This window comes from Temnothorax nylanderi, unplaced genomic scaffold, assembly GCF_030848795.1.
Source record: "Temnothorax nylanderi isolate EJ_2023f unplaced genomic scaffold, tnyl_v1.0 TNYL_tig0425_pilon, whole genome shotgun sequence".
Classification (NCBI taxonomy): domain Eukaryota; kingdom Metazoa; phylum Arthropoda; class Insecta; order Hymenoptera; family Formicidae; genus Temnothorax; species Temnothorax nylanderi.
The window spans coordinates 28,310-161,400 of NW_027249487.1; the positions used below are offsets into that span (position 1 = coordinate 28,310).

The window sequence follows — 133,091 nt, forward strand, 5'->3', positions numbered from 1 at the left end:
ACAAAGAAATAAAACCAATTAAGTAACAAGTATATTTAATAAGCAAAGAAGTGCGATCTTCCGCAGGATTTCTAACGCGGGACGATACATTAACGCGGGATGTACCTTACGCGACGATACTCTAACGCGACACTCTACTCTACAATATTTTTAACGCGATCCGGCATTCTACGCGAGACGACACACATTTCACGCAAACGATACATTAACATTTCGCCGGGTTTCGCGGCATCGCCGCACACTTACTTACATGAACGCAACGACACACGACACGATAATCTCCCAAAAATGACCGCGAATCCCTCCGGATTACGCGAGTCCCAGATTGACCCCGCGATTAACCTCGGCCTTCATGCACGAAGCCTCGCGAGGTCCGTAATACGACAATACTATGCCCCGCACGCCGCGACGCGATCACGCGGAGGCCACGCTCCGGCCCCGCGATGATACGGTGCCCGGTCGTGCGAAGAGCACCCCGCCTAGAACGACTCGATTACGCCCAGCGCATCTTCCCGTTCGCGAAACTCCGCCGAATCCTCACAACTGTCTCGCGAAAATCTCACGACACATCAAACGCTCCCGGTCTCACAACGATATCACGAAACTAAACGCAACACAACTCACACGGAACGGAACGACTCAATTTACGCGGAAATCATACGAATTACGAAACGCTGACTGTCGGCGGCCGCACTTCCGAATCCCCGAGACGGGCAGCACAACTTTCGTCTTCTCGGCCGGGCCCTCCCGCGGTATTTCTCTCGATTCTCTAATAGCGGTAACACATTCTCGCGGCACAACGCGACTCCCGGGAGGGCCTCGGTATCGCAGCGATCTTACTTTGGATGCGTGAGCAGTGGCCTTACAATTCCTTCGTCCTTCGCCGGCAGCCTTATTCCGGATCGCTCGCAGGGGCTGGGTGGCACCGTTCGTTAGCTCGGCTCGCACGACAGTCATTCTCTCCGGTCCGGCGGGACCACGCTGGGCCCGCGCGCCTGCGCGCCGGGGGGTTGCACCACTGCCGATCGTGCGATCGCCGCGCCCGACTTCCGGTGCCTCGCGCGATCGCCGCCTCGCGCGCCCGCCGCGCCCGACTCCTGCTGCGCCCTATGCGCCTGCTGCGCCCGTCCGGGCGCCCCTCGCATGCGCCTCCACCTACCGGCGGGTGTTTCAAATCCACATCGAGTCCGGCTGTCCAGGCCGCGACTCGAGGACCGGTCCGTCGACGACCAGGCTGGACGGGCCATGGCCTGTCGACCGGTGGCGGAATTCCGGTAGTGGTTTCATCGTGGGACGGGGACCTTCGTCGAGGCGTCCCCCTCCTCGGTCCCCCCCGTGTCCCGGGCCGTCATCCGTCGTTGCAGGCTACGCGTTCCTCGTGCTAGGTGCTCGACTGCCCCGGCTATGGGCCCCAGCGTGACCCGACCGTCGGCCGTCCTTCCTCGGTAAGCTTCTGGCTGTCCACCTGTAATAATCCCGCGGTGCGACTTTACGTCGTTACATCACTCCTGGCCATCTGCTCCGCACCCTCGCTCCTAACCTAGAAGTCTTACAAAATTTAGCCTACGATAACGCTAACGCCTCGCCCGCTCGGGTGGAGGCACCACCCTTGACGCCCACCTCGGCCGAGCTACCATCCGGGCCGGGGACGTGACTAATGTCACGTTAACTTACTATCTACAAACTAATTTTCAGATTTTATAAAACAGTTGCGACATACATGTTTTTTTTACAAGTTTGGACCCGCCCCCGCGCCAGTTGCTAACGAAACTGGCTGACTGACGGCAGGCTATTGATGTACAACCGTTACATGACCTAATGTTAAAATATCAGCCTTTATAAAACTGTTGCATTTTTTGTCCCTCAGCTCCCCGACTATAATAAGACATGGCGGATGAAAGGCAATCCCGAGAAAATATTATTGTATCCTGCGCCATGACTACTGGACAAGAATCGATAATCAGGATAGCTATAAATAGTTTATATTCAGATAGTAATGACACAGTATAATATCTACTTATGCTGTGGCAGAGAGAAACCTGAGAGAGGCCATCCCGGCATTTTTCGTCAATTTTTGTGTGTTGCGTGTTCCGACGCGCCACCTGAGAAAGTGCGCATAAACTACGTCGTTTCGCTCGGTAACCGCACATGGTTTGCGTCCGCGCTAATGGTTCGTGTCCGAACTAGCCAGCTGGAGGGGATCTGCTGGCCGCGGCGGCCGCGCTCGGCCGGCCCGGCGCTCGGCAAGCTTCGAGCGAGGAGAGAAGGACAGACATACGATCTGCTGTCTCGGCTGTCTCCTTCTCTCTTGAGTTATGACGTAGCTGCTTCGGCACGCGCCGGCTATGCGACGTTGCCACGATCACCACGATGCCACGCATTTCGGGTATCGCGTACGGTGTCTCGCCGAGTGCCAAGTCTCGAGTTGGCAAATCGACGATGCGCTACGTTACATTTATAAATATTTATAAATTATATATATATATATATATAATTTATAAATATAAAAATTGTAAATAAAATGAAATATTTATTGACATAAAAATTAAAATTTGTTAAGGTATATAATAAATAGAAATCCCGATTTTTAGATTACTATTTTTATTAATTTAGGAAGGAAAGGATTTTTAGGAGTCAGAGGAACAGCTACGCATAAATAAAATATATTATATGTATATTAATTGTTATTTTATTTCAAAGTAAATTAAAAGAAGTACGTATTATATAAAAGTTATTTCGGATAATAATAAATATTAATTCCCCCGATTTTTTTGTCTTCTCCAGCTCCGCCTCTGCCTCTACCTCTACCTCTACCTCTTCCTCTGCCTCTGCCTCTGCCTCTCCCTCGCATCGCGTTATATACCATCTCTATTAAGCTGGACCCCCCACCAGCGCAAATCAAGTTCGCACTAGGTCAAAAATTTAATGCTATTTAGGTGCTAATTAAGTGCCCTAGTCCGAATTTTGGTGCTCGAACCGTTTAGCAGGAAATCGCGTAAAAAATGGGGGGGTCCAGCTTGCCGGCAATCAGAAAATCAGCTTGCCCATATCAGAAAATGGTCCTATATAGAAAACAAGTATACTATAATTTAGTGCTAATTAAGTGCTAATTAAGTGCTCCAAAATAACGATAAAACATTGACAGAATATAACATTTTCTTAAATAAACCACTATATATTGAACACAGTACCGTCGCGTTCGACACCAACACTTAAAAAATTTGCTGCAGGAATATATTCGTTACTAAAATGATTTAGTAAACATATGTTATCAAAATATTCCCAGATCTGAGTTTATTGCTAACAGTAAAACAATTACGATAATTAACTTAGACCAGCCGTTGGCGCCGAGCAATAAGTTCCGTCACCTCATCGTCTACGAATTAGTTGCTCGCATGATTATAGTATTAAAATAATTCTCAGACATCGTACTTTCAAAAAATATCACGATTGGAATTTAGTGCTAGCTGCATCGCGTTGAAATTAATTAGTTTATCCGCGGCGCGCGCGCTTTGCGGATAAACTAATTAATTTCAACACTATACAGCTAGCACTAAATTCGAATCGTGATATTTTCTTAAAGTACAATGCCTCAGGATTATTTTGGGACCAAAAACACGCGAGCACCTAATTCTTTGACGATTCAGTAACGAACTTTAGAACGCGGCGCGCGCGCTTCATGAGTTAATTAATTAATTTCAACGCTATGCAGCTAGCACTAAATTCAAATCGTGATATTTTCTTAAAGTACAATGCCTCAGGATTATTTTGGGACCAAAAACACGCGAGCACCTAATTCTTTGACGATTCCGTAACAAACTTTAGAGCGCGGCGCGCGCGCGCTTCGCGGATAAACTATTTAATTTCAACACTATACAGCTAGCACTAAATTCAAATCTTGATATTTTCTTAAAGTACAATGCCTCAGGATTATTTTGGAACCATAATCCGCGAAGCGCGCGCGCCGCGGATAAACTAATTAATTTCAACGCGATGCAGCTAGCACTAAATTCCAATCGTGATATTTTTTGAAAGTACGATGTCTGAGAATTATTTTAATACTATAATCATGCGAGCAACTAATTCGTAGACGATGAGGTGACGGAACTTATTGCTCGGCGCCAACGGCTGGTCTAAGTTAATTATCGTAATTGTTTTACTGTTAGCAATAAACTCAGATCTGGGAATATTTTGATAACATATGTTTACTAAATCATTTTAGTAACGAATATATTCCTGCAGTAAATTTTTTAAGTGTTGGTGTCGAACGCGACGGTACTGTGTTCAATATATAGTGGTTTATTTAAGAAAATGTTATATTCTGTCAATGTTTTATCGTTATTTTGGAGCACTTAATTAGCACTTAATTAGCACTAAATTATAGTATACTTGTTTTCTATATAGGACCATTTTCTGATATGGGCAAGCTGATTTTCTGATTGCCGGCAAGCTGGACCCCCCCATTTTTTACGCGATTTCCTGCTAAACGGTTCGAGCACCAAAATTCGGACTAGGGCACTTAATTAGCACCTAAATAGCACTAAATTTTTGACCTAGTGCGAACTTGATTTGCGCTGGTGGGGGGTCCAGCTTAATAGAGATGGTATATAACGCGATGCGAGGGAGAGGCAGAGGCAGAGGCAGAGGAAGAGGTAGAGGTAGAGGTAGAGGCAGAGGCGGAGCTGGAGAAGACAAAAAAATCGGGGGAATTAATATTTATTATTATCCGAAATAACTTTTATATAATACGTACTTCTTTTAATTTACTTTGAAATAAAATAACAATTAATATACATATAATATATTTTATTTATGCGTAGCTGTTCCTCTGACTCCTAAAAATCCTTTCCTTCCTAAATTAATAAAAATAGTAATCTAAAAATCGGGATTTCTATTTATTATATACCTTAACAAATTTTAATTTTTATGTCAATAAATATTTCATTTTATTTACAATTTTTATATTTATAAATTATATATATATATATATATATATATAATTTATAAATATTTATAAATGTAACGTAGCGCATCGTCGATTTGCCAACTCGAGACTTGGCACTCGGCGAGACACCGTACGCGATACCCGAAATGCGTGGCATCGTGGTGATCGTGGCAACGTCGCATAGCCGGCGCGTGCCGAAGCAGCTACGTCATAACTCAAGAGAGAAGGAGACAGCCGAGACAGCAGATCGTATGTCTGTCCTTCTCTCCTCGCTCGAAGCTTGCCGAGCGCCGGGCCGGCCGAGCGCGGCCGCCGCGGCCAGCAGATCCCCTCCAGCTGGCTAGTTCGGACACGAACCATTAGCGCGGACGCAAACCATGTGCGGTTACCGAGCGAAACGACGTAGTTTATGCGCACTTTCTCAGGTGGCGCGTCGGAACACGCAACACACAAAAATTGACGAAAAATGCCGGGATGGCCTCTCTCAGGTTTCTCTCTGGCTGTGGTAATGATGAGCCGCTGAGTGTTTCTAGAACTCCTATTTCCTTTTAGTAAAATTAGTGGTGCAATCACCAAATAACGATGAAATAATATATTTTTTAATTTAAAATTATTAGTTATTAGGGGAGACCGGGGTAAACTCGACACAATTTTTTCAAAGGAAATTTTCAACAATTAATTAATCAAACAAATTTAATGGTACACATTTAAAGAATGTTCCTTCAGGTACAAAATTGCTTAAGCGGGCCAGCGCACGAACATTGCCGTAGCGTCTTACGCCTTACGTGAGAATCTTGCGTTACGCGACACGCAAACCAATCTTACGGCAACGCACAAAGAAGAACGTAACATAATTAGTCTTATGTTACGTACGTTACATTACGCTTTTCTTCGTACGTTGCCGCAAGATTGGCTTGCGTGTCACGTAACGCAAGATTCTCACGTAAGGCGTAAGACGCTACGGCAATGTTCGTGCGCTGGCCCTAAGGAAATTTTGCTGTACGTCGCTTAGTTTTGCCCCCCAAGAAAGGAAAAGTGACGCAAAGACAAATTTTCAAATTGAAAAATGCCGGGGCAAACTCGACACTTTGCCTTATCGACACAATTTGATCTGGAACTTATTTTTTATTGTCTGAAACTAAACATACATTGTTTATTGTGTATTTAGAAAGTATAAAAATTCGGAATTAAGTAAAACAATCATTGGAAATAATGAGAACAAAAATTATTGAACATTCAATTATTTTCATCTAAACTCATGTCTGAAAAACAATTTATGCAGGTAAATTCGCGATTATTAGACGTGCGCACACATTTGTCATAGGCCATATAGCTGCATGACAAGGATCGTTTGTTATTGGGAGCCGATAAAACGACGTGGTGTCGACTTTGCCCCGAACGTTGTTTTCATTTTTGTTACTCCAAAAATATAAAAACTTTGAAAATATGCAAAAACTATTATCGGATTCGTATAAAGCATCGAATTTCCATCAAAATCACATACCGGTAGATTCGCAAAAATAAAGCTCGATGAAAGAGTAGAAATTTTCGAGAGATCAGAAAAATTACTTTTCACCATCAAAAACGCTTGTCGCGCTAAAAATTACACATAACTCAGAATGTCACCAAATTCCGTTGATAATACTGGCACATAAAGACGCACTTACAGTAGGAAAGGCAAGTTTCTACGATATATTTAAATTGACAAAAAGCCTAGTGTCAAGTTTGCCCCGGTCTCCCCTACTTTACAAAAGGAGTGTAAAATATATCGATCGCTTAAGCAACTGTTAAGATATACCTACATAAGATGAATTATTAATTAATATGAATAATAGAAAAACAATCCGTAATTAGCGTCAAGATATTATTAAACGTAGATAAAATCTGATAATAAATTAGCGGTATAAGGCAATAGAATCTAATCAACCTTACTTAAGGAGGTTCCGTCATTACAAAAATATGCAGCCAGTTTCATGAAATTTTAATATGTTGTTCTGGAATGCAAAATAGAATTATGTGAATTTTTTGGTAATTTTTCACCGTCCCGTTTTGAAAAATTCCCAAAAAATTCACATAATTCTATTTTGCATTCCAAAACAATATATTAAAATTTCATGAAACTGGCTGTATTTTTAACATAGGTTCTTATGGGAAATGACATATTGCACACCTTCAGAATGAAATAAGTGCAAGAAAAAATGCAAATGATAAGGAAAAAAAATATGCATATGTAACTTAATAATTTACAAATAAATGAGTGAAAGAAAGGAGAAGATTACCGCACATTTCGTAGAAAAATTAATTATTAAAGCATAAATTGCTTGATTTTTCGTCTGCTAGACTGCCACGATCGTGAGCAGCTTCACCACAGTATAAGTAAGAACAGTAGGTTCACTCCCCTAAAAAGTTGGTAAATGAATATGGCGACTCGCACAATCAATAACATGGCGGCTGTCATCTGACAGTTCATTTGGTTAGATACATCGGCGCGTCAGTTGTATTGTATTTGTATTTATTTAAAAAAAAATTTTAAATAAAATCATAATGAGTAATAAAAGTGGTTATCGATGTGTATTTAAAGATTGTGGGATCAAAGGAAACTTTATTCCGATTTCCGAAAGATTCAGAAAGGTACGTATAATATTCATTATGACAAATACATGAATATACTAGGTGCGCAACTAAGTTTCCGGGTTTCACACATAGATGGCACCAATAACACATGTACTCGACTTACATGTCTGAAGTTGTCTAAAGTTATAGCTTGGACATCTGTTAACAATAACCAGTCGTTATATAAACACATATCGCAACGCAAAAATATTTTTTCTAACAACGGAGATGTCGAGTTTTGTGCCAAATAAACAGCATTTGCGGGAAGCTTTGCTTTTCTGCTTTAACTTGAAAAAAAAAATGCAGCTGAAGCACGTCGTTTGCTTGAGGAGGCCTACGGCGAACATGTACCATCGAAAACTACCTGTGAAGATTGGTTTAAACGCTTCAGAAGTGGCGATTTCGACACTGAGGACAAGGAGCGCTCCGGAAGACCAAAAACAATTGAGGACGCCGATCTGCAAGCGTTATTGGATGAAGATGATACGCAAACACAAGATCAACTTGCGGAGGCATTAAACATGACTCACCAAGGTATTTCCAAACGTTTACATGCCATGGGAAAAATTCAAAAGGAAGGAAAATGGGTGCCGCATGAGTTGACTGAGAGACAGATGGAAAATCGAAGAGCCACTTCCGAAATTTTGCTTTTGCGGCATGAAAGAAAGAGTTTTCTTCATCGAATTGTTACTGGCGATGAGAAGTGGATATATTTAGAGAATCCCAAACGCAAAAAATCGTGGCTTTCACCTGGTGAAGAATCAACATCGACGGCACGGCCAAATCGTTTTGGAAAGAAGACAATGCTCTGCGTTTGGTGGGACCAGAAAGGAATCGTGTACTATGAGCTGCTGAAACCGGGCGAAACTGTCAATGGGCATCGCTACCGACAACAACTGATCAATTTAAACCATACATTGCTCGAAAAACGGCCAGAATGGGACACGAGACACGAACGAGTGATATTGCAGCACGACAACGCTCCGTGCCATCGCAGTTCCATCGTCCAGGACACCATCAAAACGCTGAAATGGGATCTGCTACCGCACCCGCCGTATTCGCCAGACCTGGCGCCTTCCGATTATCACTTGTTCCGGTCGATGGCGCATGGCTTGGCTGGGCTACACTTGACCAATTTCGAAGAAGTGCAAAATTGGTTGGATGAATGGTTTCGGTCCAAAGACGCGTCGTTTTATTGTCGCGGTATTCATGTATTGCCAGAGAGATGGCGAAAATGTATAGCTAGCGAGGGACGATACTTTGAATAAACCATTTTTTGTATTTTTCTTGAAATTTTCCATTTTTTATTGATAAAAAAACCCGGAAACTTAGTTGCGCACCTAGTACATAAATACGTTAAATACAGATAAATATATAAATACATTAACACATTAATACATAAATAAATATGCTATTTGTATATTATGTAATAAGATACATAATCAATAAATACATTTAAAAAAAATTAATACATAAATATATTAATACATTATTAATATATTAAGACTTGAATGCATTAAATATATTTATGTATTAATTTTTTCAAATGTATTTATTTATTATGTATCTTATTACATAATATACGAATAGCATATTTATTTATGTATTAAAGTGTTAATGTATTTATGTATTTATGTGTATTTAATGTATTTATGTATTCATGTATTTGTTATAATGAATACGTACCTTTCTGAATCTTTCGGAAATCAGAATAGTTTCCTTTGATCCCACAATCTTTAAATACATATCGATAACCACTTTTATTACTCATTATGATTTTATTTAAAAAAAATTTTTAAATAAATACAAATACAATACGCGCCGATACATATATAAATACAATAATAAAAATATGCTATTTCAATATTATGTAATAAGATAATAAATAAATAAATACATAAAAAAATTAATACATAAATAAAATAAATAAAATATACATGAATAAAATGTGTCGTGACATTTTTGTTTCGAATATTTAATTAATATGTAAATTCTTATATTTTTTTCATTTCTTATATAATTATCACAAGCGGTTTCTATTATTCAAATAAAAAGCGCATGTATTTTTTACTTATGTGCATGTGTTGTGACATTTTTGCTTCAAATATTTAATTAATATATATTTCTTATATTTTTTTTCATCTTATACAATTATCAAGCGGTTTCTAGTAAGCGGTTGAAATAAAACACGCTCGCACAACCAACATCATGGCGGACGTTTGCCACGAAGAACAAAGGCTTCGACACGAAGTGAACCTACTGTTCTTACTTATACTGTGGCTTCACGCACTATACACACGGCGACCAATCAGAGCAATCCCCTTCATTCCCACTACTTCAAACGCTAGTGCGCTGTTGCCAGAACCCCCGCGTCCCACTACTCCCCCCGATGAAGCAACCGAACCTCCTTAAATCCAACTAATCAGAGTTATTATAAGTTAACATGTTCGACCAATTCAGCAAATCGTAACGCAAATTCGGTAAAACATTTTTTATATAAAAACATATTTAAATATATATAATTATACAATATTATATAAAATATTCTATAAAATATGTCCATATATGTCTATGTATGTTTTTTTTATCTGGTATAATCTCTGTTCGTATGTACAAGAAAAATAATAAGAAAAAAAATTAGAAAATAATTAAAAGAATAATTTTTGCATTGTTTTTTATAACAAAAAATGAAGTCTGAGAAATTGTGAAAAATTTGCTCATATAATCATATATAATCATATTTTATATACAATTATTACATTTATATATGATTATATATGATTATATATAGGCAAATAAATAAACAATGCAAAAACAATTTTAAAAAACAATGCAAAAATTATCTTTTTAATTATTTTCTAATTCTCTTTTTTTTAATTTTTCTTTTACATACGAACAGAGATTATACCAGATAAAAAAACATACATAGACATATATAGACATATTTTATAGAATATTTTATATAATATATCATATAATTATATATATTTAAATGTTTTTATATAAAAAATTTGTTACCGAAAATAGATAATGCAGCTACGAATTCAAGTATTTAACGCACAGTACGCGATATTCGCCAGCCTCGCTTTGAAGAGAAAAGATACGTAATACCTGGTGTATTGTATACGAAGTACTGTGGACACAGAGATGTACTAGAACCGACTGGAAATGTTTGGAATGGATTCCGATCGAAATTCAATTATTCCCTAGATTTCTATTGTTTTTTAGGGAAAACGGAATAATTTCAATCGGAATCCATTCGGAACAGTTCCATAGAAGAAGAAACTCCATTGCTACAGTTTAAAAATGCCGCCAAATGTAATAAGTTACCCGCATTCACCCTGAAATTTCAGGGTGGAAAATTTTCCTCCTGAGGTGCACCCGGGTGAAGTTTCCGAACGACTTCATCTCTGTCACACTGGTACAACCTGAACGTTTCCGAACAGCATGAGCCTCGGCGGGTGCACCCGGGTGAAGTTTCCGAACGCAGCCCAAATAGTACTATTAGATGAAACATTAATCCCAGTAAAATTTCAAGATGGGCATAGGCACGGTTCCGGAGATACAAGGGGGTGAAAATACGGGATATCGAAAATTCGTATAAGGGTAACTTTGTCATTTTTAGAGATATTTTAAATCCGCAAGCGGGTGCTGTTTCGGAATCGTTTGTACCACCGCCAGTTTTGTTTGTACCCTTAAGGGGGTGATTGTACCGAATTTTCAAAATTGGGGTAAGAGCTATCTTCGCCATTTTTAGAGATATTTTAAATCCACAAGCGGGTGCTGTTTCGGAATCGGGTACAAACGATTCTAAAACAGCACCCGCTTGCAGGTTTAAAATATCTCTAAAAATAACAAAGTTACCCTTATACGAATTTTCAATATCTCGTATTTTCACCCCCTTAAGGGTACAAACAAAATAAAAAACGGTACAAACGAGTACAAACGATGTTTAATCGAATGACATTTGGAAGATTATTTTATCTCAAATTGGGGTGCTGATGATTTTTTAACCCCCCGTAACTTTCGCCCCTTTGAGGTACAAACGAAATAATTTGTGGTACAATCGGGTACAAACCGAGCGTAATCGAATGCACATACAAAAAATTTTTTTTATGAAAGTCGGGTGCTAAGTTCACACCTATATTGAAAATTCGTATAAGGGTAACTTTGTCATTTTTAGAGATATTGTAAATCTGCAAGCGGGTGCTGTTTTAGAATCGTTTGTACCCAATTCCGAAACAGCACCCGCTTGTGGATTTAAAATATCTCTAAAAATGGCGAAGATAGCTCTTACCCCAATTTTGAAAATTCGTTACTATCACCCCCTTAAGAGTACAAACAAAACTGGCGGTGGTACAAACGATTCCGAAACAGCACCCGCTTGCGGATTTAAAATATCTCTAAAAATGACAAAGTTACCCTTATACGAATTTTCGATATCCCGTATTTTCACCCCCTTGTATCTCCGGAACCGTGCCTATGCTCATCTTAAAATTTTACTGAAATTAATGTTTCATCTAATAGTACTATTTGGGATAAAAAAAGTTTGAAATTCGAGGTCCAAAAAATGGGCGAAAAAACAGGTCTTTTTGCCGTCACTCTTTGTGTTAAGTATAACATAAATCACATGTCCCAAACGGTTCACTCAAATTTTTGTGTTAATTTAACATAAAGTGAATATGTCAAATTATGACACAAATATTATTATGCCCATAATTTAAAACAAAATAAAGAAAAGTTTGATGTTATGTGAACAAAAATTTTATTTACAACAAACATCTGTACAATGTTAAATATAAATGAGAAACATATTATTTTAACATTTTTGTATGTACATACAGTAGACATCTGTATAATGTTAAATATAAATGAAAAGGATTTTTTTCACAAAACTATATTATTTTTATGTTAATCTTACGATTACATATAAAATGTGTTATTTTAACATTTGATTTACTTAAGTATGAATTTAACACAAATAAATCAGATAACATAATCCAAATTAATTAAATTAACACATAAGTATGCTACATTTTTAACACAAAAATTTTAACAAAGACCTTTTTACTTAAAAATACACGAAATTTTTTACTGTGTATTCTAGCCGGAGGTAAATCGTTGTTCTCTTCAGATCATGTAAACAGGTTCTCTCGTTGAGATACGAGCTGAATCGCACTCTACATATTCAAAAAAGTTGAGAACAATGCACCCCTAAAAATGCATCAATTCCCGACCGAACACCAGTCGGGCGAAGACAGGGCGCGGTACGCCCACATTTTTTTAAACGCCGCCAAAAAAATCGTGTGCGCGAGTAATTAACGGCTCGCAGCACCGATATTCCCCTCGGAGCTCCGACAAGTAAAGTGCCGACGGGATAGGAGCCGATCTCCGCAAAGCGCGAGACCGAGGCCGTCCCGCTTCGTTATCCGCTCCGGCGCTTGCCTCGCGCGGAGATCGGCTACCGGCCCGCTACCCCACCGAATCTATCGCTCCGAGGGGGTATAGAAATACCTATTCCAATTTCCAAGCCGAAAACTTCACTTTGTCTCGAGCCAGTTACCGTTCCGATCCGCTAGTCCCGAGATCCGAAGCACTCCGACTCCTAGAGCGGCAGAGAAAACGCGGTCCAGTTATCTGGGTCTCATCCAAGAAATCTTGAGCGCCGCTCGAACTCCCGTCACGCACCCGATCCTCGTTCGTACCAGCAAAACCGCGGGGTCAAGCCAGTTTGGTCTCGATTAGAGACCCTATAATAAGAGACTGGCCATATAAGGCCAGTTTTGTCAAAATCGTGCGAGAGAGAAGGATATATATTCCTATTGCTTTCTCTTTCTCTCTTATATTTCTTTCTCTTTCTGTTCTCTTGCTTTTGACAAAAAGCTGGCGGACCAATCAAAACTGGCTGTCTTATAGCCAGTCTCTTATTATAGGGTCTCTAGTCTCGATCAAGATATCTTGTCGCCGAAGTGTCCGAGATCTCCTAGAACCGACCGGCCGGCCAGCTTCAACCTGACCGGCCGGCGGCCGGGCCGCTCCATTCCGACAGATCTTCCCAACCGCGTACCGCGCCTTCGCCCGGGAGATCAGCGTAGAGATTATACCTCGCCGCGTCAATCGTCTGTACATAGCCCGCGTTATATCCCGCCGCGTAAATTGTTTTTGTAAATAGCCCGCGTAACGTGCGTCATAATTTCACGGATATCGCCGCATAATCCGTTTCGCAACTAACCCGCGTAACTTGCGTTATAATCGCGAATCTACCCGCGTCTGCGTAAACTGTCTGTATAAAGCCCGCGTAAACATCTTTGTAATTGTGAGCGCCTCAGGCGCATAATGACTGTGTTAATCCTCGTAATTAATGAACAATTAGTTGGTGTTAATTAAATTCTGGTTACTGCCTCTGGGTCTACCATCGAACCCCTGGCCCGGCGAGCTAATCCGCGTTCGATACTTAAAAAACGGCAGGTTGTTATAAAGTTCATCCAAATAGATAAGTTCCAGTTCGGAATGTTACCTTGTTAGAAAACTCAAATAACATTTAATATAGTAATATCAATTAATCGGTTTTTTACCTTTCTTTAATTAATTAGAATTATGCATAAAATTCACATGTAATTAAATACGTAATTTCAAATAGTAGTAATAATTCTGTTATTTAATTTATCTATCTAGAAGTTAAAAAGGAGCGAGCGCTAATTAAAAACTAAGTGCGGTAAACGGCACGCAAATTATTTTTGATTATTAAAATTTAATTTTTTCGTATGTTTCGGACCATCCTCAGCAATTAATAGTTAGTTAAAACGTGGATGTGTTTATCAGTGAATCATGATAGATCAATACTAACTCAAAAATATTTAATCTGTGACATTACAAATATACTTTGTTGATAGTCAAGAACCGTAAGATCTTATTTAACCCAAAAATACTCGCGAAAACTTGTATATGTAATAAAATATTGTAATTCATAATGGTTGTTCTTGCGTTCTAAACGAGAGCAAGCAATTACTAGAATCTTCTATTTTATATACAAGTATGCGCAAGTATTTTAAATTAACTGAAGGACTACCAGATTAATTAAGTTCATACAAATTATTTTTTCCATCGTCCAAGATGTATGCATTTATTTTTACAAGCTTGCTGAATGTAGACAAAAATGTTCAATTTTTATTTTTAAAATGATACAAACTTTTTTATAGATGTGCAACGTAAACATGAATAATTAACAAACTTGTAGTAAAGTGTAATATATACACTTCTCACAAAAATTAAAGAAACACTTTTTTCTTAAAAAATAGGCAAAATTCAAGCAGCTGTAAAAGCAGCTGTAAGCTTCGTTAAAAATGAACGAAATTAAAAAAAAGGATTTTAAAGCTTGAAATCTCTACTTTCGAAAGGTTACTATTATTTTTTAGTTTCTGTGAGTTTGGTAATTTTTACATATAGAAAACTACGAGCTGGACAAAATAAAAAATTTTCCTCTCACTTTGTGGGCCTGTCACGTGCACAAAAAAAATCTGCGAAAATTTTCGACGTTCTAACGTAAAAGCTTGAAGTTTTCCTTGCAAAATCTTTTTTTAAAAATGTTTCTACGATTTTTTCCTTTTTCATTTTGATCCAGAAAACAATAGTGCAGAACAACAACACAAATTTATTCTTTACGTTTTTTTTTACTTTTAAGTACCCTGTATTTAAAGCTGAGATTTTTTTCATGATGTTCACTATGATTTTATGGAGCAAAACGTACAAAATATTGTAAAATTGCTTAAGGAGGGTACGCAAAATTGAGTTTTGGGAACTGTTAGACGCTCGTCGTCGCGCGTACGCCGTTTCGCGTACGCGCGTACGCGCGCGTTGTCGCACCTCACCTCGCGATAACGCGCGGCAGCGCAACCGCGCGTCAAAACCGCCTCGTGTGAACAGGCTCTAATTATGTCTGTAGCGGAGAAAACATGGAAAATAAAAGAAAATTCGGAAAAACATGAAATCGTTTAAACTCTCAGACGTAATTTTTTTTACGTTTTCTTACGTAAAAAAGTGAATTACGCATTACTTAAGAATGTATAAAAATTAAAAACTTGCACATTGCTTCCTCATCATTACAAATCGCTACCACTGCTTCTATTTTATTTCGCTCACAAAGCTCCTCTTATAAGGAAGCTTGTATTTTATTTGATGCATAATTATTAGTATTTATTAGTTTGGCTTCCTCATAGAGGAAGCTTTATAAGCGAAATAAAATAGAAGCAATGGTAGCGATCTATAATGATGAGGAAGCAATGTGCAAGTTTCTAATTTGCACACTTTTTTTAATTTTAAATTTAACCTTTTTATAAATTGAAAAAGGGTCAGCTTAGTAACACAAGTGGGGGTTTACAATTGATGCAATATCAAATCGATGTTGACTTTGAGAATTCAGGCTACATGGTCCATATATGGACTTCGCATATGGACCTTTGATCGCGTATAAAGCTGGATCTAATCAACCAAATCTTAAAGAATTATATTATATATGTAATAGGGGTAGAAAAGACTGAAGAATATAATAAAATTAGAAATAGCCCGATATCTTAAAATTTACGGAAGTTAGAGCTATCATAGGCATTTCTAAAAAAATTATGGACCTTTGATCGCGTATAAAGCTGCTAATCAACCAAATCTTAAAGAATTATATATGAAATAGGGATAGAAATAGAAAAGACTAAAAAATATAATAGAATTAGAAATAACCTGATATCTCAAAATTTACGGAAGTTAGAGCTGCCCGGAGACATTTTTCAAAAAATTCAAAATTTTATAAAAAATGAACCCCTTTACCGATCATTGCCAAATTCAATACCAACCTTCCTTACATGATACTTTATCGATTAAAAAAAATTCATCCTGGGCACGTATTATGAAACTTTTCAGAATGGATTCCGATCGGAATTGTTCAGTTATTTCTTAGATTTCTATTGTCTTTTCTAGGGAAAACGGAATAATTCCGATCGGAATTCATTCCGAAAAGTTCCATAATACGTGCCCTGATATTTCGAAATTTGCGGAAGTTAGAGCAGCCACGGACATCAAATCCGTACATACACACACACACACACACACACACACACACACGCGCGCGCGCGCGCGCGCGCGGACTTTTTTAAACACAATTTTTCGACGTTTTAGAACACTCTGAACATATTGGCATCAAAAACTCAAAAACAATCTTTTCTTCGGTTTTTTCTACCCTTATTTTATATATAATTCTTTTAAATTTGGTTGATTAGACTCTACTTTATAAGCAATCAAATGTTCATATACGAAATTTACGAAAACAAAGCTTCCTCTATTAGCCCAGTCAAATTAGATTAATTTTGGGCGTTTGAATGAAAAAATTGCCGGCAAGCTGGAAATTGGTATACAGGTTCATTTTAGTGTTCTTTTAAACATACTAAAAGTCCCCATACATAGAGCGTGAGCCGGCTGCGCCATCTTGAAAAAAAGAGTACAAAAATGGGTTTTTTGCGAATAACTCGGAAATTATTAGTTTCACTGGAAAGAACATTCAGAGCGAAAATGTAGCTGATAAAATTCCTCGCAATTTGGTTCTTTGTAGAACTTCGTACGACCATTAGTTCCCGAGATAGATTTTTTTGAAGCATCGGCCAAATGAGGAAAAAGCTGTTTCTTCGAGCGTTTTTTCAAAATATCTCAGTTCTGGCTGTCCGAAAGTAAAAAATGCATACAATGAAAGTGAAAGAGAATTAAATTACCTACAAAATGCATTATTTATGTTATACCGGGCAACTAATATTTCTGGAAATATTACGGTTTAAATGAAATTTTGACTTTCGGAAATTATGAGAATAAATATTTCCTCGCAATATAAGTCGGAAATGAGTAGTCCTACGTAAAAAATTGTTAAAATCAAATAGAAAGGTTATTAAATTTTCATTATTTTGGTTTTTGACCGATTTGCATACGACTAATAGTATTTTTGATATCCGTAAAAGAAACGGTTTTTAGGTACACTTCTCAAAATGGCGGACTTCCGAGTTATCTTTTTTAAAAAAATACACATGTTTCTTGAAGTTTATTAAATTATCTTTAAAATGATTTTTTATTTGACCTTCTGTGATGAATACTTCCAGAGATATAGCCTTTTAGATATTTGTTTATGTTAAAAATTTCTTAATAATTTATAGTTTTTTTTACAAAACATGACATAAAATTACTTTAGAAAAAATAATATCGACATTTTTTCAAAAGTTTATATGCATATGTATGTGATCCTGCAGTGGAACCGGTTTTGAAATGAAAGTTTTTAAAAAATTGTCATTTCAATTATGCCTTTCTTAAGAGTTTTCGTAAAAAAATGGGGTTTGCCACACTTTTTTGTAATTTTCTCAGTTTCTATGAGAGATACGTACAAAATGCTTCAGACCAAATTTGAAGCTTATAAAATTTCCTGAAAAACAGTATATTCGGCATTAATATGTGACCAACAATTATACCAACAACAGATGCTAGAATAATGTTGCTCTTTTTTCCTTAATTTACCGTAATTTTTAATGATTTAAATATTGTCGAAAAAATTTATTTGGAAATTTTTACGGTCGGCGTAAGTTTCAAATCTCATTATACATGATGTAAGCTTCCCGCTGGTCTTTGGGTTAAATATTTAAGACGGGTAGTATTCGAGATATAGGGCGTCGAAAGTGGCCGCAACAAATGTCTGTTTCATATGCAGAGGCGAGCACACAGTGCAAGTAAGGGATGCATATTTATTGTTGATATACTAATAATTAAACCAATAAAAACATAAAAAACTGCGTACATAACCTAAAATAAAATTCATAAAGAAATATTAATGTCAAAACGTAAATATAATAAAATACAATAATAATAATAATAATAATAAATAATAATAATCCTAAAAAAATAATACAATAACTACACAGGCCCACAAAAAAAGAAAAGTTGCCTGTGCCATGGAGACTACTGCACCTACAAACACCTTTTTTTTGGCTGTAGAAAAAAATCCTGACGTGTAGGGGCAAAACTGAGGTCATATTCGGTTTCAGCAGGCGAAAATACATGGGAATACCATGGTCTAGTCCATGGCGCAGACAACTTTTCTTTTTTTGTGGGCCTGTGTAGTTATTGTATTATTTTTTTAGGATTATTATTATTTATTATTATTATTATTATTATTATTGTATTTTATTATATTTACGTTTTGACATTAATATTTCTTTATGAATTTTATTTTAGGTTATGTACGCAGTTTTTTATGTTTTTATTGGTTTAATTATTAGTATATCAACAATAAATATGCATCCCTTACTTGCACTGTGTGCTCGCCTCTGCATATGAAACAGAAATTTGTTGCGGCCACTTTCGACGCCCTATATCTCGAATACTACCCGTCTTAAAAATTTAACCCAAAGACCAGCGGAAAGCTTACATCATGTATAATGAGATTTGAAACTTACGCCGACCGCAAAAATTTCCAAATAAATTTTTTCGACAATATTTAAATCATTAAAAATTACGGTAAACTGAGGAAAAAAGAGCAACATTATTCTAGCATCTGTTGTTGGTATAATTGTTGGTCACATATTAATGCCGAATATACTGTTTTTCAGGAAATTTTATAAGCTTCAAATTTGGTCTGAAGCATTTTGTACGTATCTCTCATAGAAACTGAGAAAATTACAAAAAAGTGTGGCAAACCCCATTTTTTTACGAAAACTCTTAAGAAAGGCATAATTGAAATGACAATTTTTTAAAAACTTTCATTTCAAAACCGGTTCCACTGCAGGATCACATACATATGCATATAAACTTTTGAAAAAATGTCGATATTATTTTTTCTAAAGTAATTTTATGTCATGTTTTGTAAAAAAAACTATAAATTATTAAGAAATTTTTAACATAAACAAATATCTAAAAGGCTATATCTCTGGAAGTATTCATCACAGAAGGTCAAATAAAAAATCATTTTAAAGATAATTTAATAAACTTCAAGAAACATGTGTATTTTTTTAAAAAAGATAACTCGGAAGTCCGCCATTTTGAGAAGTGTACCTAAAAACCGTTTCTTTTACGGATATCAAAAATACTATTAGTCGTATGCAAATCGGTCAAAAACCAAAATAATGAAAATTTAATAACCTTTCTATTTGATTTTAACAATTTTTTACGTAGGACTACTCATTTCCGACTTATATTGCGAGGAAATATTTATTCTCATAATTTCCGAAAGTCAAAATTTCATTTAAACCGTAATATTTCCAGAAATATTAGTTGCCCGGTATAACATAAATAATGCATTTTGTAGGTAATTTAATTCTCTTTCACTTTCATTGTATGCATTTTTTACTTTCGGACAGCCAGAACTGAGATATTTTGAAAAAACGCTCGAAGAAACAGCTTTTTCCTCATTTGGCCGATGCTTCAAAAAAATCTATCTCGGGAACTAATGGTCGTACGAAGTTCTACAAAGAACCAAATTGCGAGGAATTTTATCAGCTACATTTTCGCTCTGAATGTTCTTTCCAGTGAAACTAATAATTTCCGAGTTATTCGCAAAAAACCCATTTTTGTACTCTTTTTTTCAAGATGGCGCAGCCGGCTCACGCTCTATGTATGGGGACTTTTAGTGTGTTTAAAAGAACACTAAAATGAACCTGTATACCAATTTCCAGCTCGCCGGCAATTTTTTCATCCAAAAATCTTAATTTGACTGGGCTATATGAAGAAGCAAAAATTATTGTGCAAAATAACTGTATAGATAATTTGTTACGAATTAATCGTTGCGAAATCACTATTACAATTTTATAAGCCAATAACGGACAAAGACGCGGCTACATACGAATGAATGCTCACTGTTTCTTAGAATTTTTCGTCCTTAGACATTGGAAATGTTATTATTACTGAACAAACTTCATAACCATCATTCACGGTTTGTCCAAATATATAAGGTAATATTATTATTACCACTAAAAGAAGATTCGTCCGTTGAATGGAAGTCATCGTGACGTACAGGCAAATTTCGGAAGTAGATTTGTATTTCCTGCTAGTTAAAACTTTGCGAATTCTTATATTATATTCTTAATCAGAGCTAGATAGCTCGAGTGAAAACTGTCATATAAGTAACAATAACATTTCTAATGTCTAAGAAACAATGAGTATTTGTTCGTACGACACGCGTTTTTCCCCTAACGTTGAAAATGGGATGTAATCTAAGAATAATAATAATATTAATAATTAATATTAATAATAATAATATTAACATTGTAAGTTATACAAGAAAAGTGACAAGATTATAGGAACAGAAACAAATTAGAAATAATACGTAAAGATATTACTTTTGCGATATAGATGATATTTGATTGAAAATGCAGAAAAATAATATAAAAAAATGTTTAAAGTTAAGGTAAATAATTGGTCACTATGCAACTATATTTTTTCTCAACTGTTTATTGAATTTTACGTGAGTAATTTCACTCTTATCCAAAATAAAGATAAATATAGGGGGACTTCTTATATTGCTACCAAATTTTTCTTCATCTCTACGCGAGCTTACGCGTACTCTCTCTCTCTCTCTCTCTCTCTCTCTCTCTCTCTCTCTCTCTCTCTCTCTCTCTCTCTCTCTCTCTCTCTCTCTCTCTCTCTCTCTCTCTCTCTCTCTCTCTCTCTCTCTCTCTCTCTCTCTCTCTCTCTCTCTCTCTCTCTCTCTCTCTCTCTCTCTCTCTCTCTCTCCCCCTCCCTCCCTCCCTCCCTCCCTCCCTCCCTCCCTCCCTCTCTCCCTCCCTCTCTCTCTCTCTCTCTCTCTCTCTCTCTCTCTCTCTCTCTCTCTCTCTTATTCATTTTCATTCTCCTCCAGCTAGCACGCATGTTCCGCCTTCTAGATATTCTCTAACTCCTTTTCTCGCGTGTGTTTCAATTCACTCTCGTATGCACATACTTACTCCTATTTCCCCTCTTCCAATACTCTGCATCTGCGTCATTCATATATTCACCGTCTTTCTCGTGTCTACTTCCAAACCATGGTCACTGGTCAAGGTATAAATGACGCAACGCTGACGCAAGTCGCGAAAGTTTTTACACTGCTCGAACATGATACGTCGTGGCTCTCGTTCCCTCATTCAGATATACGCCTATTTGGCGTTCATCACTGTCACAGTCGCGGTTGATCAAGGTGAGTCGCAAATGATGGAGAAGACGACGCGTACGGAAAACGTGCGATAAATTGTTGTAAAAAGAGTTATTCGAATATTTGATTTCATTTGCGTAATCTTACAGTAAGGTAATAATTGAGTCATTTATTATTTTTTATCAAATATTCCAATATATAATCTCGGGTTACAGTGCCAGTTATATAAATAATAAATTCACGGCAAAATCGCGAAAAGAATATACAAGTGTCGAAGCAATTAAATGTTTTAAGTAACTGCTAAATTCTCTAGCAATGTATTGCATTTATAAGACATATTTGTTACAACGCCAAAAAATTTTTATGTATAACAATAAATGCTTTATAATAAATCATGCTTAAGGCTCCTGGGTACTCGTCGCGGCCATGTTGGAATGTGACGTCAGAAGCGAGAAATGACACGTTGAAAATTCTTGCGTAGTATTTCCAAATAAAAAGATATTTGCTTAAAATAACACTACAGATCACTTCAGCACACTTCGAAAATACTCCGAGTTGAGGTTAAGTCTACCGCTTTCCCTTGACAGTTAATAAACAGCCGTAAAACGAATGTGATACGATGCAGGCTTGTGCGCAGGCGCATGACTAGATTTCGTATTACATTCATTTTACGGCTGTTTATTAACTGTCAAGGGAAAGGGGTAGACTTAACTTCAACTCGGAGTATTTTCAAAGTGTGCTGAAGTGATCTGTAGTGTTATTTTAAGCAAATATCTTTTTATTTGGAAATACTACGCAAGAATTCTCAACGTATCAATTCTCAACATTTCTCGCTTCTGACGTCACATCTCATGAGATGTCGGGAAAGAGCCCAGGAGCCTTAATATCATTTTATTAACTAATTTGCCAACTAAAAGCATGTTTTTACCAAGTGTAATAAAATTTAAGAGATATTAGATAACGATACGATATGCATTTTTTAGAAATTTTTTAAAATTAATTTACGTCCATTTCTACCGATTAACTTTAATCTCGGCCTTACTTTTTATCCTCTTTTAGTTTTAAAAATTAGAAAAAGATGAAAAGTAAATTAAACCAAGATTAAAGTTAATCTATATATGGTAGAAAAGGACATTAGTATAATATTGTATGAACTTTGACATTTTGACTTCGTGAATAATCCTATATCTCACTCCAAATTCTGTTAAGCCCATATCACACTACGAATTGAAATTGAGAATGGATTGAATTTTAATCAATCACAATGAAGAAAACTAATCTCAAATTTAATGAACTTTATTCTGTTTGGTCAGATTTCAATCCAATCTCAATTCTAATCCGTAATCTGAGACGGGCTTTACACGAATAACGACGCAACTCTATAAGCACTCACAACAGAACGATTCTCTTATCCGACTAGTAAACATCCATTTTTATCATAGTCACTAACATATCGCATTAAATTATTTAAATTCTTTGTTTTTGCAAAGAGGAATGTGATAAAACAAAATGTCCGGGTCCACTGGCGTATTACAAGGTTCTCGGTTGTATCCCGGTGTTTAAGAAAGAGGGCGATTGTTGCGCGATAAAATACAACTGTGATCATCTAAAAGAGAGATCCACTACCAAGTGTTATGTCAATGGTAAAGAGTACGAGATCGGAGAGGTACTCAAAGAGGAAGATGCGAATCCTTGTGACATTGGTTGCACCTGCCTCCCAGGACATGATAAAATGTAAGTAATTAAAAACTTTTACATCAATTTTTTATTGTTGTTTTTTTTAATATTTTAATAATTAAATTCCACTTATTAAAACTACGTAATTGCTTTCATATAGTGCCATGTTTAATTGTGCGGTAGTTGATTGTTTCCAAGAACAAGCGAAACCAGAAGTTGCTATAGAAAGCAATCCCCGTACGATTGTTGTCCCGGAGAGGAAGTTTGTCGTAAGCATAATCTAATTAAGAGTTATAAATTTTCTACATATATTCGCGATAAATTGATAACACTGGTTTTCATACACCTAAATACTATATTAAGTTCGCTTCGTTATATCTTAATTATGTTCTTTTTCAATGGGAGAATTATTATAATTAAAAATATAAATTTTTAATAATTTTACATTTTTACGATATACCCTTCTTAGCTAATATATTTATCGAACTTTGTTATAACCAGAAAGCTACAATAAAATTGCTTTAGTATAATTAAATTTCATGTTCAACAATAGCAATCCATCTGCCGACAAAAAAAGACATTTCTATCCTAAAATATATATGTACATTTAAATAAAGTCATATACGTCTTGTAGCTGAAAATTCTGAAGACAGAGCTATCTGTAATGTAAACGGAAAGAAATTTAGAGATGGAGAATACTTCAATGTTGAGAGTGAGCCAGATTTAACCCGTGTATGCCAGCCGGGCTATGAAGGTAAAGATAAAATCCTAGGTACTTTTATGTTATTATGAATTTTTCAGTGCTAGATACTTTGGTACATGTATGTAATATACATGCTAATGAATGATTTTAATGTTATTATCAACACTCATATTTTTATATACAGTGCACAAAATTTGTATGACAAATATAAACGAATTGTCAATTTTCAATTAAATACGTTATAGGGGAGACCGGGGCAAACTCGACACGATTTTTTCAAAAGCCATTTTCAACAATTAATTAAAATTTTCAAGCAAATTCAATGGTAACATTAAAGAATGTTCCTTCAGGTACAAAATTGCTTAAGAAAGTTTAGCTGTACGTTGCTTTGTTTTGCCCCCAGGAAGGGAAAAGTGACGCAAAGACAAATTTTCAAATTGAAAAATGCCGGGTTAAACTCGACACTTTGCCTGATCGACACAATTTAATTTGGAACTTATTTTTTTATTGTCTGAAAATAAAAATATCTTGTTTATCATGTACTTAGAAAGTACAAAAATTCGGAATAAAGTAAAACAATTATTGGAAACAATAAGAACAAAAATTGTTGAACTTTCAATTATCTTCATTTAAACTCATGTTTGAAATACTTTGAAAAACAATTAATGCAGGTAAACTCGCGATCGGACGTGCGCACACATTTGTCATGAGCTATACGGATGACAAGCATCGCTTGTTATTGAAAACCGATGAAACGGCGTGGTGTCGACTTTGCCTCAAACGTCGTTCTTCACTTTTGTCACTCCAAAAACATAAAAATGTTGAAAAAATACAAAAAAGATTATCGGATTCGTATAAAGCATCAAATTTTCCATTAAAATTATTGTTTATAGGTTGATAAGAGTAAAAGTCGATGAAAGAGTAGAAATTTTCGAGAGATCAGAAAAATTACTTTTTACCATCGAAAATGCTTATGTCGCGCTAGAAATTATACTATAACTTAGAATGTCACCAAATTCCATTGACAACACTGGCACATAAAGACGCATTTACAGTAGGAAAGGCAACTTTCAACGATAGATTTAAATTGGCAAAAAACCTAGTGTCAAGTTTGCCCCGGTCTTCTCTATTATGGACACTTACATCGATGTATTGATGAATAATTATTTATTGGCTTATTTATCGACAAATAAACCAGTAAATCAAATAATTCAACACTTGTATATCATAAATATATAGATATATTGCATTTGTCATAATAATAATAATTAAATCGAATAAGAGATAAAAGATATTTACTTCGCCTGAAATTAATAAACAATTAAGGATTCTAATCGACTCGACTGGCTATCATCGTCATGACAATACATTGCGTCTTGATAATCTGACGATAATCTGATTAAAATCAATGGTCGTATTGTTATGACGACGATAGTCAGTCAATTAGAATCCTTAATTGTTTAATAACAATTAAGCTAAATTCATATTTATCTATTTTTCAGTAATGTGTGAACACTAACAATTCTGTGATATAAATTCCTAATTTAGAACAATATGTATAATCTATGTTTACGTCCATAAAAAATTTTACGGTTTAAGGGAAAAACGTCGAACCTTTCTGCATGAAGCCTAAACATCCGTATTGCAGTCCCGATTTTCGTGATGTAAGCGACATTTTTAATAACTGCGCTCCGGTTTATTATTCCACTCAATCGCTGCAGACTGGTTGCAGCGTATTTTCGAGATGTCGTAAGTTCGCGAGTTGCAATTTTGCGTGCTACGCACACACACACACACACACACACACACACACACACACACACACACACACCACACACACACACACACACACACACACACACACACACACACACACACACACACACACACACACACACACACACACACACACACACACACACACACACACACACACACACACACACACACACACACACACACACACACACACACACACACACACACACACACACACACACACACACACACACACACACACACACACACACACACACACACACACACACACACACACACACACACACACACACACACACACACACACACACACACACACACACACACACACACACACACACACACACACACACACACACACACACACACACACACACACACACACACACACACACACACACACACACACACACACACACACACACACACACACACACACACACACACACACACACACACACACACACACACACACACACACACACACACACACACACACACACACCACACACACACACACACACACACACACACACACACACACACACACACACACACACACACACACACACACACACACACACACACACACACACACACACACACACACACACACACACACACACACACACACACACACACACACACACACACACACACACACACACACACACACACACACACACACACACACACACACATATATATATATATATATGTGTGTCAATGTTATCTAAGCAATAACGATTATCGGGTTCTTTTAGAAAACAACAACGACACTGTTATTCACAACGAGAACAACTCTAAGTCTGCCGACAAAAATCCCATGGTACGTTTTATATTTAACATTATAGAGATATAATGGTTTTTGAACGATCCAAGATAATTAATACTCTTGAGAATTTGATCTGGTCTTTTATTAATTTTATTAATTATTGACTCATAGAAAAAAATGTAAAGATATATTTTATACAAGCTAATTTGCTTATTGAACTAAAACATAAATGATGCATCGACACACATTTGAACATTCAAGCGATGCTAATTGACTGTGCTTTCGCGGAGAAAAAAGATTTGCAAAATATATTAGTAAATCTATTCGTTAGTATAGTGACAACTAACATTTTTTGCTGCGAGAGCTAATTAATTTAGCAATAGTAGCAAAACCTTTTGTTGCAATAGCAAAAAGTTTGTTGCTATTGCTAAATTAATTAGCTCTCGCAGCAAAAAAATGTTAGTTACTATAGTAGCAAATTCATTTTCTCCATGTTGAATAGCATGAAATGAGAGGTATTTGCGAGAAATGTTGCATACAAGAAGCGAGAAACGCGCAAATCAATTTCTATTGCAATTCTATGAAATGATAATAATTTATTTAGCCATCGTTATCCCCAGTATAGGAAATTATGTTGGCGCGTCAGTTAACACGTCACATCCGTAGCGCGTTTGATGTTCGTTCGTTAAAAATAATTTTATTTTATTTATTTATCTATTTTTTTTAAATTCTTTTTTGATATTTCGGTTTTGGAATTTGTTAGTTAGATTTATGCAATAATAAAATACTCGAAGGGGTAGAGGAAAGTGCCCTATTATGAGATAGGATCCTAATATGAGATGGCGGGGTTTTTTCATGGTGGGATCAACAGATAGGGCCTATATAGGGCCTTTTAGCTTAACATATCTCATATTAGGATCCTGTCTCATAATAGGGCACTTTCCTCTATATAATATCTTAAAGTTAATTTTATCGCGTAAAGCAAACACTCAGGTCAGAACTCGACCCGTTCAGTCATTATTGAGGTCTCAAAATCTCGGGTACTCGCAACTCGTCCGTTCGTGTAAAGGGCGGTCTGGCGCTGCGCGCGTACTTAGCACGAGACACTACCGTGTCTCTTGATGTCTTATTAAGACTTGTTCTTTTTAGATGAGGACATTTGTCATTTCGGCAATATGACCATGCACCGCGGCGATGAGTTGAATCAAGCTACAGATTATAATTCTGTGTGCGTTAAATGCGTTTGCGAAGTACCTCCTTTACCCACTTGTCAGCGTTTGCCGGATAAAGAATGCGATGTCACAAATTATCCGCCTTTCCATCAAACATTTTAAAATCAGTGATAATGTGATTACTTCCGTTGTACGAATCAGGATTTCAACTTCTCTACATATCCAGCAAACATTTTGGTTGTGGGATGTTGCCAAAAAGGAAACAAATGCCAACGGAACGATAATGTCAAAACCAGAGCATACTGTGTCCTCAATTGGTCTCTCCAGAGTCATACCAGAGCAAATCTGACAACAGCAATACACACAAAGGTTGTTGCATATTGACGGAAATGTGTACTAACAGAATTGACAATAACAAATATGTTTCCCATTTGCGGCCTTTCGGCAAACATAATTTGTTGCCTACATTTGCAATTGCAGAAAATGTTATAGGGGTATATGTATATGAAATATTCTAATGTAATATATATTTCTGTACTGTTGACAATAAAAGCATATTTTTATATATTGCATGTTGAAAAAAAATGGATTACAAATCTTCTACATATTCCTTGCAATTATAGTTATAGATAATATTAAAGATTAAAAAAAACGTAGTATTTTTTAAATGATCTTCATTATTAATAAATAAATGATAAATAAATGCATAAAGTTTTTAATTATAATTATTTGATTACTCAATTCTGCTTGATAAACTGTAACGTGACGAATGTTTTGCTCATCTAAAAATCTATTATATCTTCGACCTCTTTTACGTTAACCTCTTTATCAGTCTCGTGTTATGCATCGATAAAAAGTTGCTAAATGATATTGTATGACAGAATGACTACATTTGAATATAATACATTAAGTATTATCTCTAATTGTACTTCTATATTTCATCGACATATAAATTTATAATTACATATTTATTTGATGGGTTCTGCAAAGTCTGTCTGCAAAGATAAATATTGTTAGAACATGATATTGTGCTATCTCTTTTGATACTGATGCAACGTTTTGTTTATCAGAATTATTCAACCGGTGATTTTCAAGATCATATAATATTATGATTATCACAAATATGCTTCCGCTTACGGGGCGCACTGACGCTGTAATAATCATATTAGGCAAACCAATCCTTGTTCTGGACATTGTCTGCTTACTAATGTGCATAAACTGGCAGCAGTCATTCGCACGTTTCGCCAAATGTTACCTAATTCTCATTTAAACTCTTAAGTGATTTTACCGTTGACACTTCGCAAATTATTGTCGGCTTACAGACTTGCTTGAGCGTTTCGCGTTAGCTCGCAATATGTCGCAATTTGCGATTGAGAAGTCCGCGCTTTGCAACTCACACGAAGAAATAAATCATATGTATAAACTCTTCACAAAAATTAGAGGAACAGTTAATTTTTCTTAAAAAATAGGCAAAATTCAAGGTGTCTGTGAAGTTGGCATATCATTTTCCAGCAGATCAAAAATAAAAGGGAGTTCTTGTCGCATGCAATCGAGTTCTATAGTTCCTGATACTTTTTAGTAATAGTTCTGGTGATTTTACCCAAAAAACACCCAGTAAACAATTTGTCAGCAAATTGTAACCAAATTGACACCAAATACGCGCAAAACTTGTCGACAAATTCGGTGCGATCTGTGTCTGCAATACGCTTGTGTTTTGCTAGCAAAGCTTGTGTACATGACTTGACACCAAATTGACGCCAAATATCGAGCAAAACAGGGCAGCAAAAGTTCAACGGCAAATTTGCGCCATATTGTGAACAAGGCTTGCCAACAAAAGCTCGACAGCAAATTTGTGCCAAATTGCGAGCAAACCTTGACGAAAGAACTTGACGCCAAATTGACACCAAATACCGAGCAAATCTTGATGACACAGCTTGACGCCAAATTGCAGCAAGCCTTGTTACGTAGCCATTAATAAATACTAAAATATTTTTTTTTAGGAAAAATTAAAAACATTAAATTATAAAAAAGCATATAATTTGTTATTGATTTACAATAAATTATTTTATACATATGTTACATACGTTAAAAGAAATCTTTATATTTATAAAACATTATAAGACATTTATAAAATCTAACGGTGGCAATAAAATAATTAATTATATATTAATTACAGTAAATGTTATACAATGTGAATTTACTGACATATGCAAACATTTAACTTTGTCAACAGCACATACAATATTTGTAAACACTCGAGAATCTTATATAATGCCTGGAACACATACTCCGTGCGCAGATAATGCATTGGCCGGTATAAGAAGGATTTATAGAATCTTACTGAAAACACGAGTATAATTTCTATGAAAATGCATCTAAAACAATATTCTTATAAGCCTAATACTACTAACTTTCCTTTCTTTAATCATACAATAATAACTACCGTGCATATTTAAACAACTAGTTCAAACTTGAAACACGATTTATTATTTGCAAGAATGCAAAATTGAAATAAACAAATGTTCACAATGTGCATAGTTCGTCGATTACGATGGAATAATGCAGTACTGTTGTCAGAAAGAAATAACAAAAGAATAATATACATCATTTAGGTGCAAGCAACCGAAGTGAATTTTGTAGTGTTTGATGTAATAGAAATTAATATACAGCAGAAAAAAACTGTTCAAACAAAACTTTTAAACCGTTCAAACAAAACTTTTAAACTATTCAAACAAAACTTTAAACTTTTACAGATAAAAAAATACACGATATTTCATCAACAGTTCCAAGATTATTTTGAGAAATATTTTAATCAAAGAAAGAATATGTAAAATTTTTAATATTGCAAGAATATAATAGTTATAAAACTAAAGCATTTCCCTTGTATTTTAAATTGTTTTAAATTGTTTCTATTTCAAACTAATATTACAATTTTGCCTTAATCAGATTCAAACGGCAAGTAGAATGAAACATTTTATTACATAATATTACATATTCTTTATACTCTTATAACTCTTCTTTAAGACTATAAGAGTATAACTCTTTATACTCTTATAACTCTTCTTTATAACTCTTGTTTTCACGAAACATTTCGAATATTTTTTATTCTCATCACTATTCTCGCAGTTTTCAGAATTATCATCGTTGTCATCTGAATGAGCCTCGTTATTGTTGCCGGTGTGTCTGTTAATGTTAAATATATCTCTATAATTATCGTTATTTTCGAAATCAAAGTGTTCAGAGTACTCAAAATGATCAGAATTATTAGAAAATTCAGAATGGTGAGGAAGTTCAGAATGATGAAAAAGTTAAGAATAATGAGAAAGTTCAGATTCTTTTTGATTATGAAGAAAATCTGGTATTACGGAACTTTGGCTTTTAACGGAAGCATGTGCTTGCTGAATATGCGACTGATCGAATTCAATTAAAGAATCTGTTGATTTGAGTTCTTCTACAACTTCAACATTCACTTTCTGCTTTTTAACTTTCTTAGAAAGCTTATGAAACGGTGTTTTTTGGCATGTTCTAAAATAAACTGCAAATAAATTTAAATGTTATGTTTACATAAAATACATAGATTTCAAAATATATACTATCTTTACTCTTTAAAAACATTTATTTTTTCAGATTTTCTACTGCACAATCACTATAACAAATGGAATGTTAATGGAAAAAAATATAACTAAATTAATTAAACTAACAGTACAAAATAAACTTATAGGATGGAAGGCTGGCTGATTTTCTCGAGTTATAAAAAGGTCATCAATTTAAATTTAAAAACAAAATCTCGTTTAATTAAACAAATTTTAAATACAATTAACGTTTTACGTTTCGACTTTATACAGGGTGATTCAAAACAACCTTTTATCCTTCAAACTACAGATTCTTGACACAATTCTAAGAAAACTTTTCCTCTTGCAAAATTGTGTCCAACGCTTACTTTCCGAGATATTAACAAAAATTGTTACCCTATTACGGGCCGAGTACAGGAGGTAGGCAGGAGCGGTGCAACTCACCGTTAGACGCGGGCGTTTACGTCGGGTGCCTGTTGCGATCAGCCGATCGATGCACACAAGTTGCGTACCAATATTTACTGCCAGCACAGAAAATCTACAGTTTATGTTACGCACACCGTAGATTTTCAGAACAGTCACGCCCCCCCCCCCTCTGTTAGTCCCTCGTGCTCTCGCACGTGCTCTTCCTCCAACCCCGCTAAAACAATAGAGCCTCGCAATAAACCCAGTTTTGCATTTCCTGCAGCCCATAGAAACGAACTACTCTACCCCAACGGTAGGACCGATGAGGGAACTCCCTCCTCTCCCTCGACACAGGAAACAAACAGTCCTTCCAACTCCCCCACCGACGAGGATTACTCTCAAGATCCTAATTTGTCTCATTCTGAATTACACCTTCCGTTTCAAGATCAACGAGAAATGTTTCTCCACCTTCACAGCGTCATCAACGAGCTTAGTTACGCGTTAGCACTTTTTAGTCCCTTTTACTCGGACTTTTCCCCTGGCGGTCACCCCCCAAGGATTTCTCCTGCCCCAACTAATTTTCTGACTCCCGGTAATGGCAATGTGAATTCGACTAGTAACCTTCGCGGGCAATAAGCGAGACCAACGCATTCTAGGACCCACAAATATCCTGCAGTGGAACTGCAGAGGAATTAATGGTAAATTGCCAGAAATTAGAATAATTGTTCAGGACTACGATATCGTTTGCCTTCAAGAATCCCTTCTAACCTCCGATAAATATGTAAATATTAAAGGCTTCAGCAGCGTCCGCCTCGATGCGGACGTTGTTGGCTCCAGAGGTATTTGTACTCTCGTCCAAAACTGCTACACTTTTAAAATTTGTGACTTGTCAAACCTTTCACATCCTTCCGTGGAATTTAATGCAATTACTATTCCCTTCCTGGAACAGGAGCTATTTGTCTGTAATTTATACCGGCACACGGGTCAAGATACCCCGGAATCCTTTTTCAATGATCTGTTTGAGTTCGCTTGTCGCTATAAATACGCCATACTTGTGGGTGATTTCAACGCCCACCATCCTGACTGGCACGACAGAAGAACTGATGCAGCCGGAGAAATTGTCGCCTCAGCCATTGAGGATCATGATATAGTTATTTTAAATGATGGAATTCCGACGTATCACAACATTTATAATAACGTTCATTCAGTCATTGACCTTACATTGGTCTCTGCGGATTTGGCCATTAGATGTATCTACGACCACGATAGGGATGGTGATCTTAAAGGCAGTGACCACATCCCGATAATCATTCGGATCGACAGTCCTTTGGTTCCTAAGCTTAAATTCTCACACAAATTAAAATATGATAAAGACTCGCTTGAAAGATTCGTTTCCCTCCTCAACAAAGAAGAACATAAAATAAAGGAAATAGATGCCTCTAACGCTGTGGAGGCCTCCTCACAACTGATCTCAATTATCAAGGATTGCGTCACAGCTGCTCTCAACAAGAAAAGCCGATCTCCAACCAGTTATGCTGCCAAACCCAAAAAGTTTCCCGCTCCATGGTGGAATGAAACGTGTGAAGCGGCCGTTAATAACCGCAGAACCGCTGCAAAAAAATTTAAAGAAAGCTACACGCTGGAGAACCTTCTTAACTATCAACGCTCAATCGCTGTAACGAGACGTACTCTCAAAAGGGAGAAAGCGCGAGGTTGGAAGGAGTTGTGTGCCACGTTTGACGCTAAGACTCCTATTCAACAGGTTTGGAGATTCGTCAAAGCTTTCAAGAATCAGAACCAGGCCACACGTTCCAACTCTGATGCATCTGAAGACGAAAAACTCATACAGGAAGCCGTGAATAAGCTATGCCCTCCGTCCTGTTCCCCTGAGAGGATCCACCATTGGAGACGCTACGTGAGGAAGACAGTGGCAAAGCCAAATTAGCACAATGGCTTGACAACCCGATCTCTATGGAGGAAATTTACACGGCCCTCCCTGGCGGAAATATTTCTACAAAATTTAAAAAAAAATAAAAGTGTGCTACAAAAAACTATAAAATATAATTGCCAGAATCTATTAAAATCTACATAAATTTAAGAAGTGTTACAGAATTCTACATAAAAATGCTAGAATTGGAACACTTTTGTAAATTTATGTATTTTTTTATTGGATCTTGATCTATAAATTTTTCGGTGAAACTACGTCAAACTACAACTAATACTGATATTCTACACATTTCTATGTCTATTTGAGTACAGTAGACTACAAGGAAATACTACCCTGGTGGAAATAATTTTACAAATTTTTTATGAATAACTACAACTTTTTGGATATACTACAAACAAAATAAAAAATAAAATTTACTTCTCTCGTTGAACATTATTTTATTGCTGAAAATCTTGATTACGTGCAAGCTTAATTAAATAAATTTATATTGTACTTAGAAAATTTGTTTACCACCGCTGGATTTGAACCTGAAACCCCTGGCTCTTGAGTCAGTCACCTTCCGCACTGTGCTACAACATTGATTGATGAAGACGTTTCGTATTGTCTATATATGTTACACTTATTGTTAGCAGACGTACGGAAGGTGTTAGTTCTTAATAAAGTCGGTTTATTATATATATATTTCTTACAAAATTGATGTCGGTCATCGATTCGATATCGAATCGATGACTTATCGACATCGAATTTGACATAAAAAATCAGCCGATTTTAATCAAATTGTTTTGGCATCAAGTTGCTTCTTTCTAAGTTACTTGTGTTCAAAACTCTAAAAATTTTGTCTAAAATTAAGAAACTATCACCATATAGTATGCAGATAGTCATGTTCAATTTTAAAATGTCATGAACCAATCGCATAGCCGTATTAGCGTCTTAAGATATAACTTAAGACGGTCTTGAAATAAGATCCGACTATGAATAACGGCCATAGTCTCTTAATTTTAGACAAAATTTTTAGAGTTATATTGCTACAACTTGATCTATAAATTACGGGACAAAACTATGTCAAACTACTACTATTAAAAATTTGAGAATCAATAAAATCTTAAAAAATTAAAACATCTGCTTACTCTTGTAGAATACTACAATTATTTATAAATGACTATAGAAATCTACCACAATTTACATATCGTAAAACTATGCAAATTAGAATCTAATCCAGTTTTTAGTTTCTCATAAAATACTACAATTTTGTACGAATAGTAACAAATACCGATTTGTTTGTACAGCTCAAAAATCTATTACAATTATGACTAATTAAAATTTGTAATTTTTAGTTAAATGTTACAAGTTTTTACACAAATCGTCCAAAATTCATCTATTATATTAATAACTTCTTAATTCGCAGAAAGTCAAAATACTTATGTTTTTATTTTTGTGTAGTCTGTTGAAAGTCCAATAGAAAAATACATAAATGTACAATTTTTTACCTATATATATTTCTGATTCGTGAATGGTTGTAATTTTGCATACAATACTACAAGATCCTACAGAAAACGACAAAATCCTTAAGCCTTTTACAACTCGTGAATTCATGAAAATCTACATAAATTTGCTTTTTGTAGATGTTTATAAGATACTACAAGTTTACATGGAAATTAACAGACCTTCAACCAAACTTTCAACCTTTCCGTGGAAAATTGTAGTATCTTATAAAAATCTAAAAAAGCGAATACATGTAGATTTTCATGGATTCACGATTCGTAAAAGGCTAAGAATTTTGTTGTTTTTTATAGGACCTTGTAGTATTATATGCGAAATTACAATCATTCACGAGTCAGAAATTTAATAAGGTAAAAAATTGTACATTTGTGTATTTTTCTATTGGGTCTTACAGCAAACTATACGAAAATAAAAACATAAGTATTTTAATTTCTGCAAATTAAGGAGTTATTAATAATACATAAATTTTGGAAGATTTGTGTAAAAACTTGTAACATTTAACTAAAAAATACAAATTTTAATTAGCCATAATTGTAATACATTTTTGAGCTGTACAAACAAATCGGTATTTGTTACTATTCGTACAAAATTGTAGTATTTTATGAGAAACTAAAAACTGAATTGGATTCTAAGTTGCACAGTTTTACGATACGTAAATTGTGGTAGATTTCTATAGTCATTTATAAATAATTGTAGTATTCTACAAGTAAACAGATGTTTTAATTTTTTAAGATTTTGTTTCTTCTTAAATTTTTAAAATTTGTAGATCTCTGTACTATTTTTTATTAAATTATAGTTTTTCATGAAATACTACTTGCAATAATTTCTTGATTTGAGAACATTGTAATTTATGGTACTATTTCGTAGATATTTCTACAAAAAAATAATTATTTCTACAAAAAATTAAATATTTCAACAGAAATGTACAAATTTCTATTTTTAGTCAAATTTTGTAGTTATTCATAGAAATTTTTCCGCCAGGGCTGAAATCAGTTAAGATGAAGTCGGCGCCAAGTTTGGACCAGTTGGATTACAATCTCCTCGTCTCTCTTCCGGAATTTGTATGGGAAAAGTTGCGAGACATTTTTAATGGTTTTTTATATGATGGGAGTTTCCCAGATGATTGGAGTACGTCGCTTGTTATCTTCATTCCCAAGCCTGGTGGCAGAGGGGTTAGGCCTATCTCGCTTATCTCTTGCGTGCTAAAGATTATGGAGAAGTGCATGTACAACCGCTTGAGATGGTATCTCGAACATGAAGATTTGCTCTCTGACTCTCAGCTCGGATTTAGAAATGCCAAATCCTGCCTTGACAGCGTGGTCGCACTGACCAATGATATCAAAGCTGGTTTCCTGAAGAGTGCCTATACAGCAGCGGCATTCTTGGACATAAATGGCGCATTTGACAACGTGTTACCGCACATTTTAATCGATGACCTTGCTAATATTGGAGAGAGAATCCCGGCTTTTTTCCGAAAATTTATCCACAATTTAATTGGCAACAGATTCATATTCTATATACAAAACGGGGCTAAGTTCGGCCCTTTCTTCGCTAGAAAAGGAACCCCTCAAGGTTCCATTCTCAGTCCGACCCTCTTTAATATATATATCAAGGATATTACCCGCCTAATCAATGCCGACTGCAAAATTCTTCTGTACGCGGATGACATCGTAGTCTACTCTACCAGCAAAGATCTTAACAAAGCTGTACAATATCTATCAACGAGTCCATCGAGAGAATCACAAACTTTCTCTCAAACAAAGGATTGACTCTTTCGCCTTCTAAATCACAAGCAGTGATCTTTACACGGAAAAGACTCATGCCTTCCATTATCCCAGACATCACCATCAACGGTAATCCGATCCAATACCATGAAGTTGTCAAATTTTTGGGAAACTTTGTTGACCGTGCACTCAGCGGCAAACCTCATATCACCTACGTTATTGGCAAGTGTAGAAAGGCACTTAACGTTATGACTGCCTTGGCCGGAGTTTGGTGGGGCGCTCACCCTCAGCAATTGATGATGATCTATAAGGGTCTTATCCGCAGCAACATTGATTATGGGTGTCAGATCTTCCAGTTATCGGGTAACATCACTGTTTTCGTGAAGCTCCAGCGTATCCAGTATAAAGCTATTAGAACCGCTTTCGGCTATAGACAATCTACGCCGATCAACGTTTTGCTTGATGAGGCCAAGGAACCCCCTCTACAATTCAGATACAAATATCTGACATCAAAGCTGGTTCTCAAAAACATTGCGCAAGAATTCAGCCCGGTTACTTACAGTCTAGATGAGCTAATTTCGATCACGAGATCTCCAAGTAATTGTGAAAAAGCCTGTAAGTACATCCCAACATTTAGATATTTCCGCACCATCATCGGGGAAACTAGCAAGATGCATCAGACAGTATCTCTGCCGGTGTTTAATCACAGTTACAAGTCCACGGTTCACATCATCCGCTATATCTCTCTCCAGTTTGATCCCAGCATCAGCAATGTTAATTCTCTCTTTTTAGAAATGACTCAAAAATTAAGACAGGACGCAATTTCCTTCTATACCGACGGCTCTAAAGATGACTCGGGATTCGTCGGTGCAGGTGTTTTCTCGCCTGAGCTGGCAATTCAAATTCTGCACAAATTACCAATGCAAACTACAATTTTTACGGCGGAAGCCTGGGCCATTCTACAAGCATTGATCACTGCTGGACAAAGGAACAGGAAGAAAATTGTAATCTTCTCAGACTCTAAAAGCGTACTGGAGAACGTATGCTCCAACAAAGCGAACCAACAAAACTACGTCATCCCTTGGATAAGGGAAAAAATTTATCAACTGTCAAACAAAGGAGTAGATCTTCAGCTAGCGTGGATTCCGGCCCACCGGGGTATTGCCGGTAACGAGATAGCAGACAAGACAGCCTCAAGGAAAGGTTACACTCCTGATTTCAAAATCTCCCATTGTGATTTTTATACTGTATCCAAAGCTAGTATTCGTAGACAAGTTAAAGAGTTCTTTCGTTGTCGAGGCTCATTTAAGGGCACATTCTTCTATAATAACTACCATACGGATGACGATCGTCCCTGGTTTAATAAGAAACCCTTTAGGCGTAACGAAATTGTACTCATAGATAGACTGCGTAGTGGGCATTACAACCTTAATTATAGCTTAGCTAGGAAAAATATCATTGCCTCTGGAGCCTGCCCCTGTGGCAACCCAGTACAAGACATAAACCACGTTATCTTCAATTGTGCGATATATTCAGATAAAGCTGGTTATTTGATTAAATATATAGAGGAGACCTCTCCTCTCCTATCTAAAGACATTTTCCCGCTCCTAAAAAATCCATCACAACAACTCGCACGCCTCCTTATGGCCGCATGCAACGCAATGGATCTTCAACCCTGAATTCCCTACGGAGTGGGGACTGCAGTGCCGCGCTTCTGGGCGCGCCCACCGAGTGGTGGGAGCGCGCGGGTCTGCGGACTCGCGCGTCAACCTATCTTGCGAGAGCGCCATTCGTGGCTAACGAGTATGCTCCGACACGCCGTATGGCTACCCTGACGAGTGATTCGTCCTGGCCATTTTAGAGCTGTATAGCTCACAGGCCAATAAAGAAGAAGAAGAAGAAGAAGAAGATAACGCACAGTGAACCAGTATAATTAATAAATGATAAAACTTTGCATTTACAAGACTCTTGCCGCGGCGCTTTTTACAATACATATACAAATGTATATTACACGTAGCTCCTTATTCAAGCACAGAAGTATTTTTTTTCGACATTTCTTTGTGACAATCTCTTTGTGAATTCTTAATTGCAGCTTTACAGCAGGTTAAAATTTCTTTCTTCGCTGCTGCCAGCAATCGATGGAGCTCGGAGAGTACCGCGGATGTGTAGACGGTTTTTATTTCCACGCCTGATCTTTGAAAAATAAAAACGGCTTCTCTTAGCGCCACTAAAGTTTGTTCATCTTGTGGTAACCAATCAACCTACATATGTTTTCACGAGTTCTACATACTCCTAAAATTTCGTACCACCTTTTTTTAACAATCTGTATGAGCAGATTTTAAATTTTCACTCCAAGAACGCCCCAAACTTCAGCAACATACTATAAAAACATATAAAGTTATATATAATAAATATCAAAAAGATATGTATATTATAAATTTAAATAAATGTCATATATAATAAGAAAAATAGTACGAAGAATAAAAAAAATTAACTATTTTTAGGTTTTTTTAGTAAGTATTTTTAGGTAACAAAATAAAGGTTAATTTTACATTGTCCTCTTATAAAGAAGTAAAATTTGGGGAAATAAGACAAAATTACCCACATATGTATAATCATATATAAATGTAATAATTGTATATAAAATATTAAAATTACAATTGGATTATACAATTAATAGTTTATGTATAATTATATATCTTCTATCTATAATATATATATATAACCCAAGTAGCAAAGATGACGTCTTATTGACGTCACTTTGCTACCTGGGATATATATATATATATATACCTCGAAAAAACCTAAGTAACAAGTGGTAGACGTGCTCTTTGTATCTCGAAAAATCTCGAAAAAATCTAAGCAGTAGTATCTTTATTTCCAAAAAATTATAACCCAAGTGATACACATCACAAAATTATGTTACCTTATCAAAGAAGAGTCGTGCTTCAAGTGATCTATTACAATTACAAAAAAGAAATGATATCTCTTTAAATTACAACGCCAATTACAGAGAGAACATATATATTGCCTCAAAAAATAATTGTTGCACTACTTTGAAAAATCTTTACATGGCGTCAATTAGGAATGTTCAGTGTAAAACTCGGGGCAGATGGCGCCATGGCGTTCTGTCCTGTCATGGCGGCGTCACTAACACTAACTCAATATACATGTGTGTGTTGGTGTATCTGTGAGCACATCCGTGAGATATAAGGTCTGTTTTCTGTTGCTGCACTGCTGAACTAGTGCACTCTAGTACAGAACTAGTGTACAGAAAACAGACCTTATATCTCACGGATGTGCTCACAGATACACCAACACACACATGTATATTGAGTTAGTGTTAGTGACTCCGCCATGACAGGACAGAACGCCATGGCGCCATCTGCCCCGAGTTTTACACTGAACATTCCTAATTAGAAAAAGAATGTATGATAACAATTTTATAAGATTAAAAAATTTTATTTAAATTTAACAAGGGAATACAAGATATTTAAATACAAAGTTTACATGTGTATTTTTTAGTGGTCACAAAGAATTACAGAGGAACAGTACAAAATAAAAATATTTTATTAAAATATTTAATCCAACGAGGGAATACAAGGTATTTAAATACAAAGTTTATATATGTATTTTTCAATAGAATAAAAGATTTAATCACAAAGAATTACAGAGATAGTACAAAATAAAAATATTTTATTAAAATACATAAATTTTTCTTGTAAAAAAAACTTGGCGCTGCTAGACCTGGAAATTTTAAATAAATAAATAAACTTATCCTATACTTAATTATAAGCCGCATTATTCGCCGTCGTCACGCACACCCATATCACTCGCTCGCACATACACACCACGCTGATAATCATTTTGTTACTCCCGTCGCATTCTTCTATGAATTATTTTTATTTATTGTTATCCTTATTTATTTAAAATTTCGAGGTCTAGCAGCGCCAAGTTTTTTTTACAAGAAAAATTTATGTATTTTAATAAAATATTTTTATTTTGTACTATCTCTGTAATTCTTTGTGATTAAATCTTTTATTCTATTGAAAAATACATATATAAACTTTGTATTTAAATACCTTGTATTCCCTCGTTGGATTAAATATTTTAATAAAATATTTTTATTTTGTACTGTTTCTCTGTAATTCTTTGTGACCACTAAAAAATACACATGTAAACTTTGTATTTAAATATCTTGTATTCCCTTGTTAAATTTAAATAAAATTTTTTAATCTTATAAAATTGTTATCATACATTCTTTTTCTAATTGACGCCATGTAAAGATTTTTCAAAGTAGTGCAACAATTATTTTTTGAGGCAATATATATGTTCTCTCTGTAATTGGCGTTGTAATTTAAAGAGATATCATTTCTTTTTTGTAATTGTAATAGATCACTTGAAGCACGACTCTTCTTTGATAAGGTAACATAATTTTGTGATGTGTATCACTTGGGTTATAATTTTTTGGAAATAAAGATACTACTGCTTAGATTTTTTCGAGATTTTTCGAGATACAAAGAGTACGTCTACCACTTGTTACTTAGGTTTTTTCGAGGTATAATACTACCACTTTCTTTTTTTTCGAGGTAACAACATATACACTACTATACGTGTACTTGGCGCCTTTCTTTACCTTTTTTTTAAGAAAGGTAATTTTGTACGGATATCACGCCTTTTTGTAGTATTACGCATTTTATAAACAGTATGTACAGGGTAAAGCTATTTGGAGGTATAATACTACCACTTTGTTTTTTTCAAGGTAACAACATAATACATATACACTACTATGCGTGTATATGTCTTGGCGCCTTTTTTTGCCTTTTTTTTAAAAAGGTAATTTTGTACGGATATCACGCCTTTTTGTAGTGTTACGCATCTTAATCTTATAAACAATATATCTTATAATCTTATAAACAGTATGTACAAGGTGTGAAGCTAAAGGTGTTACGGACTATTATTTCTAAAGAAAACAACAATTTAATATTTTGCTTAGTTTTTTAAAAATAATAATCTGTAACCTTTTTAGTTGTACACCTTGTTAATGCTATACATATGTATACCACAGAAAAAAATTACTACTTAAAAATAAAAATGTAATGTGTCTGAAGTTGTTAATAATAGGTAAAACGTTTGACACACACACACACACACACACACACACACACACACACACACACACACACACACACACACACACACACACACACACACACACACACACACACACACACACACACACACACACACACCCCACACACACACACACACACACACACACACACACACACACACATACGCGCGCGCGCCTTAGGGTAGCAGAAGAGAGAACAAGAGAAAAGTATCTTCGCGAACAATGGAGCTAGTCTCATGACGATGAGTCAAGTATGTACAAGAGCGAGATCGCAATGACCGATATGCAAGTGGATTAACCTAGAGTTCCTCTAGTAAGAGTTAGGACACCGTCCGCCATTAATGGGGAATTATGCGAACGATCGAGAGAGACAATCTCCCCACTCGTACTTTTCATGGGTCTTTGTCTCACTCCCACTTATAGCTTTGTCTCACTTCCACTAACGTCTTCCCCATTAATGGCGGAACCAATCAGGAGTCAGACCGGGGTGTCCTAACTCTTTGTAATGTATTGGCGTGGGATAGGTAATAGACTGAAGCTCAGGTACGCACAAATTTTGTACTTTATTCTGCACACAGGCACGCGTGGTGCCATTAACACAGGCAGGCAGAGGACTCACTGCAAAGCAAGAGAGTGGGGGGGCGCTCCCACTCTTATGGCGGGTTCTCAGTACATATTCATTAGTTTAATACACAACATTTCCTCCCCCACATGAGAGAAAGTAAGAAAAGTAAAAAAACGAGAGAAATCATTAGGACTCTAAGTGACTTTAAATGATGAGTTTAACTTGGTGTATATCGCTGTGTTGGTCGCCGTTGTCGTTGGGAACGACGTGGTGTCGGCGCAGGAGTAGACATAGGCGGGGTTGCTCCTTGCGGAGCATTGACCGGGGGTACCGCTGGTGCAGCGGCAGGAGGGCGCACTGGTGTAATGGCTGGTGAGCGCGCTGGTGTCCCTCCCGTTTTCTTGTAAAATTGGATACGCCGTGACCGTTCTGGAGTAGTTGCACTCCGGCCGGCTGGTGGAGCAGGCTGTAGCTGTTTAGCAGTTTTGAGACCTTCTTGACGACTCCTAATCTGATCGACATGCCTCTTGAAGCGTCGACCATCGAACTCGATTTTGTAATGGAGGTCTCCTAGACGGGCGGCGATAACTCCGGGAATCCACCTGTCCATACGGGGATTACCTGAAAGAAAGTATACTGTCTGTGAGGTTTGGAACGTTCTAAAAGGCAAGACCACTTGACTCTCAGGCCTCACTGCCCTTGTGGGCTTCTTAACATCGGGCCGCACCAGGTCGAGGCGGGTACGCAAGCTTTGTCCTAGGAACAACTGTGAAGGTGGTCGTCCAGTGGTTGAATGCGGAGCTTTGCGATATTGCCGCAGGAACTCATTAAGATTTCGTTGCAGAGTGTCCTTGGTAGTTGCCATCGTCTTAAGCGCGTCTTTGACCGTCTGTACGTAGCGCTCGGCTTGACCGTTCGTCGCTGAGTGGTACGGGGCCGTAAATTTGTGGTACTTGACTCCACTTACTCGTAGAAATTCTTTGAATTCCGCTGACGTAAACTGTGTGCCATTATCTGAGACTACAGTGATTGGAACGCCGTAAGTTGCAAACAGTTCGTCCAAGATTCCGATTGTTGCTGTTGATGTAGTGGAACTCGTAACTTTGACTTCTAACCATTTGCTAAAGGCGTCCACAACAATGAGTATCATCATGCCTGCGACTGGACCCGCGTAGTCGATATGAATCCGCTCCCAAGGTCCTTTAGGATATTCCCAGTGGTGCTCGCGATATTTCGGCGGTGCATGCGCATGCTTTCCACATTCTGAGCATGCTTTGGCGACATCCTCGATATCAACATCTATGCCTGGCCAAAAGACAAAAGAGCGAGCTAGGCCCTTCATCTTGACGATGCCTATGTGCGCTGCATGCAGATCGGCGAGAATGGCTGGTCGCAATGATGGCGGTATGATGACTCGATGTTCCAAGAGTAAACAGTCTCTCGATAGTGTGTAGTTCATCTCTGGGGCTTTGTATCCGAAGCGAGTAAGGCATTGGCCTGTCTCCAAGATCTGGATTATCTTGCTTAAGTGTGGATCCTTACGTGTTTCACTTGCGATGTGCTCCGCTCGCACCGGTAACTGCTTGATCTGGTGCGTAACAAAATGGTCGAATCCATCACCGTGCTGTATCTCTTCCTCTTCCCGGACAGACAATTTGTGAATTGTATCTGTTGTTGAAGGTAAAGGCATTCTGGAACAATAATCAGCATTTATGTTGGCTTTCGTAGGCTTATATATAACATCGAAGTCAAAATGGGAAAGATAATCCGCATAGTTCGCCATTCTGCTAATACATAATACAGGAAGGGACTTCTCCGGATGAAGAATCTGCGTGAGAGGCTTGTGGTCCGTTATCAGTGTGAAGTGGCGAGCGTATACGTAGTAGAAAAATTTCTTGATAGCCCATACTATGGCAAGTGCTTCCTTGTCAATTTGTGGATAACGTTGCTCCGTAGGCGTCATCGTGCGGCTTGCATAAGCGATAGGACGCTCGAAACCATTATTAAGCCGGTGAGATAATACAGCTCCCAAACCTGTTTTGCTGGCATCTGTAGCCAGTACCAGTGGCAATTGCGGGTCGTAAGGCATCAAAACCTGAGGCGATATCAACGCATTCTTGATGTCTATATATGCTTCCTCCGCTGCTCTTGTCCATTGAAAAAGATGTCTGTTTAGCATGTCCCGTAGTGGACGACTCCTGCTGGACAGGTCCGGAATAAAAGACCCGTAATATGTTGCTTTTCCCAGAAATAATTGAAGTTCTGCTTGCGTGGATGGCTTAGGTGCATCCCTAATCGCTTTGATGTGCTTATCAGACTTGTGCACTCCTTGAGCGTTGATTTTATGGCCTAAAAATTCCACCGATGGAGTAGCAAAGACGCATTTGTCACGGTTTGCCGGGATATTGGATGCTCCATATACTGCCCGTTTTGGACGAATTAGTCCGTGTGTTGGAGTGTTCAGTGTTAATGCATGACTAAACTCTGCGTCAACTGGAAGGTGCGTGTAAGCGTCCGTAATATCTAAATGACAGAAAAGCTTTGCACCCTTCATTCGGTTAAACAAGTGCTCTGCCTTAGGGATAGGGTGTTCATTAATGACAATGCGTGGATTTAACGTAGGCTTGTAATTACCTGTAATTCTTAATTTACCGTTTTTCTTCATAACTATATGTGTTGTAGAAGCCCATTCCGAATGTTCTACTCTTTCGTAGAATCCTGAAGCTATTTTAGCGTCAATCTCCTTGGCGTAAGCATCACGTAATGCTAGAGGGACTTCTCGTGCACGGGCGAAAACGGGTGTTGCTCCTGGTTTGAAGTGGACTGAGACTGGCGGTCCTGTCAGCTTGCCCGCTACCGTGCTAAATAAATCTTGATAATTCATTAAGAATTGATCTAGACGAGTCTTCTGCTCTTCGAGGAGGTTAGGTGTCTCCGTAATTATCGTATGAATGCTATCCGGCGCGTCAAAAAGTTCGTGAAACTTTATCTCGTGAGTAAATTGGGAGATCCATTCTCTGCCAAATAGTGAATCAAAATTACCGTCAACGACATAAAGATCGAGTTTTCGAGTAGTCATGCCTAACGTAACTGTCATGGGTGTACGTCCGATGCAATTAATTTGATGCCCTGTATAACTAGCAAAACGTCTATCAGTTTTGAACAACTTGCAATTGGGTTTAATTGAAAGCAAAGTTTCCTTACTCACAATACCGCAGGGCGCACCCGTATCTAACTCCATTTCTAAATTTCGACCATCGATGTTTACCGTGAGCGTGCGCTTAGATGAAATATCATATCTGTCAGTTTCACTGAGTTTGTCCAAACGTTGCACAGTGTCGACCCGTGACGCCGGTTGTGTGTCAGTTGCAACCTGATCCATTGTTTCTGCAGGGGCTTGAATTTGCTTCGGTGATTTACAAATTTTGACGATGTGTCCTTTCTTGCCACAATTATGACATATAGCCTCGCGAAACCTACACTTGTCACGTGCGTGCGGTCCACCGCAGCTTGCGCAGGTACGCTCCTTCTTCTCGGAACTCCGTTTGAAACGCGGATTCTTTTGCTCGTTACGCTCATGTGGTTGAGATTTCTGCTGTGTGCCCTTCTTCTGTCGCTTGAATTGCGATGGCGCATATCCCAGCTTGTGCACGGCTTCGGATGCGGTTCCTATTCCGGCAACTTTAACCTCGTTACTGACGTTGCGCGTGGCTTCGAGGGTATTCGCGATCTCGTACGCTTCCGCGAAGGTGGATGGCTTCTTAGCGATAATCTCGTCGCATATCTCACGTGTTGAGAGTCCATGTAGAAATTGCTCAATAAGCATCCTGTCAAGGAATTCGTCGTATTGGCAATGTGCAGAGCCCTGTCTGAGGCGCAGTGCGAAAGCAGCGATAGTTTCACCCTTTTGTTGCACAATGAGACGAAATTTAATACTCTCTACGTATTTATTCTTTGGGCGGTCGAAATGCCTGATGAGTATCGTACGTAATTCATCGTAGGTTAAGTCCTCTGGTAGCCGCGGGCTGATTAAGAACTTGAGTGCATTGTTAAGTTCTGCGCCCATATATACGCGAGCGTAATTCGCGTGCTGCTCTTCCGGTATCTTACTTAATTGGAGAGCCCAATCAAATCTCTTGAAATAATCCTCAACTAAGGATCCTTCCGACGATCGGTATTCGTTTACCGTGAGCGACGGCGGCTTTGGCGACTGCAATGTCGCGGGTGTTCTGCCTGTGGTACCTGCATTCGCCGTAGCTTGTGTCGCGGACGACTGGATGGCGCTAACCATCATGCTTGTAAGCGCCTGTAATAATTCTGGGGGAACCTCCATCTTGGAATTCCGGTTCTCGATTCACGTAGCAATCGAAGATTTGATAACTGATTTTACGGCGAGTATATTCGTATCCCTCTTGAGGTGTGAATGTTATCACTTCTGACACCAGTTGTAATGTATTGGCGTGGGATAGGTAATAGACTGAAGCTCAGGTACGCACAAATTTTGTACTTTATTCTGCACACAGGCACGCGTGGTGCCATTAACACAGGCAGGCAGAGGACTCACTGCAAAGCAAGAGAGTGGGGGGGCGCTCCCACTCTTATGGCGGGTTCTCAGTACATATTCATTAGTTTAATACACAACACTCTTACTAGAGGAACTCTAGATTAACCTAGTCGCGAAACCTAGCCGTTATACTGTTGAAGAACCGACCGCATAACATTCCGTCTTTTTCTAATCCCGCTGTGAATCGATTTTCCAGCTAACGTATATCTTATGTCTTCGCAAAGCGTAACTTTTAAATCCTTTAGGGAGATTAATCACTTCAAGACGACACATTTTTTTTAGAGCGATTGAAGAGAAAGACAGAGAGCTTGTAAATGTCGCGAATAACGTCTTGGACGAGTATAGTAGCGTATACGTCAAGTCGGGAGGCGAATAGAAGTTAAGCAATGGAGAAAAAAAAGACAGACCAAGATATGCGAGTTAATTCAGTTATGATATATTTTTATATATTTTACAGAAGGCGTATAAAAGATGTAAGAGAACTTGCGGTAAAAATTCATGCAAGTCTTAATAACTTCAAGGATTAAACTGACGAATATACAAAAGCTACTAAATGTACTCAAAGCTACTTAATGATTAATACAATGCTAAATGAAGTGTTGTACAAAATTTGAATAGAGTCAAAGATTGCAGTCAGCTACATATTATATACACGAAAATGAATTACGAATGATTATTACGTAACGATGTTCATTGCGCTATATTTTCGCTTTGTTAAAAAATTATAATAAATTATAATAAATTGAGTTTATCGCAGCGCGCGACAAAGTTATGTACGTGAGCACTGTGAGCGATTTAATAATTGTAACCTTACTTGTATACATTTCCTAGAAAAATATTTCTATATTATGTTTAACAACAATATTAAATATTAACATTTCATAACTGCCAAACGTTTCCAGTTGAGCGCAATTGCACGAGTTACGAATCATTTATAGACTCTTTTTCTCAGTTAACTAGTTTCTACTGCATTGAAATCTTGCATAGAAAAAAATGTATTAGCATATCGCGCAAGAATCATAGATATCTAAGTAAACAATTAATCAAATATATAGGGGAGACCGGGGCTAAACCGCCAACGGGGTTGAACCGCCAAATCAAATATCTCGGAACCTGTATATTGTGCGAACTCGCTATTAACATTGTAAACGCTGCTTATAGTACCCATGTGACCAACGGAGTTTCGGCAGGTTACCTGCCGTGTTATGATTTTTACGAGGGCAAACGTGTTTTCGGAAGGTGAAAGTGAAATTTTCTGCGCGTGGAAATTTTGTAATATCTGCAATAATGTTTGCTCTCCAAATCTCGAGGTACGTGATTATAAAGAGTAATGCATGCTGAACACGAATCCAGTGTAGTTTTTTCATTATCGTTGATGTCTAATATTTCGTGGGCGATCAAACCTGAAACTTATGTTTGGGGCTTATCCGCCAGTAAGCACCCGGGGCTGGTCCGCCAGTCTCTCCACTGTGGTGCGCCGGGCGCACGACTGCAGCTCACGGCGATTTCAGGTTAGGTTTCCCTCGAGCGTGATTCTGTCTTCCCTTGCACGTGCGTCAGTTTGTGTAGGAGGGAAATGGTACGCACGTATCATCGCAAAACGGGTGTTTTGGCCGACCGAAGATGGCGGACCGTTGTTTTCGAGATCGCTCACGCTCACGGCACGTCGGCGAGGTACGGCGAGGCACGGCACGGCTCTGAGATCCCGCAATTTCCGCGCAAGAGTTGACATACCGCGCGCGCTGTAGATCGTCCCGACTCCCGGCCGCGGTAAATCGTCGTTGTTGGTCGTTGTGTCAGTGACAGTCGCGCGTGCGACCGCATCGCCCAGCGTTCGCCGCATCGTCTCGGCGTCATTGTCGCCGCCGTTGTAGTGGTGGTGGTGTCGGTGGTGGTCATCGTCGTCGTCGTCGTCGTCGTCGTCGTGGTGGTCATCGTCGTCGTCGTCGTCGTGGTGGTCGTGGCCGTTGTCGTCGTGGTGGTCGTGGCCGTCGTCGTCGTGGTGGTCGTGGCCGTCGTCGTCGTCGTCGGCGGCGCGTCGAGGAATCGGCGCGAGGACGCCGTCGAGTCGGTAAAATGGTCGCGCTCCACCGCGAGCTTTTCTAACCCCCCTGTCGCTATTTATCGCTCCCCCACGAGAAACGCGGCTTGGTTAGGTTGCTCGAGGGTCCGCGCTGATCCTATGGCACCGGAACGCCGTCACGCGTATTCCCCGTGGTTGCCCGCGTTGACAATGTGACGTGCCGTTGGGGAGTTTACGATTTGGTTAACCTCTGTATTCACGTGCCTAAATTGTTTTATGGAATAGGTAAAACAATTATTTTTTAATAATGTTTTGCATAAAAATTTTAAATAAATTTTTATATTTTTCTCTTAAAAAACAATTATTAAAATGTATCCTATCATTTTTCAGGATTAGATGTACGTATATGTATTGAAAATGCAGTGTGGCGGATTAGCCCCGGGGGGTGGCGGTTCAACCCCGGCATTTTTGAGATTTCAATTTTTCCACCGTTGTCGTTTTTGCTCTATACCGGTTAAACAAAGCAACATAGATAAAAATTTCCTATATAAATTTTGTAGCTAAAGGTTCACTCTTTACAGTGGTATACCACATTTAACTAAAATTATTTATTTTTTTGTTAAAAATCAGCACCGAAAAAAAAACTGGCGGTTTAGCCCCGGTCTCCCCTACAGTATATATGCGTACATCTGGATTAATTCGAAAGCTTAGTCTCCATCTTTTGAAACATAAAATAATTTTATGCCACAACAGTGAAGTGCGGAATATTAAATAAAATGCGCCATTTAACAATAACTTCTAAGGTAACAAGTTTAATCTACGGTGACCTAAATTTAAACGTGAAAAAAATTAAATTATTTCAATGAGTTCTCGAATCGTCCCCAATCAGAAATAGACATGAGTCACGTAGAACTAGCAAATGTGACACTACTTTGTAAAATGTTAAGTTTTATTGTTTTCTCTACTCTACGATCATATAACAATCTTTATAAATTTCTTTCTAAATAAAAATATTCTACACAATCGGAAAACTATTTTACAACATGAGTAAAGAACGAAGTCAAAAAGCGAAATAATCAATTTTGACGCGATTAAAGGGGCTATTGACGCATCAATAGCGATTGTATTAAACTCTAGTCCATACTGACTAAGAATCGCGGATTATGCGTGAAAATTGTAGAGTTTCTTGACAACTCTTATGTACAGATGGATTCAAGTGTTTCTGGCTTCATTCATCTGGTCCCATGCCTACTTGTTCAGCATGTCCGTTCATTACCAGTTCTTCAGTAAGGGAAATTAGCTTTAAAAATCAATTAATTTCAATTAATTTGCGCATCTGCAAAGAGATTCTCGAAGATTGGATAATAATAACTACTTACCTCATAATTTTGTATCATAAAATAAATATTTGCATAAATATTAGTTTGAATGCGACCTTCAATCTGAGTTTGGGCAGCAACTCCCTTTGAGGAACAATTTTGTACCACATTGTAAGCTTCTGTCGACCATTTACCTGCAAAAGAGTAACATCAAAGTATAATTACATATCCAAAGATAAATAATTTTGAGTGTAGAGATGTATATATCTAAAATCTACTTACACGTAGGAGTTGATAATAATCTCGTTGATTGAAATGTGGCTTAGATCAGTCAACTCGCGAAACTGTAATATAATAATAAATCGATTAGAATTTTCGGAAACATTACTTCATACGATTCTTTCACACGATGACGGTTAATGTTAATTTCCGATTACCTTATTATTACGTTTCGCGTGTTCTATACTTGTCGTCATGACGAAACATCTGACCGAGACATTGCGCTTCTTGGCTATCTCAATATCTCTCTTTCTCGAAGCTGGATCAGGATTGGTATTGTCTATAACTATACTTTTTCCTTGATTCAAGTATTGTTGGACTGCAGCAATGCACTTCTGCCAGCTGCCTAAAGTGTCTTTTTTGACGTATCCGTATTCCTTCAGATAATTCTTTGCAAAATGCGATTTTCCGGAGTCTGGACTGCCGACCATAAGTACCACCTGTTAATGGATATCTATAAGCACGAGGAAAGAGCGGGCCTCTGTTCACATTTGACGTTCACGATGATATTCGTGTTATGCACGATGCTTCTGTCGAAACCGAGGAATCACATGCCGGAAAAATTTTACTTAGGTATTTATCATTAAAAGAATACTTTGTATAATTCTCTTTTATGTTATTTCTCATTAGATCATGGTACGAGAGGAACAAACACATTTTTCCAGCGAGTAGATGGTAGCGCTACCATGAACAGCCAATGGCTGGTACGCATTCGTGTAGCGCTACAGTAGCGGTGTCTTACCTAAACACACCCATTGATACATGGGAAACATTGATATAGTCATCATATCTCTGCATGAGAAACATCTAAGAAGGTCACGTATCCATGCATATATGGAGTTATGATACACGAATAACCTAACCAAATTTCGTACGCGAGCAGTACCCACTTGATGAATGACAGGTATAAACGTGTTTTGCGTACTCTCAGGTAAATATTTTCAAAAGTCTTTGAAGCGTGATTTTTCACATTAATCTGATTAATACTAAATAAATATTTCGTCAAAAGTAAGAAACAGTATATCTCTTACTAATTTGTCGAAAATATTGACATGACTTTGTATTATTTTCGGCTGAGAATATCCCAGATAGCAAAATGTGTTCGTTCTGAGTACATATTGTACTCACGTTTATTAAAAACATGATGGCAAGAATAGACACAGATGCGGGCTCATATGTTGCTCAGAATGCAGACATGTTATGAAATTTATAAAAGTTTACAAAATAGTGACATAATGAACACATAAATGTTCAATGAAATACTGCATATTGTGTGCATATAAAGCTCAAGAAATGACAACAATTTTAAATATTTCATACTTAATAAAATTATTTAAAAACATGTAAATAAATAAGTAAGACGTATCCAACAATTTATCAAAAATTGCTTCGCAGACCTCTGCACTATGTGATACCAGAGGTATCACTTAAGCTGATCTGCAGCAAAGAACATTGTATAATTAGGCTTCTCACAAGCTCGCCTCTTATACTAGCGCGTGATGGTTTTTGATTACGAGAAAGTGACGCGTGGTATAGCCGCGTCGCGGCAGCGTGTGGTACTAGCGCTCGCGGTAATTGTTGTAAAATTATTTCCACCAGGGTCAGCATGTGATTATCATGAGTTGGCTAAGTAACGTAAATATCTGAGCTCATATATTTCCTCATATACATGTTAACTTGTACTCATGATGTGTATCATCACAATATGATCACAAGACATACATCACATTTCGATCAATATCAGAAGATCATGACGTGATGAAATCTGATCATCAGGCATTGTTATCTGGGATATTTTATTATGTATGACGCTGTGGGGCAGATTCGTACACTGACTCGTGGAGCATTTTGATACATATCAATATGTATCTATGTAGTTTATAGTATTAAGTAAGATATTTTTATTTTATTTTAGACGAAAATGGTAAGAACGTACCAAAAAAAGACCGATAGGGTCTATATTGATGAAGATGCCGTAAAATTGTTAATTCCGTATAAATAAATATCTCTATATCTCTATATACAATAAACATAGCTTGTTTTAATAATAATCCAATTTATTTCTGAATAATATTAATATAGATCACTGAGAATCAGTGCCCCATGCCCGTATCATCCCTGCATAAAACGTCTTATTCAAAAATATTGTTTCGCATTCACGAGATTTTGTCATGAATTCTACTTTGCAACAATCTCGGATTGGATCACGGGTCAATACTTTTCAGTGCGATACTGGGAATAGAACGTGAAAATCTTGTATACCTCTGAATCCAATAACAATTAGCAAAAGAAGTGAATCTTTTTCAATGCGAGGGTTCGCATTCGTTTAAATGTTATCTATTGCGATTGAATGCGAGGGATGTTTTGAGCCAAGTGAATTCTTTTTAATGAGAGAGTTAGCATTCGATAGAATTCTATTGAATGCGATAGAATGAGAGGAATATTTGAAATGAATTGAATCCTTTTTAATGCGAGAATTCGCATTCGTTTGAAGGTTATCGATTGCGATTGAATGCGAGAAATATTTTAAGCTAAGTGAATTCTTTTTAATGCGTAAGTTTGTATTTGTTAAAATTTTGCCACTCCGAAAGGAGATTCGAATACTTTTCAATACGTAAGGGCGAAATAAAATATATACTTGACTGTTTCAACACCGCAGCCAGGCGTGTGGTGGGGATAGCGCACACAAGGAAAGAGCCGTGCACACTGTACATGCGCACACGTACACGGCTCTTTCCTTGTGTGCGCTACCCCCATCACACGCCTAGCAGCAGTAGCAGCAGTGCTGAAACGCAAGATCGGCTGGATCGGCATGCTTCGTGCTCGTGCTATTCATTATCCCGTCCAATCCCGTCGTGAAATATTTAGTGTATTATTTCCTCGTGAAAACAAGTGCAATTAAGAGATTAAGTACAACTGAAATGCTGAAATATGTTTCTATACATATTCATTCGTTCCACTAAGGAATTTGCAACAATACCAGCTTCCAAAGTCCCACATTTCAGACTTCTATCGGTATTGGTTAATGACCGAAAGAGGTATGGATGACATTCAAGCAGATATGGAAGCACTAAAAACGTTTGACTACATCCGGAAAAAAATTGCTGATATGAAAACTCTCCCACGAGGCAAGTTACTGCTACATTATTTTCAATACAGTGACCCATATTTATATTATTTTACATTATAATTGTGTTTGTAGGTGATAGAGAGACTCGAGGAGAAACTCAGGAGGAAGAACGTGAATCCGATGACGAAAATAAAATGCCCGAAGAAATGTGAAGATTTGCTCAATCCCTGAATGAAGATCAGATTGAAGACGATAAATTTCCAGATGAAACAGAACCTACTAACGAAGATCAGGAAGGCCTTTCCGAAGAAGAACGACAGGAAGGAATGGAAGCCTTCTTACCAAATTGGGAAAGTAGACATCCGGAACAAGAGCAATGCAATTTAATGCACAGAATGCTGTTAACCAAATGTACGAACCTGAAAATTGCAGCAACCCACCGGTCCCATCAAATAATTTCCATTCTTTTCCATCCACATTTTTCATTCTTCCAAGTGATGTAACGTTAAACGAAGTAGTGTCATTATAAGCGATTGTGACCATTGGTATGTCACGGAATTCTTTCAGACAATTCCGTGACATATCCATCGTCAGGCTGCCTGATTTCATATGAAAATTATTTTATATGAAATTGGGCAATGTCACGGAATTGTCTGAAAGAATTCCGTGACATACCAATGTAATTTACTTAGATTATAAACCAAAGAAACTCTTATTCTATTCATCGTTTATTGTGATATTTCAAATATTTTTTTAAGTATTACTTCAGACGCTTCAGACTGATTGTGAGATATATTAGCTAATACCCTGAGAGTACAACATGTAGTAGAGCTTTATAAAGCAGCTTTACTTAATTTTTAAGCAAGTTTTATTTTCTCACCTGCTGTATTTATAATTAAACGATTGTAATAAAAAAATTATAATTTTAAAATTTGTCTATTTCTACTTTGTCATAGAAAGGAATATGAACCTCTATTTGCTAATACTTCCGAATCCTTTTCAATACGAAGCATTGATGCCAAAAGTCGCATTCGACGCGGATGAATTTAATGCGATCCAATACTTTTCAATGCGAAGCCTCAACCACTGCTGTCTCACATTCAGCGCGGTAAAGTTTTATGCGAACCAATACTTTTCAATCCCTTTCTTCGCATCAGAAAGCAGAATTCAGAAGTATTCAAAATATCAATACTTTTTAATTCTTTTCAATCCGACATTTTATGCAGGGATTGTACCCCGCATATGAGGCACATTAATACGAATTTCATTTTTTACAAAAAATGTTATAACATTTCTTATTATTAACCTACAGCAAAAAGGCAATCAAAACACGTAAGTAGAAGGACAAGCCTTTAAATTTAACCTATTACATTTATCTTAATCTATCTGCAAAGTTATTTATTTAACTCTTGAAAAAAATCGTATCAATGTGCCCCACTTCCCCCTAGGCATATTTTATATATAATTATACATATATGAAAAATTTTTCTTGAATAAACATGTTCATAAGGTAATTGAATAATTGAGAGTTCTGTTTTAAAATACTGTAACTCTATGCAATCATTTTAATATTCATTATAAAGTTCCTCATATAAGGACAGCGATCATTGGACAGTAGAAATTTTCGTCTGCAATAACTTACAAAGTGTACACATTTAATACACTTAATTACTGTTTGATATCAAGACGTACATCTATTTGCGCTTGGATTTGACAATAAAGATCTTAAATACATATGTATAGCAAACAACTTACGAGTAACGCGATAATATACAAAGCACAGGATGATTATATATTCAAGACTCCTCCGATGAGAAGAGAATATAAAAATTTGAAAATTCCAACGAAAAACATAAAGTCAATTACACGAGTGAATAAAATTAAATACTAATATTTGCACGCGCAACTTACCACTATAATATTGTCCTACTTATAAAATATCCTTTTCAAAGAATTTCTATAAAGATATATTAACATCATCCATTTGAGAGATAATTGCGAACAGTGTCCACAAATGTTAGCTCTTATCTGCGTTACATATTTCAATATAAATAAATAGCACACACATATTTTTTCTTATTATTAATTAATCAACAATAATCGGCTCACCTATTTAAAAAGCATGTGTCACATAGAAAAATATCTTTGTCATCTAGAAACGATATATGTATACGCGCTTGATGGCACATTTAACGAAACTGAAAAATATGTCAGAATATCGAATTAAGCACGTATGCTGTCGTTAAAACGCCACGATAAAATAATTTATAATTTTAAAAGATCAAATTGTCACATAGTGAAGAAGCGTAATTCACCGCATCTATGGTTCGTCGTAAATCAAGTTAAAACACATCGTAAATTATTAAATATGTTCTAAAATTGTATAAAAATATTTTATGAAAAAAAGATTATTTTTGGCACTGGCTTCATGTCTCTGACATGATTGTCTTTTTCGTTTTGCACAGACATAAGAAAGATAAACTCAGTATGGCCAGTATGTTTTATTGGATAAAAAATAACAGAAAAAGAAAGAAGAAGAAAGAGACAAAACATTACGTCTCTATCTTTATTTTTCCCAAATCATTTAACGTTTAACGTTTCCTGTGAGGAAAACATGGAAAATGTGAGATATAAAAGACATAATAAATTAGTAAATAGAGTAATAAAGTAATAGATAAATACAAAATACAATTTATTTCATATCAATGCACTTTTATATACATACCAATTATTATTATCGTGCAGATAAGAAAAGGAAATAATCCAATTTTTTCTTTCTTTCGTAATTGAAATATATAAGCTATAATATACATTTTAACGAGTATGCTTGTAATGTCAATACGTATACGTATATGTATAGCCAATTCTGAGCTTATCTCTACATGTCTACGTCTTTTCACCTCTACTATATACGTAACATAGTGCACTATGAATCATCAAGCGCGTGAAGGTACTACAATGTTCCGTCAATCAATAAATAAACGTATATAGATTAGAAATATATTTGACCGTAATATCCAAGAAATAAGCTAGAGATTATTCACCGATATGATCTGATTTATCCAACCGATATATGAGGAGACTTTTACGTACACTCCCGGCACGTTTTGACGACCGCAGCCGAATCCCCAAGACACCAGGCCAGCCAATTCGTAGAAGCCGTCGTCTTGGCATACCAGAGGACCTCCACCATCGCCCTGAATATCGACGAACGTAACTCATTAGTTTTTCGTCAAACAATAGTATATTGTGTTACAAGTGCGGAAAGTTGGCTATTTGTCACAAGCGCGGGTAGGCGCACGAGCCGAAGGCGAGTACCTAAGTGATGCCCTTAGATGTTCTGGGCCGCACGCGCGCTACACTGAAGGAATCAGCGTGTGTTCCCTGGCCGAAAGGCCCGGGTAACCCGCTGAATCTCCTTCGTGCTAGGGATTGGGGCTTGCAATTGTTCCCCATGAACGAGGAATTTCCAGTAAGCGCGAGTCATAAGCTCGCGTTGATTACGTCCCTGCCCTTTGTACACACCGCCCGTCGCTACTACCGATTGAATGATTTAGTGAGGTCTTCGGACTGGTGCGCGGCAATGCGTCGGCATTGCCGATGTTGCCGGGAAGATGACCAAACTTGATCATTTAGAGGAAGTAAAAGTCGTAACAAGGTTTGGCTTGGTACCTAAGTCGTCTACAGACGATTCCGAGTCTCGACATCGAATTCGCGAAACTCATGTTCGACCGTTAGACGCCGTGCCGTCGTAAGCGGTGAGATCCCGACGACGGTCAGAGGCGCCGTACGGCAAACCGGGCTCGTGCGACGACCGGCCTGCGAGGACCGGCCGCCTAGTAGTGTGTCACATTGTTTTGAGCCTTTCGACTCACGAGACTCCTAGAGATATCATTGCCACCTTTGACTAGAGAGGATACGGCCTTAGAGGCGTTCAGGCATAATCCCACGGATGGTAGCTTCGCACCACCGGCCGCTCGACCGAGTGCGTGAACCAAATGTCCGAACCTGCGGTTCCTCTCACCTTCGGCTCGTGCGCCTACCCGCGCTCGTGACCAATAGCCAACTTCCGTACGTGTAACACATACTATTTTGTATTACAAGTGCATGTAGGGATGGGGGTTAAGGGAGTGGAAATGTGCGTATATTAGACGAGTGCGGGTAGACGCACGAGCCGAAGGCGAGTGCGTTTACCCGCACGAGTGAGCGATACCTATATTACACGAGTGCGGGTGTTAACCCGCACGTGTTACACACACTATTTTATATCACAAGTGCGTTTAGTTTAAAAAAGGACTTGCGGGGGTTGAGAGAAATGGACACATACGGGGGGGTTCGGGGGGGCAAAGCGAGTATGGGCGCAGGCGAGGAGGGGGTGCGGGGGGGAGGGGCGGAGCCCCTCTCCCCGCCTATGATAAAAGCAACGTTTATTACAGGAGCAAATAGATAAATAAATAACAATAAATTTTGCACTACGGTTTTGGCACTTTCTACTATTTCTGGAGGCGTGAGTTCTTTGTCACTATCGGTTTCTGGGATGATATGATCCATTTTTTTCACTTTATAATTGCTTTATTATGTGAGTTGCACGTACAAGTATGTACAGTAGAGTGACATATGGGGGGGTTTTTTCGTAGGTGTCCTCGGGTGAGGACGGAAAGGTGTCTTGTGCATGAGGCAATTGGCACATACAGTCTAGTCCCGAAATCAGTCAAAACAAACACTAAATCACTTTGCCCAGGCTCTTAATAAAGTTAAAAATTATATACAACACGTCCCAATTCTTAGTCTTTATAAGTCAAAAAACGTCTATCTCTTCAGTGAAGCCAGCCTCTCTCAATTCCGAATCCATAACGGCTCTTCGCTCGTCATACAAGCGACATCTCAAAAGCACATGATGTATGTCCTCACACTCGCAGCCACATTCACATCTCTCGCTGTCTATGTATCCTTTTCGTTTAAGTGAAGATCCCAGATTGTAGTGGTTTGCTCTTAATCTGTTGATTAGTGTGATAAAGTATCTATCCGCTCTAACCTTGCTGAACCATGGCTTCGTGGCGACTCTGTCATAGAATAAATCAAAGCAGAAGGCGCCTTTGTGGTGTGAATCTCGCACGATCGCTGATTGGGTGGCCTCCCATGTTTCTTTCCTAGCCTCCGACAGGAGGTCTCCCACCGGAACTGCAATGGAGGGGTCCGCCTCCTCCTCCGCCGCCTGCTTAGCCAATCCGTCGGCGAGCTCATTACCCAGAATACCCACGTGCGCGGGAATCCACACAAGTACAATTCTCTTGCCGCCGTATCTTTCTAAATTATATATAAGTATTCTAGCTCCCGTGATGTATTTATTCTTGTGGACGTTTAAGTGGTTGTTATAAATTGATTTGATCACAGCCTGACAGTCTGACAATATAATGGCTTCGCTCTTCCTCCAAAGTCTCTGATGCCACAAAAGAAGAAGCGCAGAGTAAACAGCGAACGCCTCAGCGGAGAACGAAGAGCATTGCTTCGGCAAGCTCATACAATATGCCTCCTCCTGATCACAAACGACCATGCTCGCCCCGGTAGATCTAGACGAATCGCTAAATGAGCCATCTGTGAATATAATCTCGGGGTCCATGCTCAAATTGTATATATATTTCTCCTTAATCCTATCTATGAGGGAACGATCTGAAAATTTCTCGTACTTCCTTAGTACGCCGATGGACAGATCAACCGTAGGTCGAAAAGTGTGAGCCCCGAATGTTTCTCGAAAAATCTCAAACTTGCCCGCCGGACCGATGAGGTGTCTATGTCTAGAGGACCCTTTCCATATCTCTGCCAAAAGCGAGGGCCTGTAGGTAGGTTGTCTGTAGCGAACGTAATTCTCTCCATCCAACAAATTGCGTAGTTTATCGCATAAACCATTACGGTTATATGCTATTGCCTTGTTGACAAAGTTCGTGCCCAGCAAAGTCGCGCGATCCTTCAGGTGTCTGACCTTGGCCTCAGCGATTAGCACGTTGTTGGACGTGGAATTTCTATATCCCATCGCTGTACGGATGCCCAAAAACTGAGCTCTCTCCAATTTTAGCTGTATCGAAGGCTCTCTGGGGAAGAAAGCAAAGCTCCCATAATCGGTAATTGATCTCACCAAGCTTTTGTATAGCATTAGGGCCGTGTTCACCTCCATGCCCCTGGAGACTCCGCACAAGTATCTAATAATAGAATTGGCCCTGCTTACCTTACCCCTAAGTTCCTGCACCTGTAGATCGAATTTCAGCCTATTGTCCAACCACACGCCCAAAAATTTGGCCGCCCCGCAGTTGAAGACATCACAGTCTCCAACGCGGATGCTTATTTGTCGGTCAATGAATCCGCTCCTCGAGAACTCCACGAGGACGGTCTTCCTGGGTTCAAGGTCGAGACCCATATTACGAAGGGAGCTTTCCAGCAAGCGACACAAGTCGACACAAGTATCGTTTTATCTTTGTTACTCATTACCAAAAAAGAAAGATAGAACGATGCTCGTGTCGACTTGTGTCGCTTGCTGGAAAGCTCCCAATGTCGACACAAGTATCGTTTTATCTTTGTTACTCATTACCAAAAAAGAAAGATAGAACGATGCTCGTGTCGACTTGTGTCGCTTGCTGGAAAGCTCCCGAAGTCGATCCGCAATGATGTTCACAGCACGTTGCAGAAGAAGGCGATTCCGCTCGCGGTTAGGCCCGCGGACATATAAGCCGATGTCGTCAGCAAACTCCACCGCTTCCACGCCCTCCGGGAGATCGGCACACAGGTCCCGCGTGTACAAAGCGTACAATGCCGGGCTCAGAACAGCACCCTGCGAGAGCCCCCTATAAACGTAACGATCTATAAATTCGCAAGTGTTCACAATAAATCGTACCTTTCTCCGGTATAGCCAGTTACATATAAACCTGGCTATGGTGGGGGGGCAGTTAAGTGCTTTCAGTTGTGCCAGCATGACGCTATAGTCCACGCAGTCATAAGCCGAGGAGACGTCCAGGAAAGCAGCGAGTGCATATTCGCCCGCACACAATGCCGTTCTTACATCCACAGCGATCCTTACGAGATTGTCAGCACAGGATCTCCCTCTCCGGAATCCACTCTGGGATTGACTGAACTTGTCCTCCCTCTCAGCCCACCAGATCAACCTCTCGTTAATCATCCGTTCCAACAATTTCCCGACACACGAGGAGAGCGAAATAGGGCGAACTTTCTCCTGGCCAACCTTATCGATAAAGGTTACCTGGTAATCAAGCCAGTCTCCAGGGAGAACCCCCGTGGCCCAGATCCTGTTGAAAATATCAAGCATGTACTCCCTCGCAGTCTCAGGAAGAGACCTGATCATGCCATACTCCATTCCATCCATGCCGGGCGCCGAATCCTTCCTAATCATCTCTATCGCTCTGTCGAGCTCCGCCCGGGAGAATGGGGACTCCAACTCCTCGTCTGGACGGCACTCGCAAAAATCCGCGGAAGGGTCCACTCTCACAAAAGGAGGGGCAAGTCCATCTATAGAAGATCTGATAACATCCTCTCTATTTTTGGTAGGCCAGGAGTTCCACTCTAAGTTTCTTCTAGCGTTCTTCATGATACGCATAGTTCGCCAAACGTATGATAAGCTCGTGAACCTGTCAATCCCACTACAGAATTCGTTAAAGCTGGCCTTCTTCTTGAGCTTGATAGTGCGTCTCGCCACAGCAGCATCCCTCTTGTACGTCAACCAATCGTGTAGACTCTTCGTTCTCCTGAATGCCGACAGGGAAGATCTTCTGTTCCGTATTACCCGGTCGCAATCAGCGTCCCACCATTTATTGGAATACTTCCTTTTGCCTGGGGGGATGACAGCAGGAGATTCACCCGCGCGTCTGCCCGAGGCCACCGCGACCGCACTCCTGATAATATCTATGAACGAGGAGTAATACAGCTCAAAATCCTCGACGAGCAAGTGCCGGCGCGAGGACAGGGACGTGTTTATCCCGCTTTCCACCAAACTGCCAAAGCGTTGCCAATCCGTCTTCTTAGTGGAGAGGCGGTTAGTAATCTTCTTATATATCGTAGGGCAGTTATCCAAAGAGAAAGAAATGGGGAAGTGGTCGCTACCCCATGCGTCAGCCAACTGTTGGTATGTGATCTCCCCTGCGACGCGAGTCGAGCCAAATAGCAGGTCCAGGTTAGTGTCCCGCTGTCCCCTAGTGCCGCCTCGAGAGCGAGTATCCGAATTAACGCAGACATATCCCTCGTCATCCATAATTTCGTGTAATAAATCACCCTTGCCATCCGTAGTGGGACAGTTCCACGCCACGTTTTTAGCATTAAAATCACCGAGGATAATAGTATCCAAATTGCTGTCTTTTAAAGCTTCAAAAATCGGGCTGAAATCACGTCTGGACATTGGTTCGTCTGGATGTCTGTAAACCACAACAATGTTGATATTACGGGAGAGGTTAATGGTTCTCACACAAGCAACATCGTAACCCACCGGGAGAGCATCCGGGACGGGAACGACGCTAAAGTCCAAGTGATTACGAAGGGATATGGATACCCCTCCGCTACCAAGCCTATTCTTGCCACTCACTGTACGAAAGCCGGGGAGGGAGACCCGGCGAAGGTCAGAACATCTGGTCTCCGTCAAAACAACAATGTCGTATTCCGAGCTGTGTCTGGACAACTCCTTCTTGCAGCCGCGGAATCCTCGGCAATTCCAGAGTAAGAGATGGAATTATGCTGAAGGGGGGAGGGTAGGTCCCCCCAGGCCTATCTTCACGGGCTCTCTTGTCCTCTCCCTATGCGTCACGCTTCCATCATCCATATTACACGCGCTCCCATAATCCTGCGGTCGTCTCGCGCGGCCCACGCGCCCGTCGCGCATCAATGCGTCAATCAAACAGTCCCGCGCCGCGGGAAATCTCCCTAACAATTGTAGGATGCTATCTACGATCTCTCCCGCCTCTCCCCCGTACGGGGCAGCCCCCGCCTCGTCGGAGGTACGCTGAACCACCCGCGCCCACAAGGCGCCCCCTCTCGTTGTAGTCGCGGCAAGGCCTCTCCTATCCTTCGTAATGTCCTCGGCGCGGACATTAAATTGTGCATAATAATTCCCAGTTTCGCTGGGCGAGACCTGAGCTCTTGATTTAGGACGAGGTACATCCCTCCGGTCATTTGGTGTCCTCATCGCGCGCACCGGCATCTCCTGGTTGTCGTCCCTGTGGGGCTTACGAACTGGAAGACCAGGCCATGCCTCCGGGTTCTCTAGCCTGTCCATATGTTTCAGAGGAGCGGAGGGTTCTCCCTCGATTATGCGCAAGGCTCTGTGAAAAGACACATTGTTATGGGCCATGACCATGTTAATATTCTTATTTCTTTCGAACACCGGGCAGCCCCGAAAAGTCGATTTGTGCTGACCACCACAGTTATAACAGCACACCGGTTTCTCGCATTGACCGTGCGTCTTATCTCCGCAAACTATGCACCGAGTCTCGCTCTTGCATGCAGGTTTTGTATGACCATATCTGAAGCAGTTGAAACACTGCCGGGTTTGAGGCACAAAAGGTCTTACTCTTAATCCAACGCAGCTACTGAAGACCGAGAGGTCGCGAATTTTACTGGCTTTGAAGGTGATGATGATATTGTCGGTGGACACCAAAGAAGATTTCCGAGTGGTCTGATCCCATTTGCGGCGGTACATTCTCTCCATCTTAAGGATGTTAGTTTTGTCCTGAATAGCCTCCCACAGTTCGGGAATCCCAGACGGCCAATCCGATATGACTCCCTTACAGACAAACGAACGCTGCTCCACGTACGCCTTGATCTTTTGGACCTGCATCTTATCTATAATATCGAGCGCTCGATTAGCATCGGTATATTTATCGAACTCCGCTTCCGCGGAGAAATGATTAAGCATGTCTAACTTAGACGGGCATATCTGCAGATCCGCGAGGATCATCCAAATTTTTATTTTATTCATTCCTTTTCTGGTTGTGGAATGCTCAGGAGGGAGGCGGATAATAATTTTTGCTTTACCTGAATGGTCGTTATCGTATCTCACATACCGATGTGCGTCATTGTTATTGTTTAGAGGACTCTTCTGTAAAGCGGAGTCAACAATAGTGTATGCTTCCTTGTCAATAAGGGATTCCGCAAGTCCCGCGTTGGTAACACGTGGCTCGTTTCCCAAGTTCACGTGATCTCGCTGAGTAGAAGGCGTGTTCACATCATGCACTGTGGCGTCACTTTTCTGACTAGAGGGAAGGGTCATTTGATTTATTAAAAGTTCATGGCCCTCCGTATATGGGAGCTTGTCATTATTATCTACATGGTCAATTTCCATATTGTCCGCGTGGCTCGAGGACATGTTGCGCTTCTTAAAAATTTCTTTGTCCCTCTGTTCCTTCGAGGACAGGTTACGTTGTACCATACTCACGTCGCGACACGAGTCCCGCCGTTCCCTGTTTCTAATGTCCTTCATTGCGTTTTCGAATTCCTGCTCGGACACGCACGTTTTCTTTCTCTTATTGCACTGTGTTTCTTCTCCTGATAGGAAGGATTCGGTTTTCGAGGACTGGAGGTTATCCGGGCTCGTCATCTCCAAAGCTAATTAAGTAGTATTAGACACCGCTCCCCCTCCGAGAGGGGAGCAAAAAGGACTGAGAACAAACCCTCCCGAAATAAACGGGGCACGAAACGCGATATCACGTGAATACGGTGTGATCACGTACGCGCGCAGTAGATCGCCTATATAGAGAGCGTATGCGAAACACGTCCGACTCGCACGGCAGCTCGAGCGGAACTCCGAGTGACATATGAGTAGCTGTTAGGTTAGGTGTGTGTTGGGAAGAGGCGAAGTGGCGGTATTTTCGGTAGTTGTTTTCTGTGTGCGCTGCGAGATGGCGTTGATACCCGTTAGGTATGGCTTGAACCCGTGAGGTATAAGTCTTAGGGCACGGTTTTCCCGTTAAATATGACTTTGGATATGACGTGTGGAATATTTTGTAGGTAGATGTTGGCAAATCGTTACTTTCCGCACAGAAAACACACACGGAAAGTGCTACTTTCCATGCACGTGTAATACAAAATATTTTTGGAGAAAGATCTTATGCCAAACATTAGACAACTATGCTTTAACACGTTATTAAGTATGCATATAGCCAATATTTTTCTGGGCATCATAGAAGAGAGCGAGTATACCTGACACGCATCATTTCCCTGCTCGCCGCCAGCACAGAAACTGCTGGCTGGTAGAATGAAGATCTTCTCAGTCACGGCGTTCACTTTTCTTATGCATTCAGCATCGCTGACGATCGGTATCTCCGCTTCGCGTACTCGAAGGGGTATAGGACCGGCTGTGGAACAAAGTCATATGTTGTAGCGTAAACAGTCAAATACACATACTGATGTTCGTTCTTTGAAAAAAAGAATGCGTGATATCAACGGCATATAAAGATATGGACTTACCTTCTCCCATGTATCCGTAACCAGTAACCGTACACCTTTTGCCAGCCGTATGACTGACACCCCGTGCCGGCAAGCAAACCAGACAAACTCCATCTTTCAGCTCCGCTTGACCGTGAAGCTTCAGCAAAGCGATATCGTTATCGAGTGTCTGACTGTTGTGATTGTGGTGGATGTACGTTGTCGCGACGCGCAAGGTCTGAGCACCCGGGCTTCCGTACTTACGGGTGAGATCGTGATCGCCTACCCTCACGTAGATCGCGTCGCCGGACCTCACGATGCTGGAAACAAGCGCTTTTTTAGACTTTCCTTAGCTCTCCGATTTGTTCCGCACGTGCGGAAGACTGTAAGCATTTACTGTAAGCACGCGACAGACAATATTTACTCACTTCGTGACGCAATGCGCGGCCGTGAGGACCCACTGCGTCCCTATCAGCGCTCCTCCACATAGGTACTGGTTGAGGGAGTTTATCAAAGCGACCTGCCAACACCACTCGTTAGCATCCGCGTCCTCACCACCTACCACACGCGCGACTCTCTCAGAGCTCCGTGCTTGAATCGGACCGCGTGAGGTTCCTTTCACGCCACAAACGTATTTACTGTATACCGGACTTCTGGTGGTGGTGGTGGTGGTGGTGGTGGTGGTGACCGTCGTCGTCTCATCTGTAAAATTGACAATCTTTTAACGTACACGGATCCTGGTCCACCGAGTGAATGATAGTTTGCAATTCCTAATAGTTTCGCAATTCTTACTAGTTTTGTAGTCTCTACACAAAGTAATGATAAATTTCTCAGGTAAATGTTGACAGAGGGCCCAGCTCCGATGACCTTGATCTTGACAGTCAAGATCATGACCCTGAACAACATTCAAAAGGTTTTAGCTGTAGCTCGTTCTCTATTAAAAAATTATTAACAAAAAAAGTTTGAAAAATATAGAAGTTATTTTGAGTATTAAAAGACATAAACGACTAATATGTATATATGTGGAAATAGTATATACCTGTATGAACGAAGGAAAGTCATTTAAAGCAGTGAATTAATATATTGAACAGTCTTTTGTTAAAGCAGAGAATAGTTGGCATAGAAAAGTATATATATGTATACAATTTTACATACAATTTTACATACAATTTTATATACAATTTTATGTATAAGAAAGCATGAATACAAAGTATTTTTTGCTTTAACCATAATTGTATGATTATAACTGTAAATATTATTTATTGAATGCGTTGGCGGGAGAGGCTCCGCCCACACGTGTACGCGGAACGAGGTATATAAGGAAAGTCATTTGCTAATATGTGTGTATAGACAATACATATGTAGGCGGAGGTGGGTGGGGATGGACCTCGGTTCGCGTTAAAAGTTGAAAACCCCAACTGTACAATAATAAAGCAGCGGTGGAGCATACTCAGTCTTTCGCATAATCCAAGATTTCCTGTGACTCTGCGATTTTTGAGTTTGTGAGTACTGTGCCAGCGAGGGCTAACTCTGGTGCCATTGGGAGGACGGACGGCGGGACGGCGAGCCCAGCGGTGTCTCCTAAAAAACAGGTGTCTGGACACCCCTCCAACTCGGAGGGTAAGAAAACTGCTAGGCTGCCGCAGAAGCGACAGGCCGACGAGGACGTATCCGACCTATTCGGTCAGGACAAATTACCACGTATAGAAGTTGACTCTCCGTTACAAGGTCAGTTTAATACCTCTAATCGTTTTCAATGCCTAGCCGAGACGGTAGAAACTCTTGAGAAAGAAGATGAGGATCATGTAGTTCTTACAAATAATGAGCATGTGAGTAAAGAAGGTGGATCTGCGGATCGCGAGGCCGCATCGGTAGCAAATTCGGTAGAACATAAGCCTAATAGAAAACCCCCGCCTATATATTTCGCATCAAAAATCAATGACTATACAGAGTTTGCAAATCAATTGAAACATAGTGTCGGGGAAAATTTCCATCTAAAATTTCTTGGCAACCAAATTAAAATTCAGTTTTTCAAGATAAGTGACTATGTTTGTTTCAAAAAATTCGCAATAGACAAGCAATTCGCGTTTCATACATACTCTCTTCCAGACACAAGTCATTTTCAAATTCTGCTAGTCATGATTATCCTTTGTCTGTTGGATCAGTTGCCCCAATAAACAAACATATTTACTATTCGCCTCCTAGAACTTATGCTGAGGCCTTGAAAAGGTCTAACGAACAAAGTAGCAATAATAATATAAGTGACTTTGCGAACTCAGATGACATGGCAGACTTTAACGGATTAATCCACAAAATAAAAAAACTGAGTAAACTAGTTAATATAAAATCAATGTTCAATATCATAAGAGATCTTAATAAAAAACTTGCTACATGTACAGATGGTCTCAGTAAGCTACAGATGTTCGTTGAGGCAGCTGATCTAATAAATTAAAATTCTCTCCTACCTCATCACCTCTAAAGATTTGCTTGTGGAATGCCACTAGCATTAACAATAAAGAAATGGAACTGCACCATTTTATTTGTTCTAATAATATTGACATTGCTCTTATTACGGAAACGTGGTTGCATCCTAACACCAAACTAAGTTTTTCCGGATTTGATTTTGTTCGCTTGGACGCAACTAGGGTTAAGGCGGGCGGTGTTGCGATTATAATTAGCAAGGCCTTGCGCTACCATACTCTTCCAACCCCAGACATTGACGGGTGCGAAATATTACTGATAAAATTATTGTCTGGAATAAATATGACACTAGGGGTTACGTACATCTCTCCCAGCGTTAAATTCGAGCTTGATAGATTTGATGAAATCTTTAAAAATAACTCATATGAAAAAATACTAATCGGCGGAGATCTTAATGCCAAACATCGTGTTTGGAATAATTTTTATAACAATAATAGAGGCATCAAACTGTTAGACTATGCAAGTAAAAATAATCTTAATATTATGCATAGTTCCACTTACTCGCATAAGGCACCCCGTTGTCGGCCTTCCAACATCGACTTGTATCTTGCGAAGAATCTGAACTATGACTTTACGTGTGTGACGGCAAACGAGCTCTCTTCCAACCACCTTCCCATTTTATTAAACCTCGATAAATCAAAAATTAAGAGAAACTTAAGAAGGTCTCATAAGGTCAACTGGGAAGGTTTTAACACTGCTACTAGTAAATGGAAAATTAGACAGCCTGCAAAATCAGGAGTCGGTAGATTCCTGTATACATGAGTTGCAGCAGTTTCTCTGCGGGGCCTTGAGGGAGTCCACCGAGATACTAAGTCACAACTTTAATCATGTTACGACAGACCCTACAGTCGCTTCTGAAATTATCAAACTTATCAAGTTGCGTAATTACTACCGTAGAAAATTTCAACACCTTGGTAGTGATAAATATAAGATGTACCGTAACATTCTTAACAACATGATACGAAATAAGTTAACTGAAGCCAAAAACAAGAAATGGTCTGATCGATTAAAAAGAATCAAAATTAGCGATAACAGTATCTGGAAACTCTGGAGGTCGCTGCAGAGGAATAAAACTCCTGCTCCACCTTTCAATCTTGGAAATAACTCGTTTGCCTACAACCCGAAAGATAAAGTTGAAATGTTGGCAAAGAATTTCCAAAAAGTATATCAAAAAGCGGATGGTCTAACTTCTCCATATGAAAATACAGTAAATCAATACGTTGAAATATTAGATGAAAAGACACCGCATTGTGATTTGAGATTCATAACCCCTCGCTTAATTTTTGACATAATCAAATCTTTTCCAAACAATAAGGCTCCTGGCTCAGATAAAATAACTACTGCTATGTTAAAAAATTCATCGCGTAAGGTCATACTTCAGATTTATTACATAATTCTAAACTCTTTTCGTTTATACTACTTTCCGACGTGTTGGAAGACAGCCAAAATACTTGCGTTCCCGAAACCGGGCAAGCCGCAAACCTCGCCAGCTAACTACAGACCCATTAGTCTTTTAAGCACTTTAAGTAAAGTATACGAAAGGGTCTTACTTACGCAGATTCATGCCTTTTTATCAGAAAAAAATATAATTATTAATGAACAGTTTGGCTTTAAGGCGCGCCACTCAACCGTACAGCAATTGCTCAGGGTTACCGAATTTTTCGCCATGGAGATAAATAAAAATAGAAGTTCAGCTATGACTTTGTTGGACATTCAAAAAGCGTTCGACTCAGTCTGGCACAAGGCCTTGCTGTACAAGTTGAACACTCTTAGCTTGCCAGAATTTCTAATTAAAATAATCCGCTCTTATTTAATGAATCGTAAATATGTTGTAAGTTTTGAAAATGAAACTTCATCCATTTATGACGCTATCTCTGGAGTTCCACAGGGTTCTATTTTGGGGCCCATTTTATTTAATATCTACATAAATGATATCCCCAAAGATCCTAAAACGGAGCTTGCGGTCTATGCTGACGATACTGCCGTGTACACTTCCTCGTGGAGCCCGGCTTTACTCGTCAGCAGGCTGCAAAGGCACGTTGATGCCATCGTTCAATTTTTTGAAAGTTGGAAGATGGTCATCAACAACGAAAAAACAGAGGCTATAATTATCACGCGAAAAAAGTTCCCTAAACCTCCATCTATAAACATGTCAGGCTACAAGGTTCCTTGGGCCTCAAATGTCAAGTATCTCGGTGTAAACATTGATGCTGGTTTAAGATGGAAACCGGCTATAGAGGACAGAGTCAATAAAACCCAAGGAGCGTTTCGAAAGTTATATCCTGTTATAAACGGAGCGAGTAAACTTAAGACCGAGTATAAACTTTTGCTATACAAAACTTGTGCAAGATCGGTGCTACTCTATGCGGCTCCGGTATGGGCCGCAGCTCATAAGTCTCATCTTAAACGCGTTCAAACAATGCAAAATAAATTTCTTAGAATCATTTTAAACCTCCCTAAACTACGTGTCACTGAGTTGCACACCCAAACTCAAACTGAGTTTATAAGCGAAGTTATCCGAAGTATGATTCATAAAACATACAATCACGACCACGAAAATCCACTCATAAGTAATACGGGCAACTATAATACAAAGGAGATTCCACTAAATATCAGATGCAAGCTTCCTAAGCACTTCTTGGATTCGGTGTGATACGCACATAACTCCCCATGCCCTTGCTCCTTATCCATCCCCCTCGCCCCCTTAACTATTAATTACTATAGGTTTTTAGCAAGTTTTTTCCCCAATATGCACACTCGGAAATTAAAGTCATTTTCCATAAACAACGCTTAATGTCATAGCTAATTATATTTCTGTTTTATGCAGGTAATAGGCTTGTTCCTGGGAACTGCAACTAAATTCACAGAATCCATTAAAAAAAAAAAGTGTACAATAATAGATCTCGTTTCGTCTTATAAGCAGGGGTAGGGTGGAGTGGGAGTGGATCTCGCTTTGCGTGGAGAGTGTAATGCTGTCCAGAGAACCATCCAAGCGAAGCGAGGTCCATCCCACCCCACCTCACTCCACCCCACCCCACAGCTCCTGCTTACAGAGCGAAACAAGGTCTATCGTTGTACGGTTCGGGTTTTCAACTTTCCATACGAACCGAGATCTACCACTCCTGCCTGCGGGGAAGGGGCTACCCCTCCTCCTCCACCTACATGTGTACTGTCTATACACACATATCAACAAATTACTTCCTTTAGTACTGACACAAACTGTTATATTTCTTAAACTATTTTTTATTAATAACTTTTTAATAAATAGCGAGCGACGGCTAAAACCTTCTGAAGGTTACTCAGGAGGCCTCTATAATATATGTCAAGGCCAAGGTCATCGGAGCTGAGTCTCCTTTTGTCAACATTCACCATTTCTCAATTCCCAGACACTTACATGACGTAGGGAGCGGGGTGGTGTAAGGTCGCGAGGTAACATGGAACGTGTCGTTTCTGTTGGTCAGAACCGGCTCCGTAGAATTTCCACCGTGGAATTCCCTTATCAGAGATTTCGGCGCGCAGCATTGGTGTCCCTGTTTCTTGCACTTGAACAAGCTCGTCAGCTCGGCGTTTCCTGCGAACGTGTTGAATAAACATGAGACACCGTCTGCGCGAGGCGCGCATTCCTCGCGCGACCGCTACTTACTGAAACAGGTGAACGACAAGTAGGATACGATGCAGGAACCGGGACAGTCCGGACGTGGATCCGGCGGTGACGACACTGTCGTCGGCGGTCGCGGCGTGGGTCTCGGCCTTGGTCTCGGCGTCTGGAATGCCGTAGCGATAAGATTAAGTATTTTACAATATTTTAGATTTAAATGTTGGCATAGTTTCAAACTCTCTATACTTATTTGAAAAATAAAAACAGTACTTTCAAGTAGACTCGAACCTAAACATGAGTTAAAACCCTCTATGAGTAGTGAATGACTAAAAAAACGAGATTTTTTCAGAGTGGACTCAAACCTAGATCAAATATGTTCAAATCTTTTATGAAGTACTTTACTAGAAATTTTATGTTCCTTAAGGGGGGAATCTTTTTTTTCCGCTAAATTTGTCGCTTTTTTCTAATTTTCTGGTGAAGAAACTATACAACGGATCAATGCGAAATTTGACATGTGGATTTATTTATCTTTTATCTATTCACAAAAAAATTGAAAATTATTTCCTCCCAAAAATACGCCTCCCATCCCCCTCGACGCGCGATGATCCCCAGTTGACGGTGTGCACGATTTGAGTCTTCCCATTAATCCTGCAACAAAAATCCAAGAACATTTTACTTTACACACATGTAGCTATCGTTTGATAAAGCGAAAAAAAAAAATTAAGGATTCGGTGATGTTTTGAACTCAAAATATTGATTTAGCCAAAAAAATAGATCGATCTTTTTGAGTTCAAAACATCACCGAATCCTCAATTTTTTTTTTCGCTTCATCAAACGATAGCTACATGTGTGTAAAGTAAAATGTTCTTGGGTTTTTGTTGCAGGATTAATGGGAAGACTCAAATCGTGCACACCGTCAACTGGGGATCATCGCGCGTCGAGGGGGATGGGAGGCGTATTTTTGGGAGGAAATAATATTCAATTTTTTTGTGAATAGATAAAAGATAAATAAATCCACATGTCAAATTTCGCATTGATCCGTTGTATAGTTTCTTCACCAGAAAATTAGAAAAAGCGACAAATTTAGCGGAAAAAAAAGAAATTCCCCCCTTAAAATCTAAATGTTTGTATACTATAAACTGACAATTATTTTAATATATTATTTCTTGATAAAATTACAATTAGGCCGAAGTCGCACGATGTCGATAATTTCGATTGTTTTCTACAGGCCTATATCTGTCCTTGTATAGCCAAGAATATAAACAAGGATAGACAAGGTCGTACATGTTATGATGAGTTGACAGCTCGTCTAAGAGACGCCATATTGAGATAAAAGTAGGTAAGGAAATCTGTAAATTTGTAATTATTTCTGGTTTTCCATATAAAAAAGAGTTTCCTGGGATCATTGATATATGTACTGCAATCGTGGAGAAGCATTTTCAATTCTGTCAAATTAATGCGACGAAAGACTGAGACTACGAAAATGGTAATTTTGTCGTTAAAACAGACAACTCCAGCATCCCCTTAAAATTAAATATAATAAAAATATGGTTAAAAATATAGGATCAAAGTTACTTAAAATCTTTATACATTTATACATTCTTTAAACTAAACTGAAAAACTAACAACTTTATACATCTAATTTTATTCTTAGAGTACTTCTTGTTTGATTCCTCACGATCTCAAAAGATTTAATTGATTCCTTACGATAGAAACTATTTAGAAGTATATTTCAAATTCTGCAGATATATACTCATTCTGAAATTCGAAACTAACCAGTCGGGATCGATTACTTCGCAAGTATATGATGAAATATTATTATACTTCTTATGAATATTATTGAAATCCTATAGAAAATAAAACTTTATTATTGGATTATTTGACTCGGATTTTTAAGTTGAACTTGATTCCATCACTAATCATAAGAAGATTACAAAATATAAACATTACAGAAAATCATAAATAGATAAATATTGTTTTTTACATATAGGTATACATATATATTTTCACGAGATTTTTTCGCGTTATCCTTACAAAATGACCGACAAATCTCGGTATCAAATGGTGAGTTACTTACCTGTGGCGGACTTTTTGTATTATCACAGCAGATGGAGCCGGACTGGCAGGTCGACGTTTTCGCTATAATCACATTCGGTCGCTCGCAGAAAGCTGCCATGAGAGTCAACAGGCAAAAACCAGGGCACGGCGGTAGCCGTGGTTGAGGAGCTTTCGTGGATGGCCGAATCGTCGTTGTCGTTTCCTAAGCAAAGCGATACTTACGCTGCTGCGAACAATTATGGGGTAATCTCGCCAAATTACAGTATCGCTTTCTTGAATTCATATAACACACTTTTCAGAATTTCTACATAAATTTCAGAATTTTTCACAATTTCTATATAATTTTATAACTTTTTAGACCCAGATGTTTTATTTACGAATTGGAACACTTTTTAGAAATGCTGAAAAAGTGTACATTCTTTCTAGAATTCTTTATATACGCAAATTCTGAAATATTCTAAAATTTCTCCTTCTATAATTTCCAGAAAAAAACAAAATCTGAATAAGTGTGAGGTACTTTTTTAGAAATCTTCATAAAAAGATATGAAAAATTCTTAAAAACATTAAGATATTATGAGAATGTTTTCACCGGGATTATAATCCTCTAAATAGCTTCTCGAGATAATCCTTTCGAGGCAAATCGACGCATTCACGAACGACAACATCCCTGCATAAAACGTCTTATTCAAAAATATTGTTTCGCATTCACGAGATTTTGTCATGAATTCTACTTTGCAACAATCTCGGATTGGATCACGGGTCAATACTTTTCAGTGCGATACTGGGAATAGAACGTGAAAATCTTGTATACCTCTGAATCCAAAAACAATTAGCAAAAGAAGTGAATCTTTTTCAATGCGAGGGTTCGCATTCGTTTAAATGTTATCTATTGCGATTGAATGCGAGGGATGTTTTGAGCCAAGTGAATTCTTTTTAATGAGAGAGTTAGCATTCGATAGAATTCTATTGAATGCGATAGAATGAGAGGAATATTTGAAATGAATTGAATCCTTTTTAATGCGAGAATTCGCATTCGTTTGAAGGTTATCGATTGCGATTGAATGCGAGGAATATTTTAAGCTAAGTGAATTCTTTTTAATGCGTAAGTTCGTATTTGTTAAAATTTTGCCACTCCGAAAGGAGATTCGAATACTTTTCAATACGTAAGGGCGAAATAAAATATATACTTGACTGTTTCAACACCGCAGCCAGGCGTGTGGTGGGGATAGCGCACACAAGGGAAGAGCCGTGCACACTGTACATGCGCACACGTACACGGCTCTTTCCTTGTGTGCGCTACCCCCATCACACGCCTAGCAGCAGTAGCAGCAGTGCTGAAACGCAAGATCGGCTGGATCGGCATGCTTCGTGCTCGTGCTATTCATTATCCCGTCCAATCCCGTCGTGAAATATTTAGTGTATTATTTCCTCGTGAAAACAAGTGCAATTAAGAGATTAAGTACAACTGAAATGCTGAAATATGTTTCTATACATATTCATTCGTTCCACTAAGGAATTTGCAACAATACCAGCTTCCAAAGTCCCACATTTCAGACTTCTATCGGTATTGGTTAATGACCGAAAGAGGTATGGATGACATTCAAGCAGATATGGAAGCACTAAAAACGTTTGACTACATCCGGAAAAAAATTGCTGATATGAAAACTCTCCCACGAGGCAAGTTACTGCTACATTATTTTCAATACAGTGACCCATATTTATATTATTTTACATTATAATTGTGTTTGTAGGTGATAGAGAGACTCGAGGAGAAACTCAGGAGGAAGAACGTGAATCCGATGACGAAAATGAAATGCCCGAAGAAATGTGAAGATTTGCTCAATCCCTGAATGAAGATCAGATTGAAGACGATAAATTTCCAGATGAAACAGAACCTACTAACGAAGATCAGGAAGGCCTTTCCGAAGAAGAACGACAGGAAGGAATGGAAGCCTTCTTACCAAATTGGGAAAGTAGACATCCGGAACAAGAGCAATGCAATTTAATGCACAGAATGCTGTTAACCAAATGTACGAACCTGAAAATTGCAGCAACCCACCGGTCCCATCAAATAATTTCCATTCTTTTCCATCCACATTTTTCATTCTTCCAAGTGATGTAACGTTAAACGAAGTAGTGTCATTATAAGCGATTGTGACCATTGGTATGTCACGGAATTCTTTCAGACAATTCCGTGACATATCCATCGTCAGGCTGCCTGATTTCATATGAAAATTATTTTATATGAAATTGGGCAATGTCACGGAATTGTCTGAAAGAATTCCGTGACATACCAATGTAATTTACTTAGATTATAAACCAAAGAAACTCTTATTCTATTCATCGTTTATTGTGATATTTCAAATATTTTTTTAAGTATTACTTCAGACGCTTCAGACTGATTGTGAGATATATTAGCTAATACCCTGAGAGTACAACATGTAGTAGAGCTTTATAAAGCAGCTTTACTTAATTTTTAAGCAAGTTTTATTTTCTCACCTGCTGTATTTATAATTAAACGATTGTAATAAAAAAATTATAATTTTAAAATTTGTCTATTTCTACTTTGTCATAGAAAGGAATATGAACCTCTATTTGCTAATACTTCCGAATCCTTTTCAATACGAAGCATTGATGCCAAAAGTCGCATTCGACGCGGATGAATTTAATGCGATCCAATACTTTTCAATGCGAAGCCTCAACCACTGCTGTCTCACATTCAGCGCGGTAAAGTTTTATGCGAACCAATACTTTTCAATCCCTTTCTTCGCATCAGAAAGCAGAATTCAGAAGTATTCAAAATATCAATACTTTTTAATTCTTTTCAATCCGACATTTTATGCAGGGATATCTTCCATTAAAGTGAACGATTAAATATTAAATCTCATTACCGGTTTTTGCGATAGCGGTTCGCTGATACAGCAAACCGTCAACACGGAGTCGTCGGGGGGACAATCCGCGTCGACGTCGATATTCTCGCAGAAGAGGGCGGGTAGACCGCTCGTGCATTTTCCTTTGCACGGTTTGAACGGCACCGGCTTCGGCCTCGTCATCGTCGTTGCCGTTGATGGCTGCCTGGTAGCAGCCATCATTGTGGACGTCATCGTCGTCATGGTCGTCATCGTCGTCGCAACCGCGGTGGCAGTTGCAGAGACGCTCGTCGACGTATTCGGCCGCGTCGTCGTCAACGGGAACGAAACCTTACTGGAGGCTCCGCCACCATTCTTCTCGTCATAACGGGAGGAGTTCAGGCGGTCGATCACCAGGAGCTCGGGTGGTGGAGAGTCCCCGAAGGCGTCCCTGGATACGCAGCACTTGTAGCCCGGCTTGCAGAGGGTATCTATCACCAGCACGGCATCGCAATAATCGGCGATTCTCGCAGCCATACAAATGCCCGAACAAGCTTTCGCTGAAAATGACCGTTACTGTTTCAACTTGGCTAATATAGTTAAACATGCACGAAGTATACATTGTACCGACTTTTATTTTGACGATACGATATTAATGATACCAGAATATTCTTTATAATTGCAAGCAACAATGAGATAAATGGATACTTATTTTATATTTATTATATAAGTTATACCTCATAAGGGTAAGTTTTTCTCTAACGACAGTTTAAACTTCGCATGTCAAATCAATTTGTATCTCTCAAACACTTCGACTGACAAATTTGTGATTTTCATCAGCGAGAAGATAAAGAACAATTTGCTAATTTCCTACTCTCTCACTTCAAAATTGTGACTTTGCTATGTGCAAATTTCCAAATCGCACACCTCAATTTGATGAGAAAGCCAAGTGCAAATTTCTAATTTGCACAATTTTTTTTTCAAATTTTTTCATAAAATTTACAGGCTGCATTATTTCCCTGAGTAAAGCATACTAAAGCGTAAATTCCATGTAAAGTAACTCCATTATTTACGCCGCGCGGAAATTTACGCCGCAGAAGTCCGAAAAAATAGAAGGAATAAAGATATTTGTTCGCAATCATTCTGTTATGTGCCTTTATACCATATTAGTATTACGTTGTAATTTTAGTTCTTTACTGTTAATATTAACGTAACTAACTTAAATCGAGTTCTCAATGTATTAAGCATCTTATACACTTTTTAAGCAGAGTCTAATCAATCAAATCTTAAAGAATTATATATGAAATAGGGGTAGAAAGGACTGAAGAATATAAAAAAAAATAAAAATAGATATCTCAAAATTTGTGGAAATTAGAGCAACATTTAAAATTCGAAGAATCCGTACTTGCATAGAAGCCTTATAAAACTAGATCTAATCAACTAAATCTTAAAGTATTATATATGAAATAGGGGTAGAAAAAACTGAAAAATATAATAAAATTAGAATTAAACCGATATCTTAAAATTTGCGGAAGTTAGAGCAACCACAAACATTTCTGCAAAAATTCTAAATTTTATTTAAAATATTAAAAAAAAACCGCTTTACCGATCATCGCCAAATTCAATCCCAACCTTCCTTACATGATACTCTATATATCAATTTAAAAAAAATGCATCCCGATATCTAAAAAATTACGGAAGTTAGAGCATTAACGGACAAAAAGCGTACATACATACACACATACATACGGACATTTTTAAAAATTACGATTTTTCGACGTTTTCGAACATAAGCAACACATTGGCATCGAAAACTCAAAAAACAATTTTTACTTCGGTCTTTTCTATCCCTATTTCATATATAATTCTTTTAAATTCGGTTGATTAGACTTAGCTTTATATGCGATCAAAGATCCATATACGAAGTTTATGAAAACAAAGCTTCCTCTATGAGGAAGCAAAAAAAGATTTGAACTACAAACTAATAAACAATGTTAATAATTAAAACGATGATACGACTAAAAGAAGCAAGTGTACTAGAAATGAAGAAATATATTTTACACAAAACATTTACATACTTAATGACTTGTCGCTCGTCTCGTTGTAGCTTTCCTGTAAAACAAAAAATATATATAAACTTAATTTTTAATGCTAATATAACAATTAAACGAGGAAAATATATTGTCATTGATTGAAAACTTCAGTTTGATTAAAAATTGGAAACTTCTGTTTCGATTTGACAAGAAAGCAGAAAGATGATTATCTTGATTTATTATACAAAGAATTTTTATAGTCACGATCTGGTTCATAATTCAAAATAATTCTTTTCTCGACCTGCCGTAGATCTATCAACAATAATACATGTAGATATATTAAATATACTAATATATGCAATGGGTTGTTTTATCTATACTAATATATAAAATCCTTACGGGTGGTGTATGTTTGAACGTTAATAACTTAAAAACTATTGCACCGAATTTTTACCACAAGTATATGAAATAGGGGTAGAATTTTCCGGGGAGTGCTATAGGGTGTGTAGTTTTTCGTTATCTATTTTCTGGAAACCGATTTCTTTAATTTTTTTAATATTTAAAAAATAAAGAATTAAAAAAATCGGTTTCCAGAAAATAGATAACGAAAAACTACACACTCTATAGCACTCTCCGGAAAATTCTACCCCTATTTCATATACTTGTGGCAAAAATTCGGTCCAATAGTTTTTAAGTTAAAAACGTTCAAACATACATTTCGGGTGATGTATGTTTGAACGTACATCTATCTGCCGTAGATCTATCAACAATAATACATGTAGATATATTAAATATACTAATATATGCAATGGGTTGTTTTATGATTATATAAAGTTATTCATCATAAGGCCTTATAAGGGTAAGTTTTCCTCTAACAAGTAACCCTTTTCAAGTAATACACGCCGATTTTTTTCATCTTTTGGGGTGTAATTCAAGAACCCAAAAGATGATAATTTATGCCAAAAAAATTAGCTCAATATGGTTTAGATGACTTATACAAGGTGCTCTCTTTTTAATGATATAGGAAGGTATGATCAAATATCTCGCAAAAATATATATAAATATATATTTTTTATCACAGGATAATGAAACAAATCAGTTCCTATTATAAAATCTTATAATTTTATCGAAAAAGTTGGAGGCGATCTTATCGTGATGTTCAGAGGGGCTCTCTAGGTCAAACAAATGTCATCATCTTAAGTATGTCTATTGAAACCAAGCAATTTTTGTTTAAACACTTTTTTCGCAAATGTGTTTGTTTGAGAGATATTTGATCATACCTGTATCATTAAAAAGAGAGCACCTTGTATATATAAGTTGTCTAAACAATATTAAGCTAATTTTTTTGGCATAAATTATCATCTTTTGAGTTCCTGAATCACACTTAAAAAAAATCGGCATATGTCACTTGGGAAGTGTTACTTAATTGTAACTTGTAAGTACTAACAGTACTATAATTATTAAATACACTCACCCGCAAAAAAACGGGCCACTTGAAATCAGCGCTAAAAAGCACTAAATTCAAAGTTGCATATCTTTGTGAAAAATGATCGCAGAGTAAGTGCTGGTCTACAACCTTGCTTTAAAAGGTATTTAAGCTCTAAGCCGTAAGAAATTGACCAATCACAATCGAGTATTCTCCTCACATTCCATTGTGATTGGTCAATTTCTTACGGCTTAGAGCTTAAATATCCTTTAAAGCAAGGTTGTAGCCCGGGAAAAAATGATTAGATATAATCATATATAATTATATCTGGTATATATATAATTCTATATAATTATATATGTTTTTATATGGGGTCATATCTAATTATACATGGCCACATGTGCAATCAGTGGTCCCACATACAACCAGATATAGCACCATATCTACTTGTATATAAATGTATATAATTTTATGTGAAGCCAGATATGATGATATGTGAGTACTGCACCCGACATATAACTAGATATAGTATTATATACAACTATATATGCAGTCATATATAGCTAGATATATTAATGTGACTAATCTTGTCCTATGTACAACCAGATATAGCACCATATCTAATTGTATATAAATGTATGTGATGCCAGATAAAATGATATATGAGTAGTGCACCCTACATATAACTAGATATAGCATTATATACAACTATATATGAAGTCATATATAGCCAGATATATTAATGTGACTAATCTTGTCCTATGTACAACCAGATATAGCACTATATCTGTATAGATATAGATTCGTAAGTCATCATATATGCTGCAGATATTTAATCCTAAATTTAAAAATTTATTTGAATCGTTTTTATATATATTACTAGCTGGTTACCCGGGCTTCGCCCGGGAGTCGTTTTTCTTCAAACGACTTTATTTGTGTTTCAATATCCATAATCGAAAAAAATTCCTTTATCAGTTCGGATACCGATTCCCAAAAAGATCGGTAACGAAAAACTATACAGTTTATAGCACTCCCCGGGAAATTCTACCCCTGTTTTATATACAATTCTTTAAGATTCGGTCAATTATTTCCCGAAAAATTGGAAAAATTTCTGATACCGGTTTCCCAAAAAAAAATCGGTAACGAAAAATTATACACTTTATAGCACTCCCCGGGAAATTCTACCCCTGTTTTGTATACAATTCTTTAAGATTCGGTCAATTATTTCCCAAAAAATTTGAAAAATTTCGGATACCAGTTCCCAAAAAGATCGGTAGCGAAAAACTATACACTCTATAAGACTCCCCGGAAAATTCTACCCCTATTTTATATACTTTTGGTAAAAATTCGGTCGAATAGTTTAAGAGTGTATAAAGAACATACATACATACATACATACATACAAACATACATACAGACATTCTATTTCATATATATAGATAGATAGATATTAAATTAAAAAATTTGTTACATAATATTATATAATTCAGTATTATAAAATAATACTGCAGGTCATGTGTGCGTATAGACCAGCACTAATGCCTAAAAAAGCTTAAATCCTCAGTTTTTGAATGCTTCAAGGTTCGTTTCTCTGCGAAAATTTTACTACAAATGGCACTAATTTAAAGTGGACCTTGCAAAATTGAAGAATAAACTTCAACTTTTATAGCGTGGAGAACGAAATTTATTCTTCAAATTTTATCGATTGTATTGTAAAATTCAACATTTTCTCTTTAAAATGCTTTTTTAATCATTACGCTACCATTTTTTTTCACTGAGTTATGACAATTTAAAATGAGTAGTCCATTTTCAGGTCTTTTCTCTAAAAATCTGTATTCTGCCGCCGATATCCGTATCTTTTGATTTGTTATGAAAGTCCGTTGACAAAACAGTGCAAATGACAAATTGCGGTGTTCATACAGGAACGACAAACCGCGGGATACTTACCTCCGCTGTGACACACACACACACACACACACACACACACACACACACACACACACACACACACACACACACACACACACACGCGCGCGCGCGCGCGCGCGCGCACATACACACGAAGTGTAAGTCCGACTGTGTAACCTTTCCGCTAAAGAAGATATAATTGTTCAATTTTTTCTCAAAATCGATCAAAGTTAAGTATTATATGTTTGAAAAGCTCTCACATCACTTAAAATGATCACCATCGCATTGTCTGTACAAATTAGTCGACCCAAGATGCCTCCATGTGGAGGTAGACGGTCAGATTTACGCCTCGTGCATGTGTGTGTGTGTGTGTGTGTGTGTGTGTGTGTGTGTGTGTGTGTATCACAGCGTAGATAAGTACCCCGCGGTTTGTCATTCCTGTATGAACATTTCAATTTGTCACTTGCACCGTTTTGTCAACGGAACAATTTTCATAACAAATCAGAAGATACAGATATTGACAGCAGAATACAGATTTTTAGAGAAAAAAAAACCTGAAAATGCAATACGCACTTTAAATTGTCATAACTCGGTAAAAAAAATGGTAGCGTAATGATTAAAAAAGCATTTTAAAGAGAAAATTTTATAGTTTTCGATACAATCAATGAAATTTAAAGAATAAATTTTATTCTCCACGTGCACGCTATAAAAGTTGGAGTTTATTCTTCAACTTTGCAACTTTAAATTAGTACCGTTTGTAGTAAAAATCTTCGCAAAGAAACGAGCCTTGAAGCATTAAAAGGTTTCAAGCATTCAAGCTTTAAAACGCTTTTTTAAACAAAACTCTGCGATCATTTTTCACAATATTTTTTACAATACTTTGAATTTGGTGCTTTTTAGCGCTGATTTTAAGTGGCCTGTTTTTTTTTTTTTTTTCTTTTGCGAGTGTGTGTGTGTGTGTGTGTGTGCGCGCGCGTGCAAGCGTATGTGTGCGTGTATGTGTGCGTGTGTGCGTGTACGTATGCGCGCGCGTCTAATATACAACATATATAAGATATATACACTGCTCAAAAAAATTAGGGGACTACTTTTTGTCAGTGAATTTTTGCCCATTTTTAAACTGTAATTACTCAGCGAATATATAACATAATAAAAAAAAGTTTTAAAAAAGGTTTTACATGGCAAACTCTCTACTATAAGGTGCTTTTGTTCAATTTTTACTCAGGTTAATACTCAAAGGCGTGATTAGCTTTGTATATAAGGACGTATTTAAGATATCCAAGATCTTATGAAATTTGTAGTCTTCCACCGCCTAACAAAAAAATTGGCAAACATAATCATTGCTACCATCTTAAAGTATGGACTTTGCCCTTTCAAATGAAAAAAAAACTTTGTCTACGCCGATTATTTAGCGAGATATCGCAATTTAAAATAACACCTGTTTTTTTATGATTTCAGCACGGTACCGCCGGCATTTGCGTAATCTGATGTGCAGTACGGGGAGATTGCTCAGTCGGATTTTGCAAATCATAAATGTATGTGTATGTGAATGTGTATGTGTATGGAGTGTACATATGTATGTGTGATTGAAGAGGCACTGCGTCAAATTTGGAATAAAATTTCTCAATCTGATGTAAAAAAATATATCAACATGAGATCAAGATTGCGCGAGGTAATACGGCGAAGAGATGACAACACTTCTTACTAAAAAAAACCTCTACATGTGCACACATACATATGTACACTCTATACACATACACATACATTCGTGATTTGCAAAATCCGATCGAGCAATCTCCCCATATGGTGCACATCAGGTTACGCAAATGCCGGCGGTACCGTGCTGAAATCATAAAAAAACAGGGGTTACTTTAAATTGTGATATCTCGCTAAATAATCGGTGTAGGACAAAGTTTTTTTTTTATTTGAAAGGGCAAAGTCTGTACTTTGAGATGGTATCAATGATTATGTTTGCCAATTTTGTTGTTATAGGCGGTGGAAGACTGCAAATTTCAAGATTTTGGATATCTCATATACGTCGTTATACAAAGATGACCACGCCTTTGAATATTAACCTGAGTAAAAATTGAACAAAAGCACCTTATAGTAGAGAGTTTGCTCTGTAAAACCTTTTTTAAAACTTTTTTATGTTAATTATTCGCTGAGTAATTACAGTTTAAAAATTTACTGAGAAAAAGTGATTGTTTTCCCTAATTGTTTTGAGCAGTGTACATATATTATGTATATATACATACATATATATATATATATATATATATATATATATATCTTGTTTTCTAGCAATAACTTTCTAGAGTAGTTTTCAACCCAGCTTATTTTCTCTAATACCAAATCTGCTGAACGTACCGGTGTAGTTTTTGCCGAAGAGACGGAAGTCGACGTGCTGAGCATCGTTGTAGTCGTCGCGGGCGTCGTAGAAATCGTCGTGGTCTTGACAACCGTCGTGGACGTGGTCGAAGTGGACTCCTCGTCGTCGATCGCGTTTTCGGACGAGGTACTATTTATCGGATCCTGCAGGCAGCATCGCATACTCGCCGCAGGACATTGCACGTCCTCGAGGACATCGTCGCACATTATCGACGCCCACGCGTGCACGCATACTCCCGGACAGTCAGCGATCTTCGCTGTGCTCGTTAAAGAATTTAAGAAGCCTGCGTACATAAATCATTCCTATATATATATCTCGATCTATCATGACAAATTAAAATTGGCGTAATTTAAATTTGATACAATATCATATATTTTCTCTATGTACAAATATATAAATTTCTCAAAGTTGCATTACTTTATCAATTATAAAAAAAGAAGAAATAGAAGTATTATGGAGAGATTCGTTATAAGAGCTATGAAGGTACAAGTGTTGGCGGTGATCGGAATTATAACGGTCCCAAATTCTGAGTCAGTTAGACCCCGATCCTGAGGAAAGAAAGAAGGGAAATTTAATCGATTCTAGTATGCCGAGAGACGCGGGTTGGGACAAGGCCCGGTGCGTCGACCGCGAAGGTGTTACCTCACAATCTCGCGGCAGCGAGATTAGAGAAAAGCCTCTTACGAAATTACAACTGTCACCGCTGCCGCCGTCATCGTTAATTGTAACTGTATATCGCTTAGGGGGACGCAGTAGGGGCATCGTCAGCGAACAGCAGGAATTCCTGCATACATAATTTTACCGGCGAGACCACCTTTACAAAAGTGGTCAAGGATGACCGAGCTTGATCTTAACAGACGTGGGAAGCAAGCTAATGACCTGGGTACCACTTCGCTATTATCGAAGACCTCTCCGGCGGAACCGGAGAGTTTACATCAGATTACATTCTATTTTTCTATTATATTCCATGAGATCGATATTATGTAAAACCGTTATATAGTTAATTAGTTAGGGAAAATGTCTCGGTTTTCTGCGCTATATTAAAGACTCATGTGGATAAGAACAATCGTATACGTTAAAAAAATGTCTGATCTTAAAAATGTATAGAAAGACTGATATAATTCTTATTTCCATAAATCATAAGTATTATTAGAGGATCGCGAGTATCTCTCTTTTTTAGATATAAAACCATTAAATTTTTCTTCTAATTTTATGGAAATTGGAATTGACTTTACATTATATTGTTTCAAATTTCTCACCTTTCTAAAAATTACCAAGTATTTTTTTCTTCTTTTTAAATTATATGCCTTTAGATCGACGCTAATTAATCTTTCTCATTTTTTAATATATAAATCATTCCAATTGGCATTAAATTAATTATTACCTTTGGTGAAAAAATTCTCACAATATCTTAAAAAAATACTTTTTAAGAATTTTTCATATCTTAAATTTATAAAGATATCTAAAAAAGTATTTCTAACTTTTCTTTAAATTTTATAAGTTTTCTTTAGATTTTCTTATAGAATGAGAAATCTTAGAATTCACGAATATAAAGAAGCGTTCCAATACGTATAAAAAATTTTACAAAATTTTCTAAAACATTATAATATTAAAATTATTATAGGACTGAAAAATTCTGAAGTTTAGGCATATAGAAATTCTGAACAATTATGTGAAGAATTCTAAGATAACTTTTCACCAAGGCATTTATTTAATTCTCCTACATTTATAATATTGACCGCTACTATATATACGCTAAGTATATATATATATATATATATATATATATATATATATATATTATTTTATACGCTTGCAACTTTCGAAATCAATCGCATCCAATTCAACGAGCGCACAGGGAGGAGTCTGATGACTAAATCGTGCGGGTGTTTCGCACCGCCGCGGTGCCGTGTGCGATCGACGTCGATGGATGAAAGTTTAAGCGAAGTACCGCAATTCGTCACGCCGGGTCCCGCCAAGAAATTCGCACGATGATATTATACACCGACTCCCCCGGCTGGTTTCACTTTGACAGGCATAACGGACCAAACAAACATAACGGTAGTTAATGAGCGGCTCGACTCAGGCCGCGTATATAGCTGTCTTCGGCGTCGCACGTGTTTCGTCTACCGCTGCAATTCGATTTCGGATTCGTTGAATGATTACGCAGTAAAGTCCGTGAACGCAAATACCGATTCCATGAGCTACAGTCTTATATAGAAGACACTTATTATATCAATGAGACACTAAGAAACATTCGTTTTAGTTTACACGTTTATCCTATTGACCATAATTAATAATTTTTGAGAATTTCTGCAGAAATAAAAAAAATAAAAAGAAAAAAACAGAATAAAAAGGTCCTGGTACCCTGGTAAAACACTTTTCATATAAAATATATATAAAATATATTACATATATTTTTATATAAAAATCGACATATTATATATTATAAATATTACCTACAATATATCAATATAGATTTTTTCTGTTGTATAATTCTTTTTTCGTACGTAAGGAAAAATAATAAGAATTAAAAAATAATTAAAAGAATAATTTTTGCATCGTTTTTCTATAAAGAATAAAGTATGAAGAAATAAAAAAAATGCTCATATATAATCATATCTAAATGTAATAATTGCATGTAAAATATGATTATATGTGATTATATACAGAATATTGTATAATCTAATCACAATTTTTGTAAAAAATGTACTTTTTGTAAAAAAACAATGCAAAGGTTATTTTTCTAGTTATTTTTTGTTTATTCTTCTTATTATTTTTCTTATATATGCGGACAGAGATTATACAAGAGAAAGAAAACATATATGGACATATTATGTACAATAATTATATACATTTATATGTTTTTATGTACCTAACCAATTTTTTACCGGGGCTGCGAAGAAACAAAAAGGGATTACTCACTTCGTTTTCGTTTTCAAAACAACAGTTATAAAGAAACAGAATTCTGATTGTCCGCAGGTTTTGAATGAAAAAAGATACTATTATTTTTAAAAGAGAGACTTATTCAATGTTAAATAAATTGAGTCTCAAACTAAAAATCAAGACACATACCTACTGCGAAACATATATAAAACATAAAAAATATATATAGTATATAGAGTAAGGTACAGTATTTCTAAACTCCGCAAAAACTCATCCAATTTTTGAAACCGTCAATATTTAATTGACGAATTGATAATATTTATATCTAAAAAATATCCAATGTTTTGTGACCAGTTGGTATAATATGTATGTACTGACTGTTAATTAAAATAATCTGAAAAAGTCTAAAATAAAGAAATATGCAAAGAAAAAAAGAAGTACACATGCGGCATGTAGGCTTTTACGAAAAAAAGCTTGCCTCTGAATAAATTTTTTATTTATATCCATGTTATAATTCATCATTATTACTTCATAAAAATATATAATTTATTTCGTGCAAAAATTTTATTAAAAATATATGCAAATAAAATGTAGGTTTTGACTGATTTTTTACGAATTTGGAAATACTGGTGTACTATTAAGTCAAGATTCTATCATTACAGGTCCGTAAAATTACGTTGTATTTTCAACGTCACGCGCGAACTTAATTAGGAACGCGCGTCTTAATTAGGATCGGTTTCTGCAATTTTCGGTAAATCTTTTGCTCGCCGTATCTTACACAGGAAATCCGTACACTTTTAAGACATTGATTTTCCGTTACTTTAAGATGGCCGATTGCACGATGGTGTGATTCGATCTTTCACATAATTCAATATTAATTCTGCTCGATTCAAAAAGTTCTTACATCATGCATTTTTAACGATAAATCTTTGATCATAATTTCGTGCCTTCGTAATTAATACTTGAAGAATAAATAATAAAATTTAGTGGCCCTTAAGAATCCTCTAATGGAACGTAAAATTATTCGATATTTTGATAAACTCAAAGTGATACAATCAATTAGAGAGAAAAATGCCATTTACAGTCCGGACCGAATTTTTTTTTTTTTTTTTTTTTGGTAGCCTAATAATATTGTGTAAATTTCATATACTTTTTTTAAAGTAAACTGCGCGCCGATTTTTTGTCGATCTTTAAAACATCCTCATCAAATCACAAGATGCTTATTAGCATCAATTTAAATCGATTATCAATTTAAGTATGTGGATTTACTGTTCCAATCAGGAGCTGTTTTAAAGGCCGCTAAAAAATCGGCGCGCAGTTTACTGAGTTTGGAAAAAGTATATAAAACTCACACACACAATATTATTATTAGGCTATCAAAAGATCCAGTCCGGACCATAAATGGCGTTTTTCTCTCTAACTGTGTAATGTATATCATAACGGTCGTGTTTCACTTATCAAAGCAATACATTGCGTTTATGAGAATCAGGACTTTCGATACAGTATAGTACCCTAGAAAACATTACAATGTATCGCCTTCCTGTCCGAAGTGAAGAAGGCAATGACTAATTTTGCTTATTGTAATAATAACGGTAGCAAAAAATCAGGCTGACCGAAAGTCCGCCTCTGCGAACAATAAACAAATTGAGTAAAAAGATAATGTCAGCCTAGAACGTGGAACGAAGACGAGTGCATCGCTTCCTAGTTTTTAAGCTCACAAGCGGCCTTGTTACTTGTTACCGCCAGTGAATCGACCATCATCCGCATAGCGCTATACGCAACTCCTAAAAGTAGAACAGTCGCATCCTTCCAGATTCTACCTATAAAAGCGTGCGCCGCATACAGTCGGCGCACGCGAATTTCTATTTCTCGAAGCCGCTACCGGGTAACTTTTTGTCGGCCGTATATTACGTGCGTCGCATACGCAAAAATCACGCCGCTCATCACGAGCCGTCAGGAAAGAGACAAAATCGATTCAATACAGACACAGTTCTGACCTAAACAGCCATCTCAATTAACTATAACGATGCGGTATCACTTGCACGTTCGAATATTGCATAAGTATTGTATGAGTATTGCATGAGTATTGCATGAGTATTGTATATCAAATAATACCGAATATATATATTTAGGCCGTTCCAGAAACTTGCATCATATGTTGATCGTTTAATAATAAATAACTGGCACAATTAAAGTTCATAATTATTTCTTTTTCGTGTAAATTTATGACAATAACTTTTTTAGGAATGTTATAAGACAATTTCACATAAGTGTAACAATGAAAAGATACTTACGGATATATATATATATAAGCAAATAATAAAATATCTGTATGATTATCACATTCCTTTTTGGGGATGGTGCATTTTATTAAACGTAACACACAGTCGTAAGCTTTCATAAGCTGAACATCAATTTTGCTCCCATCTTTCAGTCATTCACGGTATATGATTATAAGTGGTAAAAAATCATAAACTTGTACGCGGTAAAACTTTTCTGATGGAAGTTTCAGGAAGCTCCCATCTCATCTCTTCATCAATTTCGCGTTGCCAATACTATCCTTTCGATTATTATATTATAGTATTCTTTTTTACGAGTATTGGTTTTATTAAATCTCTCCAGTAATACATCAAACAACAAGTTTTTCAACGACATGGATCGATAGAAAACCGAGCCAAATCATAAACTTTATCGTTCTCTGACAAATGTCTTCCTCTACAAACTTTGAATGAGGATGTCACAGTATTCATTGCCTCCCACGCAATGTCTCAGTCAGTTGCAAATCGCGATTCTTACCTGACAGGAAGGTACTAGCCAAGGAATCATCATCCTGCCCGCCAACTAACCCGATGAGCGCGAGCAAAAGGACGATGCCCCCGGGGGCGGCTCTCAATATCATCTTCAGCCTCCCTCTAGCCGTCTCCGTTTGATTCTTCGATCAGGAGAAACAATGAAAAAAGAAAGAGAAAAAAAAGAGAGAGAAAGAAAGAAGGAAATTGTCTCCAAGAGGTGCACTGTCTTATTCGCGTGGTCTCAATCACGTGCGTGTCAAACTGCCTCTCTTCACCGTCGGGAGAGTTCAACGACGTTCACAATGTTGCGTTGTACGAACCCACATCGCCTGCCTCGGCTCGTTTGACAGGCACCAACTGGGTAGAGATCAGGGCCTACTTGTGGGTCAGGGTGTGCGGATCCCCACCTCCATGCGGTGGCGGCCCGAGAACTCCGAGAAGGTGAGAGAAACAAAGAGGAAGAAAAAGAAAGAAGGAAACGAGACGAGATGACGGTCGACCGGCTTTGTGAACGTTATCCGGAGGGGATAGGTTTATTGACAGGGGCGGTGCTAGCTACTTCTGTTGCTTTCTTCGTTCCTACAAAACACGGGTGAAATCAGCAATTTAGATTATCGCACGGAATAAGTAACGCCTACGAAGAAAAAAATTTAATCGATATATTAATTAATCTAATCAATTAGTACACTATTTACAAAATTCTAAAGTGTACTTGTGAAATACATATTAAGAAATGTCATTTTGAAAGCAATACCGATTGCACCTGCCTTATTCGCGATATATAAGACGTCCTTTTTAAAATTTCCATCTCTGTGATAAATAATTTTATTCACGACTCGAGTCAGAAGAGTTTAACATCGATATCTAATCGGGCAATCCGTCCCTGCTCTCTTCGGTATGCATTCTTCGTTTCTTCCTCGATAACTGATCATCTAGGTATCTCTCTTGGATGCGCTACGTACTCGGCATAGTCTCGGTCCATGCTCGTCTTCTCCTCTTGATCCTCACGCTCTCCTCCGCGCGGCCGGATCTCACTCTTTTTTCTATTTTCCTCCAGTTTTACGCTCTTCTTCCTCTTTCCCTCTCCATCCTGTTCTCCTTTCTAGCCGCTCTTCCGTCGTTTCCCTCTTTCCTTTCCATACACGTGCACCGTGTGCGCTTGTAATACGTATATATACACGCTGCGCATGCACGGGTATGTGTACGACGCGTATGCGTGTGCCCGTGTGCGACTAGCGGTACTTCACCCGTAAATGTACGAGATACCGTACGATATTTTCCTCCAGAATTGATCGCACTTTGCACACAAGGTGGCATCGTCCCACGACTATAGCATAAATTCCTGATAGAATCCCATAAGAACTGTTTGGACGTAATGACTGTTAAATTAACGGACGTAAAATTTATCGCACTACATGTCGATTCACGCCTATGCTTAAAGCATTAATCGACTACAACTATCTCGTGTTACTGGCAAAAAGATAATGAAAATTATTGAAAGAGAGAGGCAACCGGTTTCTTCACAGCTCATTTTGGAAGGGATAGATATATAAATCTAACTAAAAATAACACATGTATCAAAATGTATTTAGCTCATTCGTGATATATAACATATTTTGTCAATGAATTTGTTTTTTACATACGTATAAATTCGTGTTTGTCCCTTTTTCAATTTGCATAAATCACGTGAAGCTCTTTTCAAGAGTATCTCATTGCACAGAACAAAAAATTTGAAAAAAATATTGATGTATAATGTATTTAATATATTATACATATTATAATATATATTTTATATGTATATATACAGGTATATGCAAGGTGTAACATAAATGTGTGTAAACCGCTACTTCAGGGGTACATTCTACTCATCAAAATGAGCAAAAAAGTTCATATAAGATATAAATGTATATCCAAAAATGCATTGTTACAGTGTCATGTTTAAAAAAACACGAAGGATGGTTCACCAATGATGGTTCCCTAGTCTTCATGTTTTTGGGGACATCTAAAATAAATTGTCTACTCCTGGCCTGTTGACAACATTAATAATCTTCGTCAGTGTATTGAAAACGGAATCAATGAAATACGTAAAACATTGGGTGTTTGTGAAAGGGTGAGAAGATCGCTAATAAGGGAAGGCTCAGAACTGAACTCCGCCCATTTTGATGAAACTTGGCAGGATTACAGAGAAAGTTCCCCTGAATATAATAGTACCCTTATTTGAGTGCAAACGGTCAATTGTTCCGAGATATCTTAATAATAAATTTAGTGGTGTCTTTAGAGCAGAGCTTGTTAGGACACTCACAGACGAGTATTTGTGGTGTAATGGATATGGTAACTGCCTCATAATTATTTTATTTATATGTTCTTTTATAAAATAACTATATATATATATATATGAAATATATAATTTATGTAATACAAATTTTTTATATTAAAATTTTTTTATTTTTTATATCAACAATAATTATTTTTGTCATAAAACATTATATAAAAAAATTAATTGTGGGATTTAAACTCAAGTCTACAAATTATGAGGCAGTTACCATACGCCACAAATACTTGCTTATAAGTGTCCTAATAAACTTTACTTTAAAGACATCACTAAATTTATTAATAAAATATCTCAGAAACGATTGACCGTCTGCACCTAAATAGGGGTACTATTACATTCGAGAGAACTTTGTCTGTAATCCTGCCAAGTTTCATCAAAACCAGCGGAATTCAGTTCTGAGCCTTCCCATATTAACAATCTTCTTACCCTTTCACCCGACGTTTTGCATATTTCATTGAACCCATTTTCAATGCACTGATGAAGATTATTAATGTTGTCAACAGGCCGGGAGTAAACAATTTGTTTTAGATATTCCCAAAAACATAAAGACACACCAGGAAACCACTGATATCCATCTAATCTAAATGGTGCCCATCCTTCGTGTCTCTTTAAACATGACTGTAACGATACATTTTTGGACATACATTTATATGAACTTTTTTACTTATTTAGACGAGTAGAATACACCCATAAAGTAGCAGCCTACATTTATGATGCACTCTGTATATATATATATATATATACCTATATGTGTGTGTGTGTATGTGTGTGTGCGCGTGCGTGCGTGCGTGTGTATACACACACATTATAATATAAAAATAGGTAGAATTTTCATATTACTCTATCATTGAAAACAAATAGAATATATTGTAATAATTGAACAAAAAATATAATATATAATTCAAGACAACCCCAGGTGAGCCGGATCGATAAGAGTAAATTTTTCGATGCATTCAATTAACCATATCAACGGCAGACTCTTAATATGCGGCATGTTGTACTTAATAGGTTCACTTTTACCTGGCACATATATAATATAATGCGTACATTTGTGCAAAGGATGAGATAAGTCATTCGCAGCGTGAAAAGGTATCACTTGCGACATATCTTTCAAGTCTTCCGGATCTGGTTTTCTAGTGAGCACCGTTCCTTCTCCTTCTTTCACAAGTCTCACCAGATCGTCCTTCGTAAATCGCACATCACCGATATGATAAATCGTATTCGCTTGCAAAGTAAAATAAAAAAAGCAATTGTTGAACAGGCGTGGATTTTTACATTCCGCGTTTCGTCTCGCTTTCTTTGGGATGCCGTAAGTGGGTGCGCCGTTAACTTCGAACAATTCGAGATCCACATTAGCTACTTCATCCATGTCTGCTGCTAGTTGAATCCCTTTAAATAAATCGCACAATTTGATGTTGATTTGTTCCTATACATATTAATCTTGTATAGCTTAAATTTTTATTTAAATATAACAATTTTACTGTATTAGACTATTAATATATTTGTTGAGCAAACAACTGGACATTTACAGCATGAAGAATCATCATAAACATGTAATAATATTTCATCTTACATTCACTATTGAGAAGCCAACTTCCATAGATAATTGTGAACAGAACATCAAGTGTTAATTTTGTAATATTTTGCTCATTCACCTCTACTATAACGTGTGTAACAGTTGGTCTAGAATACAAAAGTTGATTATATCATATTATTGTACATTAACTTCAAAGAGAAAAACATAATAAAAACACAATAAAAAAATACAAAAAAAATAGACTATACCTATATGTTGTCAAAATTTTGAATCTATGTCTCGCAGCCAAGAGACCAAGCAATTTCTGATTTTCATGTTTTAAATTTGACGCGAAAATCACAAATTTGTCACATGTACGAGTAGATGTATCTAGCATTTGATTGAGGTCCGATACCTTTTCAGACGGGGTGTTTGGTAAATCCATCAGAAGCTCTCGCATCTCTTCGGATTTACAGTAATCTCTGCATGGTCAAATCAAGATTATGCAACAAAGCTATCTTTAAAATATTCTTTGTGGTTACAATAAAGTGTACACGTACATAGGTTTTTTGCCATACTGATCATATTGATTTCTGTCAGCATTGTGACGCAATAACAACTTGGCTTCTTCAATTCTGTTATATTTAATAGCTTCGTGTAGTGGTCTTCGATTCTTGTAACCTGATATATCAGGTGATGCTCCACAATTCAGTAATAGTTCACATATTTCAGTATATCCATAACTAACCGTTTCTTGCTAAAATGATTATACAGAACAATAGCAATTCAAACTTGATGAGATAGGGTGCGTTCCGTTTCACACATGATGCGTGAAATGGAATGCACCCATAGTGCAAAAATATTTTTTTTTTTAAAGGAAACCGTAAAAAGCATATTGATAAAATTCCTTTACCAGTGGTGTCCAACCAGCATTATCTTTTGTATTAGGATTTGCACCAGCCAACAAGAGATGTTTAACTTGTTCGGCATTTCCCTGCAAAATAATTTCTTGAAACTTTTAAAAATTGTTATTTCTTAATTTATGATGTTTGACATGACATTAATTTAATTTAGATAGAATACAATAGTCATTTTAAACTGAATAAGGGATATATTAGTGTTTAATGTCTATACCTTCAAGCATGCGGTGTGTAATTGTGTTTCACCTTTGGGATTTGGTTTATTTATATTCTTCTTACGTATATAATCCTGCTTCCTTGGTGTATGAAGTACTGTGGATATCGTATTGTCCAATGACGTATTGGATGCGTCTGTAATATTGTCCCATACATCTCTAAAATGGCAATTTATTTTTATACTATTACTTATATACATATATTATTTATATACATTCAAAAATTTGACGTCCAAATTTCTAGGGGTAATCAAAGAGACCAAAACAAATGTTTTTTTTTGTTAAATAACTATGGATCTGAAACTAACATTGAGCGACTTGTGAATCTACACAGGTAAAATAAGAGATTGGAAAAGGTTATTAGGTGTGATTGAGAATTACTTTATTATGACAATAAATAAGCTAATCGGGGCAATACAGACTAAAAAATATGATACTAAAAAAATTATACCTTCTCCAATCTCTTATTTTATTTACGCAAGTTCACAAGTCGCTCAATGTTAGTTTCAGACCCATGGTTATTTAACAAAAAAAAACACTTGTTTTGGTCTCTTCTATTATCCCTAAAAGTTTGTATGACAAATTTTTGAACACTCTCTGTAATTGTATTCAAAAAACGAACATCTAATCTAACCTCTTCTGAATAATTTCTGCAATAAGATCGCAATTCTGTATAAGATTGGATATTAAATGATCAGGCTTTATTTCCTTTGGCTGCACTGGTACATCACATTTGACACATTTTGTTGCAGACTCAATACAATCACGACAAAAGAAATGGCCACAATTTGTGAGCCTTACAGGAGACACTGGTTTGGACCCGCTACATAAAAAGAATTTTTATGTTATAAGCATATAATACATATAAGCATAAAAGTACAGTATATATATATATATATATATATACATGAGTATACAAGTATAAAATAATGATATATAACAACAAAATCTTAACAATTACCATTTTCCACAAACAAGAACGTTTGCAAAATCTTGCAACGCACTAGCAGTATTCGTCCATGAAATCTCCATGTTCGCAAGTTGATTTTCCAAATATTCGAGTTACACAATAATGTAATGTATCCACGAATAGGCAAACGCACACAATTAAAACGCCCTGTTAAAATATCAAATTTTATCTGCAAATATAACACGATGTTTTAACCTTCTTCTATTAACTTCGCAGAGATTTCTCTCCATCCGCCCGCTAAAATAAAATGACGACAAGCGAGATATATCGATGTTAGGAAACATCGATATTAACTACGATATATTTACGCATTGAATCGATATTTTCCTATCGACAGCTTGTCCTCAATCGAAAAATCGTGTGCCTTCTTTCATCTTTATTGATTTTATTCACGTTCTCCGCCTTGACAGCTTGACAGGAGCAATTTGCGCATCATATAATTTCTACAACATCTAGTTTGTTATGACACTGTTCATCGTTTTTTACCGCAACGCATTTTGGTTTTCCGCCGTCAAAGAGCGGAAACACGATGGTAGAGGAGGTCGTTAATTCCACCGTCAGGACGAAAGTAAGAACGCTGAGATTGTGCATAGACGAAATCTTCTTGGTTTCTTCGACATACTGTAAGTTGTCATTGCATTTTTCAGAGCAAGACAACCCGGCCACGTCCGATATACCTGTGGAACGTGCTAGACGTGCAGAAGTGGCTGAGACGACACTGCAGCGACTACTATCAGCTGTACTACGAGAATTTTCTGCACGTAAGTGGCCTCTTACTTATGTTGGACGTCTTTTCCAAATTCCACCTCTGATCCTGTTGCTCCTTGCAATCACAAGGATTTGCACACGATATTAACCCTCCGTCTGTATATATGGGTCTACGGCGTTCGTGCCAAAATAATATCTGCTCGTAATTGTAAAACTTGCAAGCCTGCCAGAAAATGTTAAATCAAAATGACTATAAAATCGTCAACTGTAATATAGACGGATGTTTTGTAATTTTTTTCAGATTTTTTTTAAATACTTTAAGGTAGGGAAAAATAGCGTCAAACGTGACAGACCACGTATACACTCCGAGGATGCAAAAAAGACGTATACAGATGGAGGGTTAATTCCACGTTGCTAATTGTACAGCAAGATTTTTTTTATCGAAGAGAATATACGTACTTAGCGTAACAATTTTTGTGTCTTTTAAGCATGACATTACGGGAAAGACATTGTTAAGGATAAATGAGAATAGCTTGAGACGGATCGGTATCGATAATGAACAGCACAGGATGGACATATGGAGGGAGATTATGAAACTGCATCTGAAAACAGACATGCTAGAGATTAAGGACATTGAGCGACGTAGTAATACGAAGCTTGACTGAGCCATAAACCTATTATTACGCAGCTACATCTTTTTTAATATATATTGTTGCCTATGGTACATATATTGCTTCCTCATAGAGGAAGCTGTTTTCGTAAAAAAAATTTTTTTTTATTTGTTTTTCTGAATGTGTTCAGAATGTTCTAAAACGTCGAAAAATTGTAATTTTAAAAAATGTCTATGTATGTATGTGTGTATGTGTGTATGTGCCAAATTTACCGAAATTTCTATAACTTCAGAATTAATCAACCAAATCTTAACGAATTGTATATGAAATATGGATAGAATTTTCCGGGGAGTGCTATAGAATGTATAGTTTTTCGTTATCTATTTTCTGGAAACCGATTTTTAAAATTTTTTTACCCGTAAGAATTAGAAAAATTAAAAAATCGGTTTCCAGAACATCGGTAACGAAAAACTACACACTCTATAGCACGCGCCGGAAAATTCTACCCCTATTTTATATGGTTTTAATACAAATTCGGTCCAATAGTTTTTAAGTTAATAACGTTTTTTTTAATTTTTATAATTCTTACGGGTGATGCACTCCCTGGAAAATTCTACCCCTATTTCATATACTTGTGGTAAAAATTCGGTCCAATAGTTTTTAAGTTATTAATGTTCAAACATACATCACCCGTAAGAATTTCATTGTTTCATACTTTTTAAGTGTGCAAGTAGAAACCTTCGCTCACAAAGCTTCCTCTATGAGGAAGCCAAAACAAATAAATAAATACTAATAATTATGCATCGAATAAAATAAAAGCTTAAGAACTATAAGTAAACAATTGCATGAGGAAGCAATGTGCAAGTTTCTACTTGCACCATTTCTCCATGTTTTGTATATATACATATGTATATAATATTTAATATATTTATTAAATAATATTTATCTTAGAAATATGTAATTTTCATTGTGTAACTTATAAGAATAAAACAGATTGAATCTGATATATTGCTTGTATTTTTTAATACAATAATATTTATTTCGTGAACAGAAGATTTATTAATTTCGTCAAACAGAGGCAGGATGAATGCAAAACTAGGTTATTTCAATAAGATTATAAATATAATATTTTCTACTCGAAATATGCTATTTGTGTGGAAAAAAAGTTTGTACTATGTTCCAATATTTGAGGATAATAATTATATTCACGAAAAAATAAGTATACATGTTCATCGATTGTTGTAAGCTGAAAAATTATACACTTTGTACACTTTTAAGGGCCTCGCACACAAAATTGCATAGGCTGCATAAGCATAGCATAAGACCGCTGGACCAATGAGCATCTTATGTAAATTAATATGGCGACTTTATGCTGGATGCTCATTGGTCCAGCGGTCTTATGCTATGCTTATGGAGCCTATGCAATTTTGTGTGCGATGGCCTTTAAACTTGTAAATTTATCACATAAGTATATGAATAATAACATTGCTTTCTTCATGTTTCTAAATTTTTCCGGACGACGATTTATCTTCCTATTGCCCGTTCTAGGAGGATGATCCTACTCGCAGTCGGTCTCGCGGCTCATCCTAGGAAGCAGAGAGAAAGATGAGAGTGGTCATGCCCGCGTTTTGGCTGTACCCGAATCCTGTCGGTATGTGCACGTTTTTGTGGTTCTCTTCCGTGCTATGTCCACTATTTTGTGGTAATGTCAACGATTTTGGGGTTCTCTTTCATGTTATGTTCACGATTTTTTGGTTCTCTTCCGTTAGATTCACGATTTTTTGGTTTTATTTCCAAAGAGATTATCACAAAATAGTGGACATAGCACGGAAGAGAACCACAAAAACGTGCACATACCGACAGGATTCGGGTACAGCCAAAACGCGGGCATGACCACTCTCATCTTTCTCTCTGCCAGCAAGCGACACAAGTCGACCAAAGTCGACACAAGTGTCGTTTTGTCTTTGTTTACTCATTGCTAAAAAAGAAAGATAGAACGACGTTTGTGTCGACTTGTGTTGCTTGCTGGAAAGCTCCCCTAGGGCGGAATTCATAGACCAAACTTGAAAGTCAAGACGGTCTTAAGCTCGTTCTCAAGACTACGATCGATTCATAGTTCTTGCTTAAGACCGACTTTCAAGTTTAATCTTGAGCTCGGTCTTAAGTAAGCAAATAACGTTGCATAGATAAATCTTAAGACCGAAATGGCATTATTCAATGCACAGTTCTTACTTAAGATTTGTCTTGAGCCGGTCTTGGTCAAGTCGAGCAAATAGTCGACTTAAGACGGTTTTGTGAGGTTATGTGCTACATTGGCTGCGTTCGGAAACGTCATCCGAGTGCGCACTAGTATACTCCCTTCTCTTTTTATCTCAGCGAGTTTGAAGAAGGGAGTATACCCGTGTGTACCCGGGTGATGTTTCCCTCCGAGGAGATACGACGAGCATCATCGCGTCGTGTACCGCGACGATTGACCTTAAAGAGAGCGGCGGGTTCAGTGGTGGTGTTTTCCCTCCGAGGAGGTACGACGAGTAAACTCGAGTTGCCGATACTCGAGGCGAGGAGGTGTGACGAGGAAAGTGCGTGGTCCAGTAAAAGCCGAGCAGCCGAGAACGACGAGGAAAAGCAGAGGAAGTGAGTATGAAAGGGGAGAGAGAGGGACAGCGGACAAGCCGAAGCGTCACAAGCCAGGAATTCCGACGACCGCGGCTCAAGAAAAGTTGTCAGTTATATAACTTTTAGGTCTAATTTATATATGTATATATATATATATATATATATACAAGATACTACTAATTATTTATTATTATATATTTTAGATAAGAGCAGTATGGAATGTAACATATTGGGCGAATTTGATATCAATTTATTTGATAGTTCTGAAAGCTCGTCGGATGAAGAAAATGACAATATTGGCATAATACGTGAAAAACGATATGTACGAGATGCAATTAATCCATTTACAGCTTATCGTGAACACGAATTCCATATAAGATACAGATTTTCAAAAGAATCTGTTATGTATGGACTACTGCCTTTAGTTATGGACAGTTTAACAAAGCCTGATATGCGAGGTCTTCCAATTGAACCAGTTATTCAATTACTGATTTGTCTAAGATTTTATGCTACTGCTAGTTTTCAGGTAACATAAATTCTTTGTATTACATGTCTTTAATTTTAAAGAAAGAATACAAATAATTGTACTATATTGCTTTATGGTTTAGAAAGTAAACGGAGATCTTATGGAATTACCACAACCTACAATTTGCAGAATCGTATTTAGAGTAACTGCTACATTAGCAACTCATCTAAATACTTATGTCAAATTTCCGACAAACCAAGCAGCTATACAAGAAAATCGAAGATTGTTTAAAGAATTAGGATATGGTTATGGAGCTTCCTTGTATTAATGGAGCTATAGATTGCACCCATATAAGATTATTGGGTAATAACTTTGGAGGAATAGCTGAAATTTATAGAAATAGAAAAGGTTATTTTTCCTTAAATGTTCAGGTAAGTTAATAAAAGTAATGTTTATTTACATATATTTATTCTTATTTTTATTGTGTTATCTTCTATGTGTAAGGCTGTAGTAGGTCCAAGAATGGAATTTTTGGACCTTGTCCCAGAATGGCCAGGAAGTCAACATGATAGTAGAATTTTCCAAAATTCTCAAGTTTTCATGCGATTTCAACAACGTGAACTAACAGGAATGTTAGTTGGAGATTCAGGATATCCTTCTCTCACATTTCTTTTAACGCCATTCAGAAATCCACAAAACGAAGAAGAACAAAGGTTATAAGATAGCAGAATTTAATACATTTTAATACATTTTAAAGCTTCTGGAGGTCGATTGTGTATTTTGAAACGAGATGAAAATTGCAAAAGTAAACAGATTTACTAGATTTCAACAAATAAAATGTAGATACTCTAGTGAATTTTTTCACTTTTATAATTTTTACCTCGATTCAAGATACACAATCGACTCCCTGTAGTGCGATTCTGTAACTCGTTATGAGGTATCGACTATCGTTGCGCAGATATTTTATATGGTAAAAAAGCTGCGCAATTATCGTTATAGCTCATAACGACGGCATAACGAGTTACAGAATTGCACTACTGGTCTCGCCGTGATTCTCTTCATTTATGACGTTAGAAGCGAGAAAATACATTCTTGTAAAATTCTTGCAAAATACGATGACATAGAAAGATGACACTTGCAATAGAGTAGATGCAATAGACTATTATAAAGTAGTCCGAAAACTTTTTTCTTACTCTAACAATCAATAAATAACTGCATAATTATTAATGAAGAAAATTGTGGCAAATACCGAGAAGCTTTAAGAGATACACAGATAAAAATGTATCTTCTATTAAAAATTTCTTACTGTAGGTATAACGAAATTCAATCACGAACGAGAATGGTTGTTGAGAGAACGTTTGGAACATGGAAGAGACGATTTCCTTGTCTATCGAGAGGACTATCTTTAAAACTTTTAACATGTACTGGAGTCGTATCAGCTTGTGCAGTTTTGCATAATTTATCACTACATTTCAAAGACATTCTCCCAGAGGAACCAGAACCTAATGCAATAATTGAAGGTAATGAGGAGCTACCTTACAATGAACCTCATTGGCAACCTGGAGATGGTCATATTATTAGGCAAAACGTAGTTCGAGAATTATTTTATTAACTATATTTTAATGATATTAAGAAATAAACTAGTTAATAGTAAATCATTACTTTTATTCTTCACACCTTATTACACTGTTTATTAATTGCATATTCTTTTTCTTAATTGCTATAATGTTGATGATATTATATATACATATGTATATAGTATATATATATATATATTCGAATAACATAAAATATAATTTAATAACATAACATAAATTAATCTGTTATTAACTACTACTGTTAGTTATTATGTAGCTTTTAAAAATAATTGAACCAATTAAAACTAAAACACGACGTATAATCAACATAATATATTAGCTTCACATTGTTAATAATTATATATCTCATATAAAACTTATTCGAACTAATCAATATCCGAAATGTAATCATCTCCCCTAAAATTTAAAAAACGTTTTAGAATAAAATTTTTACTTGGTTTCAAAGAAAAGTAAGTACTTACATCTCTTTTTGAGCACGGAACTTCGCTAACTTAAATCTCTCCTGCAATTCCTTTTTTTCTAATAATAACTTTTCCATTGTAATTTTATTGATAAATTCTTCTCGTTGTTTCTTAAGCTTACACATCTCGATTTCATGATTAATTTTTATATTTGCCAATTCTATTTCTTTTTCACTAACTAATGTAATTCTTTCCATTTTTTGCTTCTTTGGATTGGAACATAAATTGGCATCTATACGTTTGCTTTTCTTAAAATCTATTAAGGCTCTATTTTCTTTGTCAATAATAAATATATCTAAAGCATGATTTTCAATTGTATGCATATGTTAAAAATAAACATTTTATTTTGAATACTTGAATAATTTTTGAATGATATTGTACCACTAGATTGATTGCTGGATCCTTTGTCTATAGATATTGAATCATCAATTTCAATTTCTACATTATTTACTTCCTCGCCCACTATATCTAATAAAAAAATTATACATGCAGTTAATAATAATTATCTCATTAATACAATTACTATTTAAAAAACTTTATTTAAATTAATTATTTAACCTACTTATATTCAATGCTTGTTCAATGGGTGGTAAGGTTAATGACTGTCCTTTTGAAAGTCCTTCATTAATAATGTGATCAAATTTTGTCATAGAATTCTGCTGGATTGCTTTCAAAACCTCTTTTTGTCGATCTAGAATATGCAACTCAATTATTCCTCTTGTCAATTACAATTTCTTTAAATTATAAAATTTACATATTTTATTTAATGATATTTTAAGTACCTGCAGACTCATGTGTATTAAAGTTACTTGAAGAAATGGTTGGTGCCGTTGTCATTAAATTAGGGATGATATCCAAAACATTTGGATCGACTTCACCTATATTTTTTTGTGGTCCTCCTCCGGTGAGAAACCTTGATTGTCTTTCAGTTGTTAATATATTTTTACTTTGCTGTTTTAAATTAGACCAGTACTTTTTCAATTGTTGTACGTCCCTCTGTAATATAAAACATTACCTATTACAAAAAAATTCATTAAACTGTAATCTAAAAATTATAAAATAAATTTAATACCTTAGTACTAATCAAAGAAGAGTTGTTGTACTCTTCTGTAATGATTGACCAAGCCTCTGTTTTATCTTTCAGTGTGGAGAAATTTGTACCTTTCGATTCAACAACATGTTTATATTTTTTTAATATTTCCAGAAATATTTGTTTTTCCAAATCAGAATACACGGTTCTTCTAGGCGTTGTCATTTTGAAAGAATTATCTTTTTTAAATAAAAACATCAGAAAATATAAATATAAAGAATTTTCACACAAATAGATAAGGTTATGTTTTTAAATAAATTTACTTAAATATCAAGTAACAATAACACTACATCAATATTATAATTTTCCACTCAACAATGTCATTTTATGTACAACATGTGTTATATTTACATTGTTGAGTTGGAAATGATAAAATATAGATGCGATGTTACTGTTACCTGATATTTACACCTCCTCGCCTCGAGTATCGGCGACTCGAGTTTACTCGTCGTACCTCCTCGGAGGGAAAACACCACCACTGCACCCGTCACTCTCTTTAAGAATAATCGTCGCAGTACACAGCGGTACACGACGCGATGATAACGGCCACCGGCCACGACGGCGAGAATGACGCAATCCCCGGTAAATTCTTGTAAATCTTTATCATGATTGGTCAAAAAGCTTGGAGTCCCGAACATTGCCGAAGCCATATTCTTAAGCACAGACTTCGTCAAGACGATCTTAAGCTAAAACTTGTGTTCTCAAGATTTATCTATGCACGTAAAGCTGTCTTCAGACGGTTTTCGATCTTAAGACCGTCTTTGCCAAGATCATGCTTAAGACAAGTTTTGAGCAACGTCTATGAATTCCGCCCCTAGTGAGTAGTGACAGTAGTGTAGACTAGAGTTCCTAGAGGAACTTTAGAACAAACCTTTTTCTTTAAGCCCGTATCAGACTACTGACTGCAAAGGCCGACCGACTGCCGACTCGAAAAATAGACTCTAATCTAAACGCGAGTTGGCCCATGGTGTTAGAAGACAGGTGTAACCATGGTGTTAGAAGACAGGTGTAACAGTTTCGAGGATGCGCAGTCGTCATTTTCTTTGACCAATCAGAACTTTATCCAAGATGCCAAAAGCAATATGGCTCCTTCAATATTATTGTGAAGTATATTATAGTTAAAGGTTATATTGTGTTTAGATATTAGATATTCTATTTTTGCGGAGAAGCTATGCCAACGTGCTGTCGTCGTCATTCACAGTCCTCGTCATCATTGTCTTCCCGTTGACTTTTGTAATTTTCACTTCGTTTCAAGATACATAACCGACCTCCAGACGTACGCGGCGGTTTATTTTACCGAAAATGTACAAAATGTAAAATAAAAACATGTTCTGGAAAAATTGCATTCCTTTATTTATAATTGTTTTAATATAATATCACTCCTACACTTTCTTTTATATTACAATCAATTACACGTCTCTACAACTTAGAACGGTGCTCATAGTTCAATCTCAGATTTCAGATTACAGAAAAGCTTATCTTAAGATGCTGCAAAGGCTATTTTATTATAGCATTTTATAATAAACTTAAGACAATTTTAAATATAACATTGTGTCAGGAATATTGTTCTTACAGTTTGCAATACGAGTAATCATTTCTGTATACTTCCTTATTAATAACGTTTTCTAATTCCTTATTTGCAATATTTATTCTTTATATACTTATTAATGTAGAAATTGTTTTTTTAACATTAGTATATTATGTATTATATTTTTTTAATTAATTTGTGAGGTTTTGTATTATATTTACAAATTTTTTATTTTTGTTTGCATTTTTGTCACAAACTGTGACTAATGCTGCATTTAAATGTGGCGCCACATTTTGGATAAACATTTGATTGGCTGTCGTATTCTCCGGCCGCCATTATGCGCAATGTTACACCCATGGTGTTAGAAGACAGGCTTTTGGCATCTTGGATAAAGTTCTGATTGGTCAAAGAAAATGACGACTGCGCATCCTCGAAACTGTTACACCTGTCTTCTAACACCATGAGTTGGCCGATTCAGTCAGTCGGCGCCTCGTTGTGATTGGCTAGATGTAAGTCGGCAGTCGCGATTGGCAGTCGGGTCGGCCTTCACAGTCGCCGCAGTCGGTAGTCTGATACGGGCTTTATTACACCTGACACCATGGCCGGAAGTGCGGTTGTGTGGATCGAAACGGGTGAAGGCGCACTTCTATCTTGCATTGTAGTGTCATTGGGTGCTTCCGTTCTGGACCTCTTCTGTGTAGTTCTCGATACAAAATGGTAATACGGCTTGTTTATCGCCCACAATTTATTCGAATTCTCGCACTATGTGTTTCGCGCACACGACATTTTCTCGATGTCACCGAGGCCGAACATGGGCCGCATTTTAGAGACGTAAATTTCGCGGTGGATTAACATCCTTTCGCTAAAGCTGCTCTTCCCCCTCTGGACTACTGGCCATGTGGTCGCCGCATTATTTGATCGTCGCGAAGATATAATGAGCGTTGAATCTAATCTTAATTTAATTCTAGAAATGCAGGCAAAGTACGTTCGCGATTTATCGTAAAAATAATCGACGGGAGCGAGGACGAGAGCGAATTATATCCTAACCTAATGTCGTGTGTGTATCACATGGTGCATGTATGGATGTTAGTGACAAACTTTTATTATAATTGGGTGCGTTCAGCCGATACTCCGCTAGCCTAGCAATCGTGAGCAGTCGCTCGTTTTCGCTTGTTTCCTCTCCTTTGACCCAATGGATTAAAAGGAGAGGAAACGAGCGAAAACGAGCGACTGCTCACGATTGCTAGGCTAGCGGAGTATCGGCTGAACGCACCCATTGATTTATACTACACACACACACAGCCGTAGACAAAATTATTATGCCTTGTTTTTTTTTTTAATCTCTTGGAATGAATGAGTTTTCTGTTGACGTATTGTTTTCATCTTTAATAATCTTGTGAATGGTTCAAACAATTAGGTACAAAGTCCATTATCTTTCTTAAGTAAACAGCAATATTACTCAAGAAACTCTTCACTTCGTATTTTAACTTTGATTAATACAGGCGCCACTTCACAAGCAATTGCTAAACTTTTTTGTCTGTAGGCAGTGAACAGACAAAAAAAATCTAGCCATTGCTTGTGAAATGGAAATAATCACACCTGTGTATTAATCAAAGTCAAAATACAGAGTGAGCAGTTTTCTGAATAATATGTTCCCCTAAAAAAGATAATGGACTATTACTACGTTTACGCGAGCGTTACTTTCTGTAGTAACTTACGATAATTCACTCGTTTATGCGAAGGAATTATCGTAAGTTACTACAGAAGTGACGCTCGTGTAAACGTAGTATATGTACCTCAATTATTTGAACCATTCAGAAGGCCAATAGGATAAAAACAAAAAGCTTTACACTCATTCAGTTCCAAGATATTCAGAAGAAAAAGGGTGCCTAATAATTTTGTCAATAGCTGTATATAACACGCGCATTATATATCCAATTTATATTATGTTATATACTATACGATATAATATATACTAAATATATCCACATTCATATGATTGAGCCACTGCCACAAACGGTATTTATGACCGTTGTGTTTCTGACACGCTACCTGCGTTAATATACATCTAATTCATTTCTGTTTACTTGTCAGACTTGTAAACGCAGGAACGGTGGACGTGCCAAGCACGGTCGCGGTCATGTAAATCCTGTCCGCTGTACCAATTGTGCTCGCTGTGTCCCCAAGGATAAGGCCATCAAGAAGTTTGTCATTCGTAACATTGTTGAGGCTGCTGCCGTCAGAGACATAACCGAGGCCAGCTTTTATCAATCATATCAGCTGCCCAAGTTATATGCTAAACTTCATTACTGCGTCTCCTGCGCCATTCACTCCAAAGTGGTGCGGAATAGATCCAAGGCGGATCGTCGTATAAGAACGCCTCCTGTTCGCAACTTTCCAAGGGTAATTGTCTATATAAATAGATTTCATAGTTTGTTTAATTGAGATAATACATTAAAAACCTGTAAATTCATATTCTTGATCTAAGTTGGAAGCACAAGTAAACTTCCTTTATGAAAGTTTTAAATGACCATTTGTAATAAAATTGTACAACAGGGTAACGTTTGACGATTTCCAATAAATTTACATCTGATCACTTTGCTCATATGAGTAGATATAATGATTTTATAATTACAAAATTCATAGCGCAGTGTACATAATTATTTCTTGTTTCCAGGATCTGCGCCAAGGTCAACAGAACAGGAAATAATTTTATTATGTAAAGTTAATTTTTCGATATAAATGAAAAATTTTAAAACCAATGTGGAAGGATGCTTCATTTACCTAACATCATAAAGTACAGATCAACATTATTTTTATTATTTCGAGGGAAAGATGGGTAAAATATATGTAATGTTTTATTGTAATGCAGAATTCAATAAGTCACTATTACATGGAAAAACTCAGAATCGTCAGGCCTGTGGAGCGTGAGTACTTTATAGATATAGATTTATTATACATGATTTTGCACATATCATCTAACATTCTCTTTAGGTTGAGTCGAAATTTTAAATCTGAATTCTGCCAATGAATTACTTACATGTCATAAAAATACTTGCATTAAACTTCAGCAAGAACAAAGTTTCTAGTAAATATTTAAAATTAATGTACAAGTTACAAGTAATAATTTTTCAATATACACATATATATGTAAAATCATTTGTTTGCTTCCTCCATTGCTTTCTTTAGCGTCTTCTCAAATATCTTTTTTGAGTCGCAGAATCCCTGCTTTGTCTTGCCGAATGAATTTGGTCCAGCTGACGTTGGTGTTTCACGCCCAATATTTCGCATCCTCATCCTCGCTTCTGCTGGCATCTCCTCTGGTTCGTCATCCTCGTCCGCATTGAACACCGAGGCTACCGTCGGTTTTTGTACTGTCGTTGCCTTCACAGTCGACTTCTATACAAAGGAGAGTTTCTTATGTAAGAGTGGGATTTTGTGCGAGGAAAGAGATTTTCATGTAGAAATAAATGTGTGCAGAGCATCAGGGTCGACATGAATGTTTTACTTACGGAGACGGAACCTAATTTAATTTGAATTCCCTTCTTCTGCTCGTTGCCACTTGTCTTTTTCCCAAAGCCAAACGCCAACTTCTGTTTCCTTGCATCTGACTGATCGCAATCATCTGTATCGCAGCGTTCCTCAGCTCTGAGCGGCGAGCGGTCCCTATCTCTGTCATCCTCTCTCCTGTCCACGGTTCTGTAGACACTTGACCCTGACAACGTCAAACACTGGCAAAGTTCAGATCAAGTTAAACAAAGTTGACTTTTTAACCGGAAATCTTTAAGCGGGTTATACTTAATGCAGGCAATGCCCTACAAATTCAACAATTAGCTGTCTAAAGCTGTGAAATAAAGTTAAAATGATTTAATTCTGTAGAATTACATATATTATAATTGTTATCATATATATATAGCATATAATTATTTCATATTTTCTATAAAATTAATATACATATATGTATTCATAAAATGTTAATATAGAAACATCAAGTTATTTTAAATTTTATTTTAAATAGTATCACAACAATGATTTTTAATGTAAGTGTGCATACATTAGGAATTAAATACTTGAAAAATTTCTGACGCAAAAAAAGCAATAACAATCGCGCTTTTGGTATGAAATAAATTCTTCGTAAAGTGCCAGCAGTGAGAGACTAGAGATAACCGCGCGATCAGAAGCAATTAACGTCGTTCGTTTTTTTTTTCAAAGAAATTATTATAAGATATCATAAGCTGAAAATCAATCTTCAAGTAATTCGTACGAAATTAATATTTTATACAAGACTGCGTGTCGGGGTCCGATAGTGTCTGCGTGGAAATAACCGTTCTGAATTTCTCGTCGGATTTTAACGAGCGTTATCTACATTCAATGGCAGTGTAATAGATAAAATGAACAAAACCTTTTCTATAATCGTCCCCGGGATTCCTTCTGGACATTTCGTCGATATCTTCCAGACGCGCAGCTCAAGCCAAACTTATGCGAAGTATACGAGGTAACCTAAAAATCGTTACTCAAAATTATCTGTCTGCCACTGCCGCCAACCGCCAACAGTTGCAAAACCATAGCCTCCTACTAGGAGCGGAGGCTATAGGTGGAAGCACATAAAATTGCAGGAGCCATGAGCAGAATGCAGAAGCCATATACGCATGCGCTATGGTATCTGTAGAGCTCTACAAATACCATAGCGCTTGCGCATATGGCTTCTGCATTCTGCCCATGGCTCCTGCAATTTTATGTGCTTCCACCTTATGGCGGAACACGAAATTCCCACGCAAAGTTCCACATTGGCCGCGTTCAGGAAACACAACTGTTGAGCACGGTCTTACATACAGGTCTCTCAACTCGATAGAATTTCAGTGGTGGGGGTGACTCCGATATCGAAGTCATTTCTTGTGGTGTCGCTGCTATCGAGGGATGTCGATTTGACACGCGATTTGAAATACGTAACCTGTGTTGTCATTTATCATTGCGTTAAATAGTGCACGCGTTCTATAATTTGACGTGATGACAAAACCGTGCATTGTACCGAAATGCAAAACAGGCTTTAAAAGCCTGAAAATAAAACGGTCGGTTTTTAAAGTGCCAACACATAGTGAACGGCTCAAAAAATGGCAAGCCGCGATTCCTAGCAAAAAACTGACGTCTTCGCATTATGTTTGTGAAATTATTTTTGTATGCAAAATGCGATAAAAATATATTATTAAATTTTAAATTATATAAATATATATATACAATTTCTACAATATAATTATGATATATATATATATATCATAATTATATTGTAGAAATTGTATATATGTATTTATATAATTTAAAATTATATATATATAATTTATTTATTTATTGTAAATGTATTATGAAAATTGTGGATTCTTAGATTACAATATTGTTGCATTTGCGCTGAGTTCGTCAGCTTCGCCCGGTATTTTCCCGCCGCGGAGCGTCTTTAGCAACGGGCGTTGCTATGTGTTGTTTATTCGGCCCGACTGTCAGATACGTATGCGCTATGCGCTACTATTGCTCTCTCGCTCTCACAGAACATCCCTCGATTGCAGCGACCTCATACGTTTTGACTTCGCCAAGCGAACCATCCCCACCATACGAGTTGAGAGACCTGTATGTAAGACCGTGCTGTTGAGTGAGCGCTCATTATGATTGGTTCTTAGGCTGAAGTCACATGGCATGTATTTTCCGCGTAACGGGTAACCAATTAGAAGCGTTTCGCATTTTTGGTTACGCATATTCACGCTTCTGATTGGTTACGCGATACGCGTTACGCGGAAAATATCAGTCCATGTGACCGCACCCTAAGGCTGAGTTTTCACTGAGCGCGTCTCGCGTCGCGTCATCCGTCACGACCAATCAAAACATCGTATTTTATTACATTATTTGTGACGGAATGTTCAGATTGGTTAACGACACATGACGCGACGCGTGACGCGCTCAGTGAAAACTCAGCCTAATGCTGGGTCTACAATGGGAGTCGCAAAGTCGTGAGTTGCAAGAATTGACCAATCACAGTCGATTATTCTCCTCAAATTCGATTGTGATTGGTCAATTCTTGCGACTCACGACTTTGCGACTCGCATTGTAGACCTAGCATAAGACGTCGTAAAGCGCCGCGCTATCGACCACCGCCACGAAACGTTGTCATTCACAGTCCTCGTCATCATTGGGTGTGTTTAGGTAAGACACCGCTACTGTAGCGCTACACGAATGCGTACCAGCCATTGGCTGTTCATGGTAGCGCTACCATGGTAGCGCTACCGACTTCTACCGAAACTGACTTGGCAGAGAAGTCGACTTTTTTAAAGACGAAAGTCGACTTGAAGTCGGCGAATGTCTCAAAAACCGCCGATTAAAAGTCGACTTTCCGTCATGACGAAAAGTCGACTTCCCGCCAACTTTTAACGTCGATAAAATAAACCGCTGCGTACGTCTGGAGGTCGGTTATGTATCTTGAAACAAGGTGAAAATTACAAAAGTCAACGGGAAGACAATGGGTGTGTTTAGGTAAGACACCGCTACTGTAGCGCTAGAGACCCTCTAATCAGAGTCTGGACATCAGAAGGTTAAGTTAGGTTGTCCGACATTTTTCTGCAAAATCCTGAGAGAGAGAGATATGTGCTACCTCACTCTCTCTTAGTTAATGCCTCCTAACCTGCTTATACTGCGCGTACTGGGTCAAGTAGAGTAAATTGTAATAATGGGTGGATGTGCCGCAGAATTTTGTAACAATAGCTCTGCAAAGGGCACGGTCTTACATACAGGTCTCTCAACTCGTATGGTGGGGATGGTTCGCTTGGCGAAGTCAAAACGTATGAGGTCGCTGCAATCGAGGGATGTTCTGTGAGAGCGAGAGAGCAATAGTAGCGCATAGCGCATACGTATCTGACAGTCGGGCCGAATAAACAACACATAGCAACGCCCGTTGCTAAAGACGCTCCGCGGCGGGAAAATACCGGGCGTAGCTGACGAACTCAGCGCAAATGCAACAATATTGTAATCTAAGAATCCACAATTTTCATAATACATTTACAATAAATAAATAAATTATATATATATAATTTTAAATTATATAAATACATATATACAATTTCTACAATATAATTATGATATATATATATATATATCGTAATTATATTGTAGAAATTGTATATATATATTTATATAATTTAAAATTTAATAATATATTTTTATCGCATTTTGCATACAAAAATAATTTCACAAACATAATGCGAAGACGTCAGTTTTTTGCTAGGAATCGCGGCTTGCCATTTTTTGAGCCGTTCACTATGTGTTGGCACTTTAAAAACCGACCGTTTTATTTTCAGGCTTTTAAAGCCTGTTTTGCATTTCGGTACAATGCACGGTTTTGTCATCACGTCAAATTATAGAACGCGTGCACTATTTAACGCAATGATAAATGACAACACAGGTTACGTATTTCAAATCGCGTGTCAAATCGACATCCCTCGATAGCAGCGACACCACAAGAAATGACTTCGATATCGGAGTCACCCCCACCACTGAAATTCTATCGAGTTGAGAGACCTGTATGTAAGACCGTGGCAAAGGGCTATATCATGAAGATATTCCCAAGAGATAAGCATCGTCGAGAGCAATGGGTTAAAAATATGAATCGTCCAAATTGGACGCCAACAAATAGTTCTTACTTGTGCGAGGTAATTATTTTTTTATTCATTTAATTTATAATAGTTTATTTAAATATTTTATCATTTAATTAAAAAATATATAAAGAAATAGTATATACCATTAAATTAATATTTTTATAAAAAAGGAAAGCCATAAAACACAGGTTATGTATATAAAAGTACATGAAATCAAGTTACATTACTTTTAATTTAAATACTTTAACATTAACATTAATCTTGCTATTCTTCTATTGCTTTCTTGTTTTCTATGAATGAGAAGCATGGTTTTTTATTAAAATATAATCTTGTTTTCTATGAATGAGAAGCATCCCTAAGAGCACAGTTGACGGAAAGTCGACGGCAAGTCGACTTTTATAAGTCGACTTCTAGTCGACTTCTAAAAATGGCGGAAAGTCGACTAAAAGTCGACTTCTAAATAGTCGACTTCTAAAAATGGCGGAAAGTCGACTAAAAGTCGACTTCTAAATAGTCGACTTATAAAAAGACGGAAAACAGTCAAGCGGCGCGTCATGCATCATCAATATGGCGGCGAATCTCGAGGAGGCTGGAGGACCAGATGAGTGGACCAGAGTTTACGCGAGTGCGAGGAATACGTGCCGCGAGACAGGACACGATAAGACGCCAGATAGTTCTTGCAGGTATGGCGGATCAAGTCGCGAGAAAGGTTTTGCCCGACGAGGTAAAAGAGGATCAGGATAAGGCCAAGTGGAAACATGCTTACAGGTTAGGTATGGTGTGTTATTAATTATCATCGATAATTAAGACCTATTGAATGCGACCTCTCCATTCTGTATCATCTTTCAGAACACCAGAAATGAAGGAACCTGTGTTCATGCATTCTTCGTGCGTTCTACGGAAAATCAGTCCGGAATAGGTGGATTATAAAGAGGTGTACGAAACAAATAAGATGTACATGCGAGGTGTCACGGTGATAGAACCCGAATGATTGCCGAAATTCGCCCATGCTATGCCATCTTAGTGAACCATTGGTTGATCCACCGCCAAGGTATTTTTATCACAATTGTTGCTTTATAATGTTTTTCCTACTTATTTATAAATATATTTATAGATATAATCAATGAACCGGGAAGATCATTTGCCGCGTGTCTGGTACATTCGGAAAGGCCGAATGGGCACTACCATCGATGGATATAGAGCATCCGTGGACGGTGTCAAGTGGTTAGCGTATTTCTTCTTGGAGGGTCAAGTGTGCCCTAAGCTGAAACGATTTGTCCCGTCGCTGCTGACGACACCTGGGAGCATCACCAAGTCATGGGCCAGGTAAATCGTTATTCTATCTCCTTTTGATTTCACGTTGATTCATCAAATAGATTACATCAATTCAATACGATTTTTTCAGGTTGATACCACGCACTCAAGCAATAGTACAAACGCTGCAGTCGCAGGGAGTCGTGTCCAAACACACACTGCTAGAAATCTGGGGTTCGGATAAAAAATGTGAGATTTTAATTTATAAAATAATATTTAGATATTATCATAGACTTCTATACAATACTAGACCGCTGACAGACATCTCGGCCGTGATGCTTGCCGCCATGTTGATTTTAGTCAAGATATGCTATACTACTATTCTATACAAGTGGTTTTATACAAGATTTCTATACAATAGTCTGGCATATACAGAATGTCCAAAAGAAAGGTTTTAATACTACAGGAGTAGTGGTTTAATTTCGGCATCCAAGTACGCTACACGTCGAAGGCATGACTTACAAACTTATTGATAACATGTACCAATATTTAACACAAAAACATTCGCCTGCTTCGTTATGTACTGTAATAACGAATGCAGATAAACGCACATCATGAGCAACTGAACACCCGATAGTGACTTATTGTTAATTCAATATGGCCGCACCCTTCACTAACACCTGCACCTTGCACTCGCATCAGCTTTTCGGCAGTGCGTCCATAGATGTTAGTGGTCTAGTATAAAAGTCTGTGGATATTATGTATTTATAATAATATATATATATATATAAAACAATATTATTATATATTTACAACATTATGATAATAATATGATATATATTTATATAGCTAATTTTGCATATTGTTTCGCGATTAACGCTGGAATGTTTTAATTTTAGTTCTGTTATTGTCAGCTTACCAGAAGTGGCTGCCGGAATCCGCGCACGCAGAAGTGGCACAGATATGGCCGCCTTTGTAATTAAGAATAAAACATTAGGATTGTAATTATACAGTTTTTTAGATAATTAAATTATTTTATATATGAAAAAAATCGAAATGCATCAGTTTTAGCCCTCCAGCAAGGGGTCGATTGTGTATCTTGAAATAATGAGGTAAAAATTACAAAAGTGAGAAAATTCATTAGCGCATCTACGATTTTATTTATCAAAATCTAATAAAATCTGTTAACTTTTGTTATTTTTACCTCGTTTCAAGATACACAATCGACCTCCAGACGTACGCGGCGGTTTATTTTATCGACTTTAAAAGTTGGCGGGAAGTCGACTTTTCGTCATGACGGGAAGTCGACTTTTCATCATGACGGGAAGTCGACTTTAAGTCGGTGGTTTTTGCGACATTCGCCGACTTCAAGTCGACTTCAAGTCGACTTTCGTCCTTAAAAATGTCGACTTCTCTGCCAAGTCAGTTTCGGTAGAAGTCGACTTCAAGTCGACTTAAAGTCGACTTTTTGCTCTTAGGGATGGTTTTGTATTAAAATATAATATTGTTTTCTATGAATGAGAAGCATGTTTTTGTACTTTAACCCACACAGCACATTATATCATTCGTATATACTGAATTAATACTCAATATACTATAGATGTACAAGATATACTGATAATATCTTTATAATATATTTTGCAGTATATTATTTTACTGATATTTTAAGAATATTCGAAATTTATCAGTAATATTCGGTCTATTTATCGAATATTTTCAGGATATGCTAAATTTATCAGAATAGTATATTATTTTACTGATATTTTAACAATATTCGAAATTTATCACGCGGGCGGCAGCGCGAGCTCGCGCGGCAGGAGAGTTCGGCTCGCGCCCGTTACGCGGCGCATCGCCAGTATTCTTTCGCGTAATTAAGATTCAACATCGACTCCTATATCTAGGGCAGCTCGGCAGGGTTTCTCCAGCGTTCTCAAGTTTGCCAGTCAGGACGTGCTCACCAGCAGGGCCTCTGACATAACCCTTTTTGTTTACGAAGTGTGCTCCTCATCCGGGGCCTTCGTTTATACCTGCTTTGCAGGGCATTAAACTTTCTTCGGTAAGAGTCGACAAAGAGCAAAATTCAAAAATTTGTTTGCATTAACGCAACAAAATTATTTGTTTGGTTTGTTAACAAGCAAAATATTTTCTAGTAGATACTGGTAATGTGATCAAAATATTTTTTTAATATACTCACAATATACCAAGAAATATTCTCAGTATATACTGAGTAAGCTTTTAGGGCAGACATTAGAACATCCTCAGTACGTTCTCAAAATATCATAGACGTATTTCGAATATCAACAGGATATACACAATCTACGTTTGTGATATACTGAGAACATTCTCAGGATCTACCTGTGCTGTGTGGGAATATAATCTGTTTATTTTTATTGGCATGTTAAACTAAAATATTAAACATTATTTATAAAATAAAGTTATTTATTCTTTGATAGTTATATTTTATTAACCTCTTTTTATAGGTGCATTTTGCTCCTGAAATGTGGGAGCCGAACAGAATTGATAATAAAAGAAAATTGAAGCCACGCGCTGTACCAACCATTTTCGGTTTTTTTATAACAAAAAGAGTATCCTTTCAAGAACCTATACATAGAGAGAACTTACAGAAACCTACAGAAAACCTAGTAGAGAGAGAGCATATTATTCATGATGTTCAAAATCAAGATCAAAGTGAACAAGAAGTAGGTGTGAGATAATGAAATGTAATAATAAAAAATGACATATATATTTTAATTTTTCTTAACGTATACTTCAATTTATTTCAGACTAGCTGATTACCCGGGCTTCGCCCCGGAGAACATATGTAATAAGACACACAAATAGTCTCTCTCTCTCTCTCTCTCTCTCTCTCTCTCTCTCTCTCTCTCTCTCTCTCTCTCTCTCTCTCTCTCTCTCTCTCCTCTCTCTCTCTCTCTCTCTCTCCTCTCTCTCTCTCTCTCTCTCTCTCTCTCTCTCTCTCTCTCTCTCTCTCTCTCTCTCTCTCTCTCTCTCTCTCTCTCTCTCTCTCTCTCTCTCTCTCTCTCTCTCCTCTCTCTCTCTCCCTCTCTCTCTCTCCCTCTCTCTCTCTCCCTCTCTCTCTCTCCCTCTCTCTCTCTCCCTCTCTCTCTCCCTCTCTCTCTCTCCCTCTCTCTCTCTCCCTCTCTCTCTCCCTCTACCCCTACTTCATGTATAATTCTTTGAAATTCAATCAATTATTTCCCAAAAAATTGGAAAAATTATAAAAACCGGTTTCCAAAAAGATCAATAACAAAAATAGTACACTTTATAGCACTTCCCGGGAAATTCTACCCCTACTTCATATACAATTCTTTAAGATTCGGTCAATTAATTCCCGAAAAATTGAAAAAATTTTGGTACCGGCTTTCAAAAAGATCGGTAACGAAAAATTATACACTTTATAGCACTCCCCGGAAAATTCTACCCCTGTTTAATCTATAATTCTTTGAGATTCGGTCAATTATTTCCCGAAAAATTAGAAGAATTGGAAAAACCGGTTTCCAGAAAATCGGTAACAAAAAACTATACACTCTATAACACTCCCCGGGAAATTCTACCCCTATTTCATATACTTTTGGTGAAAATTCGGTCGAATAGTTCAAGAGTGTATAAAGGACATACATACATACATACATACATACATACATACATACATTCATTTTTATATATATAGATTACTACAAATGAATCTCTCAATGCATCTACAAGCAATACAGTTTGTGAAAATAAAATTTTTGAAGAGAAAGAAATTAAAAATCAAAAGTGTTGTAAAATTAATAAAAAAACTCTACAAAACTTAATTTATTTACGTAAACAAAATAAGATTTTGAGAAATACGAATCAAAAATTAAAAAATATGATTAATAATAATAAGTATAGGCAAATGTTAAAGGAGATGCTTACTAATGATCAAATTCGGACTCTATTTACCAAAAAGCGTATCAAAAATTGGTCAAATGAGACCATTCAACGTGCTCTTAAATTACAATTTACTTGTGGAAACACCGGTTATGAAGAGCTTATCCTACAAGGAATGCCATTACCATCTTTGCGTACATTACGACGAAAGTTAGAAAACTTAAAATTTGAAAGTGGCATCTCAAATGAAATGTTTGACTTTTTAAAATTGAAAGCGTCTCATTTACAAGATAATGACAAAGAGTGCGGATTAGTTATGGATGAAATGAGCATAACACCGAAAAATATTTACGACTCATCAACAAAAACAATGCTTGGAAACATAACATATCCAAATCAGAAAGGTACAGCAACGCATGCTTTAACATTTATGATTGTAGGTACAGCTCGTCGATGGAAGCATGTTGTAGGTTACTATTTTACTGGTGATTCATTTGATGGAGAAATTTTAAAAGATATCATTTTTCAGATCATAAATAAAGCTGAGAATATTGGTTTACATATTAATTATGTAACCTGCGACATGGGTCCTGGAAATCAGAGACTATGGAAAGCGCATTAATTAACAACAAATTTTTTATCTTGCCCCAAGAATTTGTAATAAAATATAACTTGCCATCGAACAGGGTTGAAATTGCACATTTTAATGATTTACTTGAATCTCAAAAAGATTCAGAATTACTTTTAACGCCAAGATTATGTATAGATGATATTAAAAGTACTAATACTTTTAGTAAAATGCGGGTGAATAAAGCAAGAAACGTGTTTTCAACAGATGTCAGTAGTTCATTAGAATTTCTGGCAGATGAAAATTCTAAGCCAGAATTTTTTGCTACTGCTTGGTTTGTCAAAACTATCTCTAGATGGTTCTCGTTAATGACTTCAAGAAATTGTAATAAAGCATTAGGTTTAAAAAATGAAGAAATATACAATGATAACATTAAATTTTTATACGAAGTTATTGATCTCTTTAATAACATAAAAATCGGTCAGAAAGAAACATTTAAACCTGTTCAAAGAAGAATTATATTATCCACGACATCAATCATTAATCTTGTAGAATATCTTTTAAAAGATCGTATAATTTTAAATTTGTGTTAACTGGACGTCTGACACAGGATTATGGAAAACCTATTTTCAGTTATACGTCAAAAAAATGTAATTCCAAATTGTTTACAGTTTAAAAACAATTTGAAACTAATTGCTATATCAATGTATATGAGACCAATAGTAGCAGGAAATTATGATTATGATGAAAATGAAGACGAATATATTTCTGACTTTTTAGAATACTTATCAAAAAGTGGTAAAAAGGATAATGTATCAGCTGATATTTCCTTTACTTTTAATGCTTCAGCTACAATTACAAATGACATTCCCCCTTTTAATAACAATACAGTAATAGAATTAAATAGTAAAGAAAAGAACAGTTTATATAGCATAGCAGGATACTGTTTAAAAAGTCCGTTCAGAAAACATGTACTACATGTTGTAATTGCATACAATCTGTTGGGTCAAAAAAATCATTAAAATTGGAATTTTCTAGATTTGTGACACTTAAATGTTATAAGAAAAATACGTTATACTTCATTAATAAACCAACATTTGAGGTATTCTTAAAATTAAAAAATATATACAGACATTATAGTCTCTATTTTAACATCATGCAGAGAGTAAATTTAAATGAATTTTTACTTGATAAATTTAATTCTGTTCCAGCAGATCATATTCTTAATAATTGTCATAATTTGCGTCAAAAATTATTTAAAAAATTTGCTACCTTAAGACTAAAATTTAAAAACAAACGAAATGTATTAGCTAATCGTAAATATTATGATAGCAAATCGATGATGATGCATCATTCTTTAAAATAAAATAATGTAATACTTTTTACATGTATAACATAAGTATTAATATATACAATAAATATTTTTTATATGCTGTTTATATATATATATGTTATTTATTCCCTATTTTCTTATTACTTTTTTACTATATTTTCTTTAAATATTAATTTATTACTGTTAATTACTATCAAAGTTTCTACTTTCAACTCATTCACTCTCTTTTTCTCTCTCTCTCTTTCTCTCGTAATATTTTAAAACGTTTTAAATTAAAATTTCAATGTATTTTTATTAATAATTAATAAGTTTTTATATTTCATAGCAATAGAGATTTCATAAAACCGGCGCGAATTGCAGAAAAATGGCGGACCAATCAGAGCGTGCTCCCTGATGTCTAGACTCTGATTAGGGCTGCGGTCCACTTGACGCTACAAATGCTTCGAAGCATTCCTTTTCTCCTTTCTTTCAATGAAGAAAGAAGGAGAAGAAGAACGCTTCGAAGCATTTGTAGCGTCAAATGGACCGCAGCCTAGAGGGTCTCTATGTAGCGCTACACAAATGCGTACCAGCCATTGGCTGTTCATGGTAGCGCTACCATGAGTAGCGCTACACTTACACTAAGTGTAAGTTTGCAATAATGCTTTTTCACAGTAAATTTTTTTGTTTAGAGTCTAAACCTAATTCTGATAACGGTATCGTATTTTTGGATGTAATCCGCAGGGCATGCCACAGTCTTTTTATAACAATACACCCACTCGGCATGTTATGTTGCTGAAATATTGAAATATTCGGAAATGGTGCAGAAATATTTCGTTAACATTTCATTTGTAACTATGCATCTGAAATATTTCAGAAATGTACCTGCATCATGTTTTTTATAATATTGCATTAACAATATTTCTGAAATCTTTCAGAAAGTTGTTTACAATATTTGTAAGTTTCTGTAATATTGCAAAAAAATGTAGCAGATGCAATATTTCAGAAATATTTCTGAAACATTATAAAAGTAATATTACGTTTGCATTGCACGAATAATATTTCTGTAACATATCAAACGCAACATTGCATTTAAAATATTTCTGAAAAATTTCTGAAAGATTGCGTAGGTAATGAAAAATTGAATTGCAGGCAGTGAATTTCTACAATATTGCAGAAGAAATATTGCAGATGTAATGGTTTAGAAACATTTCTGATACATGATAAAACTATTATTACGTTTACATTGAACGCGTTATATTTTTGAATGTTTCACATACAACATTGCATTTGTAATATTTCCGAAAAATTGCTGACAGACTTTAGAACTTATAAAAAATTAAATTTATTATTATTTAATATTGCATTTTATTGCATTTTTTCTCTTTTATTAAGAATTTTCTAATATTCCAAATTTTGTCATATGGCATTTTTAATATAAAATATAAAATATTTAATAATATTTAATATAAAATAATATTCGACGCTGACTGGCAAAAAAGATTTATTCGTATATCTGTATTGTTAATATTGTTATGCGATAGCTTTATGCTCACCAAAATAAGCAAGTATAAGAAAGAAAGAAGCGTCAGAGTCAGAGGATCACCACTACCCTGTTCGATCATCGATGTCAAGCAACAAGGCGCCGGTATACTACTTGGATGGGTGACCGGCTGAGAGAGCGGATTTCTTCGGACAAATGCGCGGCGACTATACCACAGTATAAGTAAGAACAGTAGGTTCACTCCGTGTCGAAGCCTTTGTTCTTCGTGGCAAACGTCCGCCATGATGTTGGTTGTGCGAGCGTGTTTTATTTCAACCGCTTACTAGAAACCGCTTGATAATTGTATAAGATGAAAAAAAATATAAGAAATATATATTAATTAAATATTTGAAGCAAAAATGTCACAATACATGCACATAAGTAAAAAATACATGCGCTTTTTATTTGAATAATAGAAACCGCTTGTGATAATTATATAAGAAATGAAAAAAATATAAGAATTTACATATTAATTAAATATTCGAAACAAAAATGTCACGACACATTTTATTCATGTATATTTTATTCATTTTATTTATGTATTAATTTTTTCATGTATTTATTTATTTATTATCTTATTACATAATATTTAAATAGCATATTTTTATTATTGTATTTATATACGTATCGGCGCGTATTGTATTTGTATTTATTTAAAAATTTTTTTTAAATAAAATCATAATGAGTAATAAAAGTGGTTATCGATATGTATTTAAAGATTGTGGGATCAAAGGAAACTATTCTGATTTCCGAAAGATTCAGAAAGGTACGTATTCATTATAACAAATACATGAATACATAAATACATTAAATACACATAAAAATACATAAATACATTAACACTTTAATACATAAATAAATATGCTATTCGTATATTATGTAATAAGATACATAATAAATAAATACATTTGAAAAAATTAATACATAAATATATTTAATGCATTCAAGTCTTAATATATTAATAATGTATTAATATATTTATGTATTAATTTTTTTAAATGTATTTATTGATTATGTATCTTATTACATAATATACAAATAGCATATTTATTTATGTATTAATGTGTTAATGTATTTATGTATTTATGTGTATTTAACGTATTTATGTATATTCATGTATTTGTCATAATGAATATTATACGTACCTTTCTGAATCTTTCGGAAATCGGAATAAAGTTTCCTTTGATCCCACAATCTTTAAATACACATCAATAACCACTTTTATTACTCATTATGATTTTATTTAAACATTTTTTTTAAATAAATACAAATACAATACAACTGACGCGCCGATGTATCTAACCAAATGAACTGTCAGATGACAGCCGCCATGTTATTGATTGTGCGAGTCGCCATATTCATTTACCAACTTTTTAGGGGAGTGAACCTACTGTTCTTACTTATACTGTGACATTGCCAGTGAGATGGCTATATGCGATTAACTTCTGCAGGCAGTCCAGTGCTGTGTCACCACAATCCGTAGTGACTAGCTCTGACATGCTGATTCAAATGGCAAGAAGTACTTCTCAGCGGTAATGACATTTGAGTCGCTCAATTGGGCTGTGGCAGGGCGTTTGAGATAACCTCTTCACCCTGCACGGCTGGTACATCTTTGATCTCGTTAAAGCCCGGTGTCCACGATGCAAGAACTGTGTCCAAGTTTCGGTTTAAGCCAATGAAACTGCTACTTTTCTGTAAGAGCTGCAAGTTGATTGGCTTTACGAAGGTCCTCTGCAAGATGGAATTATATGAGTCACAAACTTAATTAGCAACTATCGCTTATAATTACAGGCTTATTGGTCTGTATATTTATTTATTTCACTATAAAATAATTTTTAAAACGTTTATATTAATTCTGATGGCAGACGGACCTTCGGGAACACTAGCGCCTTCTTCTTTTAACATGAATAACTAAAAATCTATATTTCGGCTATATAATTACCGAGTTTATAAATATTTAATTAAAATTATCTGGGTGACTCACAAACCTTTTTAATCACACTTCATAACTCTTCATACGAAATACAAACGATTCCGTATAAAAACTTTTATTAATTTATCTATTTCGGCTAAATGCATGGTGTAAAAATAATTAATTAATTACGATTAAACGAATGACTCACAAACCTTTTCAATTGCACTTCAAAAGTCTTCATACGAAATACAAACGATTTCATATGGTAGATTCTTTCCCGGACATTCATTTCCGGTCAAATACATACGAATCTTTAGCATCCCCTTAACACTGCCCATGAAAACCATCTTTACGCTTGTGTCGACTTGAGTCGCTAAATGAAAAGCACCTGTACGTAGTGAACTATAGATTTTACCGATAACCGAGAGTGAATTTTGGAACGCAGTCAATGTCAATTTTCTGAGGCATGTCACGCTACCTTCGTAAATAAATACACAATTATATAATTGTAACTGTATTTTGAACAGTGTCTACTTTAAACTATCGGTAATATGTTATAAAGAATCGCTTAAATATGTTTGGTAGCCTTTTAAAAATTAGTATTATTTTTTATCGTTGGAATTAGATTTCTTAACCTGTGTTAATTAAAACCGAAGAATATATTCGCATGATTTCTTCTTTATTTAGAAGATATGAAGTTCAAAGCTTTGTGCCACTGCGTTAATACATATCAATTTTTCCTTACAGCAAAAATGAATGCTGGTCTAATTTTGAGATCGGTATGTCAAACAATTAATTCTGTGGTTCCAAAGATTTTAACGGTCCCGACTACGCAAAATGTATTGGCTCACAGAATCCACTACATGTGCAACAGAGAGAAATTGAATTCACCGAGCAGTTTGTCAAGTGGCAATACGTGTTTCCTTTTGCAACCTGTACTACCTATATATAATTCGGTATGTGGTCTGAAAGTAAAAGGCCGCTTACAATTACGTTGCAAGGACTGTTATTTTCTATGTAAGAGAGAGAGATGGTATGTTATGTGCAAAACGCATCCTAGGCATAAACAAGTGCAGATGAAAAAGAGAGAATACAAAACATGGATACTAACGTGGGCTTCTCAAAGTAAGGTACGAGGCTGGTAAAGGATGACACATGTAGATTGTAAATTGTGAAATAATATGTGCAGCAAATAAAGTATCAATATTTCCAAATATGCTTCGTGAGTTGTTAATATATTTACCTAAAGTTAAGACATTGTGTATTGTTTTAATTTTTGGGTCAACAGGCAAAAATTTATCTCGTACAATCAAATTTTTCTCTTCTGTCAGTACTTGTGTAAGTATATGTATAACTTCTTCATAGCTTTTAACACAGTATTACAGACATCAGATAAATTAGGAAGAAAATTATATTGTTACATATTATTACATATTATTTACACAATGATATATAAAAAAAATAACGGAGTAATTTGAATAGCAAAAGTTATATTTAATTTTTATATTTAGAGAGTATACAGGGTGTGCCATTTTAAATGCCTCAAGCAAATATCTTGACAAATATGAATACGAAAAAACTTTTCAGAAAAAAGTTATTTGGTTTGAAAGGGGACACATGATTCCGATGTGAGTCATGTCGTAGATGTCGTTTTAAAGAAATTGTGCAACTAATTTCTTAAATAAAACTTGATTTTTTCTTTAAGATAAAAGTTGTAGATCTCATCGAAACATTATCAAAACACTATAATGAAGCTCTCTTTCATTAAAAATTTCCTGAAATAATTCAAATTTTGTTATGATATTTTTAATATAAAATATGAAATATCTCGTAAAGTATTCACTTTTCGATGACTTTACCTTGATTCTTTTAGGCCCAGTTTCACAAGTGTCGGTTAACTTTTAACCTTAGATTAACTCACTCTTTGTCTCTTTCCAAGCGGGACGTTAGAAGGAGACGAAGAGTAAGTTAATCTAAGGTTAAAAGTTAACCGACACTTGTGAAACTGGGCCTTATACATAGAATAATGAAAGGAAGGAATAATAATAATAATAATTTTTTTGCAATTTTGTAAAGTTGGATGCGTCTACAAAATGCAATCGAATTTTTTAAAATAATTTTTTCTAGTTTTTTTCCAACAATCAATTTCTTGCATTATTCTATGTATAAAAGTATCAAGGTGAAGTCATCGAAAAGTGAATACTTTACAGTTTACGAAATATAGATAGATAGAATTTATTTACTTCAGCTTTACAAAAAATTAGCCAGGAAGGGACTTGGTTTACAATTAAAAGATCATATCCACACTCATCCATCCATACCATGCGTACACTAACTACTCTCTTAAACTAACCTAACTACTTAAACCTAATCTATCACAGCCTTATCTTTGGCTTAATTTATTTTCTTTCTCTTTTTTAATTCCTTCTCTCTCTCCTTCCATAATTTCCGCAACATCTTACCCTTATCTAAATCTATGTTCATCATCACTCCACAGCCTTTTCCACTTCTCCGTCCAGTCATTACCTAAATCCTTAAACCATACACTTGCTCTCTGACATTCCTCTACATAATGTTCCATACAGTCATTGCCATCGCCGCACAAAATACATTTTTTACAATCTTCTAACCAATATTTGTTTGCTTCTTCCAAATTTCCGCATCTCAGTTTTACTAAGGCTCTCACATCATCACCTATTCTTACCCTTTTTAAATTATCCTTCTTTAAATATTCCGGACCTCCATCTAACTTATCTAACACTCTATATCTTTTATTATACCTTGCCTCTAAGATTTTATTTCCTTCCCATTGTCTCTGATTATCCCTTTCCCTACTTATTATTTCTCTCTCTAAATTCGCTCCCTCTCTTCTCAGTTCCTCCAGTATGCCTATTCCCCATCCATTCCTGTTGTAATATCTTTCTCTCTCAATACTATACATATCCTTCCACCCATAAGCTTCCTTTTCCTTCCAACAGTGCCTTACAATATCTCCTCCCATACCTTTTAAAATTCTTTCTTCATATCTCATTGCCCTTATGTCCCATCCCACCCTTAATATATCCATACCTATTTCCCTTGATATCACATACCTTGGTGTACAAAATTCTATAGCAAATATCCAACGAATATCATTATTTTCTCCAACTCTACCTTCTCTTCCCATCCCATAAGCCATAACACTCTGCACCAAATATTTAAACATCATCCACCTTCTTAAGAAATCCTCCCTACATATTCTTTCTCCTAGTCCCCAGACTTTTCTAACCGCCATCCTACCTTTTTTCATCAATTCTCTGATGTGATCCTTATAGTGTTACCATTCTTATTAAACGTAAATCCTAAATATTTAAAAGTCTGTACCTCTTCTATATATTTTTCACCCTATTTCCATACCTCCTTGCCTTCTTTTCTTTTCCTATTAAACACTAAAATCGTTGTCTTCTCTGTACATAGCTCTAATTTTCTTTCCTTTAGGAATCTTTTCAGTGTGCTCATCATATCTATCAATGCATCCCTATTTCTCGCTACCATCACAATATCATCCGCATACTCTAAATTCCAAACCCTAATCTTATCTACCTCTATTCCTCCTATTCCTCTCTTTTCCATTACCTCAGCTAAATCCGCTATATACAGATTGAACAGAAGTGGACTCATTACGCCTTACTCCTTTTTATGTCTGGAACTCCTTCGTATATCCATGATTGGTCCTCAGCACAACTTCCGTTTCCTCGTAAATCATTTCCAATCTTCTTATCAGTTGTTCTTTTATTCCCTTACCTCGTAGAATCCTCCAGAGGATTTCCCTATCCACATTATCAAATGCAGCCTTGAGATCTGCAAATATCGCGTACACCTTTTCCGCTTTACCTCTTTTTCTTCTTTCCTTTTGAATCAGATGGTTCAGGACGAATATGTTATCTATCGTTGACCTTCCTCTTCTAAAGCCCGCCTGACTCTCCGGAACCATCCCCTTCTCTTCAGCCTCCATCTCTAGCTTGCTCCAAGGAACCTCCGCATAAACCTTGTACGCCGTACATAATAGCGAGATACCTCTATACTTACCCGTCCTCTCTTGATCTCCTCTCTTGTATAGTGGCACTATTATGCTTTTCTTCCAATCCGAGGGCATCCTTCCTTCTCTCCATATTTGTCTCATCAAATCCACCAGCCTATTCCATAAAATCCCACTCGCATATTTCCACGCCTCCATTGGGATCCCGTCTACTCCCGCAGCCTTTTTTAGCTTCAATTTCTTCAACGCCAATTTGATCTTCATTTATGTAATTTCGTCCTCCTCTTCCACCTTTTCTTCTTGATTGTGCTCTTCTTGCTCTCATCCTCCTTGTCCACTTCCGTCCCTCCTAGTAACTCCATGAAGTGCCCTCTCCATTCATTCTTGTCTATATTATTTTCCATCCATACCTTTTTGTTTCTTTTCTTATTTATGTATTTCTAAACTTCTGCTTCCTTCCTTAATTTCCTTAACTCCTCTTCTTCCTTCCGTCTCTTCTCCTCTTGTTTCTTTAACTGCAGATCCCTCAGCTTTCCTTTCTCTTCTATGTACCTTTCCCTGCCTATTTTGCCGTTTTTCCACCTCCTGTACATCCTATGCACCTCCCTCTTCTTTCTAGTATAGCTCCTGTCCCACCAGTCCTTATGTCCTAGTTTCTTTTTCTTGATTCTAACCCTTCTTTTAACCATTGCTCCATGTACAATTTGCTTAATTCTTTGCCATTTCTCCTCCACCGATCTACATACTTGTCCATCTTCTTTGCATAACTCATCCGTCGTCTCTTTATACTTCTGTATAGCATCCTTATCCCACTGGACAACTAGTTTTTCCTCTTCTTTTCTTGCTTCTCCTTCCTCTTCTTCCTCTTGTCTCCTTCCTTCCTCTATTTCCACTTCCAGAATTAACGGCATATGATCTGAGTTCACTCTGTCATCTATCCTAAATTTTACAATCTTCTCGTGCGCATTTTCACTTACTACCGCATAATCTATTACCGTACTACCGCTAGCTCCTACATAGGTGTATTTGCCTTCCCAATCTCCTTCTGTCATTCCATTTATACCATCCTTTCTCTTGTACCCATTCTACAAAATTCCTTCCTCCGTTACTGATTATCTTATCTTTACTTCTCTTTTCCAACTCCATCTCCTCTATGTCCAAACCTCCTAACTCTCCTATCCTTATATTAAAATCACCACCTATTATATATATAACACTTCCCCCCTCCTCATCCTCCAATAACCTATTCATTCTTTCCTCCAACTCTCTCCATCCCCCCCGAGTTGTACACCGAAAAAATCCTACAACTTTCTTTCTCTCCTCCTATTTCTGATACCACTACACCCCCCTCTTCTTTCTTAATTAACCTACTACCTGCTTTCCCCCAATCCCTCTTTTTGCCTATTACAAAACCTCCCTTTGCTCTCCCTCTTCTTTTTACTTTCCTAGCATAGCTGCATGTCCATTCGTGCGTCTTTGGCAGCTTGTCTTTAATTTTTTCCCATACCTCTTTTTCTAGCCATGTTTCACATAAACTAATGAAATCAAACTTTCCTATGTATTTCCAAAACTCTTTATCTTTATTTACTAAACCCGCTGTGTTCCAAAATAAAAATCTTTTCCCCCTTTTTATGCCCTTCCCTCCCTTTTTGGTTTTCCTTTTCCCTCTATCTCCTTCCTTGCTCCTCTCCCCTGTGCCACCTTTCTGGCTTAAACGAAATTTTGTTCCTTCTCATTACCCTTACTTGTTCCTGCCCCAACTTTCTCTCTCTCTTCACCTTCCATTCTATTTTTTCTGCCTATCTCTTTTTCCAACTTCGTCCATACTTTCCAAACTCCCTCCACTCTGACCCTTCCAAAACCTACCTTTATCTCTTTACCTCTATTTCTTTGCTCTTTGGCCCATCTATTCAATTTTTCCTGTATTTTTCTTTTCTCCCAGCTTAAATCATTTTCTATAAAGACCTTACCTCCTTTTAACTTACTCTTATTTCTCATTATTTCTTTCTTCTTTTCTTCACTCTCAATTTCTACTACTAACACCGTCCAACTGTTCCTATTAATTACCACCTTGCATTCTACTTCTAACTTTTCTTTTATAAAATCCTGTATCCATTGTCTACCTCCCCTTATGTCCCCTTCCACTTCCTTCGGTAATGCTATACCTTTCATCACTATAATGCACCTTCTCCTCTCTCTATCTTTATCCGCCACCCACTTCTTAATCTTGCCTACTTCCCAATTACCCTGGCGGAAATATTTCTACAAAATTTACAAAAAAATAAATGTGTACTACAAAAAACTATAAAATATAATTGCCAGAATCTATTAAATTCTACATGAATTTAAGAAGTACTACAAAATCCTACATGAAAATGCTAGAATTGGAACACTTTTGTAAATTTTTGTATTTTTTTAGTGCATCTTGATCTATAAATTTTTCGGTGAAACTACGCCAAACTACAACTAATACTGATATTCTACACATTTCTATATCTATTAAGATTGCAGTCCTCTTGATCGAGCCGACACTGATTTCCGATATTCACTCGACATAAAAAAAAATTATTTATTTCGAAATTTTATTACTATTTTTTAACTAAATTTGTTGCTTAAGATGCAGTCTATGATTATAAATAATTTCTCGTATTTGAAAAACATACTTACCTTGGTGGGATTCGAACTCGGGACTCCCTCGGGACCTCTGGATCGTGAGCCAACTGCCTTACGTGGTAGACTACTTCTTAATTTGATGTAAGTGTTATATATAGTCTACATATGTCATAACCAGCGCAAATATATAATTTTTCAAAAATCATCTTAAGAAACAAATTCAGTTTAAAAAGAGTAATAAAATTTTGAATTGGATATATGATATAATTGTGTAGATTTTTCGTAATTTTTGTCAAAACTTGTAATTATATTGCTACAACTTGATCTATAAATTACGGGACAAAACTACGTCAAACTACTACTATTAACGATGTTCTATGTATTTTTATACCTAAATAAGTACAGTATACTACAAGGAAATACTACAATTAAAACGGTTTTGTAAATTTTTGAAATTTCTTGTGAAAACATCAATTGGACTACACATTTTTGGAAATTCAATCCAAACTACATATTTTCACAAAAAATTTCAAATTTACAAACTTTTATTCCAATTATAGCATTTCCTTAGTATATTTTTAGTAAGAAATAATGATTGAAAAAAATGTCGATTCAAATATATTTCAATACATAATAAACATATATTTTTATGGTACATTTATATCTACGAAATAGTACCACAAATTACAATGTTCTGAAATTAAGAAATTATTGCAAGTAGTATTTCATGAAAATCTACAATTTAATAAAAAATAATACAAAAATCTACAAATATTAAAAATTTTAGAATTAACAAAACCTTAAAAAATTAAAACATCTGCTTACTTGTAGAATACTACAATTATTTATAAATGACTATAGAAATCTACCACAATTTACATATCGTAAAACTATACAAATTAGAATCTAATCCAGTTTTTAGTTTCTCATAAAATACTACAATTTTGTATGAATAGTAACAAATACCGATTTGTTTGTACAGCTCAAAAATCTATTACAATTATGACTAATTAAAATTTGTAATTTTTAGTTAAATGTTACAAGTTTTTACACAAATCTTCCAAAATTCATCTATTTTATTAATAACTTCTTAATTCGCAAAAGTCAAAATACTTATGTTTTTATTTTTGTATAGTCTGTTGTAAAGTCCAATAGAAAAATGCATAAATGTACAATTTTTTACCTATATAAATTTCTGATTCGTGAATGGTTGTAATTTTGCATACAATACTACAAGGTTCTACAGAAAACGACAAAATTCTTAAGCCTTTTACAACTCGTGAATTCATAAAAATTTATATAAATTTGCTTTTTTTAGATGTTTATAAGATACTACAATTTTACATGAAAATTAACAGACCTTCAACCAAACCTTCAACCTTTCCATGGAAAATTGTAGTATCTTATAAAAATCTAAAAAAACGAATACATGTAGATTTTCATGGATTCACGATTCGTAAAAGGCTTAAGAATTTTGTCGTTTTCTGTAGAACCTTGTAGTATTGTATGCAAAATTACAACCATTCACGAATCAGAAATTTATATAGGTAAAAAATTGTACATTTGTGTATTTTTCTATTGGGTCTTACAGCAAACTATACGAAAATAAAAACGTAAGTATTTTGACTTCTGCGAATTAAGAAGTTATTAATAATAGATGAATTTTGGAAGATTTGTGTAAAAACTTGTAACATTTAACTAAAAATTACAAATTTTACTTAGCCATAATTGTAATAAATTTTTGAGCTGTACAAACAAATCGGTATTTGTTAGTATTTGTACGCAGTTGTAGTATTTTATGAGAAACTAAAAACTGAATTAGATTTTAAGTTGCATAGTTTTACGATACGTAAATTGTGGTAGATTTCTATAGTCATTTATAAATAATTGTAGTATTCTACAAGTAAGCAGATGTTTTAATTTTTTAAGATTTTGTTCCTTCTTAAATTTTTAAAATTTGTAGATCTTTGTACTATTCTTTATAAAATTGTAGTTTTTCATAAAATACTACTTGCAATAATTTCTTGATTTGAGAACATTGTAATTTGTGGTACTATTTCGTAGATATTTCTACAAAAAAATAACTATTTCTACAAAAAATTAAATATTTCAACAAAAATGTACAAATTTCTATTTCTAGTCAAATTTTGTAGTTATTTATAGAAATTTTTTCCGCCAGGGTACTTAACCTATCTTCGCTGCACTCCGAGAAGGATCCCGCGTAAGTACTCCCTTTTCTACTATGATTATCTCTGTTCTCCTTATCACTAATTACGCTCGTTCCTCCCCCTTCGCTTCTCTCTTCGTACATGCATACCTTCTTATCCATATCTTCTAACCTTTCCATTACACATTTCTCCAAATCCTCTATTTTCTCTTTAATCTCCCTTATACTTTCTTCCCACACCCTCTCTTTTATTCTTATATCCTCCATATATTCTCTATTGGGATATTAACTCGTGACGTCACGTCTCCAATATATCCTTATTGTGGCGGCCATATTGGAGACATGACGTCACGAGTTAATATCCCATTGGTCACGTCTCCAATATGGCCGCCACAATAAGGACATATTGGAGACGTGACGTCACGAGTAAAGCCCCTTGCACAATAGGCGATAGCGATAGCGATAGCGACAGCGACAAAGTTGCCGACAAAGGTATAGCTTTGTCGGCAACCTTGTCGCTGTCGCTATCGCTATCGCTATCGCCTTTTGTGCAAGGGGCTTTAATATCCCAATACATCCTCCTATCCTCTTTTAGCACCTTTAGTTCTTTGCTGAGCTGTTCACATAAATCCTTCCCTATTTTCTGCCCTTCATCCCCTTTTCCTTTACCCTCTTCTAACCTAAACGTTACTTTCTTCCCATTATCCTTTTCCTCCGTAACTAATTTCCTCTGCTTACTATCCTGTCTTGTCTTAACTGCCTTTCCCGCGATTCCCGCGCTTCCCGCTTCTCTGCCCGCCATAACCTCTCGCGCTCGCTCATCTTTCCACAACGAATTCTTACCCTATTATTACTCGCCCTTTGTCGCCTCCACTCTCCCGCTTACATAAACCTCCAACCTTGTTAGGGCCCGGACACACACTTTTTCGTAACAGTAACAGTAACGTACGGCCGTACGTTTCCGAATCGAGTAACGCGATTGGTCGAAATCCTACTGTTACTGTTACGAAAAAGTGTGTGTGGCCAGCTTTAATCTACTCTTCCTTACCTTACTTTCGCTACTTATCTCTCTAAAACTAGTCTAAAATGCACGCAGTCACTCACGCTCGCGTACGCACGCACTCACGCCACCTAACCAAATCCCAGTTTACGAAATCTATATATATAAAGGAAGATGTCCTGACTCACTCATTCACTCATCAACGCCCAGCCCGAACCCCTGAATCAAATTTTTACCAAAAGTATATGAAATAGCGGTAGAATTTTCCGGGGAGTGCCACTATGTGTACAGTTTTTCGTTACCGATTTCCTGGAAACCGGTTTTTTTAATTTTTCTAATTTTTCGGGAAATAATTGGCCGAATCTCAAAGAATTATAGATCAAATTTCTACCAAAAGTATATGAAATAGGGGTAGAATTTT

At 36.7% G+C, this 133,091-nt stretch overlaps 10 protein-coding genes, 1 long non-coding RNA gene and 2 pseudogenes across 17 annotated transcripts; 7 read left to right on the forward strand and 6 right to left on the reverse strand.

Annotated features, from left to right (window-relative positions):
* Positions 1–21,582: 21,582 nt before the first annotated feature.
* On the forward strand, positions 21,583–28,120 carry LOC139782569 (kielin/chordin-like protein; annotated as a pseudogene).
* A 4,476-nt stretch (positions 28,121–32,596) lies between these two features.
* Positions 32,597–33,726, forward strand: LOC139782559 (uncharacterized). Its single transcript, XM_071721577.1, has 2 exons — positions 32,597–32,620; positions 32,731–33,726. Exons 1-2 carry the CDS (start codon positions 32,597–32,599, stop codon positions 33,724–33,726), a joined length of 1,020 nt encoding a protein of 339 aa, XP_071577678.1.
* A 3,322-nt stretch (positions 33,727–37,048) lies between these two features.
* LOC139782560 (uncharacterized) lies at positions 37,049–38,632 on the forward strand. The gene has a single exon (XM_071721578.1). The coding sequence runs from the start codon at positions 37,049–37,051 to the stop codon at positions 38,630–38,632; it is 1,584 nt and encodes a 527-aa protein (XP_071577679.1).
* Positions 38,633–50,170: 11,538 nt separating this feature from the next.
* LOC139782562 (uncharacterized protein F21D5.5-like) lies at positions 50,171–51,268 on the reverse strand. Its single transcript, XM_071721579.1, has 4 exons — positions 50,996–51,268; positions 50,841–50,902; positions 50,619–50,752; positions 50,171–50,539 (listed from the first exon to the last, which is right to left on the reverse strand). Exons 1-3 carry the CDS (start codon positions 51,266–51,268, stop codon positions 50,749–50,751), a joined length of 339 nt encoding a protein of 112 aa, XP_071577680.1. The 3' UTR covers positions 50,171–50,539; positions 50,619–50,748.
* A 4,181-nt stretch (positions 51,269–55,449) lies between these two features.
* On the reverse strand, positions 55,450–91,090 carry Mas (trypsin-like serine protease domain-containing protein masquerade). Its single transcript, XM_071721590.1, has 12 exons — positions 90,705–91,090; positions 89,747–90,321; positions 84,043–84,347; positions 78,387–78,420; positions 76,351–76,868; positions 73,479–73,661; positions 71,447–71,567; positions 71,198–71,374; positions 65,751–66,024; positions 65,365–65,642; positions 65,098–65,252; positions 55,450–57,104 (listed from the first exon to the last, which is right to left on the reverse strand). The coding sequence occupies exons 2-12, from the start codon at positions 89,847–89,849 to the stop codon at positions 56,937–56,939; spliced, it is 2,316 nt and encodes a 771-aa protein (XP_071577691.1). The 5' UTR covers positions 89,850–90,321; positions 90,705–91,090; the 3' UTR covers positions 55,450–56,936.
* Positions 91,091–91,308: 218 nt separating this feature from the next.
* On the reverse strand, positions 91,309–95,981 carry LOC139782565 (BRCA1-associated RING domain protein 1). The gene is made up of 8 exons (XM_071721583.1): positions 95,687–95,981; positions 95,360–95,548; positions 94,725–94,884; positions 94,504–94,584; positions 94,151–94,347; positions 93,860–94,072; positions 93,648–93,757; positions 91,309–93,463 (listed from the first exon to the last, which is right to left on the reverse strand). Exons 1-8 carry the CDS (start codon positions 95,755–95,757, stop codon positions 92,976–92,978), a joined length of 1,509 nt encoding a protein of 502 aa, XP_071577684.1. The 5' UTR covers positions 95,758–95,981; the 3' UTR covers positions 91,309–92,975.
* Positions 95,982–96,043: 62 nt separating this feature from the next.
* On the forward strand, positions 96,044–98,018 carry Ave (Protein aveugle). Its single transcript, XM_071721588.1, has 3 exons — positions 96,044–96,263; positions 96,343–96,456; positions 96,892–98,018. The coding sequence occupies exons 1-3, from the start codon at positions 96,225–96,227 to the stop codon at positions 97,066–97,068; spliced, it is 330 nt and encodes a 109-aa protein (XP_071577689.1). The 5' UTR covers positions 96,044–96,224; the 3' UTR covers positions 97,069–98,018.
* A 917-nt stretch (positions 98,019–98,935) lies between these two features.
* On the forward strand, positions 98,936–101,751 carry LOC139782566 (putative nuclease HARBI1; annotated as a pseudogene).
* Positions 101,741–104,059, reverse strand: LOC139782567 (uncharacterized). 4 transcript variants are annotated; one of them, XM_071721585.1, is made up of 7 exons: positions 103,700–104,059; positions 103,228–103,316; positions 102,938–103,151; positions 102,718–102,846; positions 102,537–102,623; positions 102,156–102,450; positions 101,741–102,090 (listed from the first exon to the last, which is right to left on the reverse strand). In XM_071721585.1, the coding sequence occupies exons 1-7, from the start codon at positions 103,893–103,895 to the stop codon at positions 102,060–102,062; spliced, it is 1,041 nt and encodes a 346-aa protein (XP_071577686.1). In that variant the 5' UTR covers positions 103,896–104,059; the 3' UTR covers positions 101,741–102,059. The 4 variants fall into 4 exon arrangements, with proteins under 4 accessions (XP_071577686.1, XP_071577685.1, XP_071577687.1 ...); XM_071721584.1 differs by having other exon boundaries at positions 103,228–103,424; positions 103,700–104,058; XM_071721586.1 differs by having other exon boundaries at positions 103,228–103,424; positions 103,644–103,814.
* Positions 104,060–105,370: 1,311 nt separating this feature from the next.
* Rps26 (ribosomal protein S26) lies at positions 105,371–107,535 on the forward strand. Its single transcript, XM_071721582.1, has 3 exons — positions 105,371–105,490; positions 106,868–107,176; positions 107,451–107,535. Exons 1-3 carry the CDS (start codon positions 105,488–105,490, stop codon positions 107,481–107,483), a joined length of 345 nt encoding a protein of 114 aa, XP_071577683.1. The 5' UTR covers positions 105,371–105,487; the 3' UTR covers positions 107,484–107,535.
* A 36-nt stretch (positions 107,536–107,571) lies between these two features.
* On the reverse strand, positions 107,572–109,332 carry LOC139782563 (PEST proteolytic signal-containing nuclear protein). The gene is made up of 3 exons (XM_071721581.1): positions 109,176–109,332; positions 108,286–108,488; positions 107,572–108,172 (listed from the first exon to the last, which is right to left on the reverse strand). The coding sequence occupies exons 1-3, from the start codon at positions 109,210–109,212 to the stop codon at positions 107,930–107,932; spliced, it is 483 nt and encodes a 160-aa protein (XP_071577682.1). The 5' UTR covers positions 109,213–109,332; the 3' UTR covers positions 107,572–107,929.
* A 3,450-nt stretch (positions 109,333–112,782) lies between these two features.
* Positions 112,783–114,712, forward strand: LOC139782575 (probable ATP-dependent RNA helicase DHX37). Of its 4 annotated transcripts, none has more exons than XM_071721596.1 (5): positions 112,783–113,180; positions 113,257–113,458; positions 113,522–113,733; positions 113,813–113,910; positions 114,576–114,712. In XM_071721596.1, the coding sequence occupies exons 3-5, from the start codon at positions 113,531–113,533 to the stop codon at positions 114,638–114,640; spliced, it is 366 nt and encodes a 121-aa protein (XP_071577697.1). In that variant the 5' UTR covers positions 112,783–113,180; positions 113,257–113,458; positions 113,522–113,530; the 3' UTR covers positions 114,641–114,712. The 4 variants fall into 4 exon arrangements, with proteins under 4 accessions (XP_071577697.1, XP_071577694.1, XP_071577695.1 ...); XM_071721593.1 differs by having other exon boundaries at positions 112,789–113,180; positions 114,561–114,712; XM_071721594.1 differs by having other exon boundaries at positions 112,790–113,185; positions 114,561–114,712.
* A 9,633-nt stretch (positions 114,713–124,345) lies between these two features.
* LOC139782576 (uncharacterized) lies at positions 124,346–124,811 on the reverse strand. The gene is made up of 2 exons (XR_011720923.1): positions 124,732–124,811; positions 124,346–124,647 (listed from the first exon to the last, which is right to left on the reverse strand). It is a non-coding gene; the product is annotated as an uncharacterized lncRNA (long non-coding RNA).
* Between the last annotated feature and the right edge of the window lie 8,280 nt (positions 124,812–133,091).

Bases quoted from the DNA above. Each gene is read 5' to 3' on its own strand.
- LOC139782559 (XM_071721577.1), top strand. From the start codon at position 32,597: ATGCGGACGTTGTTGGCTCCAGAG. The intron at 32,621-32,730 runs GTATTTGTACTC...TTCCTGGAACAG, and splicing joins GGACGTTGTTGGCTCCAGAG to GAGCTATTTGTCTGTAATTT.
- LOC139782560 (XM_071721578.1), top strand. From the start codon at position 37,049: ATGCCTTCCATTATCCCAGACATCACCATCAACGGTAATCCGATCCAA.
- LOC139782562 (XM_071721579.1), bottom strand. From the start codon at position 51,268: ATGGTCGGCAGTCCAGACTCCGGAAAATCGCATTTTGCAAAGAATTAT. The intron at 50,903-50,995 runs GTAATCGGAAAT...ATTATATTACAG, and splicing joins ACGCGAAACGTAATAATAAG to TTTCGCGAGTTGACTGATCT.
- Mas (XM_071721590.1), bottom strand. From the start codon at position 89,849: ATGATATTGAGAGCCGCCCCCGGGGGCATCGTCCTTTTGCTCGCGCTC. The intron at 76,869-78,386 runs GTATGTAAATGT...GGTCATTTTCAG, and splicing joins GACGAGCGACAAGTCATTAA to CGAAAGCTTGTTCGGGCATT. The intron at 66,025-71,197 runs GTAAGTGTCTGG...TCAATTTTACAG, and splicing joins CACCCCGCTCCCTACGTCAT to ATGAGACGACGACGGTCACC.
- LOC139782565 (XM_071721583.1), bottom strand. From the start codon at position 95,757: ATGGAGATTTCATGGACGAATACTGCTAGTGCGTTGCAAGATTTTGCA. The intron at 94,885-95,359 runs GTTAGATTAGAT...TTGCCATTTTAG, and splicing joins GCAGAAATTATTCAGAAGAG to AGATGTATGGGACAATATTA. The intron at 93,464-93,647 runs GTAAGATGAAAT...ATTTATTTAAAG, and splicing joins TTGGCTTCTCAATAGTGAAT to GGATTCAACTAGCAGCAGAC.
- Ave (XM_071721588.1), top strand. From the start codon at position 96,225: ATGGTAGAGGAGGTCGTTAATTCCACCGTCAGGACGAAA. The intron at 96,264-96,342 runs GTAAGAACGCTG...TGCATTTTTCAG, and splicing joins ATTCCACCGTCAGGACGAAA to AGCAAGACAACCCGGCCACG. The intron at 96,457-96,891 runs GTAAGTGGCCTC...GTGTCTTTTAAG, and splicing joins ACTACGAGAATTTTCTGCAC to CATGACATTACGGGAAAGAC.
- LOC139782567 (XM_071721584.1), bottom strand. From the start codon at position 103,895: ATGGCTTCGGCAATGTTCGGGACTCCAAGCTTTTTGACCAATCATGAT. The intron at 103,425-103,699 runs GTACGACGAGTA...TATTTAAAAAAG, and splicing joins GGTGTTTTCCCTCCGAGGAG to ATAATTCTTTCAAAATGACA. The intron at 103,152-103,227 runs GTATTAAATTTA...TTTATATTACAG, and splicing joins CTTCTTTGATTAGTACTAAG to AGGGACGTACAACAATTGAA.
- Rps26 (XM_071721582.1), top strand. The intron at 107,177-107,450 runs GTAATTGTCTAT...TCTTGTTTCCAG, and splicing joins CTGTTCGCAACTTTCCAAGG to GATCTGCGCCAAGGTCAACA.
- LOC139782563 (XM_071721581.1), bottom strand. From the start codon at position 109,212: ATGTCCAGAAGGAATCCCGGGGACGATTATAGAAAAG. The intron at 108,489-109,175 runs GTTTTGTTCATT...TGACGTTGTCAG, and splicing joins CGGGGACGATTATAGAAAAG to GGTCAAGTGTCTACAGAACC. The intron at 108,173-108,285 runs GTAAGTAAAACA...TCCTTTGTATAG, and splicing joins TTAAATTAGGTTCCGTCTCC to AAGTCGACTGTGAAGGCAAC.
- LOC139782575 (XM_071721593.1), top strand. From the start codon at position 113,531: ATGAACCGGGAAGATCATTTGCCGCGTGTCTGGTACATTCGGAAAGGC. The intron at 113,734-113,812 runs GTAAATCGTTAT...CGATTTTTTCAG, and splicing joins ATCACCAAGTCATGGGCCAG to GTTGATACCACGCACTCAAG. The intron at 113,911-114,560 runs GTGAGATTTTAA...TTTTAATTTTAG, and splicing joins CTGGGGTTCGGATAAAAAAT to TTCTGTTATTGTCAGCTTAC.